The sequence below is a fragment of the Panthera leo genome, chromosome E2 (assembly GCF_018350215.1).
Source record: "Panthera leo isolate Ple1 chromosome E2, P.leo_Ple1_pat1.1, whole genome shotgun sequence".
Lineage (NCBI taxonomy): Eukaryota > Metazoa > Chordata > Mammalia > Carnivora > Felidae > Panthera > Panthera leo.
In genome coordinates, this window is record NC_056693.1 from 54,232,080 (window position 1) to 54,373,522 (window position 141,443).

A 141,443-nucleotide genomic window follows, 5' to 3' on the forward strand; every position below is an offset into this window, starting at 1 on the left:
CTTCTATGAAGGTGCAGAGTGACACCAGGAATTGTGACCCCCTCACACCCTCTCCTCACTGAGAAGGGCTTTCTTGTCTCCTTTGAGGGGCACTGCAATATATGGCAAGGACCACACCTCAGGCAGCTTCCTTGTCCAAGCCCAAGAGCAGCATTGGGAGGCCAAGAATAAGACAAAGGGGGCTAGACTGCGTCAGACCCTCCCAAGACCCGGCTAATGTCCCAGGAGAGTCTACAGGCCATTCAGGGGCTGCTCCTAATTTCTTTGGATGCCTCTTGGGATACCAACAGAAGTATGACACACTCTCTCTAGAAAACACCAATGAATACTTGTACGGCCCTTCATAGTTCAAAAGCAATGCCCTGGTCTCCTTTGATCCATACAACTGGGGAAGCAGAGACCTCCTTTCAATAGTGAGAAAACTGAGATTCAAAGAGATTAACGAGAGACGGCTTGCCAAAGATACACAAAGAAGCCAACATTCCAGCGAAAAATCCTGACTCTAAACTTGCCTTGCGTACCATCTCATCTTCCTTCTTCCCCTAAGACACGGAGATGAGTCCTAGGCCTTCTTGAGAGCACAGGCGGGGGCCCACTCACCTGTGTAGCTCACCCGTGATACCTAAGCAGGGTCTTCCTCAAGCAATCAAATAATGCCTATGCTTGGTTTTCACACCTCACTCCCTTCCCCAGGTAGAAGTTAAGAAGACAAGTCAAGTCCCAGGGGGAAATGAGTCAAGTACAGTAAAACCTTGGATTGTGAGTCACTTGTTCTGCGGGTGTTCCGCGAGACGAGCAAACACTTCTAATAAATTTTAACCTGATAAACGGGCGACGTCTTGCAACGTGAGTAGTACGTGACGCCGAACGTCACATGATCACAACTGAGCCAACGGTTCTTGAAATTTACTTTGGTATACAAGTGCTGTGGATCACAAGCATGTTTCTGGAACGAGTTATGCTTGCAAACCAAGGTTAGGAAGTACAGTAAGTACTTGGAAGTGCCCTTCTGAGTAGTCAACTCCAGAAATAGAGGATTGTTGCACACGTCAACCTCAGAGAAGTGAGTTCCTCATACTGACAGAAGCTATGGGCCACAAGTGAGACAGGGTTTTCAGGGCAGACAACAGGCATTTGTGCCCATGTGGCCATGTTCTGGAGGTTTTTGTAACACACACACACACACACACACACACACACACACACGGAATCCATGGACACTCACAGTGTTCCAAGAATATAATTTAAACCTCACCACACCTGAAATGTTGTCAATTAAACCACAACTCTATGAAGTAGGTGCTAGAATTAGTCTCATTTCACAGCTGAAGAAACCGAGGTTCAGGAAGGTTAAGTAAATTTGCTCTCCATCATTACAGCTGGACGGCGACAGAGCTGGAACCTGAATACACGTTTGTCCTATTCTAAGCTCCTTCCCACGGCAATACTCTGACTCTCAACAAAGCCTGAAAGAGACATTGTGGATTTATAGGAATTTTTCATGGAAAATAAGGCCTTAGGAGAAAAAAATTCTTCAAAATAGTTATGAATAGGCTTCTACATGGATAAATACATACTTATCTCATATTTTGAACATATTCCTAATTCCACTCTGTGTTTCCGCTGTCAACACCTGTTTTTTTGTTTGTTTGTTTTTTTAAGGCTTCCCTCTGTCTTTAGCAGGAAAACCCAGAACGCATCAGAGTCCACAAAAATAAAAATAAATGTTATCTAGGAAAAGAAGAGCCAATGGTACTGAGTCCTTTTCTCAGAAAAGTACATATTGATGACACGTTATATTTCTAGAGGAAATTACTTCTTGACTCTTAAGAGTCTAAGACTCTTTAAAAAAATTTTTTTATTATGGAAATTTCAAACATTCATTAAGGAAGAGAGAAAAATATAATAAACCCCTATGATCGACCTTTTCTTTTCAACAGTTATACACTCATGGCCAGTCTTGTTTCATCTAATCCCCCTACACTCACTTTGTTTGCTCGTATTTTAAGGTAAGGGCCAGGCATCTATCAGTTACCCTGTGAATACTTCAAAAACTTTGAATGCATCTTTAACTGATAAAGACCTTTTCAACATAATCACAATCCATTATCACACTTAACAAAATTACAGTAATCTCTTATCATCCGAAACCCAATCATACTTAAATGTCTCCAACTGCTCCCCAAAATGTCTTTTTTTTGCAGTTAGTTTGTTCCCATCAGAATCTGAGCAAGATTCATATATATCACATTTGGTTATGTTTCTTGAGCCTCTTAATTTTACACCACCCACAAAACTGGACTCAAAATGGATTAAAAATTTAAACATAAGACCTGAAAACTATAAAACTCCTAGAAAACTAAACTAGGAAAAAGCTCCTTGACAGTGAGTGATCTGGGCAACATTTTTTTGCCTAGGACACTAAAAGCACAAGCAACAAAAGCAAAAATAAACAAGTGGGACTACATCGAACTAATAAGATTCTGCACAACAAAAGAAACAACCAACAAAATGAAAAGGCAATCTATAGAATGGGAAAAAATATTTGCAAACCATATATATCCGATAAAGGGTTACTCTCCAAAATATATAAGGAATTTATACAACTCAAAAGCAAACAAAACAAAACAAAACAAAATAAATCAAAAAACAAACAAAAAGATTAAAAAACGAGCCAAGGACCTAGACATTTCTCCAAAGAAGACATATAAATGGTCAAAAGGTACATTAAAAGATGCTCAACATCACTAATCATCGGAGAAATGCAAATCAAAACCACAATGAGATATCACCCCACACTCTTGAGGATGACTCATCAAAAAGACAAGATAATAAGTGTTGGGAGGATGTAGACAAAAGGGAACCCTTGGCTCTTGGGGATACTGGGAATTACGAATGTTCTGGGTACAGAGCAAACACTCCAGTTTAGCCAGGTCTAAATCACTCCGTACAGAATGCTTCAACTACTCAGCTCCCCACCCGGCAGAGCACAGTAGAAAGCAAATGCCCTGAGAATTTCATAACGGCTTTGCTCTCGAGTTAAGTAAGATTTTGCTGTCATATTCAATATGACAACATGTCAAATTAACACTCCCTCAATATAATGTATCACCAATAGGAACTGTTCTCAAAAACTTCAGTACAAAAGCCATTTCAGAAAAGTGCTTAAAAATTAACTGGAGAAAAAGAACTAAGCTAGAGAAGTGGCCAAGGAGAGTGGAGGAAGGTCTTTAAGCTCAAAGATGTAGTCATTTAAAACAAAAGAAAAAAAGTAGTCATTTTATGGAAGGTAGTCACATCAGAGATAGTCTAAATCAAATTTTTAATATACTTATCTCCTGGGGAGTTTATTAAAATGCAGGTGCTCAGTCAGTAGGTGAGGGGTAGGTCCCGAGACTCTGTATCTCGAACAAGCTGCCAAGTGATGCTGACACTGCTGGTCCATGGACCACAGTTTGAACAGCCGGAGTCCAGATGTAGATGAAGGCCTAGTGAAACGAGAATGTTCCCTCTCTGCCCTTCCTGCCTCCCCACATCCTCCCAGCTCCTTTCATACCCACTCATCCTCTAGGAATGAACACTCAGTCCTCTAACTGTTCAGAGTACAACCATTCCTTGTGAGCAACATCTCTGTGGGCTAAAATCTTATGCACGGGACACCTGCTCCTGGTAATGCAGCTGATTCTATCATCTGAAAGCTTTCCCGATAAAAAGTACTTGAAAATACTAAAGAACACATTTCAAATGAAATGTGTGAGGCATAGCTGACCTTACAGGAAAGCACAGAAAAATCTATGGAGGCTGAAACAGAAAACTGTAAGCCAAACAGGTAAATGCATCAACAGATGCACAGTATCCTAGACCAGCCCCGTAAACCTAGAAACAGGTTTTCATACATAGGCTGGACAAAGATGGAGAACACTGGGTCTGTAGGAGGAGTGGTACAGAGATAAGAATCCCAGGTGGTGCCAGCCCCCAAAAGGCACCCCTCTAAGAAAACGTAACTACCATAGGGAGACCAAAGCCTGACACCATGAGCTCCAAGAAGAAAAAAATTTTTTCACCCAGAATTCATAACCATGAGTTTTCTTCCCTCACCTCATTACTCAAGTGGTCTAGGAATTCCTAAACAACAAACTTAGCACAAAAGGTGGCTCTGACTCCGTAATCCCTCTGGGGTACCTAAGCAGAGGCAAATACCAGAGCTCTCAAGGGTGTAGAGGTATTCTCTCTCTCCTCTCCCTGCGCCTCCCCAGCTCGTGCTTTTGTCGTCTCTCTCAAAAAAATAAATAAGTAAATTTAAAAAGCAGCAACAGTAGCAGCCTGGCAAAAAAAAAGGGGGGGGAGCGGGGGGGGGGGGGTGGGCAACTGCAGCAAAAATTGCTGGTCCTATAGCTACTCCCTGTCCGCCATGATCCACACCAGCAAATCGAATAGCTGACATCCTGCCTCTCCCCAGCTGAAGTCCATTTCAAATTCAAGTCTCACTGCTTAATGGATGCCAATTCAGTAAAGCCTAACTGTAAGAGAATCTGAGAAAATGTGCGACTTGGCTTTCCAGATGAAGCAGTATGGGGAAGCACATGTAACTGACGCTGAGCAAGTTCATCAACCACAGACAGGGACTTCCTTAACCACGCAATGGTGTCTTCAAGAAACGTACTGCAGGGGCACCTGGGTGCGTGAGTTCGAGCCCCGCGTCGGGCTCTGTGCTGACAGCTCAGAGCCTGGAGACTGCTTCGGATCCTGTGTCTTCCTCTCTCTCTCTCTCTGCCCCTCCCCTGCTCATGCTCAGTCTCTCTCTGTCTCAAAAATAAATAAAAACATTAAAAAAAAATTTTTTTTTTTAAAAAGAAACGTACTGCAAACACATCACTAACCAGTGAAATGTTCGGATTTAATGTCAGTAACAAAACCAGTCTGATGCTGCTTTTAAACACTGTACTAGATGCCTAAGTGCAATTTTTTTTTTTAAAAGTGTAAGCATTAGAAAGGAAGAAGCAATACTGTTAATACATTCACAAGTCGACATGACTGTCTACATAGAAATACCTAAATAATCTATAAACTATTAGAATTAAAATTCAGCAGGCTTTCTAGATATAAAATTGATATAAAGAAAGCAACTGCATTATACCCATAATAATAAAATAGAATATGCAATTTTTAAAGTACCACTTAAGAACAAATCTAGCAAAAGATGCATAAGGTTGTCATTTAAAAATCATTTAAAAAGCTGGCGGGTGGGGGGGGGCACGACTGGGTGGCTCAGTCGGTTAAGCTTCCGACTTCGGCTCAGATCATGATCTCACAGTTCATGGGCTCAAGCCCCACAATGGGCTCTGTGCTGACAGCTCAGAGCCTGGAGCCTGCTTTGGATTCTGTGTCTCTCTCTCTGCCCTTCCCCTGCTCATGCTCTATGTGTGTGCCTCTCTCTCAAAAATAAATGAACATTAAAAAAAATTAAAAATCATAAAAAACGTATTTAGAAACATAGAAGACCAGAAAAAAATGGAGAGACGTATACCATGTTCATAGATGTAAACAACTTAATATCAGTGAGATGTATTCATATATATCTGCAACTATTTACAGTATAATTTAGAAACTTCTAGCACAGTTGAAGATGTATCCTTACAGCTCAACAAAATCCAAGGTTTATACTCAAGAGACACTCTCGCAGACTGCACAAGACATGTAAGAATGCTAACTAAAGCATTTTAAAAGCAACAAAAATCCAGTGTCTAAAGTGACCATCAACAGGAAAATGCATAAACTGTGGTACAGTCATACAATGGAATATTACACAGCAGTTAAAATGAATAAAGAAGAGTTTCATTTAGCAACATAATTGTGAAAAAAGTGAGCTACAGAAGGCTATACACATCATGACAACTTCTCAACAAAATATTTAGACATGCAAAATCATACAGTTCATGTGTACTTACATATATATCACAAGTATAAAATCATACATGGGAATGAAATATATCAGAGCAGTCTGTAGTCACCTTTGATAAAGGAAGGAGAATGGGATTGGAGTGAGACACACAGAAGGCTTCACCTACATCTGTAACATGTTATTTATCAAAAAAAAAAAAAGACCTGAAACACAGTGAAACATTAAAATTAATAAAAGTTAAAAAAAATTTTAATTAGTAAAGCTGGATAGTGGGTACGCGGGTGTTCATGTAATATGTACAGTTTTCTGTGAACCTGAGAGGTTTCCTTTACAAAGAGAACGGCAAGGTTGGCTAACTTAACAAAGGTGACACACGTGTGTGTGTCCCTCATGCTGTCAGAAGTGGTTCACACTGAGCGGGTGTCTTCCACAAGTCTCTGCAAGCGAGAGCAGCTCAGCCAGCTCGATCCCCCGCCCCGCCTATCATCAGTCTCGTTTTCAACGTCCTGTCTTCCCAGATGACCAGCTGGCTGTGAGAGCCGAGATGCGCTCGGAGGAAGGAGACTGCCCCCCAGGCTTCCAGCCTAGGCCACCTGCTCCACCTGGAATACCACCGAGTCAGCAGGCTGGTAACAAGGCTTCCTCGGGCCTCCCCTTGCACTCTCCACTATGGACTTTCTCCTCCAGGAAACTCACCGTGCGGGGGGCAGCGTTTGGCAGATCTGAACTCCCGGATATAAGAGCACATAAAGGGCACCAATTTTCATCTGACTGGTGGCAAAGCCACCTCACCTGGGACTTGGGGACTTGTTCTTTTGCTAAGCACAGAAAGATCTCTGGTATGTCCACCTGGCAGGCCAATGACATCACCTTTATAGATTTACCCCAAACGCTCTCAGGAAATGAACTTGGTGCTTTAAGCCAAAAACTCCATGGAGATTAAAGTGGTTTTAAACCCCATTTATGCAGGGTCAGAAAAAGTTCAACTTTCTACCCTCACTCTTCAGTACAACTGTGCAGTATTTGTTGCAGTAAAACGTTAATAAATTTGTCAAAAACAGAGAATCAGGGCTCAGGGCAGTCTACACAATTAGATTTCTCAGGAACACCTTGGCCTGAGCTCTTCAACTTGGAGAGACGGTCCTTTAGGATCCAAAGCCGCTAGAAATCCACACTAAGTACATCTATCACTTCACTCCGTATCCTGCATAGCCCTACAGTGTCTTCCCACCGCCCTGGAAAGGAAACCCAGATTCCTCAGCAGGACTCAGGTGGTCCTTTGTGACGCGCGCCCTGCCCTCACTTGGACTGTGTCTACCTCGTTCAGCACTGTAGGACCAGCACACGATGAGATGAGGTGCCAGGTGCCTGATAAATGCAAGAGGACGTAGGACGTCTGCTCCTTCCCACCCCCTCTCCCTCCAGTCTCTCAGGCTCCTACTACAAGTGGCAGTAAAAAATTAAAAATTAAAGAAATAATAAAAAATTAAAAAATAAACCAGAAACCCCCAGGAGGAAAGTGCACTTGCTCCGCAAAGGAGAGAGAAAACTGAGATTTCAGTCGGATCCGCAGAGGGCTGGGAATAGCAGGCAACTGGTGACATGTCCCAAACCAGAAGAAGGTGGTGGTGTCGCAACAGAAAGAGAAGCAGACGGCCCGGTGCTGGGGCACAAATCCAGCCATCGAGGCACAGGCAGGTCCCATTTCCTCCCTGATCCACCTGGCACACGGTGACTGTAGACCCTGTGAACTCCAGCAGTCCTGGACTACAGGTGCTCCGTCACAGAGGGCACAAGCGTCTTGCGTTAGCGTACATTCTGGGGGACAGGTACTTTCAAGTGGGAGAGGTGACCATCAGTGGGCCATCAGTGAGGATTCTTTGCATTCTCTCTGCCCGGCAGCGGTGCGCCGCAGGGGGCCGGAGTCAGCTGGTCCCAGCTCGGGGAGCCTTCCTGTGAGCACCTCTTCCCAGCTCCACCGTCAGGGACAGGGACATCGGCTTGGGAGGCTGAAATCTGCCGTGGCAGGATGGACACCACAGAAAATAGCAAACGCTACCAGTTAGTGCCTTTTATTTTCCTTTTCCAGGGTTTTTAAATATTTACCAGACACGACTAGTTACGGAGAACCATGTTAGTGTGCCTGAGATGTGGGTCCCCGGAGAACAGAAACAGAGCCCGAGTGACAGCAGCACATCCCATACAAACAGGTTACTTATTGCTCTCTGAAAGGAATACTTTCCATTTCCTATGGTGCTTCATTTTCGGTGTCGAATTAGTTTTCTGGGGGGGAAAAAAACCCAAAACAAAACAGTATCCCTGTCGGCATGGGCCCTGAATCTCACTCACTTCTGCATCCTCAAAGATTTCACTCCACAGATGAACACCTCCCTCCTTTCTGGCATTCTTTTCAGGAGACAACCCTTTCCCAAGTGTCACTCACCATTTCCTTTCGATTTTGCGAGTCCCCCTCTCGACCTCACATTGTCCTTTCCATAGAGCCAAGCCCTTCCAATTACTTGTGTCCCTCCGGCTCAGCCATTTAATCCAGTGACACTCTGTCCTCTGGACCCTTACTGTCCATCTCTACGGTTGTGGAGTGGCACCATTCTCTACGGTTTGCCTTCTCTCCCTACACCTGCTCCTTCTCCACATATGGGGCTCCTTTTCTTGTCCTGAAATAGTCACGGAAATGCACAGAAGACATACCCAACTGTCAATTATTGGAGCCAAGGGACATCAGGGTGTGAAATCTATCAAACTTAGACTGTCTCAGTGTTGCACTGAAATGTAGTACTTACATAATTTTAAAAACTCAAGTGACCCCTAAGTTTCATCTATAAAGCACCTCAGGCAGTGTGCTAGCACCTCTGGCCCACGGGCTGCCAGCGGCCACCCGCAAGCTGTTGTCTCCCAATTCCGTCGTCATCCACACAACTACTACGCTCCGGACCTGCATCCTCAGAAGCCGAAAAGCCATCTCCGCCCAGGGCCTTCCACACACACCTCGAACCCAGCACTCTCCCCCACACCTCTGCTACCCCCCTTCCACTCCCACTCGGGGCAGGACCCCAGCAGCATGCAGACACAAACGCCCAAGACCCCCTCGCCAGCCATGCTGAATCCGTGTTCAAACTGCCCTCAAATCCAGCCATTCGTCTGAATTTCCAAGCCTCTTTGCTCTTTCAGGCCTTCACTTACCACCCAAACTAGGGCAAAATTCGAACGGGTCTCCCTGGGTATAACTTCTCTCTCCAATCTATCTCCTAAACCATAACCAGAAAGATCTTACTAAAATGCAAATCGAAACACATCGCCTTTCCAACTAAGGCCCCTCCATAAATCCCTAATCACCATATTAAAATCTGCAACTGGTCACAAGAGCATTGAAGAAAAATTTCCAGGGGCGCCTGGCTGGCTCAGTCAGCTGAGCGTCTGACTCTTGATTTCAGCTCAGGTCATGATCCCAGGGTTGTGGAACTGAGCCCCGCTTCGGGCTCTGTAAGGAGCATGTAGCCTGCTTGAGATTCTCTCCCTCCCTCTGCCCATCTCCCAGCTCACACTTGCTTCCTCTCTCAGATTAAAAAAAATAAATAAATAAATAATAATAAAAAATTCATTCATTTAAAAAAAAAGAAAAAATCTCCAACTGAATTCAAAGACATCTTTTATCTTCCTCCACCAACAGCTCTCGAGAACTCCAGTCATGTTAAACAATTTGAAGTTCCCTAGAATGCATTCCATTTTTACTCCATTTGTCAAAGATTACCTTGCTAAGTGGCTTTCTTGGAATGGCTCCTTTTCCCTGAAGGCTGGGTATGGATGCCCTTTCTATGTTTTCTATGACACCCACCTCATCATGGCACTACTATGCTACTGTAATAGTCAACTCATGTGTTTACTACAAGCATCTAAAGGCAAGATGTCTCATTTCTGCACCTGTTCTGACTGACAAGGAGGAAGGGGCTGAATAAATATTCGTAAATCTCAGTCTCAGAAAGCCCCTCAGAATTAATTCTACTTCTTTCTCCATCTCTCCAGCAAATGCCTGCTACTCTCTGTGACCACCTTGCTCAGTGAATGTCCAGCCCCTTGAACACCTCTTATGATGAGAAAAGCACTTATTGAACACTACTATCAACAAGGCCTCACTCTGGACATATACACAGACTTCACTAGAAGGTGCACACAGCTCACAATCTGTCGACATCTCAACTGACAAGAAGATCAAGACCCTGCTGCGGCTGTGGCTGGAAGCTGCTGACTTCTAGATTGTCACCAGTTTCAGAAACACCTGGCAGAAAGAGCCCTGGTGGGGGTGGGGGGGTAGGGGGGTAGTGGTGACCACTAGAAATGAATCTGGAAACAATAAAGTTGGGCCATTTTCATATAGTTAATACAGCTGAGACTCCCCCAAACTCTTTTTGCCTAGCTTGTGTCTTCAATGTTTAAGCTCCAAAATCAGTACATGGTCAAAAAGGAGAGTCTAATGGGACTATTTTGCCCTAATTGCAAGAAAGTCTAAGAGAACAGAGACCATATGATTCAAGTCAATTATTTTATTGAAGGAGATAAGTTACGCAAATGTTAACTGATTGTTGGCAAAGGGAGGGAACATGTTACAAGTCAGGTGTGTTGGCAGAAGGGAGAGAGTACCTAAAGCTCTCTGCTTAACAAAATACTCAGAATCGGGGTTTCCATATTTCTCCATGGCTTGATTTCTCATGGGTCACTTTCTGTCCAAAGGATTCTGGAGACCAAATGAGGTTAAGATTCTTTCAGTTATCCACCAAGAGGTTTTAGGTCTTCTCTCAGCTAAGGCACCTAGTGGAAGTATACAGGCAAACCTCAGAGATCCTAAAGATTTGGTTCCAGACCACAAGAAAGCAAATACCACAGTAAAATGAGTCAAATGAATTTGCTGGCTTCCCAGCACATATAAAAGTTATGTTTACACTACCCTGTAGTCTAGTGAGTATACAATAGCTTTACGTCTAAAAATCAATGTACACGCCTTCATTAAAAAATACTTTATTGTTTATAAGGTGCTAACCATATCACCTGAGCTTTTCGCAAGTCAGTCTTTTTGCTGGTGAAGGGCCTTGCCTCCACGTGGCTGGAGCTTCTGCAACAGCGCCTGCTGCTTCACCTTGGACTTTGAGGTTAGGACGACAGTCTCTTTCCTTTGTGCCTCACGAACCAATATCCGCCAATTTCAAGCTTTTCTTGTGCAGCTTCTTCGCCTCTCAGCCTCCACGGAACTGGAGAGAGTTAGCACTTTGCTCTGGATTAGGCTTTGGCTTAAGAATGTTTCCTCTTCTATCCAGACCACTGAAACCTTCTCATCAGCAGTAAGTCCTCCTGCTTTCTTCGCATTTGCGTGTCCGCTGGAGGAGCCCTTGTGATCTCCTTCGGGAACTTTCCCTTTGCACTCACAGCTTGGCTAAATGACGCAAGAGGCCTGGCTCCGGCCTATCTCCGCTTTCAACATGCCCTTCTCCCTGAGCGTAATCACTTCTAGCTTTTGACTTAAAGTGAGAGACGAGGGACTCTTCCTGTCACTTGCACCCTTAGAGGCCAGTGTAGGGTTCCTAACTGGTCTAATTTCAATACTGCTGAGTCTCAGGGAACAGGGAGGCCCGAGGACAAGGGGAGACGAGGGAAGGGCTGGTAGGTGAGCAGTCAGAACACACACAACGCTGATGAAGTTCACTGTCTTCTGTGGACACGCTTCATGATGCCCCGAAACAATGACAATAGTAACATCACAGACCAGCATAAGAATTATAATAGTGATTATAAAGTTTGAAATATTGTAAGAATTACCAAAATGCAATACAGAAACACGAGGTGAGAAATGCTGTTGGAAAAATGGCACCAATAGACTCACTCGACGCGAGGTTGCCACCAACCTTCAATTTGAAAAAAATGCACTAGCTGCGAAGCTCAATAAAATGAAGCACAATAACACGAGGTATGCCTGCAATTTATTTTTCAGATTCCTCTGCGGGATTAAAAAGTCTTTTTCTCATCGCATTGCCATGCTCCCTGCTCTTGGTCCTCTTTTCCATGTACTGGAAAATAAAAGGAAGGGGGAGAAAAGAGACAGCAGATTATATTACCATTTATATATCAGCTGAGTTAGATATTTTAAAATATTTGCAAAATAAGTTGTTTCTGCTGATAAAATTCTTATTTGTCTTTTATTTCACTGAATCTGAAATTGCAAACACAGTACAGCACCTACATCCTAATAGATGAAAAAATATTTACTGAATTAATTTCTTCCCCAAATATGAATTCAGGAAATATTTAAGATGAGTGAGTATTGTCCCTGTTCTTTAGGAACTCACGATCTATCACACGCATCTAAGCTCTGGTTGAACACTTATAGTTATGAGGAGCTCACTACCTTGAGAGGTAACCTCTTTCGTTGTTGGCCACTTCTACTTGTTCCGAAGTGTTTTTTGTGTTGAACCAGTGTTTCCACGTAAATTCTCCTACTGCCTATTTCTTCTTGCCTGCTATAATCTGGCAAATATCTGGTTACAGATGACCCACTTACTACCTCTTTTTTAGGCTGAACATTCCTGGCTTCCATAGAGGTTCACAGAACATGGCTTCTGCCTTCTAATAGCTACCAAGCACCTTTTATAAAGCGCTTTAATATCAATATTCCTGATAAAAAATATCACAGCCAGAATTAAATACAGTGCTCCACACAGTCTGATAGATGTGGGCTACAGTGGACCTACTAGTTCTTAGGACCTAGACATGTTATTTCTATAAATATTATCAAGAGTAAATGGCTCTTGGCAACCATATTATCCTATTAGTTCACGTGGAAACTGCTAGTCAGCTAAACTTCCCAGGATTCTTTTCATTATAAAGAGTCATCAAACGGATTCTCCCCAAATCCTACATTTCTGTAATTAGATGGATCTAAATGCAGTTTTCACCTGGAGGTTTTCAGCCTCGTATTCTGATCTGATCAGTAGGTTATTAAATAACAGGAAATACACAGCCTGGCACTTAGGCAATGCACTCATTTAAAGCAGAGAAACTTCAATATAAGTGTTTTTACATGGATATATGTACAGGTTTATATACACCAATACAGACATTACTTTAAAGGTGAATGAAGGGTCCCTATGAAAAAGGGGAAAAATATAAAAGTAAATTCAAGTTGGAAAAACTAAGTATTGTGAACAGCTAGACATCAAAATCTTTTAGGAGCCAGAGATATGGGAAGAGGCCACAGAAATGAAATCAGTGATAGAGAGCTAACTAGAGACCTGACTGGACCCCCCGCCTCTGACCCCTGAGACAATGGTGTGGAGGTTCATGATCAGTACATCTTCGGGTCCTGTAACCTCAAATACAGGGAGCTAGGCTAGATGATCTTTAAGAAGTTTTCTGGATCTAAAGTTTTGATTGAAGAGTTATAACATAGCTTCTGGAATGATAGTTTCCGAAATTTTTTTCTTCCCCATCAAAGGACCACTTCAAATTACAGATGAAACACCAGGTCCCTTTAACCAAAATCATTCCTTTTATCTGTCATACATTAATTTTCTTCTGAAGATTTTTCGGGGGAAAAGGGCATTTCATTGCTTTAACAAGTTTTGGTTTTGTTTTTTTTTTTAAAGGCACTATTCTAGAACATGGAGAGATACATACTCGGAGAAAAATATTTGATATCTGTCTTTAATCACATATGCTGGACTGCCCACCAGCAATCAGGTTGGGAGAAGGGTTTTAAGGGTAAATCTTCAGAATACTGTGTAGGTGGCCCCAAAAAACAGGTTAAAGAGCAAATTATACTCTATGTTAAAATATATGTTAAGATATCCCCAAAGGGAGTCCAGATGGCCTCTGAATAAAAGAAGGAAAAGAAAAATATATGCATGTGATGTTATTCACAAAACTTCGCTGAACAATGTAGATAGAATGGAAGCTCAATTAACCAAAAACTAAACCAAACCGAACAATTAAGAGGGACAAAAAGGACGCTGCAAAAGTAATATTAGTGATTCTTTCAATAAAATGGGGAAGGGGGGGGGGGCAGTAACACAGTGGCAAAGAGAGGCAAAGGGAAACTGGCCAGGTCCTTCTAGTTAAAAGCTTCAAGGAAAAAAGTACTCAAATGGCACATGAAGGAAATGGTAGAGGAGCACGTGAGAGCAGTAAATGGTAAACCAGAAAGCATTAAAGGCAGAGAGGAAATAAATGAGCACAGGTTCAGAGGACTGAAGCATGAAAGTACAGACAGAAAAACATCTATAAATCAGGTAATGAAGCAACATAAAAACCACATAGAGGACTTAGAAAATAAGTCAAGGAGAAAATCTAAAATTTATATGAAAACAAAGTAAGAAAAATATCTACAACATCCTACCAAACGGTCACTAACGTCTCAGGACCACCTGGGAAGAAAATTTCATATAAAGATCTAATCACCACACCAATGGCAAAAATTATTGAACCATAAGAAGAAAAAAAAATCTAAATTTAGGGGAAAAGGCGATCAGACACAACAGAAAGCATGTGAGAAATAAATCGCTGCAATGAACACCACAGCGTGGGCTTCGTTTTCCCATAATCCTTATGAAAACCAAACAAAGCCCTAGGTTCAGCTTTCATATAAACTAGCTTTACCAGTGAAGAAAAACTCTTGAAAAATCAATTTAAAACACTTATACATGTACATGTTTGTGCAAAGAAAATGATGACCCTGAAGTGAGAACTCCAGAAAGTTCTTCAAACAGTAAAGACACTAGAAAGGGACTCTAGGAAGAGAAAAAACAAACAAAACCAAAAACCCCCAAAGCCTCAGATTGGAAAATACAAAAAACAAAAATATAGATGCTGGACAGCTTCAAATATTATAACTAATACCTTTCACCATGAGGCAAATAGGAAAAGAAGTTCAAAAATATGGAAAATGCAAAAAAAACTGGAAGGCAGGTTTTTAATAGTTATAGATTTTTTAAGGTTTTGGACATAACACAACTCATGTGTGAAAACAAAGGGAATTAAATTTCTTTTCGAGGCACCTGGGTGGCTCAGTCGGTTAAGCGCCGGATTTTGGCTCAGGTCATGATCTCACGGTTCGTGAGTTTGAGCCCCATGTCGGGCTCTGTGCGGACAGCTCGGAGCCTGGAGCCTGCTTCGGATTCTGTGTCTCACTCTCTCTCTGCCCCTCCCCTGCTCATGCTCTGTTTCTGTCTCAAAAATAAATAAACATTTTTAAAAAATTAAAAAATACATGTCTTTTCAAAGATTTCAAAAGCACTCTACTATATGCCCAAGTCCATGTCATGGCCTAACACCGAGTTTAGGAAATGAGTGTTTCCAATCAAGTCAAACTAGATCCCTATGGCTGGTACATGCCATGGTTATAAAGAAATTCACAATTTTAAACCTGTGAGGAGACCATGTCTGGCTCCCGCCATGTTCTATGAGGGAACAGGCCCGAAGTGTATCTGTTACCCACTACAGGTAATAGGTGACTGTCCGAAGTCTTTCTGCTAAACAAATTCAACTTCCCAAACCTTGCAATTCATATAGGAGAGTTACAATGATTACAATAAGGAAGTTGTTTTCATTCACGTGCATGCAAAAAACAAAAAACAAAAAACAAAAAACAAAAATCTTAGCCATGTTCTGTCCCCAGAAAAGGCTTTTATTTCTCCTCTTGGTTTTAGGGGAGGATGTACGTCTAAAGTCAATTCTCTCTGTTATACTAAAATTCGGAATAAAAATTAATAACGGCAATATTGTAAAATATTGTTCAAAAATGTTCTATTCTACTGTTCAACCATTTTTATTCTTTAACACTTTTCTTACCTCATTCTTCAAGCACTTTCTCATCTCCCGATCAAGATCATTGCAATGACCAAAAAATTTCAGAATGCTGTGCTAAAAGGAAGAAAAGCGGTAAAATATTTCATCCCACAACATGCTAAGGTCTCTGGCACACAGAATTTAAATACTTATTCCTACAGAAATGGGTTTAACGTGTCACCACATTATTAATAAGCAAACAGGTAAATCACAGGTATGAGGTGTACAAATAAATGGACTTATCCTGGCCATCCTAAAGGAGAGATAAAAGCTCTGTAGGTAGAAATGAAAAACCAAAAGACTTTTCCTTACTAAAAGGGAAGCCTATTAAACTGCCAAAACCTCACAATGACAGAGTGTAAACAATTCTGTTTTCAAGTACCTCTGTCTTTAAGGGCATGTTAACATCACAGCACAATCCATCATCTACTACGGGGAGTGATGTCAAAGTGCACTGTGGCCATATTAACATGACCAGTAACTTCCTTCAATAGCAAACACTCTGTCCCACTGAAGAATTACCTAATAAACGCTGAGTGCCAACACTATTTTCTCATTGGCCTCCATTCAAAATGTCATCAAAATACATCAGAAACACGTAACACTATTAAACGGTCTATATGGACCACATAAATAAGCCACTAATCCACAATATCAGAAAATCTATGTCTGAAGTTCAAAGTCTGCTTTCTTTGAAAAGCAGAAATAAAAATCTCCTAGTGGTTTCAAGGCCTACGACAATGATCGTGGCAAAAAGTACAAATGCTCCAAAGCAGATCACGATGAAGGCTGAGGTCAAGAACACGAATTTTTAGTAGGGCCATAATTAGTGCGTTTGCCCATCACGATTTTTAAGGGTGCCCAGGACAGCATGGTGATGGCCTAAAACGACATGCCATAAATGCTGAACTTGTAGTTATAATAGGCACCTGTTCCTTTTCTTTCCAATTAAGGCTTTCATGGAAACAGACAACACATAATTTATAAGCTATGCCCCTCTCTACTCCTTTCCCCCTGCCTCATCGCAGCTTTAAATGTCCTCTTCTGGTCCAATCAATGAATGGGTTGGTTTTTCTGGCAAGCATTTAAGGTAAACTGACATCTCCTACTGGTTGCCTAATGACCTTTTCAGAATAAGTATTTCTTGTGTATTTTTCCTCAACTATTTCTCTGACCACAGATGAACGGGAACAATGCATTTTCACACACTTTCTGGTGAGGCAGAAACAAAAGAAAGGATTAATGTTTAGAATGTAAGGCAGTATTTCACAGTTTAGTTCACAGTGATTCCTATCACCCCATACACATACATCTTATGTTTAAATCAAGGACAACAGCTATTTTTTTTTGCTTTCACCCCAGTATTTAAGCCCAAAGAAATACACTCTTGTGACATTATGTGCAAAACAAACCCAAAGTGCCCCGCTGGACTTGGTAAAAGGAACGCCCATGGACTGCAGTTCTCTTGCACACACAGAGCAAAGGCCTCCAGTGTGTGATGTCTGTTTCCAGAAAACCAAACTGACTGGGCCAGTGATTGAATAAATGGGGAATCAATCGATATCTCGAAGACAAGGACTAGGGATACAGTAGTGAGGAAGGTGGACCTGGGCCCTACTCTCACAGAACACGGTCACAGAACAGAGTGAGTCAACGAACAGAGTGACTGTTATAAAACAGTTGTTCTCCAAGTGCAGTCCAGGGGCACCCACGAGTTCCCAGGAGCTCTCCAGGGGGTGTATAAGATAAAAACTATTCTCCTGATAATCAAAGATCTTATTTGTTTTGTTCATTGTCATTCTCTCACAAGGCTACAGTAGAACTTTCCAGAGGCTGCTCAGAGGACAACATCACCAAAGACTGGACATGAGGCAGATAGGAGACTCCAGCTATATTCTATTAAGCCAGATACCAAGGAGAATTGCAAAAATGCAAAAATAATGTCATTCTTCTTTTTTTTAATGTTTATTTATTTTTAAGAGAGAGAGAGAAAGTGCACACGCGCACGCAAGCAGGGGAGGAGCAGAGAGGAGGGCGGACAGTGGATCCAAAGCAGGCCCTGCAATGACAGCACAGAGCCTGACGCAGGGCTCAAACCCACGAACCGTGATCACGACCTGAGCTGAAGTCAGAAGCTTAACCAACTGAGCCACCCAGGCTCCCCAAAAGCAATGTCATTCTTTTGACTCTGTCTTTTGTTTCAGAAAATAAGATCTTTTTTTGTGAAAAATTACTGTTAACATGTACTGGATTTATTATTGTATTTTTATATACATTTACATTTTTTTAAATTTCTCAGTTTCAATTTCTACTTCAGTAAATATCGGTAGCTAGAATCCACATACACAAAAGTTATTTGGGGTCCTCAAGAATTTTTAAGAGTATATAGGAGTCCTGAGACCAAAACGTGTGAGAAGTACCTTGAAGTAGGAAATGGACTACGTATGGTGTTACTAGAGGACAGAGTGACAACGCCAGGAGAATCTAGGCCAGGAAAGGAGGAAATGAAGAGGCAAGGACAGATTACAGACAATGAAACCTGGAGGATGATGAAACCTGGTACAGCATGCGGGGAAGAGGAGATAGTGAGGAGGGCTCCAAGATAAGCCAAGGACAAAGCAAGCCCAAAGCCTCAGAAGAGAGAAATGTGTGCCCCACACAACTGCAGAAAAGGTCGCTGGGGAGCGAGGGGGAAAAAAGAGTGCCGGAGGGTGTGAAACCCAAGGCTAAGTCGGGGCCATGTTCATGAAGGTCCTGAAACAACACGAAGGAAGAAAGTGAGATCGCGTACCGCAGCAAAGGGAGCCGGTAGAGGGGAACGATGCCTGAACGTCGTTTGAACAGTCCCTCCTGACGCGGTGTGGAAAGTGATCGAGGGTAGAGGAGAGGACAAACCCGTCAGGGGACCCAGTTGGCCCCACGAGGAGAACACTGGAATTAACTGGTGTTCAGAACAGACACATAAATCGGCAGAACGGACCAGAGCCCAGAAAGAGACCCAGTCATGTGTGGTCAACAGATTTTTGACCAAGGCAGCAAGTTAATTTAGGAGAGAAAGGCTGGTGTCTGCACAAATAGTGCTGGAAAAACAATAGCCGTAGAGAAAGGAAAACACTGACTCCTACCTCATACCAGACACAAACAGTAACTTGAAATGGGTCACCAACCTAAATGGCACAGCTAAAAGCCTGAAACCTTTGGAAGAAAAAAAGGAGAAAATCTTTGTGAGCAGGAAACACACAAAGATCCTTAGAATGCAAACAAACAAACAAAAAACAAAACAAAACAAAAACAAAACCCCTCACAAACACTGAAAGAAAAACCTGGCAATTAGACTTCATCAAACTTAGAAACCGCTCTTTGAAGCACAACCTTCAGAAAGTGAAAAAGGATGCCACAGACTGAGAACATACTCACCACACGCTTGTCAATGTCTTCAATTGTCAAGACAGGGTCTTGAATGTCAAATGAAAACAAATTCTTAAAAGTCCATAAAGCAAACAACCCAATTTTAAAATATGGGCAAAGAAAATAATAATAATTAAATAAGTAAATTTTTAAAATTAAAAAAAAATAAACTATAGGCAAAAGACTATATGAATGGTCAACAGGCACATGAAAAGATGCTCAAAATCAGTCATCAGGGAAACACACTCTAAAACCAAATGGGACGCGACTGCACACCCACAAAATAACGTTAAATATCATTAAAATAACGTACAAATAAAATAACGTACAATGTATAAATAACGTTAAAATAACGTTAAATAAAGACTTATGATATCAATTCTGGATCTACATGTATGCTGAAAAAAGTCTGTCTCAAGTATATTGTCACCAACAACGTTCTTTGAACAAAAAATATCTAACTTCACAGATCAGAGGTAGTACTTACTACCTGTTAGCCTTTAAATGTTACTCATTTAAATGATACATACTGGTATTATAATTTTATATATCTACAGTTTATGAATCTCATGAGGAAAACGCATCATGCAAAGTTAAAGAAAACCACAAATGCTCCTTATAACTGTCTCATGCATCAATTATATGAAAAAAGCTTAATATCTGACATCCATAAAAATATTGGCTTAATTGAATATATTCCAAAAATGGGTTTCCTTTCCATTTTGGTTTTAACCATGGAATTTTACTTCCATTCCACTAACAAGTAAGTAAACCTGCCAAATTAGGCCAATCATAATTTAAACCTAGCTAATATCTAATTATTAAAAAAAATTTCAATCTCCTTTGAACACAGAATGATGGACATCAAGGAAAATCTTAGAAAATTCTTAACAATAATTGCATTATGATCAGAAGAGTCAGATTAACGTAATCGTTCTAACATCCTGTAATTAAAAACAGGAAAGTATTTTATTGAAAGAACATGGGTTCTGACTGTTACGTATCATTTCAAAAGTTCCCTAACAAACGACCGTGCTTAATTTTTAGTAATCACCAATGGAAATGGTATCTGAAACATCACAGCATCAATTACTAATCTTTAGTAAGCTAAGATCGGCCATATTATCATTCCCCTTCCATCAGTGGAGGCAACATTGCACATCACTGTGTTGTACCTAAGTTTCATTTTTGCTTCATGGTCATTTTTCTGAACTCTTACATTTTTGTGACATTCCTTAAGCAAGTTAATCAAGACGTTGCATTCTTCAGTGTGCAAGTGTGGAGATAAGTCAGGATGCATCTTTAGGAGAAGGGATGGAGCGCAGCAGAGCGACCTGTGGATACAAGAGTGTCTTGAATATGTGTGACTGTACTTGTTAATGCGACCTAAAGCTACTTCACTAAAAACCTGCAGTGAGCTTTATCAGAAAGGAATGCTCACCTTAGGCAAATGATTAACCTTGAGCCTCAGCTTCCTTATCCAGCGGTTTAACAGATTCAGCAAGTTATCAGGTGTTCAGAGAACCTGCAGTTTCTAAAGAGGCCCAACCCTGGAAAGAAGTGCTCTAGCAGAAACAGCCAGCCTCTCTTAATAAGCCTGATTTCAATTATTTTCCCCACATTCCTGAAATGGATTACAACTCATTTTGTTCAGATGAAACTCTACAAAACAAGAGAACTGGTTTATTAATCCTTTTAAAATGTATACTCCTCTCAGAGGGTTAAAGCCCCATCAGTCTCACATTAGTGTGAATTAACAGGGACTGTTTTCTTCCTAGCATCTGGCTGAGAAAATCTAACTAAACAATGAAGAGAAACAAAAAGCAGATGTGAAAAAAGTTTTTCAGTTTAGCAGATCTGTCCATAAAACGCAATTATTACAACGAAAGCAAGATGCTGAAATCCCAGAAATTAAATTTAATTGGTTCATTCACAAAGGAGAAAATCAGCAGCCAAGGTCAAAGGAAAAGCATTATTTTGAAGTGTTTGCTATAGTTATGTAGCACTATTTACCTACTCTTTTTTGTAACCTATTCTTTTTAACTTGGAAAAGATTACCAAAAGAAAGAACCAATGATTGCTTTAATCTTCTAAAAGGTTTCAAGAAAGACAACCTAAAATAATGACCTTAGGCAGGACCAAGAGTTCTTAGGTCAACAGCACAATTCATAAAAGAAAAAACTGGTAAAATCTTATCAAACTTAAAACTTTCTTGCTTCAAAAATATACCGTTAAGAAAATGAAAAGACACAGGCATGGAAAGTAGAGCACAGGGAATGCGGTCAATAATACTGTAATATGCTTCTCGTGGTGAGCATTTCATGATGTATATAATAAATTTTAAAAAAAGGATAAGCCACACTTTGGGTGATGATGATGTGCCAATGTAGGTTCAGTTGTAAAAACACTCAACTCTAGCGGGGGATGCTGATCACGGGGGAGGTTGTGCATGTGTGGGGCAGGGAGCACATGGGGCCTCTCTGTACGTTCTGCTCAATTTTACTGTGAACCTAAAACTGCTCTAAAAAATAAATATCCTACAAGCTGGAGACTAGGGGAAAATATTTGCAAATCATGTTTGAAAAAGGACTTGCTACCTAGAACATATAAAGAATGCTTACAAACCAACCCAACGTTTAAAATGGACCCCCAAAATGGGCAAAAGATTTGAATACTTCACAGAAGATGGTACGAAAATGGTTAATTAAGCACATAAAAAAATGCTGAACACCATTAGTCACAGGGAATTCAAACTAAAACCACAATGAGATACCACTCATTTCCACCCAAATAGCTATAATCAAAAAGTCAGACAATACCAAGCAATGGTTAGGATGCAGAGAAAACAGACCTCATGCATTGCTAATGAAAATGCAAAATAGGACACACTTAATTTGGCAGTGTCTTAAGGAGTTAAACACATACTTACCAAATGACCCCTGACCACGGAAACCGCACTCCTAAGAATATACCCAAAAGAAATGAAAACATAAAACCACACAAAGACATGTATGCTAATTTTGACAGCATTATTCATCATAGCCAATACTGGAAACAATGCAAATGTCCAATAACCTGCCAACTGGATAAATAAATGCGGCATGCCTAGACAATGGAATACTATTTAGCAATTAAAAGGAATGCACGGACACAGGCGCCAACGTGGATGAACCTCAAAGCACCAAGCTGAATGAAAGAAGGCAGATTCAAAAGACTATATATGATTCCATTTATATGCAATGTGTAGAAAAGGCAAAATGGTAGAGGAAAAAAAGCCGATGGTTTGCCTACACCTGAAAGTGAGAGGATTATTTGTCACTGGCCACAAAGGAATACATCCGCGCGACGAAAGCATTTTAAAACAGGATTGTGGCAGTGGTCGCACAATAGCAGTTTACCAAAATCACTGAACTCATGGTGGGTGAATTTTATGAAATGTAAATTATACCTTCACAGAGCTAATACAAAAACGTTTGAGAATTTCAAACTGCCTATCTACTTTCCACTCTCAACAAGTCCTTACAAATGTCTAAACAAAGAATTCCAGAGCATTACAGTATCCCTACTATTTCAGAACTCCATTTCCAAAAAGACCAGTGGATCACTGTCCCACTGAGTGACTGACTACACATGCACACACACACACCGCAAACCACAGCTGACAATCCCAAACCAGGCAGCTATGCCCAACTAAGTCCTTGAGTCTCTGAAACACATTTGGAAATGCAGCCAAGTTCAAGTTTTGTTTGCCTGCCGCTGACTACGAAGTCTTCTTAATGACATAATCTTTTCCCTCAGAAAAATGAGGCCTCTTACGGTCTAGAAATTTAAGTCATCTAATGTTGTACCATTAAGTCACTTAGAAAATGTCTTTTTGGGGCGCCTGGGTGGCGCAGTCGGTTAAGCGTCCGACTTCAGCCAGGTCACGATCTCGCGGTCCGTGAGTTCGAGCCCCGCATCAGGCTCTGGGCTGATGGCTCAGAGCCTGGAGCCTGTTTCCGATTCTGTGTCTCCCTCTCTCTCTGCCCCTCCCCCGTTCATGCTCTGTCTCTCTCTGTCCCAAAAATAAATAAACGTTGAAAAAAAAAAAATTAAAAAAAAAAAAAAAAGAAAATGTCTTTTTATTTTGTAAATGTGACAAAACATTTTCACCTCTATCAACCAAGTCCTCAGATTTGTGCTTTTACAATTTGGAAACAAGCTTATGATGTACTGAAATGACCTCTTTGATTGGCCCATTAAATACTTTAGAAGACACTTTGCGGCTGAGATAAATATGCCCACATTGTATATAAGTAGAAATGCATACATACCACGATGTATATTTTTCCTCCCTCCGTTACAAAAGTTTATGCGCTGTAGACCCAGCCAGGGTACCAATAAGATAACTTCCTCTCTACTTAGTATCCTATGTAACTATGTCAAAGAAGAGAATGGTTTCATAGAGTTTCCTTTTCCTATTCTTCTTCGTAAAAAACTAAACTACTACTTCTCAATCTACAGCTCTAAACACTGACCTACCTAATCCCTTACGTAACAAATTCCTTGCTTTACCAGTCATCCCCCCCCCTTTCCTCCACCCCACCTTTTCAGTGAGATACCCTCTTCTTCTTTCCCTCTGTCCACCCTGTACCCACACTCTCTTCCAGCACCCGGCTGGCTGCGCCTCCCGTTGGTGCTTACACGGGGGTACTGCCACACTCACAGCTATAAAACGATGCCACTGTTGTCACAACACTTGCTGTGAGTGCTGATATCTTCCAGCAGTCATCTTTAAAAGCCTATTCTGGGCCGCCTGGGTGGCAGGTGAGCATCAGACTGCGGCTCAGGTCATTATCTCGCGGTTGGCGAGTTCGAGTCCCGTGATAGGCTCTGGGCTGACCCGCTCGGAGCCTGGAGCCTGCTTCAGATTTTGTGTCTTCCTCTCTCTCTGCCCCTCCCCCATTTGTGTTCTCACTCTCGCTCTCTCTCTCAAAAACAAACATTTAGAAAAATAAAAAATAAAAGCCTATTCCAATGAACATTACTATAACTCAAAGTAATTTATGAGCTGAAGAAAACTAAATGTCTATTCCATATTCTTACTTTTAACATTCCTTCAAGGCCATGACTATATCTACATTATTAGTGTAGAAAATAATTTTTGAACACTTACCACACACTGGGCACAAGTCTTCTAATCCTTCCAATAACTGTAAATTCACTGGAACCATAAGAAATTGCCTTTTTGCACTTCAAGTATGCATTACTCAAATTTTCATATCAAAAATAAGTCCCAGGTCACATAGCAAGTGGCAGAGTTACGGCTACCCAGTGCAATCTCTAAACCAGGACAAATTATTTCCATGTTCAAAACAGAAAACTTCCCAGCAGTTTGTGGGTGAAATAAATTCAGATAGAAAAAACTATTTCCCAAAGAGCCTCTGGTTGGCTACAAGTCCAACAAGCACTAATTGTGGGTTCCAAAGAAGTCAATGTAACATTATCCTGCATTCCTAGAAACAGAGGGTCAGTCTACCTCAAGAAAAAGAACAATACTGTATTCGTCCTGAGCAGCCAAGTCCGGAATATTGACAATGTGAATATTCCTGGAGAGACTGCTCAGGATGACGACGGCTTTGCCTCTACTCTTAAACTCTTCTTCTCAGGATCCGTAAGAAGCTATTAATGAAACTGGCAATATTTACCAATTTAGGGAAGCCCCCATCAGAGGTGACAGATAAAAGGAACAACCTGGTTAAGTAGGAGAAACGATGGATCTGAAGGCAAAAGTTGTGGACTTATCTGTCCATAGGTTATAACACTTTGGTTACTTAATCTGACCTAAGTCTCTTCTTCCATAAAATGGTATTAGCTCTGGACCTATATCTCTGAGGGGTCATGAGGTTTAAAATAACATATGTGGGACTATCTGAAATGGTAAGCAGTGAACGTGACATTTGCAAAGTATTATTTGTATATGTGAAATGCTCATCACATGACGGGAAAGGCTGAACTGAATCTGCAATGGTGTTCCCAAGGTATTTCTGAGGACAGGTCTGGAAACCAAAGAGTGGAAGACGTCATCTTCCTGGAGCTGTCCAACAATGAAGCAAGCTGCAATGGGAAGTTCTCGGTTACCTGTCTTAATGTACCCCAAAGAGACTGGCTACATCAATTAAGGATGTCACAGAGTGTATTTCTGCACTGCAGTCTTCAGTTTCTTCTCAAATCGAAGTTCACAACTAAACGATTTTAACCTATTTTCAGAAATGAAATTCGCAATGGATAAACACTTATCACCACTAGGAAAATACAAAAAAAAATTCAAAAGGGTAATGCCAAAATAATTATGAACATCAGCAGCATTGATGAAACAAAGGTGAAGGGAACATTTGTGATTAAGACTTCACATGTGTGTGTGTGCACTAAGAAAGAAGAATAAATTCCATTCACACTGTTATGATTTAGACACAAAACTTCAGTCCCACTTTTACACTGGCATTTAGAAAACACCAGGTTAACTTGTCACAGTTAAAGGGCTTCCCTCCCCAACTCCACCCACTGCCTCTAGCATGCAAACATTTATACTAAAACAGATGCTGAAACTCTTTAAAAATGTTCAGTTGTGACAATAACTGGGTGATTGGCCCCTGCAAAGCAATTTTAACCTTTACTTGGGGGTAAGCTGGGAGGACAGAAGCATATGGTACTCTCACTAAAGACGTAAAGATTACAGTCTTATTCACCTGATTCTACCAAGACAGAGGTAAAATTTTCCTAAGGAGTATTCCATGATAGATTTCAACCACCAGGTGGCACAGTTTTAAAAAATAAGCCAAGAAGTAAGCAATACACGACCTCTAGTAAAGAAAAAGGAGTAAGCATTTTAATAACACCTCAGCAAATCTATAATCACGAGGAGGAAACCCCCTATTTTAATGTCACTTGTGTTTTCTTTCCAAAGATTTTGCTGTTTTGTGGCTGCACCAGAAAGAAATGTACTCTACAGCTGCAATTTCTAATGGCTTTTTAAAACAAAAAACAGGGGCGCCTGAGTGGCTCAGTCGGTTAAGCGTCCGACTTCAGCTCAGGGCATGATCTCACGGTTCGTGAGTTCAAGCCCTGCATCGGGCTCTGGTGCTGACAGCTCGGAGCCTGGAGCCTGCTTCAGATTTTGTGTCTCCCTCTCTCTCTCTCTGCCCCTCCCCTGCTCGCACTCTGTCTCTCAAAAATAAACATAAAAAAAAGTAAAACAAATCCAGAAAAGTCCCTTGTTTAGAGTTTGAAAAATCTGTTCTCCAGGAAAAACTGTAAACTTAATACACAATGCTTTTTACAACATGCATTTTTTAAGGCCTACTTTCAGAAAACCCTGGAATTAGTTAAATTAGTATTTCTGCAACTATTTCAAACTATGCACCATATTCAGCAGAAGTAGCAGACGCAGCAAGGTACCGCCTACCCTACAGTCTTCTACTTATCACAGTTGCAAAGGGACCAAATCTAAACACCTGCTATTGAGTGACTAGTGCTCCCAAACACAGACCATGCCCCACTGCTACCGAAAGGAACCCCTGGGCTGCCTGGGGGAAAGATCCGTAAGGCTCTCAAGTTCCACCACATAGTTTCCTAAGGAATGGAAGCTGCAACTCTCCCTGAACAAACAACAGTACTCAGCAGATGCTGGGCATTCTGCCAAATCACCTGAATTTCAGAGAAAAAAGAATCAGTCCATATACCTCAAAGAACGCACAGGCTAGTGAGGGAACGTTCTTGTAAATGCACATAGTAAATGCCCAATCAATGCTTGCCAAAAGTTGAATTCAGGATTATTGTAGAACTGAGAATTGGTTCACACCTCAACATAGTTAACAACAACAACAAAAGAATGGAAATGAGTGAGGCTCATTTTAAATAAACTAAACACGTGCAGAAGCCTGTATGTACAGGAAAGGAGATATATGGGTATCACAACAGAATTCCTTCGCCAGCGCCAACCTCTTTTATGCAGTTAAGGTTGTAAATGAAAGTTTCCAGAACGCGGATTTACTTAAGACTCTTCATTAAGCACCTTGCGTGAACCTACAAACACGGTAACTTTTAATTCCAATAAAAGGGACCCGAATGTCTACCTTCCTTGCAAAGTGTACTGATGGGGATCTCCATGGATTCTCGCTTCGCAAGACAGACTGGTGGCAACTTTCACTGCAGCTGACAGGTGCAGCTACATGCAATTTCTAACTCCGAGATGATGATAATAATCATGCGATTCATTGAGCGCTCACCGCTCCTAGTGTCAAACGCTGTGAATGGCTTCCCTTCTGACCATCAATGCGATGGGTTGTACCCATTTTACAAGCGTGGAAGCCGAGGCTCAAGGAGGGGAGGAGGCCACCCCATCCCCCGCCCAGGTCACTAGGCTCGCGAGTGGCGAGACAGACTGCTGCGAAGAGAGAAAGGTCTAGACCAAAGCATTCTCTAAACTACCTCGGCAACTGCCTGCGGGTGGAAGGGCCCGGACGCGCCTGCAGCTACAACCGCAAAGCCCCCCGCGCGGTGGTCTGCCTCGGAGCAGGGCGAGCCACGGCCGCCCTGAGGACCAGGGACCTGACCTTCAAGGTCCCAACCTCCGACAGGGGCAGGAAGGGACACGGCGGGGCGCGCGCGAGCAGGGCACGAGAGGAGGGACAGGTGGGTGTCCCGCGGCCTCCCAGGACACCGCGGCCAGGAAGAGAGCGCTCCTCGGAACGACCGAGACTCCTGAGACTCACCCGACTCGAAGCCACACAGGGAGGACTGAAGTGACAGTCACCAGCGAAGACTCCCAATCCAAAGGCCGGCGGCCTGGGCGCCGGAGTCGCAGCAGCTCCGGGTGGCAAAGTCCCCCGCGCCCTCCACAGCTGACCCGGCTCGGCGCGGCCAGCCCCCGCTGCTCCCGGCCTCTGAGGCGCATGCGCCACCCGGCCTGGACGGGCCCATTTGCGGGCGCTGGGGGGAGGGAGAGCGAGTGCACTGAGGCACGGCCGGGCCTAAAAACAGCAAACCAAGCCAACAGGCCAGATTTCGTGGCTGAGCTTAACTGCGTTTAACTAATGGTCTCTACCAACAAGAGTGATGCGGGGACTTGGCGAGTTTCACTTCTGCCGCTCCCCGACGCAGCTCCCTGTGCCTAGGGTACAGTCCAAAGATAGAGCTCCGGGGTGGGCGGGGCTGGAGGGCGATGGGAACTGCAATTGGTGGCTTTGAAGGAGCAGCGGGCGGGAACGGCTGCCGAGAAGAGACACTGCTGGAGATGACCGACTGTAAGAGGCCCGCGCGCGGCGTGGGATCGGGACCTTGAGTGTGGCGGGAGTCTCGAGAAAGCCACATCTCAGGCTTGTGGGGCGACTTTTTCACGTCTGCCACACGTCTCAAGGTGCGGGATTGGCGCTGGGCCTCGGGCAAGAAGTGGGGGACTACAGTTGAGGCCGGGATGAGAGGGCGGTGATACTATCCGTGACATCACCTCCGCCCGCAGTGGGGCGGGGCCTTACTGGGATGTACGTAAGTTCCGGAGCCTCCGCCAGTTGTCACGTGGCGGGTTACTCTGCTATCCGACCCTTGGGTTGCTGCTGTGCTGGGAGTCGGGTGTTTTGGGTTTTTTTTTAAGTCAGCCTTGGCATCCGTTTTTTTTTCCGTCCGTGCGCCTGTCGTATTTTTCCTAATGCTCCAGTGGCAGCCCTTCCATGTAGATCTACAGAAAAGTTACCTAAAAGGGCTCTTGTCATGTATTCATTCAACAGATGTCTTGAGGAGCTGCTATATATATGTATGTATATGTATATATGTGTGTGTGTATGTATATATATGTGTGTATATGTATATGTATGTGTGTGTATGTATATATATATATATATATATATATATGTATATATATACATATATATATATATATATGCCAGGCACTGTGCTACTAAGAACTAGAAGTAAAAAGAAATTAGTCACAGGGAATCAGGAGTTTGTTCAAGGGTTTACCAGCTTTATTGGTGAGACTGAATGCTCTCTACCAGAAGTCTGTAGAATGGCATTTTGCAAACTTAACCCAAAATGAAGAATCTTCTGAAGCATTCTAAAAGTGCAAGCTCTCAACGCGCAGCTGGGTGCCCGACTCCACCCCCACCCCTCTCCCCCCAGTTCAAATTGATGGAGCCCTGGGAATGCATTTTTACAAGCCTACCCCCTTTCCACACCCCCCCCCCCCCGCCGCCCCGCGCCAGTGTTTTCAGTGGGAGAATTTGGTTTGATATATCAGTGACTGTTGGACCCTATTTTTTCCCATGGTATCTCCTCACACACTGCTTACGGAGAATATCTAATATTTCATTCCACATGTATTTATCATTTAGGGATATAGCCATGAATAAGGCAAACATAGTTCCTACTCTAGTGGCTCAATATTTTAAGACAGTAATCAATAGGCAAGATCATTTTAGATAGCTTTGTAAAGACAGTAAGCAATGGAAGGTGGGGAGATACCTTTAGAATGGGTGGTCAGGGGCGCCTGGGTGGCTCAGTTGGTTAAATGTGCAACTCTTGCTTTCAGTTCAGGTCATGATCTCAGGGTTTGTGGGCTCCAGCCCTGAGTGGGCTCTGCGCTGACAGCTTGGAGCCTCTTTGGAATTCTGCCCCTGCCCTGCTCACTCTCTTCGTCTCCCTCTCAAAATAAACAAATTAAAAAAAAAAAAAAAAAAGGGTGGGCAGAATAAGGCTCTCTCAGTAGAAGCCATCCGAGCTGAGACCTAAATTCAAGAGTTACCCAGGTGAATAATGTGCATGATGAACCTGAATGTTCTAGGCAGGGGTAACTGCAGGTACAATGAGCCTTCTCTGGAAGTATCCTTCTCTACTAGAGGAACTAAACACCAATGTAGCTGGAGTTCAGAAAGCCAGAGAGAGAGAGAGAGAGAGAGTGATAGATGATGGGGAGGGAGGCAAGAAGCAAACCCAGGGCCTTATAGACCATGGTGAGGATTTTAGTGTTGACATTAAGGTAGGTTGGTCCTGTATCTGGATAAGAAAACTAATCAGAGTCCATTTTCATGATCTTGATTCTGTTCTCTCTATTATTTTTCTCTTTCTAAAGTCCTAATAGTTCCCCACTTTTTTTTTTTTCCTGGAAGTGTTGTTTTCAGTATCTTCTTAAAATCATGTCGACTGTCAGTATCTTTTTGGAAATGGGCAATGGTAATAGATTGTATGCAATGTTAAACACTCAGGTGGTAGCATTGAGTCACAGCCTGGATTCCCATAGGGGGATTCTTCTCTCTTTGTCCTTTTGCTAATCTCCTAGGCGTGGTGGAAGTAGATGAGATAGACAGACTGACTTCTGCCCCTTTTCTTAAATTTGGATACCAAGGTCTCGATGCTCTTTCTTGTCAGATAGGCAGAGAATTTAAATTTAAATTCTGCAGACACCTTGCTTCATCTTTGTTGAGAAACCATGCTTGCTTTTGATGTGCCATATATATATATATATATATATATATTTTTTTTTTTTTTTTTTTTTTTTTTTTAGTTTATTTCTTTTGAGAGAGAACGTGCCCGCACGCATGTTGGGGAAGGGCAGAGAGAGAGGGAGAGAGAGAAAGAGAGAGAATCCAAAGCAGGCTCCGAGCTGCCAGCACAGGGCTCGACGTGGGGCTCAAACTCACAAAAGGCAAGACCATGACCTGAGCCGAAATCAAGAGTTCATTGCTTAACTGATTGAGCCACCCAGGCACGCCTGTGTACCATATTTTAAAATGGGGGGCAGTGGGAAGGTACCCCTCAGTGCCCCCAGATGAGGTAACAGTTGAGATCAGCTGCCACCCTTGGCCCACAGCTTCTGCCCTGAGGAAGGTAATGAAAGGGCTCAGAACCCCCCTTCCCAGTGCCACAGCTGTAAGACAGCCCCTAAGAGATGCTCCTGAAGATCGTTGCCCTTGTCTGTTGCTGAGGGAGCCATGCCAGATTTGGGGCTCAAGACCTTTAGGATGGTTGAAGGCTCTCCCTGTCCGGCAGCAGGCAGGGAAAGTGAGGTAATAACACTATGTTAGCTGGTAATCCCTTAAATGAGAAAGAGACTGCAGCCCTCTTCACCTCTGTCTCTTACTGTGTCCTCTGGACTCCTGCATCCTACTGTTTAGCAGCATCTCCTCTTGGAGTCTAACAACCTTCAAACGTACATGTTCGAAATGGAATTCTTGAGCTTGCCTCTGCCCACACCTCTAGCCTTCCCCAACTCAGGGGATAGCAGTTCTGTCCTTTCAGCTGCCTGGTACAAACATTGGTGTCACCTCTGGTCCCTCTTTCTCTCATAACCCCACATCGAGTCCATCAGGAAATCCCGTGGGCTCTTTCTTAAAAGCAGATCCAGAATCTGACCTCTTCCCACCCCTCCCCCTCGGTCCACCATCATCTCCTATCTGCATTGCAGCAGCCTCCTACCTGGCTTCCTACTTCCGCCCTCCACCCCTCCAAGACAGTAGCCAGATTGATCCTGGTAGAAAACCTAAACAAGAGCATATCCCACCTCTTCTCAGGATCTTCCAGCAGCCAGTGTCTGTCAGAGTAGAAGCCATCATCGTGGCAGTGACCCCTGGGCCCTCCGTATTCTCTGACCTTACTACCTCCTCTGTGCCTCCTTACTGTCTACACTGTGGCCTCACTGGAGGCATCCTTCACATCCTTCCCTGTTCCTTGAAAGCCCCAGGGCTTTTGCACTTGCTGTACCCTTTGCCCAGCAAGTTCTTTCACCAGCCAGCCACATGGCTCACTCTTTCTTCCAAGTATGGACTCAACCGTCACCTGTATGAGGCCTACTCATTCCATCCCCACCACCCCGACTTGTTCCCAGCCTGCTCCACTTTAACTATGGTTCGTTTCCTAACACTGCTCTGTTCTCTCTGCAGCACTTACCACTTTTAACACAGTTTATGATTTTCTTGTTGCTTCTCTCTCCCCACTAGAATGGATGCTCACACTAGCAGGGTTTTTGTCTTTTTATTTTTCTAAGTTTTTATTTATTTATTAGAGAATGGGCAGGGTAGGAGCAGAGCGGGGGCAGGGGGGTGGATGATCTGAAACGGGCTCTATGCTAACAGCAGAGAGCCCAATACCGGGCTCAGACTCAAACTGTGAGATCATGACCTAAGCCAAAGTCCATTGTTTAACCAACTGAGTCACTCAGGCGCCCTGGGATTTTTGTCTTTTTGGTTAAAGGTGTATCTCTCCCCCATGCCTGCAAAAGTGCCTGGCACACATGGGTGCTCAGATTTTGTTACGTGAATGAGTAAATGAATGAATGATTTACCTGTCATTCCCATCAAAGATTAAAATACTCTAGCCTGTCAAGGAGAGGGAGCACTAATTTTTAAAACCTCCAAAGCCATTTAAATATGTGGCTTAAGGAGAGAAGAATCAAATCCTCCTTTTGAAACACTTTGCAGAATGCCTGAAAAAAAAAGGTAAACGTTTGGGTGTTTGACTAACAAATCAAAATCCTGGCTAAAAACATGCTGAAAAATTCCATTAAGTTAACCTTTGATATTTGATTAATACTTTGCTGTGCTGTTTTTGTTTTTATTGAAGTGCCAAAGAAATGGATGAAACTGTTGCCGAGTTTATCAAGAGGACCATCTTGAAAATCCCAATGACTGAAATGATGACAATCCTCAAAGCCTGGGATTTTTTGCCTGAAAATCAACTGCAGACAGTAAACTTCCGGCAGAGAAAGGAATCTCTCGTTCAGGACTTGGTTCTGCTCTGTGAGGTGATAACAGTGTTCAAGATGATGAACCTTAAGCATCATGCAACTCCTTTGGTTTTTTCTTTTAATAAGATTTTTTTAATAAGGTTTTTTTTTTTTTTTTAATGTTTATTTTTGAGAGAGAGAGAGAGAGAGAGAGCCAGCATGAGCAGGGGAGGTGCAGAGAGAGAGAGAGAGGGATATAGGGTCTGAAGCAGGTTCTGCACTGACAGCAGTGAGCCCAGTATGGGGCTCAAACTCAACAAACCATGAGATCATGACCTGAGTCAGATGCTCAACCGACTGAGCCACCCAGGTGCTCCAAAGGTTTTCTTTCTTTTTTCAGTGTTTATTTATTTTGAGAGAGTATGAGTGGAGGAGGGGAAGAGAGAGAATCCCAGGCAGGCTCCCTTCTGTCAGCACGGAACCCAGAGCAGGGCTCGATCTCAGGAACTGTGAGATCATGACCTGAGCCGAAGTCAAGAGTCAGACACTTAACTCACTGAGCCACCCAGGCGCCCCACTTCCTTTTTTGAGTCTAAAAGAAATTTAGTGCAGCTGCTAAGCTGTGAAGGGATGTGGGCTACCTACTACTACAGTGAGGAAGAAGCTAATTTTTGATTGGCTTTTTCAACTTCCAAAGAATGCCTACGTATCAGTAAGAAAGTGACCACCATGGGGGAAAATACAATCCATACTAGTTAAAATAATGAGAAGTATTCTTTTTTTACCTATTAGATTTTGCACCTAAAGATGAAAAGGTTAATACTCAGATGTGTTGGTAAAGTTGTATGGGAAGAGACCCCCTCTTTCACATATATTTATTAACTTTTCATTTTAAAACAATTTCAGATTTTCAGAAAAGTTGCAAGCATAAGAATAAAGAACGCCCCTATTCCTGTACATTCTTCCCTCACTCACTTTTAAATAGATACGCTTTATGACCCAGCAATTCCACTGTGGGAGATTTATATGGAAAAATTAATAAAAAAACAAGGAGGTGGGGCACCTGGGTGGCTCAGTCAGTTAAGCGACCGACTTTGGCTCAGGTCATAATCTCACGGTTTATGGGTTCAAACCTTGCGTCAGCTATGCTGACATCTCAGAGCCTGTAGCCTACTCTGGATTCTGTGTCTTGCTCTCTCTCTCTCTCTCTCTCTCCCAGAAATAAACATTAAAAAATTAAAAAAAAAAAAAAAGAGGTATAAGTATTATAATCGATACTCATATACTTAGGTACAAACATGTAAGTATTTATACATAAATAAGATGTTAAGTAGCCTTGTTTAAAAAATAAAAAATTGGAAATAGCTCTACATAGGAGGATAATGTTACGTCCACATAACAAAATATTCTTCAGCCATTAAATAAGATAAACTCGATCTTTATGTACAACATCAAAAAACGATATATAATATGCATGTATGTCAATGGGTGTGTGTAGGGCAGTGGTTCTCAACCAGGACAATTTTGTCTGCAGTGTCTGGAGACATTTTTGGTTGTCAAAGCTGTGGGAATACTACTGGCTCATGCTGGGCAGAGGCCAGAATGTTCCTTAACACCCTGGGACAGCCCTCCACACATAGAATTATCCGCCTCTGAATGTCAGTAATGCCCAGTTGGGAAACCCTGATGTAGAGGAAGTTTAGAGGGATACAGCTGATTAAAAAACAAAACAGGAAGTTGAAAGTGCTGAATGAAGAGTAGATTGTGGGGGGAGGAGAGGAGAGTGCCTTTACTGAGACATGAGTCGGGTGTATCTGCTACTTGGCAGGAGAGCAGAGATCGGTGACACTCGTTCTAAGCAACTCTAAAATGTGCTGTAAATGTAGCAGAACCCAACTATCCCCCACGTTCACTCAGTGTTTTATCTTCTCTTTCAGAATAAGCGTGCAAGTCTCCGTGACGCAGCCCTTTTAGACATCATTTGTGAGTGTCGGTGATTGTGTTTACACTTACCCCATCCCCTTTTGTCAGAGAGGCAGTTCTGGATGTCAGTCAGGTGGACCTGGTTTCAGTCCCTCCTCTGTCACTTACCAGTCTCCAGTCCTTCACCCGGTCACATGGCTTTGCTAGGCCTAGACTCCTCCCAAGAAAAATGGAGAAACAATAGTACCTACTTCACAGGGTCGTTTGGGAGGGTTAAATAAGATAATGCTTGAAAAGCTCTTTTAGCACGGTCACTGGCACACACTAAGCACGTTTGTCAGGCTCTGTATCTTTAACAGAAATTGAAAATAAATTTCCGAGAATTTGTTCCTATTACGGTGTAACTTGTTACCTCTCCTCCCCTTCCATTTCTTTTTTTTCCCCCCTTTGTATCCTAGGTTTCTTCTCTGTATTTTCTTCTTTAAGATGTTTACTTCCCTCATCAGGAGGCAACAGACTGTGGAGTCTAAGAACACAGGCTCCAGGGCCAGATTTCTCGGGTTCAGTTCATGGCTCTGTCATTGTCTCCCTGTGAGTCCTGGTGGGGGCCCTTGACATCTCTGCCTCGGTATTATCATTGGACAAACCTTTATAATAATGATGATGTCGCATAAGGTGACAGTGAGGATGAAATGAGTCCATGTCATGTTCTTAAAACAAAGTCTGGTATGGGGCGCCTGGGTGGCTCAGTCACTGGCTGAGTGTCTGACTTCGGCTCAGGCTGTGATCTCGCAGTTCATGAACTCGAGCCCCACATCAGGCTCTGTGCCGACAGCTCAGATTCTGTGTCTCCGTCTCTCTCTGCCCCTCCCGTGCTCACACTCTGTCTCTCAAAAATAAATAGTAAACAAGGGGGTGCCTGAGTGGCTCAGTCGGTTAAGCTTCTGACTTGGGCTCAGCTCATGATCTTACGGTTGGGGCGGTGGGTTCGAGCCCCACATCGGGCTCTGTGCTGACAGCTCAGAGTCGGGGGCTGCTGCAGATTCTGTGTCTCCCTCTCTGCTCCTGCCCCACTCGTACTCTGTCTCTCTCTCTCTCAAAAATAAACAAACATTAAAAAAATAATAATAAAATAAATAAAGAGTAAACATTAAAAAACAAAAAAATTCTTAAAAAAAAACCCCTGGTATTTACCAATTAATCATTATCAGTTGATATTCACTGCCTTCTGTGACCTGGGGCATAACCACATTCAGCTTTATGTTCCGCTCCAACTACGAAATAGCTGAATTCATTCAGCGCATCTGCCTCCGGTTGAGTGTGTCTCATTTTCAGTGACTGGATGATGTCTAGACCGTAAAGGGTAGATCCACATAGTTTCCCTTTCTCACGCATTCGTTCACATGTTCTTTGACTACTACCACGCAGTGGGCTATATGCTAGGCACTGCTGGGTCCAACAGGTTGATTCATACTGTCTTGAGAGGCCCCAGTCTCAGGGGGGAGACAGGTCACCGAGTGACACAAATGCATTCTCACAGACTGTCGCAAGTGCTGGGAAGGAGAAAAGGCAGGGGGTCTGTGAGACCAGAGTGGGGTCGGCCACACCAAGGGTTTAGGAAAGACTTCCTTGAAGACGTGAGCTGAGACCCACAAAGGATGAGTGGCATTAACTAGGCAAAGGGGAAAGGGGACATAAAGAGCAGGAGAGCATAGGGCACAGCACCAGAAGTTCTTGGAGCAGGAGGGTAAGTAGGGGAGCAGAGAGAAGGCGGGAGATGGGAGTCCAGTGCTGCAGGAGGGGGTCAAAACAAATGAGGCATAGGTAGGGGGATAATTCAGAGACTCAGAAGCCCCTCACAGGATTTCACTCTTTATTCTAAGAATAAAGCCAAGCCCTCCAAAGATTATGAGCAAGAAAAGAATCAGGTTCTTGTTTTTTCAAAACTCTCAGTGCAGAGACAGGGACGAGGGAGGACGGGAGAGACCCAACAGCAGCCTGTTGGAGCAGCCAAGCAAGAGAGGGATATAGCCTGAGTGAGATGGGGGCGTGGAGGGATGGAGAGAAGAGAGCGGGGGCAGGAAATGCAAGGGGTAAAGCGGACTGGACTTGGCTGGTAGCTCAGTCCTAGCAGAGTGAGCTCCCGGGTAGCTGTAAGTGCTACGGAGGAAAGCAGCGCAGGGCGCAGTGGGCAGGTGCTTTGGGCAGGGGATCTGGGCAGGCTGCTGTGCATAGGTGGCCTCCCAGTAGACACCAGAATGAGGGGCACCTTGAGCTCGGAGAAGAGGGCTCCCGACAAAGGGAACAGCCAGTGCGAACACCAGTCGTGAGGAGCACAGCATCCCTGTTCTGCTGGCTGAGTGAGGGGTTCCATGGAGGAGACCCGTGTGGGAATAGAAGAAATGGTCTAAGTAAGAGTAGATGCGAAACCTCTACTATATTGAGTAATTCTTTATGATTTGTTTTAGTTGTCCGGGGGAAATTTAATCCACGTAAAATTTATATTTGAATAAAAATGTGTATGACCTAGTTGATAAGTTACTGTTATTTTCTCTGGCATCATATTACATTAAATACATATTTAAAATAGGTATGTATAAGCACATTACTTGAGAGTTCTGTGATGTGATAGTAATAAGCTCTTCCCCCCTCTCTCAGATACTCAATTTCATCGGCACCAGAAAGTCTGGGATGTTTTTCAAATGAGTAAAGAACCAGGTAATGTTTTCCATTTTTTTCAAATTTAATTTTATTTTATTTTTAGTCATCTCTACACCCAACGCGGAACTCGAACTCACAACCCCCAAGATCAAGAGTCACATGCTTTTCCAACTAGGTCAGCCAGGCACCCCGGTGTTTTCCATTTTAAACTGAAATTTATATTTTATATTTTGGCATTTTTAAAAGGAATGCTAATATGTTCCTCTGAAATGTCTCTTCTTTTGGGGGCACCTGGGTGGCTCAGTTGGTTAAGTGTCTGACTCTTGGTTTCAGCTCAGGTCATGATCTCATGGTTCGTGGGATTGAGCCCCAAGTCAGGCTCTGTGCTGACAGTGCGGGGTCTGCTTAGGGCTCTCTCTCTCTCCCTCTCTCTGCTACTGCCCTGCGCGCTCTCTCTGTCTCTTTCTCTCTCTCTCTTTCTCTCGCTCTATCTCTCACATAAATAAATAAACTTAAAAAAAAATTTTTTTTTAAATGTCTCTTCTTTCAAAATGAGCAATTTCAAAATTACTCTTTTGTGGGAAACATGAGAAGTATATTCAGTGACACTGTATCCAGGGTACCGGCAGCATTGGTCTGATTAGATCAGTGTCCCTCTTTGACGTTCCACAGAATGCTTAGCTTCAGAGTCCTTGCACATGTATTTCTTGAACATTTGTCTTTATTGATTTGTCTTTACTTTCTTTTGACCTTGACAGGTGAAGACGTTGACCTTTTTGATATGGAACAATTCAAAAGTTCATTTGAGAAAATTCTTCGGAGAGCATTAAAAAATGTAAGAATAAAATTTATCTGAATCTCCACGAAATTCAATTTCAAGGCATCTGTGCAGTTAAAATTTGCTACTACCTTGGTTTGTGTTTGTTTTTGTATTTGTAAGAATTTTAATTAATTTTAATTAGTAATATCCCATACTATTCTAGGCCAGATCAGAGATAAATCCTACTTCATTACAGAAACTTTTCCTACCCCTTACTTGTCAATTTGAGGCCAAATGCTTCTTTCTCAAGAGGAGCACCACGCACCAGAACTATCTGGAGTGATGGAAGTGTTCTGTGTCCACGCCATCTGGTACACGGGCTAGTAACCACGTGTGGCTATGGAGCAGTTGCAATGTGGCCAGCATGACCGAGAAACTACTACATTAATCTCATGTAACTGTAGTGAATTTCAGGCCAGTGGCTACGGTATCGGTCGGTGTCACTCTGGAGCGCCCGTAGAATCTTCAGCTCCCCTCCACTGTCCACAGGTACCACCGAGTACCTTCTCGTAGGTTGAGGCGATCATGTTTTTAACAGCCTCCCTTACTTCCTTCTCTTCCCACCTCAATCTGCCTCAGTCCTGCTTGCTTGGAAAGACAGGACCCATCACTGTCCCCGTGCTCTGGCTGCCCGCTCCAGAAGAGTGGCGTTCCCTCTTCATATGCAGACTCCGCGACGTGGTCTTTATGTCTCTTCAGCTCACGCTTTGTGACGTCTGCCATACTCGTATCCACACCCTCGTCACTGAGCATCTTCCCTCATTTCTTTTCTTACGGAGACCCTTCTGTGTGACGTTTGAATCCCCGCCCTACCCCCGCATCCTCAGAGGGCCCACCTGCCTTGTTCTCTGTTCTCCATCCCATTTGTAATCGCTTCTCTACCGCTTCCCACTCTACTGCTTATAAGCATGCTCCGGTCTTGGTGGAACGACATCCATTCTCCATGCTCGTCCTCAAGCTCTGTTCTTTCTACCACAACACTCTTGGGAGGAAATATTTATTTCTTGCCCCCGATGTGTCCTTCACAGGGAGGGGGTCCCATAGGCCCAATGGCACCGGCGTCCCTCCACCATCCCCTTCACCTTTCTCTGGAAGGAGCGCCAACTTAACCTGAGTGAGAGCAGGTGCCCACAGGGACACCCGTTCTGATCTGTTCATCCCAGGCCAGCTCTGCCCCTACCAGTGGAGACTTCCCGGAGTGGTTCTGCCACCACTTATGTGGTTAGGTCTGCCTGACTGGATTTTGTTATCTGGAGGGCCACCTGCCTGTGGATATGAGCCAGTCCCCATTTCTTGGTAAATATGTGTTGGCCTCACCTGCCAACTCTTTGCCTTATTTCTCAGTTGATCCAGAAGGACAGGGAAGAGGGGTGGTATTTAGTGGCCCCCTTCAAAAACCTTCCCCAAAAGACCATTTGAAAGGGTAATGCAGGGGCACCTGGGTGGCTCAGTCAGTTAAGCATCCAACTTCAGCTCAGGTCATGATCTCACAGCTCGTGGGTTCGAGCCCTGCATCAGGCTCTGTGCTGATGGCTCAGAACTTGGAGCCTGCTTCGGATTCTGTGTCTCCCTCTCTGCCCCTAACCCACTTGCATTCTGTCTCTGTCTCTCTCAAAAATAAATAAACATTAAAAAAAATTAAAAAAAAAAAGAAAAGAAAGAAAGGGTAATGCATCCTCACCGGCTTCATGCTTAGGCCCTTTCCATTCTGGCCATCGCTCTTGCCGCCATATTGAAACCGAATTTTAAAGGCAGCAGTTCTCACAGTTTGATCATCAACATCACCTGGGAACATATTAGACATGCAAATACCTGGGCTCCCTCAGACGCTGTAAGGGTGGGCCAAAGCCCTCCAGGCGCTTGCTAATGCCTAGTCAAGTTTGAGAACCTCCCTGTTCAGGGGCACCAGTGATATCACAAAATCCCATGGCCTGTTCTCTTTCAGCAGTAACGCCGATTGCAAACACCTCTGTGTGTCGGGCCTTGCACTGAGCCCTTGCCACTCACTAACTCACTGCACCCTCCTGACGAAGCAAGGTGGGTCCCACAGGGGCAGAGCGGCAGAGCCATGATTTAAACGCGGGCAGATGGCTTCGAGGTCATGCTCTTCACATCTACACTGGCAGGGTCTCACACCTCCACCTTCCATGTTCCAGATACACAGCATCCATTTCTTGTGCTCGGGAAGGTCACATGTCAGAGAACAGCCAAACCCTCTTGATCCTGAATCTCTCGTCTTCTCCCGGTTGTCGTCAGCCCATCCTAAACTGCTCTTCGTGACCACCCTCTTTCCTTTCCTCCTGCTCTTCACTGGAGCATCACCACAAGGTTCTGCACTCAGCCCTGCCCTGGTTAGTTTCGGCTGCGGCGAGAGATGGGGGAGGTGGTGACAGAGTCCTTTCTCATTTCCCTGTCAGAAGCTAATCAGTTGTCCGAACACCATTTGTTGACTAATTTAGCCTTTTCCACTGGCTTATAATCGTTGGCTTCTTCAGATTCATTCACACTCTTTGGGTCCGTACTCCTGATGTGTTTCTCCTCGTGCCCTCCTGGATCCCCTGCCTGCCTGTCAGGTGTCACCACCTGTAGTCTACACTCCACCCAAACCGAACCAGTCTTCAAGCCCTTGAGCTCGCCATAGGCTGTTCCCTCTCCTTGGAACGACCTCCCCGACCTGGCCTTTGCACAGCTCGCTCTTCCCTATCCTTCCGGCCTTTGCACAGCTCACTCTTCCGTATCCTTCTGGCCCCCTCAGGGAGTGTCCCTGATCCCCCTGGCAGGCAGTCCTCTGTCCTGTGCTCCTGTCACCATTTGCCTCCTACTTCCTGCTTTAATTGTCAGCCTTCCTCCGGTCCCATAGTCTCCCTGAGAGGAAACCAACCGTCCTGCTCCCCTCTGACAGCATGAATGGACTGGGCACAGGCTTTGCCACCTCCTTATCCACCTCCTCATTCCTTTAATAGCTGTAGTTTTAAAAATATTTAGGGACACCTCAGTGGCTCAGTCGGGTGAACGTCTGACTCTTGATTTCAGCTCAGGTCATAACCTCACAGTTTCATGAGTTCGAGCCCCACATCGGACTTTGTGCTTACTCGCTCTCTCTCTCTCTCTCTCTCTCTCTCAAAATAAAGGGAGGGGCAGAGAGAGAGAATCCCAAGGTCCGCACTCTCAGCACAGAGCCTGACACGGGGCTTGAGCTCATGAACCATGAGATCATGACCTGAGCCAAAGTTGGATGCTTAACCAGCTGAGCCACCCAAACACCCCTCAATTATTAGATTTCTTCTCTTCCATCACTTCTGCATTCCAAAAGCTTTTCCCTCCTGAATGAATTTCAGACAGACTAGTGGAAAAGGCTGGGTGAACAAAGGAGCTTTTTTACTGGTCAGATCTTCCTGCCTGAAAGGCCGGCAAATGCCCAGCACCCTGGTGTCTTCTCTGTCTCCCCTGTTCCCCTGCCCTGAGCTGGACCACGTGTGCCAGCCCCATTTCTCAACTACCCGAGGACTCCCAGCCGACTTCGCTTTCTTCCTCCTGACTTAACTAGCAGCTGGATAACCCCACTTTCCAAAAGGCTGCTGATGGTGATGTCATGCCAAGTAGAGTCTCCTGGTGCCCAGGACTGAATAGTAACTTGCCTGCTGCTCTACAGGAGGTGGCTTAACCTTTCTGTGCCAAGGACCCCTTTTGCTGTTAGTGACGCTTATAGGCCACTTCTTGAAAGTCATTTTTTTTTTAATTTTTTTTTTTAATGTTTATTTATTTTTGAGACGGAGGGAGACAGAGCGTGAGTGGGGGAGGGGCAGAGAGAGAGGGAGACACAGAATCTGAATCAGGCTCCAGACTCTGAGCTGTCAGCACAGAGCCCGACGTGGAGCTCAAACCCATGAACTGTGAGACCGTGACCTGAGCCGAAGTTGGATGCTTAACTGACTGAGCTACCCAGGTGCCCCTTGAAAGTCGGTTTTAAATACTATAATATAGAGAATTACAAGGAAAACCAAATACATGAAAATACCATTATTAAGGTATTAAAATACGAAGTCGTGCTGTAGTACTCATGTGCTTCTTTATTAACACAGTAAATAATCTCACAGTAGGTCTAAAAACAACTAGTTTCAAAGTAGTGATGGCATAAGTGATATTTTTGAGGCATGTGCAAGGCTATAATGGGGTGAGAAAATATTTGGGATTTGTCCAGACAATAGAGTAATAGTTCCTAACATTCTACCCTTTCGTTGCCTACCTTCACGATTGAAGGAAATGCCAAAGTTCAGTTAGTTTGTAGACATGCTGATTTTGATCAGGGCCTTCAGGTTACGAACTCTTGCCCTTGAACCAATGGGGTAGAGAAGCTGGTACGACAGAGGGAGCTGGGAGCCTAACTTGGGGGGTAATGGATGGAGCCTGTGCTATGGGGGATCTGATCCAGAGCCTTTGAGAGTATGGTCTCTGTATGCCAGGGAGAGAGACACGGAGAGAGAGGCAGAGTCATTAATCGTATGTCTTACCAGGTAAAACTACTCAAAATACGTCGTTCTTAGGAAACTTATAAAGAGTGGCACCTAGGTGGCTCATTTGGTTAAGCATCCAACTTCAACTCAGGTCATGATCTCAACAATTCATGGGTTCAAGCCCCACGACAGTCTCTGTGCTGACAGCTCAGAGCCTAGAGCCTGCTTCAGATTCTGTCTCCCTCTCTCTCTGCTCTTCCCCCACTTGTGCTCTCTCTCTCTCTCTCAAAAATAATAAACATTTAAAAAATTAAAAAGAAAACTTATAAAAAAGAGACAAACTAAAAAATATGTTTCAATTGTAAAAGGGTAGCACATTTACTCTCCTTTTTTTACCTATACATCATGTAGTACAATAATGGTAATCTGTACTAAATATATTAACATAGTTAAGTACATAGCAATTCTGTGTGTTGTAAGCTTCATTTGTTTCCCATGCTAAACTTTTTTCTGCAATGTTCAGTAGCCAGTTATGAGCAGTTTACGGCCAGGGTACCCCTGGCCAGCAGTACCATCCCAGGTTAGCCAAACCACTTAGGACACTTGGCTGGACTCACCTCCTAGTTCAGCTTGGACAGTATTAATCTGAGCTATCCTCAGTGAAGCGTGCTTTATCCTTGCTGTTGAAGGATGATATCTATCAAGGTAGTTTCGTGGGAAAATAGCAAAGGTCTGCATCTGGGCCTTACCTCTTCAGGTATCTGAATATCATCTTTACGAGAACAATGTGAGATAGAACATCTTAGCCCGTTGATTTTTAACCTTTTTTTGGATCATAGACTCTTATGAAAATTTTGGTAAATGATACCACACCCCTCTCCAGGAAAGCGTACATGTGTGCCCAACCACACATCCAATTTAGGAAGGACACAGACCTCTTTTAAGCTTCTCCAAAAGCCCTTGCTTACATTATCCTCATTGTTGGCTAGAGAGGTTAACCTGAATATGTTGAGTGCAACCGATATTCTCCCTCTGGTAAAGGTGAGCCCTCCACGTAGTGCCTTCAATCTTGATTTTACAGGCTTCGCTTTTATAATGTGACACAAGCCAGCAGAGGCCCACTGGGCGCCAGTTGGGGCCAAGCGCTGTGGCTCCTCACTCGGGCAGGTCAGACAGCCCCGCACACTCCACACCCCAGTCTGGGGAGGGCTCCTTGTCTCATATACGGAGGGAATGTGGGAAAGCAGCCAGATGAAGAGTGGGCGGAGTCGGAGTAACTGCCTTCTTACCACCTGCTTTCTCTGGGGATCCAAGAGGGAGGAAGTAAGGAGACGTGGGCAAGCCAAATGCATTTGCATCGGCTGCCTCCTGTCCAGGGTCTGACTTCCAAGGGGAAGCTGAATTGGGGGGCAGTTAAGAGTCTAGGAGGAGGCCATTAAGTTCTAACCCAACTGGCAATTACATTTAAAGGTTTAGAAAGATCTGTATTTTATCCATGAAATGGAAACCAAGTAGAATTTTCTATATTCTTGCCACGTAACTTTAATCATTAGCATCTGAGCTAAATGCATAAGAACATTTGGATTAATATATTTGAGCCCATTACTCCAGAGAAATCTTACCATTAAACTTTATAGTGCACGCTAGGTCTGTGCTCGATGTCAAAAAGTCTTGTTTATAAATCAGGTATGCCATTTGTAAGCTTGCCTTATTTCATAAACTCTTACAGGTCAGTGAACAGTTTTTCAGGACAAGCCCAAGAAATTGTTGAAAAATTGTGATACCCTGATTGTAGGGTTTAAAATTTGTTTTCCTTCTGGGGTGCCTGGGTGGCCAGGTCAGTTAAGCGTCCAACTTTGGCTCAGGCCATGGTCTCATGGCCCGTGAGTTCAAGCCCCTCTGTCAGCGGGGTTGTCAAAGTGGGCTGTCAGCACAGAGCCCACTTTGGATCCTCTGTCTTCCTCTCTCTCAAACCCCTCCCCTGTTCACGCTCTCTCTCTCTCTCTCGAAAATAAATATTTTTTTTAATAAAATAAAATTTGTTTTCTTTCCAAAAGACTTTGCAAGGCATAAATGTGTAATTCCAAACAACCACAAAACCTTTTCCCAAAGATTCCCAGAACACTGTACTGAAAACTACAGACTCTGCCAAATCTCTGCCTGTATGCAAGGTTACACACACATCCTTCACCCCGAAGGAGCACCAGTTGTTGGTGCTATGGATTTTTTTTTTTAATGTGACTTTTTTTTTTTTTTTTTAAGTAATCTCTGTGCCCAATGTGAGGCTTGAACTCACAACCCCAAGATCAAGAGTCATATGCTCTACCGACCGAGCCAGCCAGGCCCCCTGGTGCCACAGATTTTAATTAGGAAACTTAAATCTTCTTTTTATTAAGGTGACGGTCAGCTTCAGAGACGCTGAGGAGAATGCAGTATGGATTCGAATCGCCTGGGGAACACAGTACAGAAAGCCAAACCAGTACAAACCGGTTTTTGTGGTGTATTATTCCCAGACTCCCTACGTCTTCACTTCCTTCTGCCACCTGAAGAGCAATACACCCCTTCTGAGTCAGGTATGGAACCAATTACTATAAGCTATAGTATTTTTATTACCCTTATCTCCGAGGTCTGTGTAGGTTTAAACTGCTCAGTAAGCGTTTTATATAAAATGCCACATGTAATCCTTGATTTCCTAAAATAAGGAGCAGAAAGTGTTCTACAAGTGGGAGCATAACACAAGTATTTGTTTGGAGCTCTCTTATTGTCTTTCAGTCTAGAAGAAATACGCGCTTCAGCGAAGGAAACAATCAACAGAACTAAAAGGCAGCCTACGGAAGGGGAGGAGACATTTGCAGATGACATATCCGATAAAAGTGTTAGTGTGTAAAACCTTTAAAGAACTTATGAAACTCACCACCCAGAAAACAAATAATCCAGTTAAAAATGGGCAGAAGACATGAATAGAGACTTTTCTAAACAAGACATCCAGATGGCTAACAGACATGTGAAAAGATGCTCACCATCACTCATCATCGGGGAAATACAAATCAAAACCACAATGAGATACCACCTCACACCTGTCAGAATGGCTAACGTTAACAACGCAAGAAACAACAGGTGTTGGCGAGGATGCGGAGAAAGGGGAACCCTCTTGCCCTGTTGGTGGGAATGCAAACTGGTACACCCACTCTGGAAAACAGTAGGGAGGTTCCTCAAAAACTAAAAATAGAACTACCCTTTGATTCAGCAATTGTGCTACTAGGTATTTATCCAAAGGATACAAAAATACAGATTTGAAGGAGCACATGCACCCTGATGTTTATAGCAGCATTGTGTACAATAACCAAAAAGTATGGAAAGAGCCCAAACGTCCATCAGCTGATAAATGGATACAGAAGAGGTGGTGTCTACATACAATGGAATATTATTCAGCCATCCAAAGAATGGAATCTTGTCATTTGCATCAGTGTGGATGGAGCTAGAGTATATTATGCTAAGTGAAATAAATCAGTCAGAGAAAGACAAATATCATGTGATTTCACTCATATGTGGAGTTTGAGAAACAAAACAGATGAACATATGAAAGGGGGAAAAAGAGAAAGGGAAACAAACCATGAGAGATTCTTAAATATAGAGAACAAACTCCAGGTTGATGGGGGGAAGTGGGTAGGGGATGGGCTAAATGGGTGATGGGTATTAAGGAGGGCACTTGTGATGAGCACTGGGTGTTATATGTAAGTGATGAACCCCTGAATTCTGCCCCTGAAACGAATACTACATGGTATGTTAACCAACTAGAATTTAAATAAAATGTTGAAAAGAAAAAACTAAAAACAAATGGGGGTAAAGCAACTGGACATCCACAAGGAAGAAAAAAAAGAAGATTGTGTAGGCTTTGTACCTTTACAAAAAATAAACTCAGAAATGGATCATAGCAGTAAATCTAAGACTATAGAAACTATAGAAATCTAAAACTACAGAAACTCCTAGAAGGTGGGGCACCTGGGTGGCTCAGTAGGTTGGGCGTCCAACTTTAGGTCATGATCTCCAAGCTTTGAGTTCGAGCCCTGTGTTTAGGCTCTGTGCTGACAGCTCAGAACCTGGAGTCTGTTTCAAATTCTGTATCTCCCTCTCTCTCTCTCTCTCAAAAATAAACAAACATTTAAAAAAAAACTAAAAAAAAAAACAAAAAACTCCTAGAAGGTAACACAGGAGAAAACCTCTATAGCCTTGGGTGTGGCAATGATGTAACACCAAAGGCACAATCCATTATAGAAAAATATGTAATAATTGATAAGCTGAACTTCATTAAAATTAAAACTTCAGCTGTGCAAAAGACAACATCAAAAGAATTAGAATGTAGGCCACAGAGTGATAGAAAATACTTGCAAAAGATAGGTCTAATAAGGGACAGCCTGTCCCATGATTTGTCTGCCTGTTACCCAGTATACAAGGCAGGAACCCTTCTGGGTCCCTTGGCATGCGGTGCTAGATTCCACTGTTTGCACGGGGCCATTTTGGTTTCTGAATGGATGCTGAATTTTAATTATTAATACAGGGAACAGAGGGATGCCTGGGTGGCTCGGTCAGTTAAGCATCCAACTCTTAATTTCAGCTCAGGTCATGATCCCAGGGTTGTGGCATCGAGATGCACGTCAGGCTCTGCACCAAGTGTGAAGCCTGCTTGGGGTTCTCTCTCTCTCTCTCTCTCTCTCTCTCTCTCTCTCTTCTCTGCCCCTTTCCCCTGCTCACGCATGCACGCTCTCTCTCTCTCTCTCTCTCTCTAAAGTTAAAAAGGGACATGTGATATGACATCACTGGAAAACGGCCACTGAAGGAGTGAATTCTGTGGTTATTTTGTATCACCAACAGTCATAAAATTATATTTTCATGTGATTACCTTATTGTAAAGTAAATCACAAAATATGTAGGATATAACCTCAGTTTGTCGAACTCAGAGTCTTGGATTCTGCCTTCTAAAGTATTATTATTGTCACCTTTCATCATCAGTCATTTCCTTGTTTGGGAAATAAACAAATGGTTACCTTACATATAAGAAAAGGAAGAAGTCACGTGTGCTTAGTGCAAAAATTCAATCAAATACCATAGATATTATAAATATCGGGATAAACACGGTAATCCTCATGGTCTTGGTAATTTTCACTTCCAGGCGCTGACAGTTGCTAGCAATCACCATAAGATTGTGAAAATGGACCTCAGAAGCCGGTATCTGGACTCTCTGAAGGCTATTGTTTTCAAACAGTATAATCAGGTGAGCCCATCAGTGACTCTGTGAAGTTGTGTGCGTCTCCATTTTCTCTTTCACACTTGAGTTAGAAGCATCTGGGCAGGTGGGAAAGTCCACCTCCAACAGAAGGAGATCACTTCCGATATTACTGAAGCGGAGAAAGCTCTCAGTCAACATGAAAGGAAACAACGGTCCCCCACTATCATCTTGTTATAATTGCATTGTGTTTTATACTGCTCATCAGTCATTAGAGCTTACGTGAGAGAGCCCAGCTTCCAAATGAGCTCTTCCAGTTAGAAGTTATTTTATCTTTACAGTAACTTGACACTGTCTTTTGAAGCTAAATTCTATTACTCCATTATGCAAGACAGAAGCAGAATTAATTTTTGTCCCATCAGTCAAGCAGGTAATAGAGGGGTTACAAGGAAAGGAGAAAGCGTCGGTTTATTAAGCCCCCCAATTTATTTATTTCTTAAGATTATTTGAATGCATTGTTTCCTCTAATGATAAAAGTAGATCTGGCCTTTTGCACAGACTCAGGGTTATTTTTCGCTCTGCATGGCAACTGCGGGCCCATATGTTTAGACCCCTGTAAGTGGATTGTTGATGCTCTCTGTATATCTCTGAGCCCTTAGATATGTTACACTTACGTATTTTCATCTGTTCTAAATAGAAAAAAGTGATGGCTCTCTGCAAGCCACTCTTTAAAGAAAAAAAAATCTAACATTAAGTTAATGATTTTCTCCCATAGCAAACTCCCCCGCCTTACCCACCACCCTTCCACCTGTTCTATGACAGTTGCATTCATTCCTAGGAAAATTCACATCGTCAAACACAAAAACAGTTGCTGCAGCGTGAGTAGGGAATGAGAGATTGGCTTCCAGGAGGAAAGTGGTTTTTCTAAAAGGAATGTCGGCAGGTGTTTTGTGGTGATGAAGGCGTAGCTATCAAGCAGAAACATCACATTGCAAATACATTTAGTACCTGTGTCCTAAAACCATTTATTATTTATATTTCAAGATGTTAAAATTAGGAAAAGATTCAGTTTTCTTTCTTTCTTTCTTTTTTTTTTAGAAGTTTGAAACTCACAACTCCACTATGCCTCTACAAGAAAACCTTGAGCTGGACATGCACAGTATGTGTGTTTTAAGATAAAACAAATTTGGAAGCGCATCATTCCTTTTTAGAGTTCTATCACTCGGTAAAACACCTAATCACTAGGAGCCTGATTCAAAACTATTTACTGCTTTGCGAAAAATTGCAAATTAACTTTCTGCTGAAAGGGGGAAACCGAGCTCCCGTAGGTTCTTTCTAGCATTTACTAGAATGGCAAGTAGTAACACTAAAAACAAAAATTAACTAATAGTCAAGCATTTCTTTAGTGCCAGGCACCACACAAAGATGTTTACAGGTATCATTTCCTTCATCTTCATAGCAGTGCCCGAACAATCTCTTCATCGGGCAGCTGGGTTTCAGATGGGTTTAGCCACTTGCCAGGCAAAGTTAACACAGCTAGGAATTGCCGAAGCCAGAGACGAAATCCAAGTCTGTCTGAGTCTGGAGCCCCAGCTCGGAATGCGCTGGATAAACTGCTTCTGGAATACTCAGTTGTGACTGTGTCGCTCCTCACAGGTGGCACGAGTCTGTCCGTGGAAAACCCAGCACAGCAGAGTAAACAACGACGGAAGAGTGGAGGGGTACAGCCTACATTTATGGAAATGAACGTTTTCCTGTCTCTCAGCAATGATTTGGCGATAAAATGAGATAGTACAGCAATTATGATTTAAATACGTTTAGGACTTTCTGATGGCATAGGAACCGCTGTTGATGTCATGTTAAGTAAAGAAAGCAGGATACAAAACTCTGTGTATTTTATAATCCCAGTTAAAAATACATATCTTTTTATTTGCTAAAAAGGGGGCTAAGGGTGCCTGGGTGGCTTAGTTGGTTAAGCATCTGACTTCGTGATCTCGATTCGTGTGTTCAAGCCCCACTTTGGGTGAGCCTCGCTTCTCTCTCTCTCTCTCTCTCTCTCTCTCTGCCCCTTGTGGGATTCTCCCTCTCCCTCTCTCCGCCCCTCACTTATTTGCTCCCTCTCTCGAGATAAATAAATAAATAAATAATTTTAAGAAGTGAGGGGTGAGCTAGACAAAATATATTAAAACATTAACAATGCTTTTCCTTCATTGGTAGAATTATTGGGGATTTTTATTTTATTTACCAGCGTGCGCTTTCAGATTTTCCTATAGTAAGGAATTATTGCAATCAAGAGAAGAAACAGTAAACTTTCTTTTAAGTTTATTTATTTTGAGAGAGAGAGCATGCACACATGAGCAGGGGAGGGGCAGAGAGAGAGGGAGACCCAGAAGCCGAAGCAGGCTCCAGGCTCCAAGCTGTCAGCACAGAGCCCAACGCGGGGTCCACCCACAGACTGTAAGATCATGACGTGAGCCGAGGTTGGACGCTTAACGGACTGAGCCACCCAGGCACCCCAGTATATGGTATCTTTAAATGACACGAGCCAGTTGAAAAGTTAGGAAGGAAAGGAGGATACTTTATGGATGAAAGATATTTCTAATGTCTGTTTTCTTTTGAAATCTTCCATGTATAGTGGATTCAAGGATCATTCATGAAAACAGAATCGAAAAAGAGAGAGTCCAGAGAGTAACTCAAGAAACTTTTGGAGACTATCCTCAACCAAGACTAGAATTTGCACAATATAAGGTGGGACATTGCTATAAACATGAACTATGAGTTACCCATATGTTTGTAAAAGAAAAAAAAATTAGGTGGAAAACGATAATAAGAAATTTCTTTTCCTTTATCACTGTTTTCTTTTTTTAACTTCTCTTTTTTCTTACTGAAGTGGTGTCGACCCACAAGGTTAGGCCAGTGTCAGGTGTACGGTCATGGTGCCTGATTCTGTGCATCACTCATTGCTCACCATGATAAGTAGCGTCACTATCACTTTGTATTCTGTGTGATAAATTGAAGAGTTAAAAGAGACGTCTTTATCGTATGTAATAAGTTCCCATGGTAGCGAAGGAGACTTCTAGAAATTCTGAATTTGCCTTTTGATTTCATCTTAGGTACTCATTTAGTTTTGTGTAACCAGCTGTGATCTGTATTTTTGAGGGGAAAAAAGTTGTGAGCTATCCCCTTTCTAGCCCGTCCACACTTGCCTGTAGTCGGTGCTCATAAATATTCATTGAATAAAAGAGTGAATAAAGAAGTCGTGACATACCTAGACCAGTTGGCATCACCGGAGAGAAACCAGTAAGTAGCCTAGTCAATACTATAAACCTAGCTCATTCCAGAACTGTGCCACTGCCCACCAGGAAGGCCAGGTTGGGGGCAAGCCCATTGCCACCATTAGAAAAATTCAAGGTTTATATCACGATTGCCCCAATCTAATACTGGCACTCCTACTCATAACACCCTCCTCCCCTCTAGTAAATTCTTTCTGCTCTGCACCCCCTACAGTTATAGGCAGAGCTTTAAATCCGCCATTGATCTGCTCACCCAGGCCCAACACCTGTTTTCTTTGATTTGTTTTTAGTGGGAAAAGCTATTATCTTTCAAGTTGGGCTCCCTACATGACAGTTTTAACCCAGTTCCTTTGAACAACTCATAGTCTAGGACACTGGTTCATAGTGTGGTCTCTGGAGCCACCGTATCAGCATCACTTGAGAACGGGTAAGAAATGCAGATTATTGGGCCCACTGCACCGTGGTCCTACTGGATCAGGGACTCTGGAGGTGGGACCCAGCCATCTGTTCTTACAAGCTCTCTGGCTGATTCTGCCTACTAAAGAGAACCACTGAGAATAAGTAAGAATCTGCAAAGCCCCCCGTGGATACAATTTAGAATCGCTCTGTTCTGTAAGTCAGAGTGCACGTTGATTCATGCCTGCTATTAATTTTCCCTACCTTTTCTATTTTGAAAAACGTCAAACCTTCAGAACACTTGCAAGGACATTGCAATGAACATCCATTTTCCCTTTGCTTCAGTTCACCAGTTGTTAACATTTTGCACATTTCCTTTCCTTCTTTTTCTTGATTTCTTCTGAACCATTTGAGTTAGTTGCAGACAATACTCACCCTCTAAACATTTCAAAATACTGCCTGTAAATTTTAAGAGGCACTTTAAGGAAAAGAATTTTGAAATTAGAATCTAAGACTCCAGTACCTATTGAAGCAGCCAGTGGATATTTGATATTAAAGGATTGTTAGATTGTTACTAATTTTTCTAGGTCTGATACTGTTACGGAGGTGAAGGTTTTAAAAGGAGTCCTTCTGGAGCACCTCCTCGGTGGCTCAGTTGGTTGAGCCTCCACCTCTTGATTTCGGCTTAGGTCATGATCCCAGGGTTGTGGGATCGAGCCCCATGTTGGGCTCTGTGCTGAGTGTGGAACCTGCTTAAAATTCTCTCTCCCTCTCCCTCTGCCCCTCTCCACTACTTATGCTTTCTCTCTAAAAAATAAAAAAATATTAAAAAAAAAAAACAAAAAAGACCAGTGCCTGGGTGGTTCAGTCAGTTAAGCATCCGATTTCATCTGAGGTCATGATCTCACTGTTTGTGGGTTTGAGCCCCATGTCAGGCTCTGTGATGACGGCTCAGAGCCTGGAGCCTGCTTTGGATTCTGTGTCTCCCTCTCTCTCTGCCCCTCCCCTGCTCATACTCTGTCTCTCTGTGTCAAAAATAAACAAACATTAAAAAAAAAAATTAAAAAAGAGTCCTTCTTAGGTCTTTTCTAGGTACTGAATGTTTACAGATGGAATACCATCGTGTCTGGGGTTTACTGCAGAATAGTCCCGTGGCAGTGGTCAGTATGGAACAGGAGGTGGGCTGGTAGAAGACTAGCCATGAACTGATAATGGTTTCAGCCGGGTGACGTGCACATGGGGACTCATTGCCTGTGCTCCTTACTTTTGTGTATTTTTGAAATCTTCCATAATCAGGTAAAAACAAACCATGGTAGTGACTCGAAAGACATGACATTTTTACATCGAAATGACAGATTTCAAAAGATAGTGCAAATTTGCCAGTAAGAATGCAAACTAAATACTCAGGTGAAGATCACCTGGGGGTAGAGTTGACCTCCAAGGTCTCCTGTGTGCGGGCACTGTGCATACATGGCATTTTGTGGATGATGCCTTTTGACACACGGGTTGCCCTCTACGTTTGCAGTTAGCAAATTAAATGGCTCCCGCCCCTGTCGATCCCTGTATTTCTTGAGGACAAGAATTAATGAAACACATCACCTGATTTAATTACAGTTTGCCATCACAGCTGATATATTTAGTAGTTATTTATAAATAAATTTGTTGACAGCTTGAAACGAAATTCAAAAGTGACTTCCATGGAGGCATCTTGGCTGAGAGAAAAGAGCCCCTCCGGTGCCTAATAAAGTTCTCTAGCCCGCATCTTCTGGAAGCATTGAAATCCTTAGCACCAGCTGGTAAGTAGTCAGCTTATCTTACAGGCGGGAAGAATTCACGACACACTATATCTGATCCTCTCTCTCTGCTGGCTAATTACCTCTGAGCTTCCTCCTGGCTCCCATCTGCTATCCCCGCGTGCCCTATTTTGCGTATATTCTCCTTCTGTACGTCACGGGGGTCCATGATCCACCCACCCTCTAATCTTGGCCATTTTTAAACTGACTTTTTTTGTTTTGTTTTTTTAATTTCAGGTATTGCAGACGCACCACTTTCTCCGTTGCTCACTTGCATACCCAATAAGGGAATGAATTATTTTAAAATTAGAGACAAATAGGATGTGTGTGGTTTTGTAAGCACACTTTTTCCTTGAATATATTGCATATGCATTTCAGTTAACAGCTAGCTGGACAGCTTCTGTGTATGAACTTGTGTTTTAGAAATTCATTCTTAATATTGACAGTCCAGAAATGTTCAATATGCTTGTTGGGACTGATTCTTTCCTCCTCCAGTGTGCACCCCGCTCCCCCATATCCTGCAAAGCATAGCAATTGTGGGCCTTTAAAAAGTGACTAGGTGTCCTGTTTCTCACTCCTGTCTCTCCTCGATCCTGGAGAGACTGAGTTCTAATTGCTGTTTCCAATGATTTTGTCTGAAGCCTTGGATCATGGAAAGAAATAGCAAGAAACTATCCTCAACTCAAAACTTTCTAGGAAAATCATAAAATTGGTCCCTTCAAAGGGTAGAGTTGGGTCTATTAAGTTATTGCAGGAAGTACAATATCAGATGATTCAGTAATATAATAGTTGCTGTGTAAGTATGATACTTTTCATAGTCTGTTTTATCCTACATATGGCATTCAAACTCACCATACTATAGTGATTTGTGAATAAAGCTTTAAAAACTGGTACATCACTTCTGATGGAAATTCTTCGGTGATCATCACAATATAGCATGTCCTTTCTTAATAACATTTCAAACTCTACTCCCTGTTGTGTTCCACAAAGGATTTGGGGTATAAAAACGTTTATTACAGTTACGATAAAATTAAAAGGTGAGGCAGTCTGGGCAAATGGGAAAGCAAACAAAAAGCAAGGACCGAATAAAGGTAGAGATAAAACTGCCATGTAACAAGATACGAGTGCCTCCATCTGTTACAAGATTGAAAAATTGGAGCGATGTTAGCCAGTGGTCCGAGCAGAGAAGAAAACACCATTTGTGAATGAAGATATTCAAAAACTGGTACATCAGGGGTGCCTGGGCGGCTCAGTGGGTTAGGCATCCGACTCTCGGTTTCAGCTCAGGTCATAATCTCACGGTTCGTGAGATCGAGCCCTGCATCAGGCTCTGCACTGACAGTAAAGAGCCCGTTTGGGATTCTTCCCCTCTCTCTCTGCCCCTCCCCCACTTGCTCTCTTTCTCTCTCTCTTAAAATAAACACTTAAAAAAATAAAAACTGGTACATCAGTTACTTTTGATGAAAATCAAAAACAGGCTCAGTATACAAAAATGTAAATACAATCAGAGAAGGGCTAAACAGTGCTTTATAATTTAATGGTATTGTCTATAGATTATAGGTACGTGAAAAAATATGTTTTTAGATTTAATTCACAAGTGGCATAGACACTTCAGTAATCTCAGAGTGAGGCACTGAGTCTGTTGGGGCTCAATAATACTAATTTCCTTGTAGACCACAGTCATGGTATAGAGCGTCTGTCCCTATGTGCACACATGTGGGAGGAGCTTCTGCTCGGTGCCTGAATGCCTCTGTTGGGTCTGCACAGAGGCCCTGCAGTCTCCCCAGGATGGTTTCTCACAGGCTCACAGCCCTCCCTGGTGCTTGGCAGTGATGTGCAAATGGAGGCTGAATGAGAAAGACACTAATCGTATTATCCACCCTACAGTGGAATCACTTGAGGCTCATCCTGTAGCCCTCCCAGACACAGGCTCCTGCTTAAGGAAATGAGAATACATGGAACTCTATCTGTTGTGTACGTGGTGTTTAGTCTGCCCTCTGTTCTTCTTCAGGAGGAATTATTCTTTAGGTATAATTTGGTGAATTCCATGGAGGAGGTGAGTTCAATTTCTTCTTTTGTCACTGTCTTGGACTGGAACTTCTGTCATGTACTTGACGATCCAGAGACACATACTGCATTCAAATGCAGTCTTAGGAACAGATGGAGCGGTAAATGCAGACCCAAGGACCGCTACAGCCAAAGGAATTTATTGTGCTTTAGGTAGAGTCTGCAAAATTCAATAGCTAACGTTTATGGAATATTTACTAGGTCCCCGCTAAGTATTTTATATGCATTATCTTATTTTCGTAACAATCCTATATGGCAGGCAGAATTACCAGTCTAATTCTACTGAAGTGAATACCAGCTCTTAGGCCAGTAAGTGGCTGTACCCACAATAACCCGAGGCAATTGGACTCTGAGACCCCATGCCAAAAGAAACAATAGCCTGTGGATGCTATCCCACGCACATAGATGCGGGGTTGTTTTTTTGTTTGTTTTTGTTTTTTTGTCCCACAGTACTTTTAAAATCAGAACTTCTATGATGGGCAAAATAATGCCCTCCCCTCAAAGATGTCCACATCCTAATTCCTGGAATCTGTAAATATATATCACCTTACAAGGCAAAGGGACTTTGCAAAGGGGAGATTAGTCTGGATTTCCTAAATGGACCTACTGTAATCACAAAGGTCCTCAAAAGTGGAAGAGGAACAGGAGAGAGCAGAGGGAGAAGTCCGTGATGTGATAAAGACTCAACTCACCATTACTGACTCTGAGAAGCTGGACAAGGCAAGTAAACACCTTCTTCTGTAGAGCCTCCAGAAGAAATGCAGCCCTGCCCACACCTCCAGCTTAGTCTCATACTCATGTCAGACTTCTGACATACAGAACTATAAAATAACAAATCTATGGCGTTTTAAGCCACTAAAATTGTGGCAATTTGTACCTGTAGCAATAGAAAGCTAGCACAGCTGCTGGCATATAAATTGTAAGTTTTCACATAAAAACATTGAAAAATACATCTAGTGGTACCACACACGAGTGGCAGCTGCCCCCTTTAAACAAAGGATGTTTTTTTCCATGTCTCTGCAGTCCTCATTTCTCTCTTCTATTTACACCTGGTCTCATGTGTGTTCATTTATGTGGTCCAGCTAGCCCTTCTAGGTACTTAGGTTTTGGAACCCTGCCCTGAACTATACTGTTTCCCAAATAGTAATCAAATTTCAGCGCTTAAGATACAGGCATATAAATCCACCCTCTCTTAAAATGATTAACTCAGTTATTAGCAATTAATTTGTGTAATGTGACCTATGGCTAGTTACTTCTCTGAAAATTGGGGGAAAGCTTATAGTACATACCCGCTACACCTATTGCGAGGACAAAATGAGATACAAAATGTCTAGCGCATGGTAAGTCCCCAACAGACAATAGATGTAATTAACATACTATTGGCTAATATTTGGGTTGTTTCTAATCTTTGGGAAATAAAGTTCCTGAACATACTATACTGATTTGTCTTCCATACAATTATTGCCCAAGGTTAAGTTTCTGGGAAGGTGAAGAACCAGTAAGTGGGACCAACCCCTTCGATGCGTTCGCAAGGGACTCCGGTGAAATTTTGTAACCCTCCGGCCTCAGCCGACCCGCGCTCCACGGCCCGCAGGGGGCGCCGCCGCCGTCCCGGCCCCGCCGGATGCTAATGAGGCTGGAGGCCCCGCCCCCTGCCGGAAGTGGCTGCGGCGGGAGGCGGGGCCTGCTGGCGAGGCCCTTCTGCCGTGCGGCAGCCATGGCGGCCTCTGAGGCGGCGGCGGCGGGGTCCGCGGCTCTGGCCTCGGGCGCCCCGACCGTCCCGACGGCCGCGAGGGGAGCCGCCGCCGCCGCCTCGGGCCCGTGGGGGCCTCCCGGGCGACTGAAGGGCAGCCGGCCGCGACCCGCGGCGGCGAGGCAGCAGCCCGCGGGTCCGGCGCCTCCGGCCCGGGAGCTGATCCAGCCGTCGGTGAGCGAGCTGTCCCGGGCCGTGCGGACCAACATCCTGTGCACCGTGCGCGGCTGCGGCAAGATCCTGCCCAACAGCCCGGCGCTCAACATGCACCTGGTCAAGAGCCACCGCCTGCAGGTGAGCCCGCCGCGGAACGACGCCTCCCAGGGCCTGGCGCTCGGGGGCTCGGGCGCGCAGGGCGGCGCGGCCGGCGGCGGGGATTGCGGTGTGTGTGTGTGTGCGCGCGCGCGCGTGTGTGCGCAGCCCGGCCGGCGGGGTGTGTGTGTGTATGTGTGTGTGTGTGTGTGTGTGTGTGCGCGCGCGCGCAGCCCGGCCGGCGGGCATCCAGCCCTAGAACGGGCCAAACCGGCCAGGGAGTCCCGGCGGGGCAGAGTGGGAGCTAGCACGCAGGAACGCGCAGTCGGAAAACACTGTGTCATGTGGCTCTGCTGCCGGGCTCGGACGTGCCGGGACTCCCGGCCTCGGGCTTGGCGGCCCGGCCCCTGGACCCCTGCACCTCGGTGGTCCTCCGCAACTTCGTGAGGCCCGGACCGTCATCCCCAGCCTCTTGATGAGAAACAGGTTGCGCAGCCGGACGAGAGCTGGGATTTAAACCCCGTCTCTGCTTCGAAAGCCCGAGTTCTTTCCACCACACCCACAATGCCTCCCTGGGGCCTTCGGGTTCTGCCCGGTGTTTAGGAGGGAGCTGCAGATTTGCCTCGAGGCACCGCCAGTTAGGAGTTTCACGGTATTGGTAGAATCGGGTTGGCTCTGCACCGAGACCTAAGGGAAATTTCTCCCCGCAGATCTTTAAGAGGGGACCCGTACGTCAACATGACAGTAGTCTGAACATCGCCTCCACCGTCTGTAAAATGGGGCAGTGCGTTTTAACCTTTAGTGCACGTCTGCGGAAAATTTATGGGAAATCCAGATGTCCGGCCGCACCCTAGGCCTTTCAAGTTATAATTTCTCAGTCACTACAGTAGGAAGTTTCTTCCCACCACCTCTCGCTCACTTCGTTCCGTGCCAACAGCGACATAGTTACACAGCATGACACTCAAAGCAAAGTTTGGTGAATATGTAGCTTTTGATGGTCTGGATTCACTCGGGAGTAAGTTTGAATTACCTGGCGTGTTGCACGTCCCTGTCTGTCTGTCCTTCAGGTGCATCGTCCTTGGAAACTTCCTTAGAGTCCGGCCTCTGATGAGAATTGAATGAGCAGCAGGTTTGAGGCTATAGTCCCTAGTCGGGCAGACGTGTGGCCCAGGAGAGGCAATCCCCGTCTAGCACCATCGTTTTCCTGGGAAGATGGGGGAGCCCAGTCGGGAAAAGTGGGTGGACCCTGGAGGCCCTCAGAATAGTTTGGGGTTTCTTCCAGGACCTGAGTGTAGTGACTCTTCACTGGTCTTCGGGAGTGGTCCTCAGTCCTGTGTTTTCTCTTTCGCACGAAATTTTACCGAAATCCTTCCTGGTCTTCGTATTTTCACTTCAGTGGGTGAACTGTGTATTGCTAGGAATTCTGCGTCAGCTTGGTTCCCTGAGCTCGTATAGGACAGCCGTCACCCGCCATTAGAGTCATGTCCTCAGCGATCGACAGCCGAGACGCATTACGTCTGGGGTACAAGAGAAGCCACCGGTCCGACCAGGACCCTCCCGTGTTGGCCTGAATATCACTCTAACAAGCACTTGTCAACAGTTTTATTGTTCTTTTCTCTGGAATTGCTGTCTGCAGCTCTCTACTTCTCTAGACTTGGTGAAGCATAAAGGGCATTTACTCTCCAGGACTAGTTTGATAGCATATAACAGGTTTATTTCTAATTATGTTTTTAAAACACGTGACGTTTAGGAATTCTGAAGATACCAGTACATACACAAAACATACCAACACATATGTGATGTATAACACAATGTACAAAATACAAAATATAACAGCCTTAAGGAGTATGTTTGAGGCACACACAGATTTTGATAGTCAAATCTCTACTTGGATTTGTCAAAGCAGCCGTATCTTCCCTTGCTGCTTCTGCTGCGTGAGGTCATTCTCCCACTTGCAAGGCTCTTTTCGGGTGTCTCTTGTCTGAAGACAGCACAGTGAACTCAAGATCCCTTTCCAAACTAGAAATGTTGAAGGGAAAAATGGTCTCTGCTGAGTGTCCTTCCTAGGTCACGAGGGACACCCGTTTCAGCAGGAATTAAAGAAATCTCACCCAGAACCGTCTCTCCCCGCCCCGCCCCCTCATCAAAGAGGCTCACTCTGCTGCCTTGTTCCGCCTTTCTAACCATAGCACCCAGCAACCCCCGAGCATCTGCTGTACCGGGGGAAAGGGGTTCGTTCTCTCACGAAGGCAACCTGTAGGACAGAACAGCCGCATCTGGACGAGGGTGCCCCAGCCCCAGTGTGGTGAATCTTACCCTTGCTCTGCATCCTGAGTAGAAGAAGGCTCTTGAGTTCAAACATCACTCTTGACGCTTGTCAGAGTACTAGAAGGAGGGAGGGAGGAGGGGAGGCCCGGGGACGGGAGCTGACTGGGGGATCCCTGTGGTTTTGAAAGCCATTTGGAGAGACCCCAGTATCCGTCAAGTGCGTGTGCCTACTTTCCGCCCTAAAGGTGGTCTGAGTGTATCTGCTTGGTGGGTTTGCATAATAGTCTGTGGAAAGTTTCCTTCACGTTCTCTTGGTTACAGCTACTTGCATAATTCTAGTTCTTTCTTAGTGTTTTTTTTTTTTTTCTAGATTTTGATAATCTTTTATTCCCTTCCCCATCTGTTGCTGTATGGTTCTTATTTTCTTTTAGAATTTCTTCACAAGATACCCTGCACTCAACCAAATAACTCCCTTCTTAATGTAAATAATTAACGAGCGCTTCTGAAGGGTGATGGGTAAGGATGGGGACTGATGCAAGGACGTGCTGCTTTTTGGTGTTATGTGGGTTCTTACGACCTATGTCTATATTCCATCTGCTGGAAGAAATTGGAAATACCCTGTCCAGCCTTGCCTACAGGGTTATCCTTGGGAAATGAAAGCTGGGGCTTTGAGGGAAAGGAAGAGTAGTAAATGGGCATTTCTCAATTGTTAGAGATTCTTTTATTCCTTGTGTTTGAAAGCAGTGAAGGGGACAGGAGGGCCCTTGAAGATTTTCTTGCCCAGCAGCATTTATATTTTTAAAGCATGGCTTCAAGGATTTTGTATTATGTTCAGTGCAGGACTTGCTTTGAATGATTTGCCAGGAAGGTTTTTTTTTTTTGGTTTTGTTTTTGTTTTTTTTTAAAGCAAAGGGAAGGAAAGGTTCCAAGTTGCTCTATAGACTATACTGTACAAAGACTTCCAATTTTAAGTTTACAATAGGAGGACAAGAGAGCAAACTAATTGTTTCCTTGGATGCTTTCTTTGAAGGCAGTGAGGTGCTAGAATACTTTTGCCTCTTTTTCCCAATTTTTGCCACTATTTTTAGTCATTTCCTTTTATCCTTTCTCCTTAAAGTGTTTCCTTCCTCCTCCTTTTCTCTTCTTCTGTTTGTTTACTTTTTTCCGCCTTATTTTTTGATTGTTTCATCTCAAAGTTTTTCTTTTTTCAAATTCTTTTTTTTTTTTTTTTTAATTTTTTTTTTCAACGTTTTTTATTTATTTTTGGGACAGAGAGAGACAGAGCATGAACAGGGGAGGGGCAGAGAGAGAGGGAGACACAGAATCGGAAACAGGCTCCAGGCTCCGAGCCATCAGCCCAGAGCCTGACGCGGGGCTCGAACTCACAGACCGCGAGATCGTGACCTGGCTGAAGTCGGACGCTTAACCGACTGCGCCACCCAGGCGCCCCTCAAATTCTTTACGTAAAGTGTTTCATAAACATTTTTCAAATTTTTTTTTTTTTTTTTTACTTTCAAATACTTTGTATGTAACATTTACCCAAAAAAGGAAGAACACAAAAAAGATAAATCACAAAGAGTCTGGTGAATTTTGTTCTTGAACATATATAGAGAATGCCAGAACAAAACGTCACTTTGTCACTGCAGTTCACGTGGTATTGTGCCATCACCATTTCTCATCTTCCCCATTCTCATCTCAGCCTTCCTACCCTTTGAGCTTTCTGTCTCCGGCTGGAATGGGAAGAAAGCCCAGGAGCTGGGTGGAGAGGTGGCGATGGGGAGGGTTGAGGGGTTGGCCCTCAGAAAGCAGGAAAGTGAACAGTATCACGTTGTTGCTGTGCCTGTAAAAAGGCATTGGGGGTTCCAGGTATCCTGGTGCGGCTCTCTGTAGTGTTTCGTCCTGGTGCATGATACAGATTTGGCTTAGATGGCCTCTTGAACAGAGTCAGTATAACGCTCCAGGTTTTTCTGGACCGTTTACTCCGTTCAAAGCATTCTCACATGCAACAGAACATACAAAAACATTCCTCCCCTTGAAAAGTTTGGAAGATTTTAAGTAGCCGCTGTGGACAAGACGGGTAAAAAGCAGAAAGAGGTAAATGACAGAAGAGAGAGGTAATGCAAAGCTATATAGTAAGGGACTTTGAATGTCTCAAGTGAGAGAAATTCAGACTCGGGAAGATTTGGGTGTCACTAGAAATGTCGGAGTGAGGTAATGACATAATCAGAGCTGTAGTGTAGAAAAATGAATCTGGCAAACTGAATGAAAAAGAGATTGAGGTTCTAGAAGTTGGTTGGGAGGTCAATGATAAAAGTGCAAACCGCGAGTCAGGACGACATCAACTAATGGTGATGGCAGCGAGAAAGGAAAGGGAGGGAGATGGTAGAAAACCTGTCAAGAAAAGTAATTGCCAACACTTGGAAGCAACCCAGATGCTTCCTAGTCGGTGAGTGGAAAATGAACTGTGGAACCTCCAGAGAATGGCGTATTCTTCAGCACTAAAAAGAAGTGAGCGATCCAGCTGTGAAAAGACATGGAGGAAATTTAGATACACGTGTAGACTAAACAAAAGAAGCCAATCCGAGAAGGCTGCATTACCGTATCATTCCCACCATACAACATTCTTGAAGAGGGCAAATAAGATTAGTGGTCGTCAGGATGGGTTTAAGGGGAAGAGGGTTGGGGCCTCTGGACAGGTCAGGGGGTTGAGCGTCTGATTCTTTTTTTTTTTTTTTTTTTTTAATTTTTTTTTTCAACGTTTTTTAATTTATTTTTGGGACAGAGAGAGACAGAGCATGAACGGGGGAGGGGCAGAGAGAGAAGGAGACACAGAGTCGGAAAGAGGCTCCAGGCTCCGAGCTGTCAGCCCAGAGCCTGACGCGGGGCTCGAACTCACGGACCGCGAGATCGTGACCTGGCTGAAGTCGGACGCTTAACCGACTGCGCCACCCAGGCGCCCCCGAGCGTCTGATTCTTGATTTCAGCCCAAGTCACCATCCCAGGGTTGGGGGACCAAGCCTCGCATTAGGCTCTGCACTGAGCATGGAGCCTGCTTAAGATTCTCTCTCTCTCTCTCTCTCTCTCTGTCTCTCTGTCTCTGTGTCTCTGTCTCTCTCTTTCTTTCTCGCTCTCTTTCTGTCTCTTTCCCTCTGCCCCTCTCCCCCACTCACTACCTCTCTAAAAAAATGAATAAATTTTAAAAGTGGGGAGAGAGTTATCAATAAGTGTAGCACAGAGGATTTTTAGGGCAGTGAAAATACTCTGTGAGAACGTAACAGTGGATACATGTCATTACACATTTGTCAAAAGCCGTAGAATATACAACAGCAAGAATGAATTCTAATATAAACTCTGGATTTTAGGTAATAATAATAATAGGTCATTGTAGGTTCACTGATTGTGATAAATGTACCACTCTGATGGGGGAATAATAGTTAATAGTGGAACAGACTGTACGTGTTTGGGGAGGTAGGGGTAGCTGAAAATTCGTGCTTTCTACTCCGTTTTGCTGTGAACCTGAAACTTGTCTAAAAAATAAGTTCATTAATTTTTTAAAAAGTGAACAGGAATATGAGAACATGATTGGGAGTTTGAAAAGGGATAATAAAAGGATTGCTAAGCAGAATTGAGTATGGATTAGAAGTGAGCATGAATTTTGTAGTGACCCTGCAGGCAGTTTTGTGGAACGTTGGACAGCCTGAGCATTGGAAGGGACCATCTTCCTGGCATATCACTAAGAGGAATTCGATGATGGTCAGGTGAATGGAGGATTTTTGAGTCTTCCTAATATTCTCCCCACATTTCGTTTTCTTTTGCGGATAACACTAGGTGGAAAAAATATAAGTTAATTGAAAGTATGCCGTTAAAAACACAAAACAAAACACTAGATGAATTGGTGAATAGGATGAGTTTGGTGATGAGAGATGACATCAGTTGTCATTAAAGCTGCCAGATGCCAGTGTTCTAACAAAAGAGACTTTCAGTCATACTTTCACAGGTACAATATTTAATGTAAAGTACTGGTTTAGATTAGGTCATTGGCATTAAGTTGGCAAAAACCGAAAGAAGAAACAAAACTCTCCACAGCAAATAACTCAGCAATAATAACTAATTGATCATGTGATAAGCACTGTTATAAACCCTATTATGCCTACTTTACAGATAAGGAAACCTTCATTTTCACAAGGTCACAGGAAAGTGACAAGGTAGAGAATTCAAACCATGGCAGTCAATATTCCAGAACCTGTGGGCTTAACCACGACACCCAAGGTTCTTAAGCTAGGTTGCACTTTGGGATCATATGGGAAGATTTAAAAACCAAATATGGATCCCTGGGTGCCTGGGTGGCTCAGTCGGTTGAGCATTTGACTCTTGATTTCGGCTCAGGTCATGATCCCAGGGTTGTAGGATCGAGCCCCACATCAGGCTCCATGCTCCTCACAGAGCCTGCTTAGGTTCTCTCTTTTCCTCCCTCCCCCTCCCCCGCCCCCGCTTGCGTGCACACAGTCTCTCTCTCATGAATGAATGAATGAATGAATGAATGAATGAATGAATGAAGTAAAACATTAGATAGGTAGGTAGATAGATCCCTAATCTGCCCCCCAAACTAATTATATAAGAATACCTGGAGTTGGAACCAGGCAGAAATACTTTTTTGAATCTCGTGATTTTTCAGAGGCCCCCCCAGGGTTGAAAACCTGTCCTACCCTGGACTGCCTTTCTAAAAATGCTCTGCATTTAGCATGCACTTGCTCTCTTCTTTAACCATTAAGGCAATAGGAGGTGGTGTACAAACTAGTTTCTGCCCTTAAGAAATTTAGTTGGGGAGGGGCGCCTGGGTCACGCGGTCTGTTAAGCGGCTGACTCTTAATCCCTGCTCAGGTCACAATCTCACAGTTGTTGAGTTCGAGCCCCAAGTCAGGCTCTGCGTTTACATTGTGGAGCCTGCTTGGGATTCTCTCTCTCCCTCTCCCTGTCTGCCCCTCCCCTGCTGTCTCTCAAAAAATAAACTATAAAAAAAGAGAGAAATTTAGTTAGGGAGACAGGAACTCTAGGAGAAAAGGATGGTATTTAAGATAGCTTAAGTTAGTTACTATCTTGGAATTCAAACAAGAAATAGGTCCCTAGATCTGGGTGGTAAGCAGAACAAGGGAATGTTATTTACTGAGAATGTGATCTGGCCTAGGCTTTATGCTAATCTAGTACAAGATAATCCTGAGAGTTAACTATAGTATCTGTCTTAAAAATGAGTAAACCGGTTCAGAGAGGTTAAATCCCCTGTCCAAGGCCACGCCCCTAATTGCTGGTAAAAATGGTATACAGGGCTTTCAATGCCAAATGGCTTTTTCTACCATTGCATCCTGCCTGAAGGGAGCCAGGGGGATATGGGACAAACTGGGCCTTCATAGAAAGTGCAGTTGGAAGTGAGAATAATACGAGTCTGTACGAGTCTGAGTAGGGTGGTGGATGAAAAGGGAGCAGAAAAAGACACGTCTGTAATTGGAGATTGGAGGTATAACACACCTATAGGTGAGAGATACAGACAAGTTTTTGGAATATCAAGTCTGCTACCAAATTAGAAAACAAAGGAAAACTATTTAAGGGACCATTTAACCCAAATGCATATGAATGTCTAGACAGTACAGTAGGATTATAAAAGGATGGACCAGTGTGGAAGACCTGGAGAACGAATTGAATTTAATATGGAAAGATAAATTATGTTATTGATAAATAAAAAAAAAATAGCTTCTTTTCTCCTCTCAGTGAGTGGACACAGACTCAACAAGATCAACATGCTCCTCTTGGGATCCACCGGGAAGGCAAAGAGGAGTCCTGGCCACCTGGTTATTCATTCCTCCCTTCTCCCGAAATGTGGATGGGAGAGAAGGAAGTGGACATGTTCCACAAGTATGAGTCCTTTCTCATCAGAACTCTAGATAAGCAGAGTATCTGTGTGCTGCAGCAGCACGTGAGGCCCAAGTGAATGAGGACTTCGACCACGTCCACTTTGACCTCAGTCTGTAGTTTTTAAGTGATTAAGTTCTTCTTTCCAGCTTATCTCTTCACCCGGGCACAAGACCCAGCAGGCATAGCATCCCAAGATGGAGACCCTAGCAACAGGGACCGCCTTCACACCAGTAAGACCCCCACGTGACTGACCCCAGGACAGTGATCAACCTGACCTTCACTGCCCACCCGCACGTACCTTTGTCTCACATTTTCCTTACATAAACCTGGAAGTATTTTCAGCACTTTGGAGACAGTCTTTGAGACACTAGTCCACTGTCTTCCCAGTTCTGGCCTCACTGAAATAAATCCCTTTCTGGTTTCTCCACCACTTGGCTCTCTGCCTGTGGATTTTGTTAGCGGCAAGTGGCCCGACCTGATCTCTTTGGGACCCCCAGAGCCAGGTGCTCTTGTACCCGTGAGTCCTGTTGTTTCCAGTGACCTATAGAGAGGTCCTTCCCCACCCCTCACCCCCCTACCCCCGCCACTGCCACCACCATCCCCTTCCTTTAGGGCCAGACGGGAATTACACTGGAGGTCATGGGTACCTTACCCCTGTGGTATGTGGGCTCATCAAGGGCACCGAGACAGAACGCTTCAATTTAAATGAAGTCACCCGTTATTTTAAACTCCCATCCAAAAAGTTAATCACGTACTTAATAACAAAGGATTATTAGGACGACATGATGTATATAAAGTGCTTAGAACGGTGCCTGACACAGTAACAAAAGCTCTAATAGTACAGATGATTAAAATGGTTATTAAATTTCACACATAGTACAGTGCCTGTGTTCACGCTGTTGTATAAAAAGTTGTGTCAACTAGCTTCAGCTACTTCAGGGGGCAGCGTGATGACCCGAGAAAGTCAGGATGCTGTCGGGAAGGCCTAGACCACAATCAAAGGAGGTTTTTTTCAGGGGCTCCCACTAATTGAGGGTGGGATGAAAGGGAAGGGAAGAATTAGGGATGATACCAAAATCTTGAGCCTCAGAAACTGTGAATATACACTTACGAACAGAGAGCCTGGCTTTAAGGAGAGAGATTTTGAGTTTAGAAGGAAGAGTTCTAAAGGAACGGATAGAAGGTTTTTAAACAACGTAGGTTTTTTGTTTTGAAAATTTTTAACAGGGGCAGCTGGGTGGTTCAGTAGGTTAAGCATCCAAATCTTGATTTCAGCTCAGGTCATGATCTCACGGTTCTGTTCATGGGATCGAGCTATACATTAGGCTTAGTACTGACAGCTCGGAGCCTGCTTGGGATTCTCTCTCGTTCTCTCCCAAAATAAATAAACTTAAGGAAAAAATTTAACAGATTTATTGAGCTACAGTTTCTTCACCGTGTACTTATTTTAAGTGAATAATCTAGTTACTTAGTAGATTCACATGGTTGTGCCACAAGCACCACGATCCAATTTAGAGCGTTATTAACCTTTAAAAGATCCCCAAGAAAAAGTCATTTTTTGTTTCTGCTCCCAGCCAGTTCTATTGGGTTTTTTTGAAAATAAGCGCTCAAAGTAACTTTTTCTTTTGCAGGATGGCATAGTAAATCCAACAATAAGAAAAGATTTGAAAACCGTACCGAAATTCTACTGTTGTCCAATTGAAGGATGCCCCAGAGGCCCTGACAGACCATTTTCTCAATTTTCTCTCGTAAAACAGGTATTTTACTTGTCTTAATGTACTTCTCTGAGGATGAGGCACAGGTGACGTAAACCTAGCGTGCAATCCAATCTCTTTCCAAATGTGACTGGAGAACTCTGGGAGAGAGCTGCTTGTGGGAATAGCCGGCTGCCCAAGAGTCTCCCTGGCGGGGAAAGCGTGAGTGGGGGTACCGCGAGTGGAGGAGACGTAGCTTGTTGTGGAGGTGAAGATGTCCGGGAGTGGGTTTGGAGGAGAGACCAGAAGACTGCTTCCTCAGCAAATGAGAAATGTGTGTCCAGCTGTCTCGTGTGACCCCGGGTGCCTCTGAGGCCAGAGGCGCAAAGGCACGTAGGAAACGGTCTCCTGAGGGAGCACGTAGCCGCGGAGGTCAGACAGAGAGTTCCAGCAGCAGCCACCTTAGGGAGGGGGCCCGGCGAGTGGGGACAGAGGTGCCTTAGGACTGGCAGAGCCTGGCGGCTGCGAGCCTTCCCCCAGCGTCTGCTGGAGGGTCCCGAGGAACGCGTGGCGGACCGCCCCCCCTCCCCCCCCCCCACCTGCGACACTCGTCTGGAACCCCTAAACGGTGGTCCCAGGAAGTTTTTGCCAAACCGTCTCCCGCTTTTCCCAGAGCAGGAGTGACTAGGAGAACGGGCGCGTGACAGACCGCAGCCTTCCCGCTTCTCCGTTCTCCTGGCGCAGACCGGCTGCGGTCTGTCCTGTGAGGTCAGCGCTAATTCGGGCGTGCGGGTCGCGTCTGGAATGCTTTGGGCGCTTGCGGTTGCCCACTCTCCCCCCCGTGTTCTCCCCAGCACTTTATGAAAATGCACGCCGAAAAGAAGCATAAGTGTAGTAAGTGCAGCAACTCCTACGGCACCGAGTGGGACTTGAAAAGGCACGCCGAGGATTGTGGCAAGACCTTCCAGTGCACGTGCGGCTGTCCCTACGCCAGCAGGACCGCCTTACAGTCCCACATCTACCGAACTGGCCACGAGATCCCTGCAGAGCACAGGTAAAGGGGAAGGAGTGCCGGTCCGCAAGTCAGTGGCTGTGGGAAGAGTTTCAGGTGAAACTTCTGGAGAGCCGCTGTCGCGGGCAGAGAGGAGGAAGGACAGAGACAAGACGTGATGTGGAAGAAGGGAACTTTCGGGAGAGCAGAGCTTTTCGGCAGGACTAGGAAAGGATCCGCACCCGCCTAACCCGGTTCTTCCTTCTTCCTTCCCGGTTAAAAATATCCACTTCCAGCATTTCTGTCAGAGGGATGTTAGAGTGTTGAGTTCAGTTTTACCATAAAACTGTACCTCATTTTAAAGGTCAGCTTTATATTTGGAGTAATAGTTTCCTACTTTAGGAACAGTAAAGGTTGCATTATATAATCTGTTCGCTTCCTTATGCTTCCAGAGCTAAGCTAAGCTGAGTTCTGGTACTTGGACGTATACCCAAAAAAGGAGGCGCTTTCTCCTTCCCTACTCACGTGTTTCTCTGCCCGCCATCACAGCAGGCCGAGTTCTCAGAGAGTCGCGGAGGGAGGTCTCCTCTTCACCCGGTGAAGTCTGACCTCTGCCGTGGGTGTGGGGGGCAGTGTTTGGAAGCAGCTGAGGAGACGGCCCCCGGGTTGAAGACAGCTGCAGCTTACGCTCATTTTTCTCTTTTCACTCTGTCATTGCTTTCAGGGACCCACCTAGTAAGAAAAGGAAAATGGAAAACTGCCTGCACAGCCAGAAGCTGTCCGGTAAGACCACCGCCGAGTCACTGAGCAGTCAGCCAGCTCCAAGACCAGACACTCAAGAACTAGAAACTTCAGAAATAAAACTAGTCACTACTTTTGAAGACTCTTGCAACTCTAATGCCGGAAAGCAGACTCTTACGACACCTCCAAGATGCCCTCAGAAGTTGCTTTTACCCAAGCCCAGAGTGGCTCTGGTGAAACTTCCTGTTCTGCAGTTTTCTCCCACGCCTGTCTTTGTGCCTACAGCCGACTCCTCGGCCCAGCCCGTGGTGTTGGGCGTGGATCATCAGGGTTCCGCCCCGGGCGCTGTGCACATACTGCCCTTGTCGGTCGGAACCCTGATCCTCGGCCTAGATTCAGAGGCTGGCTGTCTCAAGGAGAGCCTCCCTCTTTCAAAAATCGTGAATCCTGTTGCTCTGGAGCCAGTTAGTACAGGTGTTCAGGTGAACTTGGGTAAGAGCCTGTCTAATCCTTTACAAGAACTAGGAAACACATGTCAGAAGAATGGCATTTCTTCAATCAACGTGCAGACGGACCTGTCTTACGCCACACAGCACTTCATACCTTCCTCCCAGTGGGCCGGCCCTGATTCCTCCGTATCTTCCTGTTCTCAAACGGATTTGACGTTTGGTTCCCAAGTCTCCCTTCCCATTAGTGTTCACACTCAGACATTCTTACCCGGTTCTAAGGTAACCTCTTCCATAGCCGCTCAGACTGACACGTTCGCAGATGCCTGTTACCAGCCAGGTGGGATCTCCAGAGAAACCCAGACCAGCGGGATGCAGAGTCTGACAGATGGCCGAGTCCAGATGGACCAAGCTGTAATGGGTGGAGACATTTTTGAGAGCGTCCATTCATCCTACGGTGTTTCCACAGACAATATCATAAGCAGCAGCCTAGTAGCAGGGACTGTCACTCATGGTTTGTTACCTCAGAACCACCCTAAGACTTTAAATCAAGATATTGAGAAATCTGCACCGATTATAAACTTCGGCGCACAGCACAGTATGCTTCCTTCACAGAACATGACGGATAATCAGACCCAGACGATGGATTTATTAAGTGATTTAGAAAACATCTTGTCAAGTAACCTGCCTGGTCAGACACTGGACAATCGTAGTCTTTTGTCTGACCCGAATACTGGACCTGACACCCAGCTCCCATCTGGCCCAGCCCAGAATCCCGCAATCGATTTTGATATCGAGGAGTTCTTTTCCGCCTCAAATATCCAAACTCAAACTGAAGAGAGTGAGCTTAACACCATGACCACTGAGCCGGTCTTGGAATCTCTGGACATAGAGACCCAAACTGACTTCTTCCTTGTGGACACCTCTGCCCAGTCCTATAGCTGTAGGGGAAATTCGAACTTCTTAGGCCTCGAAATGTTTGACACGCAGACACAGACAGACCTAAACTTCTTCTTAGACAGTAGCCCCCATCTGCCTCTGGGAAGTATTCTGAAACACTCCAGCTTTTCCATGAGTACGGATTCGTCTGACACAGAGACCCAGACCGAAGGAATGTCCGCTGCTAAAAGCATACCTGCCGTAGAGAGTAAAGTTCAGCTGAACAGCACAGAAACACAGACCATGAATTCTGGCTTTGAGACCCTGGGCAGTTTGTTCTTCACCAGCAACGAAACGCAGACCGCAATGGACGACTTTCTTCTGGCCGATTTGGCCTGGAACACAATGGAATCTCAGTTCAGCTCTGTAGAAACCCAGACGTGTGCGGAACCACACACGGTCTCCAACTTCTAAACGTGAAGTCTGTGCGCGGGTCGGCCTTTACAGTTTCCTTCCGGGTTCAGCGAATGGAGGGTAGGACGACAGTGTTAACGCCGTTGAATGTAGTTCCTGATGCGTTTACTTGGGTCCTTGGAGGTTCTTTGCCTTTTGTACTTGTAAACATGAAATTTGTGTATAAATGTGAGTGTATTATAAAGCGTAAGATGTTGATCTAAAAATGATTGTTTCTGTGTTGCCTCCATTTGCCCTCTCACAGTTAGTTGTCCCATCTTAAAAGAACAAGAGTGTCTCACACCTGTAAAACCCATCTAGCACTTAGCTGAAGCCAAGCTTACCAGGTCCTAGGGTACAGACTTTTCAAATCTGCAAAACATTTCAGTTGAAATGTGACTCGCTTGACTTAAATTGCACCTAAAATATCTGACGGTGTTGGAGAGAAGTTCCTGTTTCCTGAGAGTAAATCTAAAGAACTCGGACGCCACGCAGCAGATTTGGGCACGAGTGCTTAGGTGGCGTGGGGCTCCTGCCGCCTGCAGCTTCGTCGGCTTTGACCTCTCCCTTTTTTTCTGACTTGGAGACCAAGGAAAACTACAGCCAGCTTTAGCTTTTGAGACCGTCTTCAGGTAACCAATGCTTATTCTTCCTCCACACGAACCAGGAGTGATCCCAACGTAAGTGTACCGTACTTGCCTCACAAGACGCGTTTCTGAACAATTACTGCTTCAAGAAGTAGCGGCCAGCCCTCAGTGTAAATAGAGATCCTTCTGGTCTAAGTGACCGTCCGTCATCCCAGCCGCGGAAACGCCGCGTTGTGGAATCGTGCCCAGTTAGCTCATCCTGGAGTGTGCCCTGTGAACACCCCTGCTGCTCTCCCCAGTAGGCGAGGGGGGGCGCTCCAGAGCTGCTTCTCAAAGTGGACCCATAGGCTGGATCTGAGTTGTGTCTAAATGTTAAGAAAAACAATAATGGAGAGCGAAGAGGCCATTCCCCCCTAAATCTCCGTACTTTGTGTAAGCTTGAATAGGGCAAGAGTGCAATCAATTATTCTCAAGTGAATCTTCATCCACCTCTCATCTTTTCCTGGAGTAAGGAAAGACATTGGCCCAGCAAGGGTAGTATTTGTGCCTTGAGGATAAGAAGTACATAACAGATCCACCCGCACTATGGGATTCCACATTTTGTTGCTTTATTTAGACAGCAATACCAGTCTTCAAAGAAGATGAAGACCAACTACTTCAGTAATCAAGAACATCCACGTTTTTAGTTGGGAGCATGGCCAGATACGCTCTGGAGGTTTTCTCTCTTCAGGAAATCAGGAATTCTTGGTTGTTGGCCAACTTTCAGTCAAGGAAAAATCGGTGCAGCCCCTAAGTTTTCTAAGTTTATTTAAAAAAAAAAAAAAAAAAAGTTCCTTCTGTGGCACATGCTTATGCTGCTGAAGACTAAACCCTCAAAATAAAACCTAAGGAGTAGACTAATAACTCATTAAATGGATGATATTAGTATTAATTCCTGTCCCATAGAATAGTTGGTAGTGAATCAATAACTTATCCAGGACGGATGAACCTAACCTGATAGATAAAAGTTTGCTGTGGTCACAGTGGCCTATGAATATGGGTTTCAAAACAGACATAAAGCCTTAACTTAGAATTTCATTATGTTTTAGAACTGTCACTGCCTTAATGTTCAAACATTTATTTAAGTTCTCCTAGTCAGGGAGAAATGCATGTTCGTTTATGGCTTTTTGTAAATACAAATGCAGTGATGTTTGGCTTTAAACAAAAATGTGTTTTGTTTTGTTTTGTTTTGTTTTGTCTGTGTGGAAATGTTTGTTAATTCAGCCAGTAGAGTTACTTACAGAAAATTGGAGCATGTCGTAGATCTTCATGTAAAGTAAGAACTGTTTCCCTCCCAAACCTTAGTTACCTGAATTGTCCTATGATTATTCGTAAAAAATGAAATCCTGTGATTAAAGAGAAGTGAGAATTCTACCTTTTTTTTTTTTTGTGAATTCTTTGACATACGCATAATGTGACCTATTTTGTTGCCTTGACATTTCACAGACCCCTTAGCTTCCGATAGTCACAGGATCAAATGGTTGTGCCTAGTTATGTTCATTACTGTTTTACCTTTGTTAGCGACAATATACTAATTTTCCTCGTAGAAAATGAAAAGACACTCCATTACCAAACTTTCTATTATGATGTAGAGTTTTTATTTGAGAAAAGCTATATACCTTAGGATTTCATTTGTTGGAGAATTTTGAAGGGAATTACCCCCAATTCATGCATTTGCCAATTCATGACCGTTTTATTTACTTTTTTTAAATGTTTATTTTTGAAAGCATGCAAATGAGGGAGGGGCGGGGACAGAGGATCCAAAGCGGGCTCTTTGCTGACAGCAGAAAGCCCGACGTGGGGCTTGAATTCACAAACCACGAGACCGTGACCTGAGCTGAAGTGGGACGCTCGAGCAACTGAGCCAGCCGGGTGCCCCCAAGTCACGGCCATTTTATAATGGGGTCCCTTTTATCTTTGTAAATAATGTAATGCTAGCTTAAGAGCAAAAACGAGAGGGTTACAACATGAGTAGTTCTTTGCTTAGTCACTGATTTGTGAAAAGCCAGATCAGTATGTTTCTGATTCCTTGATATAAAGGGGAAATGAAAATAGAAAAATTTGTGGACTTACTTGAAAGATGCTGAGTAAGGTTTGAGGCTACTTTTGATCAGAGGAAAATGTAAGCATGTCAGTCTAGTGAAGTTGAATTGTTTTATTAATAGTGGCAAGTGACAGGGTGATACTTTCGTGTAATCCTTTATGGCCTCAGTTTTAGATGGTTTATCTTAACTCCAGTCCAAACCTCACCAAAACCTGCCATCTACTATTGACTCCAAGGAGCATTTACTATCTGGTATATTTAAAGCAGTGCTTCTCACACTGGTCTTCCAAAGGCTTTTAAAGAAAGAGGAGGAGGAACTTGTACCTTTGGGGATTTAGGGATGAAGAAGTCTCAGGTGTTTATGCAGTTTCAGTTTCCTTACATTTCACAGTATACGTGTGTGTGTTCCCATTGGAAGTGCGTTATAGTGTCACCAGATCTGTCGCTAGGAAAGCAGATCGGTCTTTTGGTTTCATACTCCCAACATCTAAAAGACTGTCAGATGACAGGAATTTCCCTCTAGTTTCTTCAGCAAGATGTTGGCTAGTGTAATGTTCTTATGGCCAAGAAGGTAGTCAACTAAATACCCTTGTTTTGCAGCGTTTAAATCCAAAGAGGTCTTTCCGTTGTATGAACACTGTTAACAGACACCCTGATGTATTAGCTTACGTATTAGGAGAGGCAGGCTAAAGATGAAGGGGATTCCCAGTTTATGAGTGTTCTCGAACTAACACTACTATTTTGAGAGAGCACGAGCAGGGAAGGGGCAGAGGGAATTCCAAGCAGGCTCCACACTGTCAGCACAGAGGCCAACGTGGGGCTCACGCTCATGAACCATGAGATCGTGACCTGAGCCGTAATCAAGCCAGTCCCTTAACCGACTGAGACACCCAAGTGCCTGCAGTACACTTAAAAACGTGCACGTTTGAAAGGAGCAAATGTCCAAACCATGTGAGTAAATAAAAGCATTGTCTATAGTACTTGAACTGGAAGAGTACCGATAGTCATTCATTTGTTTCAACAAGCTTGAGGAAAAAACCTCTATGTTTTATATTGCCTTACTAATAACAAAATACACACATTTGTAACTTTGTTCTAAGTCCACAAAGTAGTGATGGTTGCATAGGAGAAACTTTGCCAAGGCCCCTCCCACTAACTTTTGATACTTGATTGTAAAGCAGGTTAATATTATAGGTCAGGATGCTACAAAAAAGAAACAACAAAACAGAATAAGTGATATGTTTTTTAGTTTATTGCGAAATGGTCAAATATTTGAAAAAACAAAAACCTTTGAAAGGAAAATGTATCTCCTTCGTGACTTTATCATTCTCAAAACTATACATGTCATTTCAATGTGAACAAGGTTTTTTTGTTTTGGTTTTTTATTTTATTTATTATTATTATTATTTTTTTTTTTTTTGCATAAAGGCCTGAGCTTATTAGCATGGTATAATGTCAATAAGACCTTGTTCCAAGCTTGGAATCTTCTTCCTGCTTTTGCTTACAGCTTTTTATCCTTCCCTTCCTGGTGATCTCTAAATAACTACCATAATAAGTAGCTCTCTGACATTCCATTTTCCTGAAGTTACATTACAGAAATCAGTCATGAGGGTTGGGTGAATAGGCACAGAAACTAAGCCTACAGAGTCATAAACAGTATCAGAACTAGTGGTGTTTATCCCAAATTAAATGTCTGATTTCTAGTTTTCTTCAGAACACATGCACGTTAAAACAAATAAAATTGGTAATAGTCCTGTAGTGCTGAAAATATGACTGGCTTACAGTATGTTTTCAAGTTAACAGTAGAAGTTTTCATAAGCAGACAAATAGTTTGATTTTAAAAGATACACAGGGAAGAAATGTCTGTAGGTTGAGCTAAATCAGGAACAAGAACTATTTTCACATATACGTGCCACGTTTTGCCGGGGGCTAGTAAGGAGTTGGTATCCACGGTATTGGCAGCCTCTTAATATTCACACTGATTTAGCATGAGCAGTGGATGTTAGGAGTATTGCTTATACAGTAAGGAATTCTGAACAATGGCATTAATTTTTTTTTTAAGTTTATTTATTTTGAGAGAGAGAGAGAGAGGATAGAATCTCAAGCAGGCTCTGTGCTGTCAGCACAGAGCCCAATGCAGGGCAGGGCTCGAACCCACAAACTGTGAGATCATGACCTGAGCCAAACTCGAGAGTCGAACACTTAACCACCTGAGCCACCCACGCACCCCTCTACAATTTTAAGAGGACAGTCATTCATTAAAGGGAAATGATCCGCTTATTTATATTTGATTTGATCAATACATTCAGAAAAAGCACGTATCTCTGTTGGCGTTTTACGTACATTACCTCTTCATCTTCACCACGTCCTGTGTCTGAAATTGTTTCCAGCTTAGAGGAAGGAATGGCATTCTCCAGCCTTCTTCCTGCCTTATGTGGTCTCCAGCTATTCCATACCTGGGAATTGACCTGACTGAACACACTCTGTTGATTGGTTTCTCCTTGGGTTGTGGGAGAAGATGATCCTTGACACCCGTGCATTTGCTCAGGATAAAGAGACGGATACCCAGAAGGGGCTTAGAACTCTTAGAACAGTGCCTTGTAAATTCAAGGGGATTCTTGCATCGTGTGGCTACTAGAACTCCGGGCCGAGTAGTCTGGACGGCAAGAGCGTGGCACTGAGGGTCTCCTGGCACCAGGGTCCCATGAGCCTGGCAGACAGTGGGAGAGTGTTCCCTATGGTACCAGGGATAGCCCTGATATGCCCTTGGTCACAGCCATAGGAGCCCCTCAGTTTATTCCCCACCTTGCTTCTCAATACCCCCCAAATGCAGCACCAAGATGGCACAAGCACTGGACCCCAAAGAGCCCCAGATGTGAAGCCTCGAGTTATGCAACTTGGCCTTCTTGGCCAGCTGGGGGTACCCACCGAGAGATAGGCTGGGCTTCTGTGGTCTCTCTAGGTCCTGAAGCTCTTGAACTTGGAGGGAGGGAGAGTGAAAACCAATGTGATTCTGGGTTCAAATAGTTTCATAACATGGTGCTTGAAGTACGGGTAAATTTCACAATAATACAAAGGATAAATAGAATAAAGCTAAAAATGAGGGTAAGTCTCCCTGAGGAGCCAAAGTCCCGCATACTCGTCCAAATGTAGCCAGACCTTCTGATTTAAAGTCTTCCCTTCGCCCTTCAAAAGTGCCACTCCCTCATCTCTCTGTCAGGACATCTGTCTGCCCAGGTCTCCCACCCCTCCAGCCCCTCCCTTGCTTCACCCAGACCCTCAGCAGCACCCCCAGGCCTCAGCCTGGCCTCATCCAGAAGGTGACCTCGGGCCCTGCAGGAGCCCTGGGTCAGGTGCTGCCACAGTTCCATCCGGTGATTTATAAGGTTTCGAGAAAAATAGGAGTTTGGAAAGTCTTGTTAATGACACATCCCAAACTAATACAAGAAATGAAACACAGCCCCGCTCTGTGCTTGGTTTAGAGAAGACTAGAGGATCCAAAACCCAACTGAGCCCATGTTAACATGCTTAACTCCCTTAAATGGTGGGATTTCCCCCTGAAAGTTTTGTTGGTGACCTAGGACCCTAATCGGGACTGCATTCTATTAAACATTTAGCCTTTATCTAGACTTGGACATGGGGGCACCCGGGTGGCTCAGTCAGTTGAGCATCCGACTTGGGCTCAGGTCATGATCTTGCAGTTTGTTGGTTCGAGCCCCGCATTGGGCTCTGTGCTGACAGCTGGGAGGCTGGAGCCTGCTTTGATTCTGTATCTCCCTCTCTCTGACCCTCCCCCGCTCATGCTCTGTCTCTCTCAAAAATAAACAAACATTAGACTTGGACATCAAAGACCAGTCTGGATGTCCTGATTTAATCTGAATGGAAACAGGCGAAACCTGGAGTGATTTTTTCTCCACAGAAAACAAGCTAAGCCCAGGCTAATGCAAATAAGGTCCCAGAGGAGTTTAATCAGGTTAATTGAAAAATTACCTAAAGAGATGCCAAATGCAAAATGTGCCTATCTATTCACAGAGGAGTCTCCTAGTCAGTATTTTGTTGGCCAAACTAATTATTTGCTTAAAAGGAAGGATACTACAAATCTTTGAATTTGGGCCCTTCCTTTGTTGAGACCTGCCCTCCTCTTAATTTTAAATTATTATGTTTACCCCCAAATCTATAGAATTTATAACCCTTATCTCAGCAAAAGAATTTTTCTTAGGAAAAAAATATTCTGTTTTAACTTAGATCAGTGTTTTCAGACTGCCTCGAGATCTCAAAATGTAAACACCTCTGGGCTGACTGGGCGAGGCTCTGTCCCTCACCTGCGCTGGTAGAGGCTTCCCTCCCGAGACACTCTCGCCTGTTTTACGTGTACTGAGCTTAGTCCTCATCCTGCTCTTTAAAAGAGGGGGTTTGCAGACCCACTGACTTAGGTGGGCAGGGGCCAGAGCCGGAGGGCCCTCACACAACATCGGGTCCAACACCACCACGGTCCAGACACAGTGGGAAACCAGAGTGGCTTCCTGGGGGCAGAATCCAAATGGTTTCTTCACTCAGGGAAGGGGTGGGCAGGACCTAAAAACTGCCTCTAAAGTATAAAGAAGCGTCCAATCTCTGTAGGCAAAATACACCTTTTAATGACCGCTGTACTACAACCATTTCTGCATGTCCAGTGTTCTGCAAAAACCACGAAACAGAAAAAGAAACAAACACCTAAACTAGAGACATTACAAAGACCAAAGCAGATGTTTACAAACACAGTCATATGTTCTGTCTACCTATCATGTGGGGGGACAGGAAGTCCAGAGTTCCAAGTACAACCTATCTTAAGCAAATGCAAACTACGTAATTACAGAGCAGCTAAGTGGTTACTCATATTACAAAATGGTTTTTCAGAGCATTTCTCTACATAGCATGGTCACTTGGCACTTAAAATATAACTCATTTACAAATGTTTAATTTATATACAACTTTGGGAAATATGCATTGGGGTAAAATGAGGGAAGAAGGAGGACAGGGGAAGGGAGAAAGTAACATCCCTATTCCGTGTCTGTCTGGAGTTGTACAGTTCCCAAATATTAGACGAAGGTAAGGCTGGAGGAAGCTTGAAGGGTGGCAATAATAATCACAGCAACATTTAAAAAAAAAATTATTCTTAACCTGCTTCCCGAGATGGACTTTATAGACCTGTGGCTAAAACTTTTCCAGACGTGGAGACTAGCACGAGGCTATAAGTATATGAAACCCTGGCACACGCAGCATGTCGTGGATATGGTATATCCATGGATGTAAGGTTAGGACACCTTGGACACAAGGATATTCATTTGGACATAGGCTGGAGTTATCTATTAAAGCAATGTTCCAGATCTTTGTTGCAAGAGAAAATGAAGCAACAAATCGATATCTGCCTGGTTCAAAAGATCAGGAAATAATGTGGTCTAAACAAGCCCTTACACTAAGCTTAAGGCATTGGGGTGGGGAGGAGAGAGCCCCTGCCAGTTGGCTCAGGGCTGACATGGGCATCACTGAGGGACGGCCCTTCAGAGTCCCCGCCATCCACATGGCTTCCAGCGGGGAGTAGAGAGACGAGGCAGGCAGAGGCAACAATGGCATTACCCGTTTGCGTTTTGTAAGTGGCCAGGCAGCAGAAGCAGGTGACACATACATATGGGAGCTTTGAGAATAACTCAGAACCCATAGAGTGAGGTTCAATTTCCCCTGGTTCTACTACCAAAAAAAGGACAGGGGAAGGGAGGGTGGGAGGAAAGAGTACGGCAGAAAAGAAGGATGGGACGGGGCGGGAGAGAGACAGGGAGAGGATGAATGAACTTCAAACAGTGGTCATTCCCAGGGAATTCTATTGTGGCAACTCAGAGGAGTCTGTGAGTGGAGACAGGAATAACAACTCTGCTCACTGTGAGGGAGGGCAAGAGAGTTTTCGGGAACACTTTGGTCTCCAACGTTTTGGACCTGTTTTCCTGCTTGGCCTCTGTGAGAACGAGCTTTTGGGTGTTCACGGCAGGTCTTGGCTCCCTGGCTTTGAATTTGGCTTTGTAGTTTTGCGCCCCCTGTTTCTGCAAAAGCTGCACGGTGGCCAGACAGCACACGTTGCCGGGATTGGGAGGGCACACCAGGTGTTTCTCAGGCAGGAGGGACCAGTGCAGGCAGCCCCTCTCGTGATCCGCCAGCAGGGGTGCGGGGGCCGCCCGGGGAGGGAAAGGCAATGTGTCATTGACCTTAGGGTGCTTGGCCAGCTCAACAGGTCTCTTTTCACCTTTCCCGTCAACCCTTTTCAGTCCACATGCACAAGCCACACACTCATCCTTTTCCACACTCAGCACCTTCTCTTCTGGCTGCAAGAAAAAGTTCTTACTCTTCTTACCCAGAACATCCAAGCCGTATGGGGGTGAAGCCTTCAGGGGAGGTAGGACTAAAAGGGCCCTGGAAGTCAAGGAGTCTGAGATGGAGGGACCTTGGCCCGGGCCCTTGCCCCTAATAGCCTCAGGGGTGGCCCAGTCTTCCTTGCACCAAATAAACTCCTTTATTTGCAGACTTTTTTTCTCTCCCTGACTGGAAGTGGGAAAGCAGACCTTGCTAATCTCCCTGGAGGCAGTGGTGGGGCCTTGGCGGGTCCCCTGAGTCTGGGAGGGGCTGCCTCGAGCCTTCTCCGGACCCACGGACCCCAGCTTCCCCACCTCCGACTGAGGCCCGGCCTCAGAACTCCCTTGGGAGAGACTGACACAGAGTAAGCAGCTGCTGGCACTTTCTCTCACCCTCGCCTTTTTAAGCTTCTTCCTGGACCAGATGCAGGCGGTTGGAGATGTCCTTCCCCAGCCTTGTACCTGCAAATACAGCAGCATGTTACTCCCGGCCGAGCTGCTCAAATCTAGCTGCCCCAGCTCTGGACACATCCCTATTTGGGCCGTCCTATTTGACCTGATACTTTTCTTAAAACTGACTCACCACCTTTTAAAAATTGTCACTCTATTTTAGCCTCATACTAAGTGATAGTATTGGTAATAGCATTTATAGGAGTATTTGTTAATCTGAAACCCTAGCAATGGGGTTTAATACTCAAATACTAGGCAAAAATACCATACGTGGGCATCTCGATGTGCTGGCTATATACTTTTTCAGATGCACATTAAAATAAAGCCAGAGCTCTTCAAATCAGAACTGTTTGTATTTATGGGGCACCTGGGTGGCTCAGTCAGTTAAGCATCCCATTCTTGGTTTTGGCTCAGGTCACCATCCCAGAGTAATCTGGAACTTTAATCTTTCTACGGATGTTTACGGATGTTCTGTCTCATCTACTAAACAGGTGTGCCTGATGAGTGAGCAAATGTCCTCCACCTCCTTGACCCTAAGTCACCAGAGCTGCTGCGTAAACTCCAGATCCCTGAGCTTCACCCCAACACACTAAGCCCATACTCAAAAGATGGACTTGGGCAGGGGGTTTTAAAAAAGCACCCCACGTGAGCCTTGGGCTGAGGCTGGTACAAAGCATTTGTATCTCCAGGGTGTTCAGGTGGCCTGACAGGGGATCCAAGTCCAGAGATGGGGGTCAATGACACCTGGCTCTTTTGATCCTCACAGGTAGGCTGTCACAAGTAGGCTAAGTGTTGGCACAAAGGTCCAGATTTCTGCCAGGATCAAGAGCCAAGCTGCAATTGCAAGGTGACTGTGCCTCCCTCCGGAGTCCCCACAGAGCTCCCAAGTGGTGTGGGTGCCCCCAGGGCTCCAATAGGGAGAGACCAACATAGTGACAGGAAAGGCCCCTTGTGTTGGGCCGGTTTGGGCCAGAAGTGAACAGTCCCGAGGCCCCCCATGCTGTGAGATCCCTTGGTTCTACACACAGGAACCGCTCATAAATCGCTGCCAGCAGAGTGCTCTCCGTCCTCATTCATGTGCTGGCAGCCAGGCCCCCGGCACCAGCACAGGAAGTACCAAAGGGCCACAAGCCAGTGCAGGACAGGTCTGTGTCACACCTGCTGAGATAAGGCCGCCCAAGGAGCCGGGCAGGGCTGGGTGGCCGGAGAGAGTGAAGGGCAGCAGGTGGTTAAGCGGAAGGAGACGGTGTGGCACGATCATCCTCGACAGACCGTGAGCGGCAAACATACTCTGAGCACGGGGCACGTGCGGCATTTCTTTCAAGAAAATTCTTGAATTCTGAACAGCCTTTGGATATGTACACATTGCAAAGTTGTTACTTTCCAGGGGTGAACAGAACCTTCTAAACTTGGAAAGTCAGATCCTCAGGTAGAACTGTCTGTGACACTGACTGATCTGGCGGGAGCAAGGCAGGGGTGGGTGGTGCCGCAGAGAGAGCACAAGACAAGGGTCCTGCAGACACGGCTCCATCAACCGCCAAGTGGGCTGGGGGAGTTGCTCTGCTGTGTCTTGGCCTCCATTTCCATAGTCATAATTAGATCAGGGTCTCTCAACCTCAGCACTTCTGACATTTAGGGCGTGTTATGGATTGCATGATTGTGTTTCCCCAAATTCCTATGTTGAAGCCCGAGTCCCCAAAGGGATGGAATTTGGAGGTGGGGCCTTTGGGAAGTAACTAGGGCTGACGAAGTCAAGACGGTGGGGCCCTCATAATCGGATTAGTGCCCTTATGAGACGAAGAGGCGATAAGCGGTCCCTCTCTGCTTGCACCACCAAGGAGGGCCATGTGAGCACAAAACCGGGAAGAGGCTCCCTGCCCAGAACCCAGCCATGCTGGCACCCGGATCCTGGATGCCCACCGTCCATAACTGTGACAAAGAAATGTCTGTTGCGTGAGCTCCCCTGTGTGTGGTATTCTGTGATGGCACTCCTGAGCGAACACAGAGCCGGGCCATTCCCTGTGGCAGGGGCTGTCCTGGGCACTACAGGATATGCAGCAGCACACCTGGCCTCAGCCCAGTAGATGCCAGTAGCGCCCCCTTCCCCTCATCCGTATTTGTGGGACATTGCCAAGCATCACCTAGGAATCACTGAACTTGATGCTAATAAAGTTCCGTTTACCTATGGAAGGTCAGATATCTTTGGACATCCTAATCTTTTCCAATGTGACATCCTTACAGTTCTAAATTTAGGATTCTAGTATTGATTCTAAGAATAGTTTAAGAATAAACCCACGGAGTTCTGAGTGGAACCACTAGGACAGAAATCTCACGTCTCTTGGGGAGCTTAGCCCAGCAGTTAAGGGCTTGGGGTCTGGAGCCCAGAAGAGCTGGATTCAAGCCCTGCCTTGGCCACCGGCACACTCTTTCACATTTTGGGTGCCTCACTGTCCTTGTCCCAATACCTGCCTCATAGGGCAGGTTGAATGAACTGATGTGTGTAAAGCACTGAGTCCTGTGCTGGCCAGTACTAACTGGCCACAAACACCGAATAAAAGGTACCGCTCTTATCATTATTTATATTGTACCTCTATTCCTAAACTTCCTGTCTTGATCATTTATCGATTTTTTGGGTAATAACTATTTTTGAAAAAAGCGAAAGGCCTGCACCAAACACAGGCGTGTGAGACACCTCAGTGAAGAAGATACTCACGGCTTCTTCCCATCCAGTTCCGATGACAAAGTCACGGGCTTTTTCATCTTGTTCAAGCGTAATGTCGCTGATGTTGAGAAGACAACAAACGTGATTCTTCTCGCTTCTTTCATCTGGGCAAGTATAGGTTAATTCCGTCTCATCGTTTTCACTATTTTCTAACTCAGCCTCATTTTCCTGACAGAGATCCATCACCGTGATAGTTGCTGAAGGTTTTTAACATCTTCTTCCTGCAGCATGAAATGAGGGCTGAACTTAGTTTTTAATAGTGGTTTCTGAAAAATCAACTCGACAACTCGGGCGAAATAACGTCAAGACACATTCATGAAGAGACCGAGAAGAAATATTACAAAAGCATCCATTGCCAGCTATCGATATTATAAAACATATGGCCAATTCGAAAGACTAATGGGTTTAATGAAAGACCAAAGTTGGGATCGAGGAAAAGCAGACAGGGAGATGTTAGCTCAGTCTCTATCCTGGATCATGGCATAGAGCACAGCAAGGAATATAGGGTCAAGCACCCCTACCCTCCACTTCCAAACAGTCCAGATGCTACTGTGCTAACACCATGGGAAATGTGTTGAGCACGCGTGCAGCCCAGCCTCTTCTTTCCCTACGGCAACTCTGGACACCAGGCAGAGGCTAGGCAGCATGTGGTCTAGACTAAGTCAGTCTGCTCACTCATCTACCCTAATCTACCCTGGATGATTGGTGTTCTTACGAAAAGGGTGATCTGGACACAGACACGCAGAGAGGGAGGCCGTGTGAGGAGGCCCAGGTTGAAGACTGCAAGCCACGGAGGGGGTCCCGGAGCAGATCCTTCCCTCACGGCCCTCGGAAGGAACCAACTCCGTCGATACCTTGATTTTGGACTTCCGGCTTCCGGGACTGTGAGGCAGTGCATTTCTGTCATTCAAGCCGCTCGGTCTGTGGTGATGCCATGTCATGGCAGCCCCCGTGCACACTAGTACCCCGCGTGGTGGTGACGGCGGTGGCAGCAGTGATGCTGAGGGTGATGCTGTCTATCCTTAACTGATGTTTTCTCAGGTTGAAAAACGGAACTTGGCATTGGTAACCCAGTCAAAGAGTTAGGAAAGTCATCGTCCTGATCAGGAGCACAGATCTGGTTGCCAAACAGCCAGGGTTCCAATCTTATTGCTAGCTGCACGACCTTGGGCCAATTACCTTTCTGGGTCTGTTTGCTCATCTAGAAGACGGGTGTGCTTATACTACCTTCCTACAGACAGATGCTCCTCCTGGGGACCCCGCAAGCGGCAGAGATGAAACTCAGAGCCTCCAATGGTCCAGCTGAATGCTGAGGGACAGCCAGCGCCTTCTTGAGCTTTCCTTGCTTATAATGACACAGAGGCCACTGGGATGACACACGTTGCTTTCTCTCACCCTGATGCAATCCCCGCCAGAAGCCCACTTGTAACATTTTCTGTTGAGGTAACTTCGTATAACAATATCTGTTTAATTACCATTTTGGCTTTTTCATATAGTCTTAAAGTGGCATTTTGATGCTAATAAAGTTCCATTTACCTACGGAAGGTCAGATATCTTTGGACATCCTGATCTTTTCCAGTGAGACATCAGAGGAAATGAATGAAATCTGAAGGGGGAGGAAAAAAAAGGGAAAAAGAAGTGACTGAAAACCAGGAGTGCTATTCTCATTAGAAACAGAAGCATGATTAAGGGCCAGACTGTGCAAACCAGCCCGGTCCTTTCATCTTGTAAAATTCCACTTCAGGCACGGCTCAGGCCAAAGAAGCTCCGGACTTGGTCCTGTTCTCTTCTGAATTACAAATACATTTATGCCTCACAACCCAAAGGACTTAACAAGTATGCAGTTCGGAAGGAAAAAAGCAGATTCCAAAGCAAAGCCACATATTTAAACGATAACTGTACGCGTGAGGTTAATAGAGAAAAGAGATATTGTTCAGGAGACATTAAGTATCGTTAGAATGTTCAAATCAATAAGAAAAAAAAGTTCTGTTCTTGAAGTATCTCTGCTGGCGAGGTGCTCACTACTTAGAAAGTCTGTTCAATGGCAAAGAGCTCTAATTTACTGGTTCTCAAAGTTGGCAGCACCTTGGAATCATCAGGCCCACATCCTGCCCACAGAGATCCTGATTCTAATTGGACTGGGCCAAGTCTGGCCATCACTATCGTAAAAACCACCCTGGGCGACGTACAACGCAGCAGGGCTCTGAGGAAGATCTTCCTTATATGGAACCAGCACTGGTTTCCCTGCCCCCTCAATATCCTCTACTTGGCGTCCTCATTTTGTGCTCCAGAGCAGGGCTCTGTGAGGGAAAGCCTTCCCAGCCATGGGTGGGCTTCACGAGGTCTAGGACACCTCTGAAGATGCTCAAGCACTCTTCCAGGAAGGGGCCCGCATCAGTGTCACAAAGCCGTCTGTGGCTACAAAAGGCTGAAGAGTCATCGATCCGAAGGCTGCCTGATGCCTCAGCTTTCCAACAGCCCTGTGAAAAGGCTGCACGTGCTCTTCTCTCTCTCAGGTTAACCATCTCCAGCTCTTCCGACTATTTGTTGGAGGTCATGAGGAACTGTGAAATCTGAGAGGAGGACAAGATTATCTCCACGTATGTCTATATCGAGACAAAGGAACAGCGGGGGCCAAAGAGGCGGTATCGGGGAAGGCCCTGTTCTGGAGTCAGTGGAAGTCGGACCCAGTGAGGGTACCAGAAGTGCCAGTCACATCATATTCGAAAGCGCCAAAAGAAACCCAGGTGACGGTAATATTAAATAATAAAAATAAGCTGTTACATAGCTCTTTTTACGCGCCAGGCGTTGTTGTAAGCACTTTACATGTTTGTTATAAATACCGCATTTTGTGAGTACGTGACCCCTTTCATGGAGGATCACGGGAACAATATTGGCTCCTTGTGACCAAAAGTGAAGAATCATCTTGAAGTCAGTAACCACAGTATCCTTAGTCAAATGGTCAGATTACTGCATACCAGATTGCGATGCTCCTCTGAGATACGGATGTTCAAGCTGGGTCAGGATGCCCCACTACTAAAACAGAATGTTGGTGGTCTTTTCTAATTAGAAAAAAAAAAAAAAAGTCAGTGAAGAGAACAGTCTTAGTGTTAAATTTTTCTCCAATAATCGTGCCTTCAAGTTGTATTGCCCATTCCTGTCTTCCAGCTCATGTAAGAGATAACAAATAGAAATGTACAAGAAGCTGGGTGCCTGGGTGGCTCAGTTGGTTAAGCGTCCAACTTCGGCTCACGTCATGATCTCATGGTTTGTGAGTTCGAGCCCTGCATTGGGCTCTGTGATGACAGCTCAGAGCCTGGAGCTTGCTTCGGATTCTGTGTCTCCCTCTCTCTCTGCCCCTCCTCCTCTCACACTCTGTCTCTCTCTCTCTCTCTCTCAAAAATAAATACACATTAAAAATTTTTTTTAAAAGAAAAGAAACGTACAAGAAGCAATTAAAGATCAGCTAAAAGAGTGGCTATGTGATTTCTTACAAATTGTATGCACTCTTACTTTGATGTTGAAATGTAAAGATTTGCATGGCTGTAATAGTCATTTTCTGAGAGTAAAATTATGGCTAGTTTACAGATGTGAGGTAAATCAATAGGTCATGCTATTCCACTTTCCTCACTTCCATGGAGCTTTACATTCCTATAACGGAGAGCTCATTACTTTAAAAGCATCTTTTTTCATTCCACTGGTAGCTCTAAAGATTAGAATGTTCTCAAAACAAGACATCTGCAAGCCTGAAAATTATGCCTCTCAGTTCCTGGTGTTGCTCCCAAAAGCAACATCTGATAATCCTGAAAATAACTGAAGACAGCTATTATTTCTTCAGATGGGAATCTCAAATTCCCTCATCTTAAGAACGCTCCATTGCCTGTCAATGTCTTTAAAATATAGTACCGGGAAATGAGGAAATATAGTACCTTTCAAATGAGTATTTGAAAAATATTTCAAATGTGGTCTGGTGAGAAATGTCTAGTTTGAAATCTGACTCTCTCTGCTCTAAAATCCACACCTACTAATTGAACAAAGATTGCTGCATTTTTTTTAAGCTATATCACAATCTTGATTAACACTGAGCTTGGGGTCAACTATAACTTCTACATTTTTTCCCCCACATGAATTGTCAATAATCCCTGTCTTCTTCACTCCACATACATGCCGTTAATTTTCTTTTTGAATTGTTTTCTTTTTTTTTTCTTCTTCTTCTTCTTTTTTTTTTTTTTTTTTTTTTTTTTGTGCTAGATATAGACCTCTAAATGGATCTGATCCTTCTAAAATTTTCTCCATGTTGGACCACCAATCCAACCTGCTTAGATAACAGTGAATCTGACTGTGACACCCCACAGTTTGGCCATTCCTTTCCACTTTAACACTCTATTAATTTGAGGGGCATACGTCCTCTTTATTTAAGTCACTGATAAAATGCTGGTGAGGAGAAGGTAAAGGACAATGCCATGTGGATATGCCTTGTACTTGGACGTTTATTAAGTACCAACCAGCTGTAAATTCACCTCGCTATTATCTGGCCTACATGTATAAATCTCATCTACAGCATTCTTGATCTATCAATTTAGGCAATCTTTTTTCTTTTAGGTTATTTATTTATTTTTGAGAGAGAGGGAGAGCCCGTGCATGAGCGTGACGAGGGGTGGCAGATGAGAGGCAGAGGGAGTGAGGGGGAGAGAATCCCAAACAGGCTCCATGCTGAGCCTGGAGCCCAATGCAGGGTTCGATTTCATGTCTGTGAGATCATGACCTGAGCCAAAAACAAGACTTGGACACTTCACCAACTGAGCCACCCAGGTGCACCCATTTCTTAAAAAAAGGAATTTTAGGGGCGCCTGGGTGGCGCAGTCGGTTAAGCGTCCGACTTCAGCCGGGTCACGATCTCGCGGTCCGTGAGTTCGAGCCCCGCGTCAGGCTCTGGGCTGATGGCTCGGAGCCTGGAGCCTGTTTCCGATTCTGTGTCTCCCTCTCTCTCTGCCCCTCCCCCGTTCATGCTCTGTCTCTCTCTGTCCCAAAAATAAATAAAAAACGTTGAAAAAAAAATTAAAAAAAAAAAAAAAGGAATTTTACCAGGCGTTAGAGGAATTTACATTTACATTGATGTCTATTTATTTTTAAAATATTTAGGGGTGTCTGGGTGGCTCGGTTGGTTAAGTGCCTGACTTCGGCTCAGGTCATGATCTGGCAGTCCATGAGTGTGAGTCCCAAGTCAGGCTCTGTGCCAACAGCTCAGAGCCTGGAACCTGCTTTGGATTCTGTGTCTCCCTCTCTCTCTTCCTCTCCCCTGCTCACCCTCTGTCTCTCTCAAAAACAAACATTAATTTTTAAAAAATTTATTGTCTATGTTAGGGATGATTGTCAGTTCCAAACAGTTCCAATACAACTGGAAGGTTGTGTTGAGAAGGATGATAAGACTTGGACACTGGAGGAAAGGGGTGTGTGGTTGATTAACGATGTCAGCCAGGGAATAAAGAGAGGTAGCATGTGCGCCACCTATTTGCCATGGCTTATATAAAAAGATTCCAAATCCTTACTCTAGATTCCTACACCTGGCTGACACATTCCCAGGCAATTAATGGTGAGGGGAATGTTGATGGGCCAGGAGAGGAGGTGAAAAGCCCTGGCCGGGGGTTTAAGTCAAAAGCAAGCTATAATCCCTCAAAACTTGCCACCACCTTGGCTCTACACCATGCCCTACGCCCACCTCCATCTTCCTGGAAGTTTCAGGTTTAAAGGAATTTTCAATCTATGTCAGAATTTCAGCCAGGAGAGAAAGATGGTTGCCTGGCAGCCTCAGCTGGAATTCTGAATGGATGTTCTGTGGATCCTTAACAATGTATCGAAAGAAGAAATCAATGAATAGAAACACTGTGGGGCATGGTAGAAGTGAAGTTTCTTAATACAGAGCTAAGCTTCAGGCATATGAAGTGGTTCAATACGTCTTGAAGATTGGCTTGGGCATGCTGATCACTGGTAATAAAGTTTCTAAAGGAAAATGATTTGAAGACTTCAATCTAATTTACAGTTTTAGAACACAACTTGGCGGGGAGTTGAATCTTTGCCTCAAAGCGAAGCACATGCACCGCTCGCACAATTTGTTCACGTTTTCAAGAGTATAAATCTTATCTCTCCATGTTAATTATCTGTGCCTTATACTTATTATGTGTCCACAGAGCACAGCAGCTTTGATGATGCATAGAATGATTCCTAGGGGAATCATCCCTCCAGATCAGACCTTTTTTACTGCAGTCCCAGTCTCCCAGCTTTCCGCTCTTTCCACCCATTCACTCATTCAGTGCCTATTAGATGCCTAACTCCGGGGATAAAAGAGTAAAGCAACGCCTGTCTTCTGGGTATCACCCAGTTTACAAGTCTACACGAAAGCACAAGTCATCAAATACACCCAATCCACCTGTTGCTCCTAAAGCCTAGGCGTTTCACAGCAGACTCTTCTCTTTACTAGACTAGCCCCTCCCCTTCCCCCAGTCTCCTTCCCTTCTTCCAAGATCCTTCTTTGTTCCTTAGGTAGCTCCTTCTCTTCCTCCAGCATCCAGCAGCTGCTACCGTGTCACAAAAGATGCCTACTCTTCTTTCAAGAGTTGTCCTCTCCAGCAAAACGTCCCCCCTTGCCCACGAGCCCCTCCCCTTCCTCCCTTTGCCTCTCCCCCACAGGGCTCCGCCCTCTCTGCGGCTCCTCCCACCGCCCCACCCACATACTCACCGCCCCCCTAGGCCCCTCCCACTCTTATTCCAGCCCCTCCCCCGGCCCACACTACCTCCCCCTTTTGCCTCCCGGCCTCAGTGCGCAGCTTCCTTTCGAACTGGGCAGGGCCTCTCGCTCCGCCGCCCGTGCAGTGGTCCGGGGCCTTGGCCGGGAGGCGGGGAAGCGGCCGCGGCCGCTCACACCCTTCTGTGGGGCCCACAGGATGGAAGGCTCCGGGACAACCAAGTACCCCCGCAGCGGGCGAGGGCGACAGTTGCCCCGGGTTACGGACGCGCTGGGGGCGGAGCGGGGCGGTGGGCGGGGCCCGCGGGGTCTGTGGCGGAAGTGACGCCAAGCCCGCTGGCGTAACAAAGCTGAGCGCGGGAGGCGCTGCTGGCTGACGGCCCTGGGCACGTGCTCCCGGCAGGCTCGGCGCGGCTGCGCACCTTCCACGGGAGAGAGGATCCCTGGCCCGAGGTGGGCGCCCGAGGCGGCGTTTGAGGTAAGGTGTGAGCCCGAGCGCGAGTCAGGGAAGTAGACGCAGCGGCTTCATGCCCGCCGGACGCTGGAGTTAGTAACGAGGACCGGCCTCCACTCACAGGCGCGCACTGCTGGCCTGGGCGGGATGGTGCTGGGGGGAGGCGGGGGCTGCCCTGCGCGTTGTCGGATGCTCAGCGGCATCCGTGGCCGCCACTCTTTAGGTTCCCGGCTTTGCTAGGTGTCCCCAGACCGCCCCTTCTCCAGGAGAACGACTGCGGGAGGGTGATGCGGGCCAAGTTTCTAGTGGAATCTCCTCATCCTTAACTTTCTGGCCCCCAGTTGCTCAACGGGTAGGTGCTAGTTTGAATCCACCGGCGGCACGAGGGTAGCACCCGTTGGACTTGTCGCGGTACAGCGCTGTGAGGCGGGCATGGGCATCTTGTAAACGAACGAAGGGAAATGGCCGTGCTCACATCCCGAAGTCAGATGAGGAACTGGAACAGTGGAAGGCTAGCCACCCCCTCCTCCTCTCCCTTTGGTCCTGTTACTTTTGGGCACCTCAAGGCGCAGCCAAGGCTGGGAACCTGTGCCTGGACTCAGCTCAAGTCTGATTCCAAAGCCTGTCTGCTTTCTAGTTTTTTCAAGTGTGAATGTTTGTCTTGTATAAATGCATTAGAATGTCTTTCACAGCACTGTGATTAAGAGGCATTTGGAGAGATGGCTTTGTATTACTGCTTTTGCACCGAACATACCGTATTAGAAAGTCTAGGGAGCCTATGGAAAGACTTGTGTAACATTGCTCTAGGATGTTACAACAAATACTTTTCTAGATACGACTTTTTTGGGTATCATTTCTTTACCTACAATATGCATATTTGGATCTTGTTGTATATCACAACCTGGAAGTAAATGGTATGCCTAAAACAATTGTACAAAACTGCGTAACTTCAGAGGCACCTGGGTGGCTCAGGTAATGGTATCACAGTTGGTGAGTTTGAGCCCCGCATCAGGCTCTGCACTTGACGGTGTGGGGTGTGGCGTTTGCTTGGATCCTGTCACTTTCTCTCTCCCCCTCCGCCGCTCATGCTCGCTGTCAAAAATAAACATTAAAAAGTTACACCACTTTTTGAAAAGTATTGAAAGAAATGTAAATTTAATGAGTTTGATACCCACCAATACTTAAAAATATAAACGAATTAAAAGATGTAAATTCTTCCTTTTTCTATTTATTCATATTTGTATTTTTATTCTTACTACACAGAACTTTATTCTGACATTTATGGTCAAAGATTTATTGAGTAAGTAGTCTTGTCATTTTCCTGTTCAATAAAAGAATAATTTGAAAATCAAACTTAAATTTTTTCATAAGACCATAAGGCTGAAACAGTTCCTTGTTTTTCCGGATTGAGAATTCTCTCCATTCCTACTCATCTGACAGACAGTAGGAATGTATTACGTGTTGATAAATACTAAACATTACTGGAAGTGTATCAGAGTGAAATGGGTGGGGCTGTTCCTCCCCTAGCCCCAATTCATGTATCTGTGCATAAATATCACATACTGCTAGAATGAGATTCATCCCCAATTTTATTTAATTTTTTAATGTTTATTTTTGAGAGAGAGAGGCAGAACTGCACGGGAGGAGAGGCAGAGAGAGACGGAGACACAGAATCCAAAGGAAGCTCCAGGCTCTGAGCTGTCAGCACTGAGTCCGACCTGGGGCTCAAACCCATAAACCATGAGACCATGACCTGAGCTGAAGTTGGGCGCTCAACCGACTGAGCCACCCAAGTGCCCACCCCCCCCTTTTAAATATATGTAACCTGAGATACCTTGTTCATTTGAAGATGCATATGAAAGAGGTTTTGTTACACCAGTTTCCCCCAAAGTTTTTTTTAACTTCTTTACACACAGAAATCACATAATTATTCACCAACAAAAAACATGTAATGATCAGCTGACAGTTTGGTTAGGTCTTCACTTCTTTTGAACAAAATTTGAAATCACCTGACTAGCAGAAGGATTTGTTACCCCATCATTAAAGCTACTTTCTGTTTCTGGGAAGTATACCAAACATTTAAACTAAGTATTTTACTAAATGACTTTTTAAAATTTTTAATGTTTTATTTATTCTTGAGAGAGAGAGAGAGGAAGAAAACAGCATGAGCGAGGGAGGGGCAGAGCTAGAGAGGGACACAGCATCTGAAGCAGGCTCCAGGCTCTGAGCTGTCAGCACAGAACCTGATGCAGGGCTCAAACTCATGAACCATGAGATCACGACCTGAGTCGGAGTCAGATGCCCAATGACTGAGCCGCCCAGGTGCCCCACTCTTAATTAAACTTGACTGTAAGCACATTCTCATAAACACGTGGAAGTTGGAAGATCTGGTAACTGATTTCCTTCAGAACAGTGCCTGCATCCCCATTTGAAATAGGCTAGCAGTAATCACTGTTGAAGTTTAGCAGGTAAAAATCTGATAGGGTGACTCAGTAGAGACATTAAGGAAAAAGTGTGTTTAGCTAGTCATGTTTACAAAAAGCCAATATAGACTGAATCAAGATATCACAAACTCTAGTAGAGTAAGATCCCAGGGTCAGCAAAGGAAGGTTTCAAAAACAGAAAGATGGAGGCAGGACATCTTTGAAAACTGTATTTTCTATTTAATTTTGCTGCGAGCCTAAATCTACTCTGAAAAATAGTCCATTTAAAAGGGAAAACAACAGAGAAAGGGAAAACACTGATGGAGGTAGGTGGTGAGTAGTAAAGCCATTTGCAGGGAAGAAAATTTAATCTGGGTGTAAAGTGAGGAAGGCAGATGTGTGACTGGGTCTGAAACAATACAGTGATTGCTAAGCAGTAGTGAAGCCAGTTACAATTAGCATAATTTTTAAAACTGAAGGTGAACAGTGCTGGTATTTTAGCCCCAGAAAAATTGGAGAAATCCAGAAAAATTCAGGAATTCTGATTTGCTGAGAGCTTATCTGAAATACCTAATTTTCATACTGGCACACCTATACAGAGAGCCCTCTAGCAGTTTCTTTCTTAAAACTTAACACTTCAACTTCTTTAAACTCTGAGAGGCGATAATAAAATTTTTGAGGTGATAAAAACAAAATTTTTAATACTTCTTGGGTAACCTGTTCCATTTCTTGAGTTTTAATTATCAGCAAGCATTATTCAAAACTTTTTATTAAACTGCCCTATTAAGACCAAAACCATTCAAAAGGAATAGGAGATCAGAAAAGTTAAATTCTGTTGATTTACTCTATGGAGGGCCATTCGATGCCTGTTATTTCTGGCAGCATTGTAATAGAAACGAGGGTTGAAATGGTTCTGTATTCTAAATAGCAAGAGTAAGTTGCCATAATGTTCTGCTCTTTAAGAAAACTCAGAGTGAGCCTAATAAGGCAAGTGTGTGTCTTTGGGAAAGGACAGGAGAGAGAATAAACTGCCCATCTCTTTGAGATTACAATCACTGATGTACTTTCACTCTAGGACTGCCATTTTTCCTTGCTTCCCCCCTCCTTTAGCTCATCGATCTTCCCTCCTCACCACCCCGATTCCAATTTAAGTATCTTTGTAGTAACATGAACTAAAGAACTGAAGAATGAACCCGAAAATGTGAAAATCTTAAATGACCTCCCAGCTCTTTATGTGTCTTATCCTCTCCGCCACCTTTTTTTGTGAAATGGTGGTAGTTACGGGTCTGTCCTTCTTAGCTCTGGCTGTTATTTTGATCATCACAGGTAATGTATGAGAATATCTTCAAAACAAAAGAGTAAATCTATGTAATTATTACTCATTTACTCATTCCTTTTTATTTCCTAAGCAGAGAGTCAAATTAATTTTTAATAATTAAAAACTAACAATTATACATACAGGGAGACAGTCATCCAAGATACTTTGGGTACTTTCTTGATAAAGGTGCAGAGATACAGCTCAGCAGTGCCATGGCCATTAAAGGATGGTTTCTTTCTACTGAGGAGCAGGGAAGATTTACCTGTTTCCTTTAGGTTTTCACCTTTGCTGTTTATTCGCCGTCAGAAGGTGGTAGTATTTGAATACCTCCCTTTTCCTGCACCAACTGGGAAAAATGATAGAGGTGTTTGCTCTCGCTGCGTGTACTTATATTAGCAACCTAAAATTATCACTGGGCACTGTAAACTTGCTTAAGCTGCAAAGAATATTCAGTAAGTCAGTGTCGGAGCTCATAAAGTTTCACTATGTCTACTGCTGTTCCCATTACTTGAAATGGAAACCTGAATGTGGTTTACTTACTTAAGGATGCTGTGTGCTATGTTGATCAAACTTTTACCTTTCCTTGTTTTCCTTTTCTCTCTTCTAACTTAGCAGGATAAAAACAAAATAAGTCAGTGCTCTCCTTTTGATTATGTTAAAGATAACCAAAAAATGGTACTTAATACTATCAGGCAATTAGGTCTGTTTTATTTGTGACTAAAAGAAAACATTTTCCTGGAACTCTTCATTGTTATGGCTGAAATTGCCTTTTATTTTTTATTTGTTTAGTGTTTAAGTGTATTTACTTATTTTGAGAGAAAAAGAGAGGGCACAAGAAGGACAGAGAGAGAGAATCCCAAGCCGGGATTCTCAGCACAAAGCCTAATGTGAGACTCCAACTCACAAACAGTGGGATCACGCTCTGAGCTGAAATTGGACCCCCAACAGAATGAGCCACCCAGGTGCCCCTATATTTCCTTTACAAGGGGCACCTGGGTAGCTCAGTTAAGCATCTTGATCTCTCAGTTTGTGGGTTCCAGCCCCATGTTGGGCTCTGTGCTGACAGGACAGAGCCTGCCAGCATTCTCTGTCCTCCTCTCTCTGACCCTCCCCTGCTTACATGCACACTCACACACTCTCTCAAAATACATAAATAAGCTTAAAAAAAAAAAAAGATACATATAAAAAATAAATAATAAATTCCTTAAATAACTTTCCATAAGTTAAAATTAGCATTTTCACAAATATTAGCAGAGTCACTAAATGAAATAGTAACAACAAAACAAAATACATGATTAATGAAGTTGAATGTTTTATTAAACTATCTTCCTTCAAGGCTGTTGCTTCACCATATAAAAATAGCACCAGCAAGCACAGTATATTACAAAATTAAGATAATATTGTTCTTTATCTGACACTATACAACTAACAGACCTTTCTCCACTGCCATTTATTTCCAATGGACAGATCATTTAAGTATTTTGACCCCAATCCAGGTATAGATGTAAGCAAGTGAAAATTCCCAAAGGTTTAAGATGACATTGTTATCCTGGAATTACATAGTTTTTATAACTAATTTCTAACCACAGCTAATTTCAGGATTCTGAATAGTATAACCGGAGCCTAGCCTAAAAATCATAGGGTGTTGCAAAAAATATACATATTGTGTTTATAGGCAATCGTTAGAAAGTTAAGGGGTGTTTTCTTTCATTAACATTGTTGCAAGTAGTTTCTTTTTGCACTGGTATTGCTAAGAGTTGTCATTTTAAATCCTCTGTGCACCATTAATTTAAGACAACTATGCTAGATTAAGTTGTTTCATACTAGTTTATTTAGGGGTTCCATTTTTACTCCTCAATAGATTTTATGTATTTCTCATATGCTTCTTCACTCATCAATTCATCCAGTTCTGAAGGATTACTGAGTGTTATCTTGATCAGCCAACCTGCAACCAAAAAACAGTTATCATATTCCAAACTATCTTTTTAAAGTGTCAAAGTCAAATGTGTTCAAAATGTAAAAATTTCTGAGTGCCTCAAAATTTAGTATTCTTGACATAAATCACTCATTATTTGTTCAAGGAGAGTTAAATTTTAGCCTTAACAATTCAGTTAATATCTTTGCATATCACAACTGAAAAGAATTAAAGCTGGAATAGTTTCCACCATAATGGATTAAGGACTCAACTTCACACCTGTCAGAACGGCTAAAATCAAAAACACAAAATCAAAAACACAAGGAACAGCAAGTGTTGGCAAGGATATGGAGAAAAAGAAACCCTCATGCACTGCTGGTGGGAATGCGAACTCATGCAGCCACTGTGGAATACACTATGGAGGTTCCTCAAAAAATTAAAAACAGAACCACCCTATGATTCAGTAATCACACTACTGGGTATTTATCCAAATACGAAAACACGAATTTGAAAGCATACACGCACTCCCCTAGGTTTCCTGCAGCATTATTTACAATAGCCAATTATGGAGGCAGCCCAAGTGTCCACTGATAGATGAACAGACAAACTTGTGGTATATATACAATGGATTATTACTCAGCTGTTAAAAAAAAAAAAAAAAAAATATTGCCATTTGCAACAACATGGATGGAGATAGAGAGTATAATGCTAACTGAAATAAGTCAGAGAAAGACAAATACCGTATGACTTCATTAGCATGGAATTTAAGAAAAAAACCAACCAAACAAAGGAAAAACACAGAGGCAAACCAAGAAACAGCCTCTTAACTATAGAGAACTGATGGTTAGCAGAGGGGAGGTAGGTGGGGGAATGGGTGAACTAGGAGCCGGGCATTAAGGAGTACATTTATCATGATGAGCACTGAGTAATGTATAGAATTGCTGAATCGCTATATTGTACACATGAAAGTAATATATAACACGATATATTAACAGTACCGGAATTAACATTTTTTAAATGAAAAGCGAAAAACAAAAACTTTAAGTTGTCATAACCATCAACAACTAACATTGAGGGATCCAGATACGCAGACCAGGGACAGCTTTCTCTCACAGAAGAAACACTGTAACTGCTGAGGTGAATGGCAGCAGAAAGCAGTAGCTGAGTTGGAGGGGCAGGTGACAGGCAACAGAGAACTGCAAGCTAATCCTGGTTTTGCCATTTATTAGCTGTGCGACCTTAATAGATAAAAGCTTTGGAGCCTCAATTCAGGTACAAAATGGAGAAAATTGCTGCCCCCCATACTTCCCCAGGTTATTGGGAAGATGAGCGTATGAGAAAACTGGCACCTGGCACAGTGGGTGTTCCTCTGCCGCCACCCACACCACACAGGGTGACTGGGTACTTCGTGTCTGAAGAGGAAAATAAAGAGTCCCAACGGTGACACCAAGAACTCCAAAATAAGGCAGTGTTTTCAATGACAGAGATCTTAAACATAAGCTTCAATACTGAGCTAATCTGTCTTTCCCTTTTTTAAAGCAAAACATCCCTATTTACTATCCAAAAGTGCAAAAAGATGAAGTTAAAATCAGCTGAAGCTTGCTTTATAAATCTAGGTTAAATGTTAACTGTAGCAATAATCCTTTGAAAAAGTTCTAGCAACAACTTACCATCTTCATAACAAGATTTGTTGACAAGTCCTGGATTTTCTGCAAGAGCTTCATTAATTTCAGTTACTTCTCCTGATAGAGGAGAATAGAGTTCACTAGCAGCTTTCACACTTTCCAAAGCACCAAACTCCTCTAAATTGAGAAAATTAAAGAAAATATCAAATATCACAAGTCAGTAACCTGAACATATAAAATATGGAGTAGTCACCTTTAATACAGGCATGATAAAACATTCTAAATATCTTTAATTAAAAATAAAACCATAGGGGTGCCTAGGCGGCTCAGCTGGTTGAGGGTCTATTGATTCTGGCCCACGTCATGATCCCAGGGTAGGATTGAGCCCCGCATTGGGCTCCACGCTGAGTGTGGAGCCTGCTTAAGATTCTCTCTCTCCCTCTACCCCTCTCCCCAGCTCTCTCTCTAGAACAAAATAAAACCACAGATTTTTGTCATAGTCCTGTCACCTGTGAGAAGGGTATAAATATCCTCAGTAAAGTGGATCTATCTGTTTTAGACAGAGTGACAACAAATGGTGATGTATCTGAATACCAATGTATTTAATAACTTCAGTAAAAATTTTCTTTCAATTTACTGTAGCTCTGAAAATGAAAATTTTAGGAGATTCCAATAATGGTGAAGTATCTTATCAGACCAGCCTTCCTGCACATAACAATTATAAACTCTGGACAAAACATAAAAAAACAATGATATGAAGGCTCTGTAGAACGACTAAAAGAGAAGTCAGTCCTTAAAGGGGGCCCAAACTGGGTGTGATCTTGATTTGCATAATTTGTGCCGACAGCGTTGCCTCAAAGTGCACAGTGTAACTAGAACACAAACAGAAAACCAGTCTTAATTGCTTGAGGGATCAGAGGACAGAATGTGGGCCTGCCAAGGTGGCTGGAAATTGAGGGTTGAGATCCTTAAAAGAAGAGAGCCATGATGAAGAGAAAATGTCAACAGATCCCAAAATGACCCATAGACCCACACACTGGAATAAGCAGAGAGCCTAAAAGTAGCTATTATAAATATGTTATGTTATAAACATGTTCAGATCTTTTAAAAGTTCATCTTATGTTCATCATGAGGGAATACCTATAAAGAAATGGAATTTAAATGAACATTCTAGAACTGGAAAGTATAATATCTAAAATAAAATTCACTGGATGGCAATAACAGAAGGGTCAGGGAATGTGAAGAAAGAGCATCTGAAATTAACCAATTAGATTGGTTATTTCAGTCTTTTGATAAATTTTTAAAGCACTGAAAAAACAGCCTCAGTCGTGTGGGACAACATCAAGTGATCTAAAGTGAATGATAAGGATACAACATGCCCATATTTGTGGGTTATAGCTAAAATAGCGCTGGAAATTAATTAATATCTTTGGGTTTCATTTACAAAGAACATCTTAAAACAAATGACCTGGGTTCTAAAGATACTAGAAAAACACGAACAAAAGCAGTTAATTTATGGAAAGTAGACAACACTTGAAAGAAGGAATAGTGATTTTTTTCCAATGGCTTTTAGCCTGAAGAGAGGCACCAATCTGTGCTATGTGGGGCAGCCAAAATTCTGAAAGAAAATCTCAGTCTTAATTGGCGTTAAGGAACCAGAAGACAAGTGTTTGAGGCCACCACAGCTACTGGAAAGCGAGGTGGGAAATCCAAAAGAGAGAAACTAAAAGGGAGCACCAAAAATCCTGTGTATAAACTCTGCCCAGGTCTCTGAACTATCCCTCAGCCATGCATGCACCAGGCAGACTCCCAAGTGTCCCAGCTGAGGCCAGAAGAATTAAACTTCTATTTTAGCTGCTATCCACCACAAGGGAGACAGCATTTTACCATATGGGCAGAAAATACTTAGTAAGAAGTCAGAAAAATTAGAGCAAATTAAATCTAAGTTGAAGGAAGAAAACACAAGATAGGAGCATGAAGCGGACTGTAGAGAAAATTAACCATGAAAATTTGCTTCTTTCAAGATTAATACAATTGATAAATAGCTACCAAGAATGATCAAGGGAAAAAAAACAACACAAATCACTACAAATATGAAGGAACAAAACAGGGGTTCTTAACTGTAGATCCTGCAGAAATAAAAGGATAACAAATGAAAAATGAGCATTTTTACACTGAATTTCACAACAAGAAATGGAAAAACTCCCCCCAAAACATAATAAAACCAAAGTAAGACGATGTAGAAAATATGAATAGCCTTATATCTATTTTTTTTTAATGTTTATTGTTTTGAGAGAGAGAGACAGAGAACACAAGTGGGGGAGGGACAGAGAGAGAGGGAGTCACAGAATCTGAAGCAGGCTTCATCCAGGCTCTGAGCTGTCAGCACAGAGCCCGATGTGGGGCTCGAACCACTAGCCACCCACTCACACCATGAGATGATGACCTGAGCTGAAGTGGAAGCTTAACTGACTGAGCTACTCAGACGCCCCTGAACAGCTTTATACCTGTTAAAGAAATTACATTACATGTCAAAAACCTTCCAACAATGAAATCATCTGACTCACAGTTCACTGGTTAATTCTATCATTTAAAGAATAATACCAATCTTGCAAATTCTTTCAGAAAAAGATAGGTAGTGAGAACATTTCCAAACTTAGTCCAAACAATATAACTAATTCCAAAATTTGACAAAGCCATTATAAAAGACCAGTATCTCTCATGAATATTAATATGAAAATTATTAATTAGCAAATCAAATCCAGTAGTGTATTTTTAAAAGACAATTTTTGCATCATGTCTACCAGGAATGCAAGGCTAATTAAACACTTAAAAATAAATCAATCTTGGGGTGCCAAAGTGGCTTAGTCAGTTGAACATCTGATTCTGACTCAGGGTCTTGGGATCAAGCCCTGCATCTGGGTCCAGGTTGAACATGGAGCCCACTTAAGATTCTCTCTCCCTCCCTCTGACCCTCTCCCCTGCTTTCGTGCTCCCTCTTTCTAAAATAACAAATCTTATTAATCACATTAACAGAATAAAGGAGAAACCCCTATGATCACGTGAATAGATGGATAAAACAAATTTGACAAAATTCAACATCCATAAATGATAAAAACTCTCAGCAAACTAGATAGAAAGGAACCTCCTCATCTAATAATGGGCATCCATCAGAAACCCCACAGCAAACTATCATGCCTAATGATGCAGTCTTCAATGCATTCTCCCAAGATTAGGAACAAGGCCAAGGCAATGATGTCTACCTTACCACTTCTATTCAACATTACACTGAGGGCTTGGTCTAGTGCAATAAGGCAAGGGAAAGAAATAAAATGCATGAAGATTGAAAATAAGAAATAAAGCTATTTACAGATTACATTGTTTACATAGAAGATCCAAAGGAATCTACAAAACTATAAGAACAGTGAACTTAATAAGGCCTGAAAATGAAAGCAAAAACGATTGTGAAGTTTCAAGAAAAAAAACACACGGAGAGTACCTTTGCAAACTTGATACATGCCAGAGTTGCTCAAACTTTCTTGGTTCCCAGTGCCCTAAGTATCTGAGTAACTTACTTTTCATTTTTAACTACAACTATTTAGTGATATGTGGCTGCTGCATGCTATACAAGTTCGCCACCACAGAATCAGCCTGAACACAACCACTGCCTTATTTGATGATCCTTGCTTATTTTCATGCAGTATTTGCTTCAAAGACACATTACCCAAGGTAACACAGTGAGATCTAATATTGGAACTGTTAATTCCATTGAGCTATCAGTTGTGTGGTGTCCAAGAGAGGTCAAAAATTTTAAATGTCCCACAGCACCCCCATGGCACTAGGGTGTATAAGATGGGAACTATGGAAACAGACAAAGATTTCTTAGAGAAGATACAATGTTCTATATATAAATATTATAACTTGCACTTGTTAAAAATTAAAAGCTTTAAAAAAAAAAAAAAACACAAGAAAATTAAAAGGCAAAATCACAAAATATGACAAAATACTCACAAAAAATAGCCCCGAAAAAGGATTTGAATCTAGAATATATAGAACCCAAATAAATTTGATAAAGGCTTGACTAGAGACTAAACAACAACAACAAAAAAAAAACGTGAGTGGCAAAAAGCATGTGGAAGGGTGTTCAACAGTAATTTGTCATTAGGGAAAGATAAGTTAAAACCACAGTGAGATGTGCAGTGCCTACAAACTCTCATACTGCTAGTGAGAATGTCAAATGGTACAACCACTTTATAAGAAACTGCCAGTTTCCCAAAGTTAAACATATACTTACTACGTGTAAGCCAGAAATTCCACTTCTACATATACTTACCCAAGAGAAATGAAGACATCTACAAAAAAGACTTATACAAAAAGTTTATAGTAGCTTTATTTCTAACAGCCAAAAACTGGAAATAATACAAACATCCATCAACAAGGGAAAGATTAAAGTGTTACACAATGGTACACTATTCAACAAAATATGAACAGTAGGTCACAATATAAATAAATCTCAAAATCATGATACTGGACAAAAGAAGCCAGACATAAACTGTGGTTCCTTTTGAATAAAGTTAAATAGACAACACTAATCTATGGTGATAAATCAGAGAAGAGGTTGTCTTGAGAAGGGGTTTAATGGGCAAGGTTTATAAAGTGTTTGTCAAAACTCATGGAATTGTACATACATCGTGCGTTTTCACTGTATGTAAATTGTGCATTAATTTTATAAGGACCTTTAGCAGAAAGTTTAAAGAGAGCATTCATTAGTTTAGGGATACTTATGTTAATTGAAGTTTTTTCAGCACAGAAAGCAAGGTCATGCTGCTCACTTGCTGGGAAGAGATATTTGGAAACAGGATCTCCTGCTTGAGAGCAGCAGAGTGGATCACAGTAAATAAAACACCATAAAAGAAAATAACAACTGCTGTCTGTATAGAATGAAGAAAAATGGACAAAGATTATCAATCACAAGGGTCTTATTATGATATCGGAAAAGGTTCCTACGAAGACCTTCAAAAAGAGGGATAGGACTACTGAGAGCCAGGAAGCAGAAAAAGTTCAAGCAAGATAAATAATGGGGAAAGTTTCAGCAGAAAAACTTATGGCCAATACTGTCAAAGATATTTAGAAAAACAGATACTTAAATTCTGTAGGGCTGTCTTCTGTATGTCACAGAGCCCATGAATAATGTACCTGGTTCTACTAACATTATCAAGCACTCATCTTATGTTAAACATTATGCTTAATTTCACCTTAATCTTTAAACAACTGTGAGGTAGCTATTATTATTATTATCATCCCAACTTAAAGATGAGACTCAAATTAATTTCACCAAAATTACACAGCTGATACATTGTGGGGTCAGGATTTAGAATGAGGTTCTGACTCCTGAGCCCACTCTTTCCTGATATTCTTTACTGCCTCTAAAGAAAAACAGATTTTATCTTCTCATCCTACTTTTGGATCTGGCCATTTGAGAAAGTGATGCTTGAAGATTTTGCTGCCATTTTGTGACCTCTGACACAAAGAGGCAGAAACAGTAGGAAAAGAAGTCATGTCCTTGATGAACCTTCACTGTGCCAATAAGCCAATCCTGTATCCACCTATCTCCAGACCTCTTGAAGGAGATATAATAAACCTCAACTGTTAAATCTACTTTTAGATGAGTTTTCTGTTACTTAAGTAAAAAGCACTCTAACTGACCCTAGGCGCAAACAAGTTACTATTCAAGGTAAAGAAAACTTAAGGCATGAATCATATACCAAGATGAGAAAAATACCTTGCTTGTTCAATTTTGTCCCAACTTCAGGCAGACTACAGTAAACAACATCTCCCAAAGCTTCCTAAAACAAACAAAACAATAACCTTTAAGAAATCAAATTAAACCTCCTAGTGAATAGAAACAAGCCAAACACCAATACTCTATCATTCAGATAGGGCATATTTTACACTTGAGGGGCTGCATTCTTTGGTTTTTCTCACAACTTTAAAAATGCAGAACTGTTTTTAGCTCAGGACCTGCAAAAAAACAGGCCACCAGTTAGACTGGCCCACAGGCAGCAGTGACTCCGGTCACAACCTCCACCACCCCCCCAGCCCATATACTAGAGCTCCTCCGAGAAGAAACACACCTTGTGCTTTTTCACCTTTGCAGTTTTGCTTAGGCCATCTCCCCTCCTGTATTTGCTGAAATACTACCTACTGATCTGCAAATCATAGTCCTCAAGCCTTGTACTCCATGAAGACCTTGACTCTGTTTGTTAAGAAGTGAGCTCCCCATCAGGTCAGTGAGTTACAACCGTGCACTATTCATGCCATCCATCTTGCGATGCTTTGTACGTTGTCTTCCATGTAGGAGATTCCCCTCATAAACTCCAGGAGGGGAAGACGACACTTGTACAGTATTGTACACAGCACGCTGCTGTACCGGGCCTCAGTAGGTACACAGAAATGCCAGTGAAGATACAGCTGCCATTGATTCTCAGTGCCCCCTTTCCCCTTTCAGCCCCACCCTACACACAGACCCAGTGGAAAAATCATGGACTCATACTGTTATTTGCCTTCTCATTTTCTTCTGCATAATTTCTCAACAAGGGATCAGTGGGAGATTAAGAGAAAAAGATTGGCTAAATAAAGGGTTCCGCCTTGGTCCCATCTGTGCCAATTTAGGTTTTCCTTCTGGAGCGTGTATTCACATGGATCATGGATCATGGGTGCTCCACAGGATCTACAAAACACTGTCAACACTCTAGCCTTTTACTTGCTCTTACTCTCTCCTTAACGACCCCAAATGGAACAAACATCTCTTTCCTGAATAAGGTGTGTTTACTTTTAAGTGTTAACCTTTCAATAATCTCTTAAAACACTATATACTGCCCTAACTAAATTACATTTTTACTCGCTTCACCTATGATTGATGCTCTTGAAAGAACTCAAAATACTAAGGGGCAGAATAAACAATTTTTAAAGGTAGAGACAATCCAAATTAGGCAAGCGCAGACTGTTTTCAATATTTCAAGACAATCCAGTACCTGTGCAAAATTGCTGATTCCCACTGTTCCAATTCCATTTTCTGTTGTTATCCATTCATGTTTGTCTGTGAATTTACGCACTAAAACAGAAGACCAGTATTTCAGAAAAGCAGTGGCACCACTTGTTAAAAAGCACTTTTCATATCAATGCTGTCTAAAGGCAAGACTTTCCCAGTATTTGTGTTTGACTTACTGACCCTGCCTTTCAGTACACTGCCCAGGAAAAACCAGATCTTGTGAAGACAGAACATCTTCTCAACAATAGGATCATTTAGACGACCGTGGCTCGATGTGAACACCTGGTGCATCTTTTGGAGATTTGATTATTCCAACATTAGTCTAAATCACACATATAAACTATTTTGGGGCACATTTCAAAGTATACTTATCTATTAGTGATCTGTGTTACAGAATGTAGTCTGTTCCTCTATAGACAGATGTGGGTGAGGGAACATAAATGCTTATAATACTTATAAATGCTCATAAATGACTTAACCTAAAAAAAAAAAAAAAAAATGCCTCTTTGGGTAGAGTTGACCTAAGAGGACTTCACTGCAACTTGGTTATAAAGGGGAATCTTACAGGAATGAAAACGACTTGGATCAAATTATATAACTTGACTAAGTTCTTAAGATTTCATTTTAATTGAAATAACCTTGTCCTTGAAGAAAGTGGCTACTGTCATTTAAAGAAACAAAAATTTTTTAAAGCATATGCTATCTTCTTAAATATATATATCATATTCTGAGGCCAAGCATTTTTCCAAAAATAATGCATCAGAAGCTAATGGGAAAATGGTTCACTACCTCAAATACTGTTCTAGAGTAAGCCTTGCTGGTTCACTCTTCCCCCTTACCCAAAAGATAGTTGTGCTTAAATTGCTTTAATGTCACAGCTCTGAAATGCAGCAGAATGTAACTACTACTTTCTTTTTCCCCTAATCATGAAAAAACTTCAATTTCATATTCTTCACTGGAAGAAGTCGGAATCTGTCACAAAGGAACTTGCTTTGCTTCATTCCACTTCAAGTAGTTAACTGCTTCAGGTCAATCTGATCTCTCCATGTAAAGTTCATACTTGGTGCTCTGCCTGCCACTCTCTCCCGGCACTGCTTTTTCCGGACTACTTCAAGTTTAGAACCTCCTTCCTGCCAGGAGCCTTTCTAGCCCTCCAAGCTTGGATTCGGGGGCCATCCAACTTACTCCCACAACGCTGCACCAGTCTCCCTGAGTCCTGACCATACAAGCACAGAGCACCTGAGGAGCTACGCATGCAGCCCCTTTGTCAGTTCTCCCCAGGAAGGAGACTAAGTACAAAGCAAGCAAAAGCATGGTGTATCCCACTTTCACTTGTATTCCCAGTTCTAAACACCGTGCTTGGCAAACAGCACTCAGAACTTGAGGGAGTAAAATAACTTTTTAGTTTAGTTTATTAAGTAAAGGAGATTTTGAACAAAATATCTACGTAGGTGTTTGGCTACAACACTCACTTCTCCCGGTTACAGCTGTAGAACTGGCTGATTACAATACCAATTATGAGCAGTTCAAACCCAAATACACCTTTTTAAAGTAAGGGCTGGACAACAAATGTGACTTCTCTGAGACAACTGTCTTGATTTGGGCCTTGCCATCTTGCCTAATTGTAAAGATAATCTTAGGAGTAAGGCTGCCCTCACTCAGTTTAGCAATTGAGCGACCCCAGGTTTAGAGGAGAGGCAGCATTAGTAAGGTAAATGCATGAGCGTCCACTTAACTTAAAAGTCCCTAAGACATTTTAGTAGACCAAGCTGTTGAGGCTAAAGACCAGAGTTAGTTTAATTCTCCTTTAACCCTTGGCCCAAAAGGGAAAATGTGGACAAATTAGGTAATTACTTTCTTACTGAGCATTTAAAAACATCGTTTTGGGCCTCAAAATGACGTGTTTTCAGTAATTTATGTGTTTGCATGTTCTTCCTTTCAAAGTCACTATGTGGGGTGCCTTGCTGACTCAGTCAGTAGAGCATGACTCTTGATCTCAGGGTCACGAGTTCAAGCCACACATTGAGCATGGAGACTCCCCCCCCCCCCCAAAAAAAGTCCCTTCTAATTCCCTAGCCAGATAACCTATATTAATATTGGCCAATTATTTTTTATTATTTGATCCTATAATATTTCATAACAAGTAACATTTACCAAGGACTTACTATTTGTCAGGCTACTTGTACAGAGAGGTTACATTTCATTTCATTTCAGCCTCCCAACAACTTTGTGTGGTAGGCATTATCATTTCCACTTTTCTAATAAGAGACTCAGAAGTTAAGTGACTGCCCCAGATCACATAGCTAATAAGAGGTAGAATCAAAATTGGAACTTGGGTCTCGGTTTTAAAAACCTTGGTGTTCAACCAGATCATGGGTGTTGATATTTTGGACAATATTTAACTAGATGTAACAGTGAATAACCAAAAAAGCAGACTTTAAATTCAATTCTTATCTGAGATATGCTTTCCTCTTGTATGCAAATCGGTAATTATTGATATGTGTCACCAACAGAACTAAAGGAATATATTAGCAACGAGAGAGTAGCAGCTTTATGTTTCAGACTGGAATAAATAAATGTTATCAATTCTTCCAGTTCCAAACAGGTTTCTGAAACAGTCAATGAGACAAGAGCCATCACAGACCTGTTCACCCTAAAGTAAGAAGCCTCAGTTCTTGGAGGTGCAGTTAGTGTCTCAAGCATTTGCGCAGGCAGTAAGAAAACGTTTTCTGCAGCGATAATTGCGCTAAAATATAAAGTATCAGAGATGACCAAGATATTTGTGGGCAGGGCTCCTGGTTATTTCAATTTCAAGTCCGTGTGAGGCCTCATTTCTGTCCCAACACATCCACGATTCAATAGACTTGAGCAGAATGTATGAGTCCAAAAGACTATCTCACTGTTTTTGGGAAATGGCCAAATCTTCAAAGATATGCTCGCTTTTGCTGGTAAAAATCTAGCTCCCGTGCTTTAATTTCACTAAGTGCTCTTGCTTTAATTTGACTTCAGAGTTCTCAGTGATAGCCCACATAGCAAACTAAAGACTACTATGTCTCCACTTTTAGGGCCCACGATACACACATATGCAAGATAACCTAAGATCGCGAAGGAGCCAAGCGACGCTTGCCCGGTTCTCCAGCAGCGAGCGGTCGCGCGTGTGTGCCAGGCTTCCTCCTCCTGGCTCCCCAGCCCGCAGGACAAAGGCTGCGGTGTCGGCCACGCCACTTAGGGAGGCAGCATTGGCCACGCAACCGGAGATCCCAGCAGTAGAAAGCGTGGGCAGTGGTCACCTCGCTAGACCCGGGTGGTCAGCACAGGAGAGTCGAGGTAAGCATTGACGAGGGGACGGAGGCGCCCAGCCTATTCCCCCAAAGCGGCCGGGCTCACCCCACGTGCCCGCCCGCTCTTACCAGACAGCAGAGCGGAGCCCGTGCGCAACGTCCGGACGGCGCCCGCCCTCAGCCCCCAGGGCCGCGGCAGGCAGGGCGCGGCGGGCGCGGAGGCGGCGCGCAGGCTGCAGGCCGCAGACCGCATGCTCCGCACCGCTCGTAGCGCCATGTTCGCAGAGGTGCGGGGTCGCGGTGCAACGTCTCGGGAACCCCGGTCGAAGGGGGCGGGGCGGGGCGGGGGGCGTCCCGGACTGGAGCGAGCCGGAGCGAGCCGGCTGGTCTGAGGGGCGGGGGCGGGGCCCGGGTGTGGAGGGGCGGGGCCTGGTAGGGCAGCGCGCGGGGGCGGGGACTCCAGGCGGGGAGCGACCTCGGATAGGGCGACGCTAGAGAGGGGCGGAGGGCCTGCGGTAGGGGCTGAGGGTCAGGGGCGGGGCCTACTGCAGCAGGCCGAGCCCTACCGGGCGGCGCCGCGGGTCGCTGGCGGGGTTGGGGGGGAACGGGCGGGGCCTAGTTCCCGGGAGTCAATTTCCCGCAGTGAAAGTGCAAGGTCAGCAGCTCCAGCTTTGCTAACCTGGGGGACCCGCCCAGGCAGTGAGAAGGGTTCCGGCAGAGGTGGCTTCGCAGGGCGGGCATTCTCGTGCCATTGGGTCTCTGAGGTCCTGGGAAAGATAGAGTGTCCCCATTCCCGTTAAGTATGCTCCCGTGCTTCTACAGAGGATCAAGGTCACCCAGATCGGGACTCATAGCCAGGTCTAAACAGAATCATTGTCAAAGGAGACTGTCGTTGGGTATTGGCCCAGGTAGCTCTGACACATAGTTTCTGTTTGACTTTGAGAAATACTGGAAACAATCCAGGAGCCCACTTTATTACTTTACCGATCCCAAGAGGCCTGGGTACCCCCATGCAAGGGACAGACAGAAGCTCCTAGAGAAGCAAAGACTTGTCCAAGGGTCGGGAGTGTCTCCTTGGTGGAGACTGGATGGGAGCCAGTTAGCTAATGGAGGAGCAATCAAAGGGCAAAGTGGAAACCCAGCATGGTCAGTTCCTTGCTTAAGTAGCCAGCCCTGGGACCAAAGCCTTTCCAGAAAAACAGAAGTCCTGTCCCCATCCAAGGAGACAGAAAATAATTAAGTTCTGGGAAAGACTTCACCGTCAACACAAATTTTATGGCGTGGGCAGGAATCAGTGAAGAAACAGTGGAGTGAAAAACACCTCAAGCTCCACATCATTATTACAGATTGTCATCATCACATATTCCTTATTATACACACCTTAAAGCGTGTGTGTATGTGAGTGCGTGAAGGGATGTTTGGGAGACTTCCATGTTGTTGCACTGAGCTTCCACCCCACTTACAAAATGGGCATTGTTAGCACATCTGTGCAGTGCTTGCAAGGGCTGTCATGCGCCAGTTTCCTTTTCCTTGCTATATGCCTGGGACTGTGCAAACATTACCTTTTTAATCCTCTCCAAACCCCTTTCTGATACGTATTACTTTCGTTGCATAGATGAGGAACGGGAGGCTCGGAAAAGTTAATTGACTTGCCCGGGAGTGGAATGGGGAAGGCATGTCTAGCTTTAGCAGCTGCTAGGTGGCAGTAGCAGGACTTGACCTCTAGTTGGGCTCACGGTCAACTGCTTGTAAGGTCTGCCACTTGCCTCCCTTTGGGATGCTGACTGGCTCACAGTGGTCTACTCCAGACTGCAGATCTTGGCTAGCTTCTCATATCAATACTCTGTTTTTATTGTTGTTTTGTTATAAGCCAATATAGCGCAATGCAAACCATGCCCTAAAATATTTATTCCCAGCTCTACTGATGTATTTGGTGCGAAGAACAAGGTCACATGTCAGTCTGTGACCTGTATCACATGCCCTTCCACCAAAACAATAGGCAGTGTGTCATTTTTTAAAATCTAATAAGTATTGAGGCTAATCACAAATTATTTTTTTTTCTAATTGATAATCATTGTAACATCCATGGCTTGAGATTTAAAACGTCATCCCACTGCACGTTTGGTACAACCACCTGAGAATTGCCTGTGATCTTTTCTCTCAAGTGTGTCAGAAGGGGTCCACTCATCTCTTTAAGCATTTTTTCCTCTCATAGCAATACAGTTGAAGGAGTTGCCAGTTTGATATTTACAGTCAGAAAAGGAGTGGAGACTAGATGAATAACTTACAACTTCTCCAGATCTTAGAGCTTTTCATATTTAAAACAAATAGACTGGAGTGCCTGGATGGCTAAGTCGGTTAAGCATCTGACTCTTCATTTTAGCTCAGGTTATGGTCTCCCATTTCAGGAAATTGAGCCCCATGTCGAGCTCTGTGCTGACAAAAGCCTGTTTGGGATTCTCTCTCCCTCTCTCTCTCTAAAAAAATAAACATTTTAAAAATAGATAGATAAGTAAATAAATAAAACAGACTGTGTATCTGGGTAGGTTTCTGTACCAGTGTATTGGGGCCTGTGTGTATACCGTGCTATGGGTTGTCTGATGAGCATCCCTGCACATTTAGCTCACGTTCATGCGTGACACAATAAACAATGGATGATGGGCTTTCGGTTGGATAGAAGATGATGAAATCCCCAAGGTTTTGTGTATGTTGCATGTTATGTGGCTCCTTGTGAACGATCCTTTTTTTATATTCAGGGTAAGATCCTGATTCAACTGTCCTAAAAAGACATTTAAGCTCTCATCCAGATACACTTGATCTTAGCCAAAAGGCGGAGAAGCGATAAGCTCTCATCCAGATAGAAGCCAGTAGTTCAGCTCCAGGGTTGATGAAGTCAGTCATCAAGCACTCATGTTCCTCTCATCTTTCTGCTCTGCTGTCTTTGGATTGTTCCCCATGGTGTCAGAGTAGCTGCACAAGTTCCTGGAGTGTTGCTCAGGCCAGACCATGTCTAGCAGCATAAGATGCCATCTCTTTGTGTCTTTTTATTGGCAAGTAGGCCTTTCCTGGAAGTGTCCTAGAGACTTCAGTTTTCATTGGCTGGAACTGGGTCGTGTGACTACCCCAAATCCCTCATTGTCAAGGGCAATGGATTAGTATCCAAATCAGGATTTACACTGATGTGGCTACAGGGGCACTTTCCCATGAGTCTCCTGGGAAAGGAGTATATGGCTACTTGATCAAAGTTGGGTTCTGATAGCAAAGAGGAAAGCATGGAATGGATTTGGGGCAGGCAACCTAGAGGAGGTATGTGTGTGTGTGTTGGGGGCAGGAGATGAGTGAGCTAGAGAGGATATGTGAGGTGCACTCCCCTGCACGGGGGAGGGGAAACGTGCCCTTATCCACACAGACACCTAAACACCTTTTATTGTCTAGATCTGTGGTTCTCAGAATTTAGGGCAAGATTAGCAAGTCTGACTGCACATTGGAATCACCTGGAGAGGCTTTAAAATTATTGATGCCTGGGGGCACCTGCGTGGCTCAGTCAGTTAAGCATCTGACTCTTTTTTTTTTAATGTTTATTTATTTATTTATTTTATTTTTTTAACGTTTATTTATTTTTGAGACAGAGAGAGACAGAGCATGAACGGGGGAGGGGCAGAGAGAGGGAGACACAGAATCTGAAACAGGCTCCAGGCTCCGAGCCATCAGCCCAGAGCCCGACGCGGGGCTCGAACTCACGGACCGCGAGATCGTGACCTGAGCTGAAGTCGGACGCTTAACTGACTGAGCCACCCAGGCGCCCCAATGTTTATTTATTTTTGAGAGAGAGAGAGAGAGAGAGAGAGACAGAGTGAGAGTATAGGGGAAAGGAAGAGAGAGAGGGAGACCCAGAATCTGAAGCAGGCTCCTAGCTGTCAGCACAGAGCCCAACGCGGGGCTTGAACTCAGAAACTAAGAGACTAGCCAACTGAGCCACCCAGGTTCCCCAAACATCTGACTCTTAATCTCAACTCAGATCTTAATCTTGGGGTCTTGAGTTAAAGCCCTGTGTTGGACTCCACACTAGGCATGGAGCCTACTTTAAAAACAAAACACAACAACAACAACAACTTTGATGCCTAGGTCCTAGGTCAAAGATTCTGAGATTCTGATGTTTGGGATGAAGTCTGGGGCATGCAGCCAGGCTTGAGAACTACTGATGTAGATTACCAGTTCCCAAAGTATCACCTAAGGAACACTAGCCCTGACTGGGGTGCTTCAAAACTGGATGCCTTGGTCAAAAAGTTTTGGGAATCATTGCACACTTGAGCTTGCGTGCTCGCCTCATTCCATGAGACTCACAATGCATATTTAGCATGTTAAAAACTCTCACAGTTCCCATGCTAAAGAACTTGTGTAACATTTATAATCTAGTGTTTGTCATATTTATTTGATTCAGAAACATTTCTGGGGGAATGACACCTATTATGTTGAATTTTGTCCCCTAAAGAAATAATGTTGAAGGCCTAACCCCTACTAATCAAAATGTGATCAAATTTGGAAATAGGGGTGTTGCAGATGTGATTAGTTAAGATGGGGTAATAATGGATTAGGATGGGCCCTTAATTCATTAGGACCAGAGGGGTGCTTGAGTGGCTCAGCAGGTTAAGTGTCTGACTTTGGCTCGGGTCATGATTTCTCCGTACAAGAGTTCGAGCCCTGCATCGGGCTCTGTGCTGATAGCTAGGAGCCTGGAGCCTGCTTCAGATTCTGTGTCTCCTTCTCTCTCTGTCCCTCCTCCACTCACACTCTCTTTCTCTCTCAAAAATAAATGAACATTAACAAAAACTAAGTAGGACTAGAGATCTTATAAGAAGAAGAAAAGAAACACAGGGACAGACACACAGGGAGAAGGCCATGTGATAACATAGGCAGAAATTAAAATGATCCATCTACAAGCCAAGGAATACCAAAGGACACTAGAAGTTAGAAGAAAAGACTGTTCTCCAGAGTCTTTAGAGGGAGCCTGGCCCCATTGACACTTTGATTTGGGGCTTCTATCCTCTGGGATGGAGACCATAAATTTCAATTGGTTTAAGCTACCCAGTTTATGCTACTGTGTTCCTCTCGAGAGGAAGAGAGAGAGAGAGGGAGAGCGATGGCCATTAACACCTCTTGGACACAATTTGAGAAACCCTGAAATAGAATCATTCAGAAGCAATCCCCGACCAACCAAGAAGATGAAATAGTCCGTAGAGGTCATTTTTTTCCCCAAACTCCAGACAGTGTTTGTTTTATTTCTAGGAGGAAATACATTTGAACAGTCTATGACAATAGTGGCAATTGAATGTACTTAAGTGTATATTTTTCTTATTTTTTTTTACTTGCCAGGCTTGGTGACTTTTCTGTGGACACAGAAAAACATTGGCCTGGAGAGACTGTAGAATCACTGGGAAGCATAGGCCCAAGGCTCTGGCCTTCCCCCTCTATAGATGTTCGTGTGTGGATGAAGAGCTTAAAGCTTGGGTGCAGCTGACACAGGTACAGGGAGGCCGGACCTCTGACAGCAACTCGGGCTGTTCCCTGCCACTGCCAGGGTCCTCTCTTTTACATTTAATGCCCAGGAAACCGAGTATTTTCGCCAGCAACAAATCGGCAATCTCTCCTTCCTCCGACAGCTGTAGAGGGAAAAAGAACCATACGACATACATAGAACCATTCTCTTTGGGGGGTTTCTTCCTTCCTAAGGGGAAACCATGGTTTTATTGTTCAACTTGGTCTCTGCCAAAGTCACTGCACTGTGTAGAGTCAGTTTTCTGTTGGGATTCCCCTTCTTCTGGGAATCCCAGGGGTGTGTGCTCCCACCTTTACCCTGATGTTTCTTCTTCCCCTGTGATGAGAATGACAGTATTCCCTCTACCACCCCCAATAGGGGCTGTTAGGAATGTATGTACAAAGACCCTCATGCGTTGCTGCTGGGAACGTGAATTGGTGCATCTGCTTTGGGAAATAGCCTGCCGTCTTCTCAAAATTTAAACTTGTTACCATATGACTTGTTGAAACAAATGTCTGGGCCCAAGATGGAGCTGCTCCAGCCTGGGGTGCCATGTCAGCAGACTGAAGCTTAGAGAACTTTTGTGTCCCTGTAAATGCTTCCCTTTATCAGAATGCAGTATATCAGGTTAGCCAACCTCCAAACACCAAGCCACCTCTGAGCCCTATACTTCTTTTCTTTTCCATCTCGCCACAAACAAGATTGACTGTGTGGCCCCAGTCAGTCAGATATATTTTCATTTTTCTCTTCCTTGTTCTTTATTCTTTTATCCTATAAAAGCTTCCTGCCTTCCACCCCATTTGTACTTCTCTGAATAGAGACTGTCCACTTCATGGAGTGTTAAGGTTTGTATCACCTAACTTGTCTGCCTTAATAACTTTTTAAAAGGTTTCAGCCTTGGCTGTATACTAAAATCACCTGAGAAGATTTCAGAAATACACGTGCTTGGCTCATTCACCCAAGGATTCTGTGTGTATTGGTCTCAATGCAGCAGCAGGCATCCCAAAAGCCCCCACGTGATTCTAATGTACACTCAGGGCTCAGCATCACTGGGGTCATGAACCAAGTGCCACCTTGGGAATCAGGAGACCCGATTCTAGTCTGCCCTTCATTTGTTTGTATTCTTGAGGAAGGTATTTCCTCCTTCTGGACCTATTTCCCCTCCCATGAAATGAGGGCTTTGAGCTACAGAGGTCTCTCACGTCCCCCGCATGTCTAGTGCTGCTCAGTCACTTCCTAATTCAGGGTCAATGACTGTTGAAGAATAAGCCAAAGGGACTCACCTGATCATATTTTTGCTCCTCATTGAAGGCCACCAGGATGACAGAGATGAATAGATTCAGCACCACAAATGTCATGAAAATGATGCAGGACCCAATCAGGAAGGAGCCAAGCACTGGGCTGTAGTCCAGGACCTGTCAGGAAGAAAGCCAAGAGTCACCCCCAGAAGTCCTGTGTCCTAGTAGCCACTTCCCCATAGCCATCCTCAGAGGGAAAACTGGTTCTCAGACTAGGCAGAGCCTGGAACCAGGAAGGATCCCTTTTGTCTGGCAGCTGAGAGCACGGGCATTGCTCTCAAGAGCTGCCAAGAGACGAGGTGCCCGGATGGCTCAGTTGGTTAAGCAGCTGACTTTGGCTCATGATCATGATCTCACAGTTCGTGAGTTTGAGCCCTGAACCTGGCTCTGCACTGACAGTGCAGATTCTCGATTCTCTCCCTCTCCCTCTCCCTTTCTCTGCCCCTCCCCTGCTCTCTCTCTTTCTCTCTCTCTCTGTCTCTCTCTCTCTCTAAGTAAACAGAACAAAACAAAACAAGCTGCCAGGAAAAGAAAAAGATAGCACCCCCTACTCCCTACTGCCGCCATTTACAAATATAAGGCACCATTTCTGGCCAGGGCTGGGAGCATTCCCTTCTAGAGACCTCCCAGCCCAGTCCTCTCCTAAGTACTCAGTGCATGATGTTCTCCTGTAAGCAGGGGTTCCCAGGGCAAACTATGGGCCCTAGTATGGGGCTGTCTGCCTAGAGGAAGGGGACTGTTTATTTGTCCAAAGTTGCCTTGTGCTTGCCAGGCCATGGACCTAAGGGGTGCATCCATTCAGGGAGAGACATTTGAGGAGGGTGCTTTTTCTCATTTTCATAAAGGCTTGGTGTAGATGGCCGTGTCCATGTTCTCCCGACCCCACCCCATTACCTCTTCATAGTTAAAGATTCCTAGCTGAAGGCTGATCATTGTTTCTGCTGCATCAAAGAGGGTTTTGTAGGAACGGAGTTTCCAACCAAATATTAAGTTTGACTGTAATGGAAAGAGTCCTCATGAACAGGAAAAGAAACCAAGTGACCTCCCCACCCCCCACCCCCAAAGCCTGTTGTTTGACAGAGTCTCTGTTCTGGGTCAGCCTTATCCTTGGCCCCGCAAAACCGTACCTATGGGGGCTTGCAAGTGAGTGTGTGTGTACCTACCCAGTTCTGTAAGGAATGCGTATCCCCTTCTGGGGCTCAGCACCACCCACTAGGCCCCTACTGTGTTCACTCAGATGGCTGCAGTTCACTCAGGTGACTCAGTGATGAAACTGGGCTCTCTGAGGCCCCAGCCTCTTTGCTTTGGGGGAGTTGGGTTGGATGACAACAGGCTTCTGCCTGGGCAGGGCGTCCCCTATACTTCCTCCTCACCACAGCACGCTTCCCTCCAAAGATTGCCGCTTTTATGTCAGGGAGGCCCAGCACTCCCTTTGCTCTGAATTGGTGACTTCTCATCTCCGGACACGGCCAGTGTCCCTGTAGCTCCTATACTGCAGATGGAGGACTGAATAAATCCATGTGAATTAAGGGGTCCAGTGAAGTACTTGTGATAAAACCAAACTCCAGCTTTTTAGCATACACCCCCCATCACTCCATCAGTGCTCCTTACCCCATTTCTAAGGGTGGGAGAGGGAGAGGCAGTAGTTAGGTAGTGGGGAGTCAGGGTGGAGGTGATAGGGACAGGAAAAGGATGGCTAAGGAATGGGGAGAGGGCTAGAGAGAGAGTGGTAACTAGGATAAGAGAGACCACTGTGTGGTGTGCAGCTCAGGGATGGTGGAAGGTAAGACTGGATGGGGCCAAGGCAAGAACTGGGAGAGGGGCTGGGGTGGACAGTGGGTCAGGATTGGGTGAAGGGGCACGGAGGAGTGAGAGCTGTGGTATTATGGGGAACGTGGACTTGGAGGCGATGGGGGTTATATTTAGATGGAGAGCAAGATGTGGCAGAGGGTCTTTGTTTCCCACATAATTGGTAATAAAAGAGTTGGCAGTATTTTTTTTTTCATTCGCAAAAGAGACGTGACTGCCAAAATGCTCTCAGTGTCAAGGGGCTGAATGAAATGATTTTTGGCCCTGTTAAGTTCATGCCTCGTGTAGGGCACCAAGCAGTGACATAGCCTACCCATATGTAGGCTAATCTCTGCCCAATTCATCTTCAGCTCCCCCCTCCACCCCCGAGCACAGAGCGAATGCTCTAAGCGTGTCTGAGCATGTGGAGTGTCGGGAGAAGTGGCATTTCCAGGCAGGGTCCAGGTACAGAAAGGAATCCTTTATTGGAGGTAGTTGGCCCTCTTGGTCTTAGAGACTATACCTCCTTGCTCTTATCCAGCCGATGTCTCCACCCTTGCCATTTGGGGTGGCCAGTTTATGAGCCCCCAGCTGCAAAGCCCTGGACTCAGAATATCCACCGTCTCCCCCAGGTTCCAAAGTCTTAACGCTAACCCTCAGTGCATGTGCCCCTCCACCCCCCCTCCCCCCAACGACCACCACCACTGAGAAGCCTTTGCTTCCAAGGAGACCAGCCCCGAAGGTTTTACCAAAGGAACCACTCACTGCAATGGAGTAAGCCAGAAGCATGATAAGGATGACGATGATAAATCCTGAAATGTCCCCCCAAGCACGGCGCAGGGCAGATGTGATCATGTTCATTTTGGGGTTCAACCTGAGCAGATGCCAAAGCTTCACTGTGGACAGCAGTACCAGGAAGGCAATGATGTAGCCAAGGGCAGCATCGGCTGCTGCTGTCTCACTGAAACTGATCCCCCTGTAGGACCAAAAGGGAGGGTGAGTCTCAGAGACTGTGAGAAGCTCAGCCAGAGCTCATCTGGGCTGTCAGGATGCTGGATCCTCAGCCCAGGATGCAGGATTAGATTTGTCATGATCTCAGAGCCCATCACTTCCCACAACAGATCTGGGAGATATAAGGCTAGTCCAGTTCCCCAACTATGTAATGATGAGGTGGGGATGACAGTGATGGAGATGAGAGTAGAGATGGTGATGGTGGTGGGGATGATGGTTACGATAGGGATGACGACAATGATGGTGATGGAGGCGATGTGGTAGGGACGATGATGGTGGTGGCGAGGGTGATGGTGATGGTGGTGGGGATGATGGTTATGATAGGGATGACGACGACGATGACGATGGAGGTGATGTGGTAGCATGTTGGTGGTGGTGGTGAGGGTAATGGTGATGATGGTAGTGATGTGGTAGTGATGGGGGTCATGGGACCATTACCTACCAGTTTTGGTTAATGGCTGCAGAGCTATGGAAGAATGGCAAAGGAAGAATCCTCCCAGGGTCAAGAAGATGGAACTGAGGGAGTTCTGTGAGCCTCCCCTCCTGGTCTGGGGTTACTAGGTGCCACTTCCTCCCTCACATTTGTCTGAGTGTGTGTCCACATTACCCTTACATTTGAAGGAAGGATGAAGGATCATTCGGTTTTTGTGCTGAGGGCCTGATGAACCTCAGCTATGTTTGGCCTTCGAGACCACTGGCTGAGGCAAGTGTTTCTGTCTTTGTTTCATGGATGAGGACGAGGAAGAGTTGGCACCAGGTCACCCAGCTAGTGACATAGCGATACAACTCATGGTGGAAGAAAAAGAGTTGGATCCAGGCCTGACTCCAAATCCTGGTTCTTCCCGCCATCCCACCCTGCCCTTAATTCCCCTCTGTGTCTTTGTGCTTTAAATTCAGTCTTAATATTGGTGTGTCGTTCAAATGGTGTAGACCGTTATCCAGTGACATGGATGGAGCACAGGTTAAAGAACAAAATTATATGATCTCAGGTTTTAAATGCATTTAATGTACATATATAACGCCTGAGTGAAAGCTGTCCTTTTCCCTAATCTCCTGCCCTCCAGAATCTTCCTTCCCTTTGAGCATATGGGGCTGCTGGTATGGATGGCAGCTTCCTCCTTTGGTTCCCGCAGCATCTTTTTCCTGTCTCTCTTAAAACACCTAACCCTCTCTTGCGCCATTTAATTGCTCATATGCGTGGAAAAGTAACTACGTAAGCCCTCTTTTGTGATGACGGCTCTAATGAAAGCATGGTTCTCAGCCTTGGCTGCAGGTTAGAATAACCAGGGAGACAATGAAAATACTAGAGCGGGCTTGTCCCCAGCACTGACCTAGTAGGTCTGGGATGTGGCCTGGGCATCAGGGTTTGATCATCTCCCTGGGCAATTTTGCTGAGGAGCCAGGCCTGGGAAGCACTGGGTTGAAAGGAGACTATGAAGCAAATCACTTGGTCTTAAAAAATACTTGGAAAATTCAGGATCTGGTTATAGAATGACTTATCTATTCCAACAAGCAAACGAAGTTTGCAAGTTTCTGAAATTAACACAACGCTTTGGTTAATTGATTAACCAAATGCAACTGAGGGTTTCATGTAATTCCACATTTTACTCTGGTTTCTGTCAAAAGTGGCAGATTTATGTTTTCTGACAGTGTGAAGAGAACTCTCTTACTATAAGATTGTTTTATAACCCATCTGAGTAAAAACCCTATCTATGTGGATATTGAGAACCAAATATGTTTTAGGTCACGGTGAGGAATTATAAAGCGTGGTTAATGTAGGGGGACAGTGATGATTTACAAATCACACTGGCTGTTAATGGTCTTAATCATGTATAACCTAAACTCACCACTGTTTCTTCCTAGAACTCAGGCTTTGTTCTCTAAGCAGGAGTTTTTCTGCAGAGGGTCAGATGGTATGTATTTGAGGCTCTGTGGGCCAGATAGTTTCTGTCCCAGTAACTCCGTTGACAGTTGTTATCAGGAAAGCAGCCGTGGACAGTATGTAAGGAACAGGTGATGATGCAGTGTTCCATTAAAACTTAATTTACAAAAACGGGTGGCGGGCTGGATTTGGACCCCAGGTCATCTTTTGCAGATCCCTTCAAGAGTTCAAACACCTTTAAGTTTTAGAAATGCTGTTCTGCATAAGATTTACAACCAGCTTGAGTAAAAAATAAAAGCACTTCTGATAATTTCTGAACTCAAAGAACTCAACTGATACGGAGACCTTTCTGTGGAAGGGTGCCTGGAGAGAGGGTGGAACTTTTGTCCTGACTTGGCTGGCGCCATGGGCGTGGTACAGAGAAGAGCTCAGTGAGGGTTTGGGAGTTGAATGAGACCATCTAGGGTGGAGGTTAGGAATGCAGAGTTCTTATAGGCCCTGCATTTCCGTTTGCAAATTCTGTGACCTTGCACAGACATCCTTTCTGAGCCTCAGTTTCCTTATCTGTAAAAAAGGGATGTTGATAGTATTATCTTTTAGAAGTTTTAGGAAGATTAAAGTAGATGAGATAATGCTTTTAAAGTGCTGCTTTTATAACAGTATATGGCATCCAACAATAAATAAATGTTAGCTATATCAATAAAATCACTGAGTCAAGAAATACAGTGGTTTGATGTAAGGATTGGGATCCTGGAGACTTACAAGCTAGGTTTCTTGTTGTTGTTGTTTCCTTTTTAATATATTTCCTTAAGACTTTACTTTTAAGTAATCTCTACATCCAACGTGTGGGGCTCAAACTCATTACCCTGAGATTAAGAGTTGCAAGCTCTACCAAATGAGCCAGCCAGGCACCCCTTCAAGATTTTAAAACAGTTATTTATTTAAAACTTTTTTAGAGAGAGCTAGCAGGGGAGGACCAGACAGAGAATCTTAAGCAGGCTCAGCACTGGGCATGCATGGAGCCCAAAGATTTTATTTTTATGTAATCTCTGTACCCAAAATGAAGCTTGAATTTACAACCCCAAAGTCAAGAGTTGCATGCTCTAGTGACTGAACCTCTCACACAAGGTAGGTTTAAATTACTTCTCTGCCACCTTTAAATGTAGGGCTTGAACTCACGACCCTGACTGAGATCAAGACCTGAACTGAGATCAGAGTCAGATGCTTAACTGATTGAGCCACCCAGGTGGCCCCAGGCATAGCTTTCCTGACCTCAGAAGTCATTTCAGGCCCTCTGCCATCTTGTGAATGAATGTACGGACAAAACAGCCATTATCAGGCCAGGAGGTAATTTGATCCTATGAAGGACAATCAACAATGATAAAGTGAAGACTGACCTGGCGCACATTTCTTGAGTTATCTTTGCAGGATCTAAACCCCCTTGAGTACTCAGATACCAGACCAACTAAAGCCAGAGAATTGACAATGCTGACCTTTGCCAGTCCTAGTGACTTTGACTTGGACTCAGTTACACTAAGATGACTTCTGCCCCAATTCCACGCTGTATTCTCCATTGCGTAGCCCCTTCAAGAATATGTATTCACCCTTCCCTTAAAACTTCCCCATTTTTGTTATTTGGAGAGACCACTTTGGGAAAGATCCTTGATGTTCTCCTTTATTGCAAGTAAAATGCTTCCTTTTCCTATTCTTTGGTTTGGTCATGTCTTTTGGCTGGATGGTTCCCAAGAGGCGAACCTACTTTTGGGTAATAATAACATCTACCACCTTGGGTTCTTATGAGGATCTGGTGGGTTAGTACATCCTGCCTAACAGAGTGGACCCTTTGTAAATGATGTAGGTTGTAAATGATGTAAGACACTTTGTAGCAGATGTAGGTTGACTGGCGTTCTGCTACAGCTTTTGGGCAGGGACCTTACCATGGTGTCACAAGGTCTTTTGTTTTGGTAGGATTTGCAAAAGTAAGCTTTGTTCCATTTTGTCTTAAAAGAGCCCTCTCCAACTGTGTATGCTTCAGGCCCTAAACCTGAATTTAAGTGGTAGCTATAGTTACTTTTTAAAGAGTGACCTGTGATCCTCTGAGGATCAACAGGACTTCAAAAGCCTTCCTCTGGGTGCGGCTGGGTGGCTCAGTCTGTTGAGCATCCAACTTTGGCTCAGGTCAGTTCAACCCGTGTGGGGCTCTGTCCTGACCGCTGGGAGCCCGGATCCCACTTTGGATTCTGTGTCTCCCTCTCTCTCTGCCCCTCCCCCACTCATGGTCTGTCTCTCTCTGTCTCTCAAAAATAAATAAATGTTAAAAAAATTTTTGTTCAAAAGCCTCCCTCTGACCCTGGGGCCACAGAGCTGGAGGAAGCAGATCTAGTGTGGGAGTTGGGAGCTGAGGCAGAGCCACTTACTCCTTCCCATGGTTCCGGTAGCGCTGGATGTCACGTTCTGCCAGGACAGCCCTCTTCACAAACATCGCCAGGGCGCTCCAGCTGGCCAGGATGATGGTCAGCTCCAGAAGATTCCACTTGCTCTGGAAATAGCGCCACCTCTGTTTCCTCATGAGCTTGCCCTGAGAAAGGAGCTGGAGGTTGTACCAAATGCTGTGGCCAGAATTGTGGCTCCCCACCCCTTCCACCAAAGCTCTCCCAGCCATCCAAGATGACCCTCCAGCAGGGGTCTACTGTATCCTGGAGAGGCTCCTTAAAGCCCTGGCCCCACGTGCCTAGAGTGCCTGGGGCCTCTCCCCAGCACTGTGCACAGACCCCATCTGCCCCATCACCAACTCAGGCTGCAGGATTTGGAAGGCACAGAAGAGTAAATACAGCAAAAATAAGAAAAACATTTAATTCTCTCTGATGCAAAAAATTGGGGAAGGAGAAAGACCCTGCCACCCTTTCACAGGGTATTTACTTCAGAAAACTTGTAATTGTGAATTCTTTCTCTGCCCCTTTGAGGTGCATGTCTATCTTTTTAAAAGTTCAGCTAGCCTCAAGAATGTTTTTCTAAAGGACCTGGGAGCTTTCTGTCTGACATGTGATCATGAAGGAAGGTAGCGCCTTCACTCCCAGTTTCCCTGGGAGGGTAGGAGCCAAATGGCAGGCACCTGGCTTCAAATTACAAAATTACCTCCTGTTGTGAATATATATGTTTATTTTTACTTTTTTTTTTAATGTTTATTCCTTTTTGAGAGAGTGTCAGCAGGGGAGGGCAGAGAGAAGGGGACAGAGGCTCTGAAGCCGGCTCTGTGCTGACAGCAGAGAGCTCGATATGGGGCTCCAACTCATGAACTGTGAGATCATGACCTGAGCCGAAGTCAGACACTCAGCGAACTGAGCCACCCGGGTGCCCCTATTTTTCTTTTGATAAAGATAGTTAGCAAACACAAGTGGCCACCCTAATTACCAGGTGAATTTAGAGTGGACTAGTGGGATAGATATGCCATAAATCCTCTTGAGGATTAATTAGTGTTTATCTTAAGAAGGAGTATGTAATGGGTCCTATCTGCCCAGCAATATGCAAGGGTGAGCTTACTTTCTGTTTTTTGAATCTCTTAGTGGATTGTCTGGGATGTTCCTAACTTCTAGTTTAATGCTTATTCAATAAGAAAAGTTGTTTTCTTCGGGGGAAGTGGAGAGTTATTGTTTAATAGGTACAGTTTCAGTTTTGCAGGAGGAAAAAAGTTATGGAAGGATGGATGGATGGATGGTAGTGATGGTTTTTGCACAACAGCGTGAATGTCCTTAATGCCACTGAGTTGTACATTTAAAAGTGGTTAAAGCGGTAAACTTTGTTATATATTATATATACATGTCTTTATGTATATATAATAAGTAAAATATAAAATATACACAATTAAAATAACATATAACATAGAACATACACAATGGTATACATAATCTACCACAATTAGAGATAAATGAATAGATTAGAAATAACAAATAATATAATAAAAATAAATAAATTAGAAATAAATAATTTTGTTAGTTTTGTTTTTTTTTCTTGACCTTTGTGCCTTTGTGGAGAGGTTTTCTAGATTGGCCAGAGACTTTGTTTTTAATTCTGTTTCTTCATCAGGTGTTGCAAGTCAAAAGGAATTGTGCTGTGCAAGTTCTAGGCCTCCCCCACTGTCCCCCACCCCCCTCCCCCGACCAACCCCCACTAAAGAGAATCTCCTATTGTCTTTTCTATTTCCCTCCTCCTACTCACTCTTATGGAGGAAGGACTCCTGTTTGGCTAAGTGCACCTCCATCCTAAAGGGACGGAGAGAGATTTTAAAAATTGCTTAAGCAGTATTTTGAGAAAGATTTAAGGGTTTTGGAAAGAAGCGTTCTGAAGCAGCTGCAGGCAGAGGGTGAGGGCAGCCTGGAGGTGGGTAGGCAGATGGGCCTCCTTTGATGTTCTAGAAAAATGCAAAGACTTAGGTTGTTCTTTGGTAACTGTTCCCTGTTTGGTTTGAGCTGGCGATGTTCAGAGACCCTGTGGGATCCAGGTTTATGAGCCTCATGGTGAGGCAGAGTGTCAAGTTCAGGGGTTAGACTCTATGGGTTCCATTTTGGCCTTGGATAAATTACTTAATGTTTCTGGACTTCAGCTTCCTACTCTGTGAAATGGAGCCAATAGAACCTTTCTATTGGTATTAAAGGAGAAAATCCATGCAGCATTCTTAGCGCAATGCGAATCACGTGGTAGGCACTCAAGGTATCATCCTTATTTTCAAGTGTTTGTCGTGGCTGTTGAGCAGGGGTTGGGGATGTCCTTTTAAGAGACCTGATTTGCATTTTTGGTGGGGCAAGGGGCAGGCCATATCCCAAGCTTCAAATGAGCTCCCTGCCTCCTCAAATCCCCATCATTATCAATGTCTGTACCTTCATTTTGCAACATGGTTGTAAAAGTGGCAAAGGGGATTTTTTTCCTAATTCCCAGAGACCACAGGTGAACCAGACCACATGGAGCACAGTCACCTGTCTCTGTCTCCCACCTATGACATTTTTGGAAGGTCTCAGTTCCTCTCCCTTCCCCATCCGGGAAGGACCAGCCTCTGGATCTTAGTTCCTGAGAGGTGCTGAAAGTTGGTCCTTGAGCTGGGTGGGTCCTCATGACTACAGGAGGACCGGAAAGTTGCCATGGCAAACAGGCAGACAGAACCTCTCCCTCTCCCTTCCACTGGCCTCATTCCAGGGAAGGTGTGTGAGACGGGACAGGTGCACTGCCACCTCCAGCCCAGGGAGCCCTAGTCTACCCCTCACCTGCACAATCATGTAGTAGAGAAGGAACAGGAGGTAGATGACCTCTGCTGCTACCACGAAGGGGTGCCAGCCGTCAGTGAAGGGGTACAGGCGCAGGCTTTGCAGGTTCGCATGTGCAAAGAAGGTTCCTGGGAAGCAAAACACGTTCTGCTCATTCCTGGTCACCTGCCTGCTCAGAGCCACTGCTTCTGACCGGAAGTCATCTGTGCCATGATGCAATCTCAGGCCCTTCTTAGGACTGGCCAGGGCAGAAGAGAAGATAAAGGTCCTTCAGACCCAAAAACCCAAGGGACTGGACAGGGACACACGGGGGATGCCAACGACAATGCACTTGTCAGAAAGGATGCCGGGAGCTGCACGGGGAGAGCCGTCCCCTACCCTCTGCATCTGGTAGCCTCCATTTGTGCCCTCAGTCACCTCCAGCCAGAGCACAACTGCCCACTTAACATTAATCTGCTCCAGGCTGGCTCCCCCTTTTTTTTTTTTTTTTTAACTTTTTAAGTTTGTTTATTTTGAGAGAGACAGTGCGAGTGAGGGAGGGGCAGAGAGAGAGGGAGACCAAGAATCCCAAGCAAGCTCTGTGCTGTCAGCACAGAGCCTGACACGGTGCTCGAACCCACAAAACTGTGAGATGATGGCCTGAGCCGAAACCAAGAGCCAGATACTTAACCGACTGAGCCACCCAGGTGCCCCAAGGCTGGCTCACTTAAAGCCAGTTCACCTAAAAAGAGTTCGCTAAAGACCGATTCATCTATTGACCAATATGCCTAAAATTCAACCTTCTTTTGAATCAACTTTCATCCATTTGTGTATCTTTTCTTTTTGGCAGATATTGTAATGATATTTTAGTTATCTTTTAAGAAAAAAACCAATCTGACTAATAAGGCTACTGCCTCTGAAGACAAAGCCAACCCCAAGAATGGCAGAATGGAGAGACACAAACAACCCGAGTCCATGCCGACATCAGTGGACTGCTTGAACCAACCAGACCTGACAACCACCCCTCACTTTTCATCTTTTAGAAACATATAATTTAATCAGGTGTGTTTGGGAACAGACTGTTTAATTGGTCCTAAGAGTTGCAAAGGTGGCAAAAAGAAATAGAATATAAGTATACAAATAACCATCCCCCCCATAAGGATTTGATAGAAGTGCTTGACGATGTTGACAGTGGCCAGTGATCATAGAAGTTGAAGGCCTTTTGCTTTTCACTTTACACAGTTGTGAAATTTAAAGAACTATAGACATGTATTAGTTTTATTAAAAATGTAATTTGATACTAAAAATCATTTAATTTTTAAAGGAGAGGTGGTTGAATTTTAGGAAAATTGATTTATTAGCTGAAGAGGCTTTAGGGCCGCATTTTCAGTAGATTTTGAAAGCGTTAAAAGAGGGAGGAGGGCAGGTAATGGGGAAAAAGATCAGAGCACAGTACATCTAGTTCAGGGAAATGTTTTTGAAGCTCTTGTGTCTTACGTGTATTTGTGTGTGTGTGTGTTGGAATATGATGTAAAATGTACTTTATGCTGTAGGTTGAGGTACAGAGTAGTAAAGTATTATTTTAGATGAAGTTATCTGTTCCCAGGTTGCACCCTCCCCAGCTCTTCCCTGCCAGCCCCTCAACCTGCCTCCCCCAGATTGGGAAGCTCAAGAGTATGAGATGCTTTCAAACCCCAACTGCGTTCCCTTAGAGTGTCTTGGGAGACAGGCCAGAGAGAAGTGAGGGCAGCTAGGAATAAGGCTGGTGCAGCCCTGGAGCCTGGCCTTTGGGTGCCCGGGGAGAACTAAGACCCGCCCCGAATCTCCCAAACAACCATTTGCCCTGGAGCTCTGGCCCTGGGGCACCGAGGCCCAGCCTGGTCAGGAGCCCTGGCCCAGAGGGAGGGGCGTCTGTCTTCCAGAACGCAAGTGGGGTCACAGGCGAGGCTGCCCACCCAGGGCGCCGGTCTCCAGGGTCAGAGTGATGATGCAGAACAGATTGACGTTGGCGTTGTAGACCGTGAACTCCACAAAAACGGCTCTGGTCAGGCTGTCCAGCCAGGTGTTGTCAAACAGGTACTGGAGAATTCTGTAGGAAGAGGAGCATTTAGAGACCTCTCCATCTGCAGTGGCTCCCCACCCGCTCTGCCCCGGGAGAAAGCCAGGGCTTCCTGTGGAAAATTTTCCCTCTGACTCAGCTCCGTGCCCTGGGCCACAGGGCCTTGGGACTGCTCCTGGGAGTGATCACAGTTTCCCACCCATGGTGCAGTGTCTTGGCACCCATGGTCTCCTGGCTGTCAGAGCAGAGGTGCTCCAAGTGTGGTCCCCGTAGTGCATCCGCCTCATGTGGAAACTTGTTAGAAATGCAGATTGCCGGGCCCCACCCCAGATCTCCCAAAACAGAAACTCCGGGGGCAGAGCCTGGGGATTTGTGCTTTGATGAGCCCTTCCTGGGATTGTGATGCTTTTTTTTTTTTTTTTTTTTTAATTTTTAATTTTTATTGTGATTCTTTTTAAAGTTCGAGGATCACCGAGTAAGAGGAAGTGCATAGAAAATCAGGGGCTTAGGTAGTCAGCCGCCGCTGTTGAAATCTCTCTTGGGCTGGCAGTTCACATAAGACCAGTTTCTGGAGGTCTGCCCACTGCTGCTGCGGAAAGAGCGTGTATTACATGGACCTGGGTTCAAACCCTGACTGCCTTGCAGGGAAACTAGTAACCTCTCCATGACTCAGTTTCCTCCTCTACAATGGTGTTGACACCAGCTTGTCAGGAACATTGTGAAGAGAAAGTGTGTGTGTGTGTGTGTGTGTGTGTGTGTGTGTGTGACAGCAATAATGATGGACTATTTTTAAATATTTTAAAACATGCCCTGTCTCCAGTGGGTCTGTATCCTGCTTGGTGTGCAGAAGAAAGAGTATCAGTTGTTCCAAGTGGCAGGAAAACACCTTTTGTGCCAAAAGAAACTATCCCTGACCTGTCCTTAATCCCAGGGGTCCCCTGCCAGTTGTTCCCCTTGGGGATTTGTTACCAGTGTTCCTCGGTTTTGTAAGAATACAGGGAGGAGACCGAGGTTCACGTGGATTCACTAACTTGCCTGGGTCTGCAAAGTTAACAGGGAACTGTGCCAGGGTTTAACACCTCTGACGCTCGAACTCTCGAGTGTGCCGGGAGAGGTGGTCTGCATGTGCCCTGCGTGTCCTTGCACCACCATGTTGGGTGTTCCAGGAATGCAGGGTCCTCTCTGGGCTTTACCCAAGCCATTTCTCGAGGCTGTGTTTATAGTGAGCAACCTCAGGAGACGAAGGTGAGATGGCATCCTTCGGACAAAGAGCAGGCTTGCTTCTGCTACCGTAAAAACAGTGAATGCTCCAAACTCTGTGTTATTCTCTGGTCCTGTAATTCACTGTGCATAGCAGAATTCTGGGTAAGGTGAAGAGCCTTAATCGCTTCCCATCTGCCTGGTGGTGGACAGCTTTGTGTGGTTGGTGGAATTCCCCATCCCTACACTGGCTCCAGCCGAGGCCACGGGACTCAGCCCACGAGCCTGAGGGTGCTGGAGAGGGACCTCCCCTCCACCTGGGAGACTCCAGTGTCCAGGGGCCTGGAAATCCCATCTGCATACTTCAGAGACCCCCAGTCTCTCCCCATAGCAGCGTGAATGGACTTGGCTACACCCCCCAATCAGACCTGGACTCTAGCACCTGGTTTTCCTTGGCCACATGTGAATCAAGTGAGTCTTACCTCGATGTGCTTCTGCGATCGGTCCCCAGGGGGGCCACGTAACCGCCTCCCCGGTACATGGTTAGTTTGCCCCAGAAGGGATACCCTCGGCGCTGGCTCTGGCTCTCGTACTGCCAAGCCCGGGAGAGGCCGCTGCTGTTGTTGAGGACGGAGGCATTCCAGCCTTCCCCATAGTCTGACAGGTCTTCAACATCCAGGGAGTAGGGTGCGCGGCACCCATGACGAGAAGCCTGCAGCTGTGGGGCACGAGAGCAAGAGCTTTCCCGGACCCTCACTTGGCGAATCTGGGCACTGCCAACCAGCCTGGAGTTGCCATCAGTGACAAAGCCTGGAGATGAAAATCCAGTAGGTCAGTGTGGTCATCAAAATCATTTTCGCGCATTCCAAGTTCCCCGGCCTGGACGCTAACGTGAACTTCAGTGTAGCCGTCGTGAAATAGTCAAGAGTAGTTCATGGCCAACCATAGGATACATTCACCACCATCTCCCTACTTGGGTGTCATCCATTTCCCACATAACTTCTCTTGAGGAATGGCCCCCATCCAGTCATCACCTTGGAGACCCTTTGTGCCCTTTCCCTCAATGCGCACATCCCAATAGTCAACAAGGCCCGTCAACTCTCCCTCTTCAGTGTTGTCTGCAGCCATGCCCCTCTCTCCGTCACCCTAGCCCCTCACTCCTGCATCAGCCCCATCATTTCTCCCTAGCATTCTAACGACTCTCCGCTTCAACTTCCACATGATTCCAGAATGATCCTTCTTAAACACAGAGTTGGTTGTTATTCTCTCATGGAGAAACTGTCAGTGGCTTCCTGTTTGCTTAGGCATAAACTGTGGACTTCTGAGGCCCTTCATGATCTTGCCCCTGTTTCTGTCTCCTGCTTTGCTTCTCACTGGTCCTCAACTCCTAGCCTACACCCAGTGCTTTATAATTCCAGGAATGTGCTGTGGCGTTTCAGGCTTGCCTTTTCTCATGTTACCCCTTCTGCCTGGGTTCTGCCTCCATGTAGCCAATTCGTGCTTGGTTGTCTCTCGTTCGAGAAGTCCTCCACTCTGTACCCAGGGAGCTTTAGGGCTCCTGTCTTGTGCACACACAGCCCTCTGAGGGTCACTCCTTCAAAGCATATCGTCCCGTGGTTATCGGTTGTCTGTAATGCTGATGGTGACAGTGACCCATGCCTGTTCTCAGGAATATGCACAAGGGGCTGACACACGTCCTGGGAGAGGGGAGAGTACCTGGGTAGTGACTGTACAGGTTGCTCACGAGGGTGGTGTTGGCCCATGTGAAGAACTCCCGGAAGCCCAGCACGGCCGAAAAGCCTTGGGTGAAGCTGTGCTCGAGGTGTCTGTTGAAGTGGTAGGTGCTAGGGTCCCTCTGCCCATAGGCGACCAGCAGCAGCATCCACAGGAAACCCAGATATGCTGGGAAGGGAGGCATAGCCCTGGTCACACAGGGGCCCCAGCCCCAAGCCCAAGGCAGGAAATAGAATGGTGCATAGCAAGGCCTTGTAGACCAGCTACTTGCCAGCGCCCCCCCCCCCCCCGCCCCCCCCCAGTGACAGTGGAACCAATCCTTAGCAGAAAGGAGTAAAGTCCACAGATCAGAAGCCTCCTGCCTGGGTTCCAATCCTGGCTGTGCCACTTCCTATCCATGTGACTTTCACAAGTGACTTACCCCTCTGCCTTACTCTCCTTGTCTGTGAAATGGGGACAATTCTATTCACAGGGTTGTGATGAGGGAGTCAATAAATCAATATTTATAAACCACTTAAAAATAGTGCCTGCGCAGAATTCATGCTCCATAAATGTTTCTTAAAAAAAGTCTTTTAAAAATGGGCCTCTGCCATGTTGCAATGCTGAGGACAGAGCAATGAAAATGACCGTTGTGTTCCCTGCCCTCAGGGAGGTTACCTGTAGACAGGTGAGTGTGATGTAAGGGCCCTTTAGGTACAAAGATTTCGTTTAGGATGCCACACATCAAAATCTTAGGGGGATGCAGAGCCTTACTGATCCAGAATCTCTGGGTCCGGAGCCTAGGAATATACATTCCAGCAGCCCCTGCCTGGGATGAATTGGAACTCCGCCTGTACCCCTGTGCTCTCTTTATTCCGTACATGCTGCTACTTCTATGCAAGCTTCCCTGCTCTCCATTTGTCTGGCTGTAATGTGCTCAGCCAGTGGGAAGGCAGGCTGGGAGTGCTGCAGGGTCAGTGTCCTCCCTGGAAGCAGCCCTCACCAGTGACCTGCGAGTGACAACTGGGGGCGTGTACTACATACTCCCACAGAGGTCCCAAGCAGGACTGGGCTCCAATTCCCACATGGAACCCACTCATCACCACATCTTCTGTTGCCCGCCTTCTCTCTTCTGTACTTTCCTTTTCTCTGCCAGTGGTTCCCAGGATCACCTCCCCAACCAACTGCTTGTACCCAGATCTGCTTATGGGAGAACCCAGACTAAGATATACAGAAGCTCCTGGTCAACAGGAGCTTGGGGAGCTTTTCTGAAGACACCCAATCTTTGGGCTGAGAATAAAAGAATAAGGAATTAGCCAGAAGGAAAGGTAGGGAGGAGGGGAGGCACATTCCAGGCAGGTTAGATTAGCCTGTGCCAAGGCCTGGGGTCCGCAGAGGGCAAGGAGTCCCAGGAGCTGTAGAACACGGTGTGACAGAGCTCAGGGCACACGGGCCAAGAGAGGTGACCCAGGGTGGGCAGAGCCACAGTAGGGAGCTCAGATTTTACCCTAAGGTTCATGTGAGGCCACCAAAGGATTTTCAGCATGGGGGAGAAGCTGGGGCGAGTTGATATTTAGGAAAACAGGCCCAGAGGCAGTGTGGGTCTGTCAAAGATTGCACCGTTGGCTGTTCAAGTCTTTGCTGACAACCAGCGAGTGGGGAGACTGCTTGTGGGTGACCTTGCTGCCTACCCAAGATTTCTCTGATGAAGGCATATGCCTTCTGTTCCTTGAGGTGTGTAGTTTTCATCTTCTCGATGTCAGTGGCCAAAGGTGGCTGGTAGATGTCCTTTCTGCTGCACCTTCGTGCTCGGAACAAGGCAGAGGGGTCTGTGAAAGCAAGGACACAAGGACTGTCCCCCAGGGGGCGGTGGAGCTGCCCTCTGCTTTTGCAGCCAGGAGCCATTTCCCAACACTACCCTCCACACCTCCGCCCCTCCATCCCCACACCCAGAATTCTGTCCCTTCTCCTTCCACAGAGAATCCTCCTTGTACTGAAAGCACAACGCTCCCCTCCCCCCCCCCCCCCCCCCTGCCGTGCTCTTGGACTCTGAGATAGATCCCAGTGCTCTGAAATTTTGATGGATGGAAGAAGGAGGGTAACTAATATTTCCAAGTCCTGTCATGTCTAATTCTAAGTATCTTCTTTTTCCAAGCCACTTTACTAAGCTATAATTTTCGTAAATATTCCCATTGGAAGTCTACAATTCAGTGATTTTAGTAGATTTATAGAGTTGTGCAACCATCACCACAACCTCATTGTACAACATTTTCATCAACCCAGAAGGTTCCCTCATATCCCCATGAAGTCAGTCCCCACTCCCACCCTCAGCCCCATTAATTTGCTTTCTGTCTCTATAGATTTTGTTCCTGGATATTTCATATAAATGGAATCATGCAGTGCATTGTTTCTGGTGTCTGGTTTCTTTCACTTAGCATAATGGATTGGAGTCCATCCATGTTGTTGTGTAATTAGTATTTCGTTCCTTTTTTTGGTATGGATATACTCCTGTATGTTTTTATCCACTCATGTCTGGATTGTTCCTAGTTTTGCCTATTATGAATAATGCTGCTATGAACGTTCGGGTACAGGTGTTGGTATGGACATAGATTTTCATTTTTCTTGGGTAGATTCCTAGGAGTGGCCATTTGGCTATTTCAAATGAACCTGCTGTGGACATGTAGCTACAAGTTCCTGCATGAAAATAAGTCTTCATGTCTCTGGGATAAATGCCCAAGAATGTAATCGCTGGGGCATATGGTAAGACCGTTTTTAGATTTGAAAGGAACTGCCAAACTCTTTTCCAGAGTGACTGTACCATTTTACATTCCCAGAAGCACTGTGTGAATGGTCCAGTTTCTCTGCATCCTTGTCAGCATTTGCTATTATCACCATTTTTCATTTTTCATCCTGATAGGGGTGTATTGTCCCCACTGTCTTTTGAATCTGTGCCTTTCTTTCCACCCCCACTACCAGTACCTATAATCTCTTGTCTGGACCTTTCCAGTAGTCTTTTGTTCATTTGACCCAACACTTCTGGTCTCCTAAAAGCAGTTATAGTAATGTTTCTCAAACCATAAGATAGATCATGCCTCTCGTATTTAGCCCTCCAAAATCCCAGCATTGACCCAGGTGCTACAAGGCCCTGCTCCCCACCCACCTCTCTGCCCTCATTTTGTTTTTTCCTCCCTCCCTTCTTCCTTCCTTTCTTAGAGAGAGTGCACACAAGAGAGTGTGCGGGGCAGAGGAAGAAAGAGAATCTCAAGCAGACTCCATGCTTGGCACAGAGCCAATTAGAGGCTCGATCTCAAAACTGTGAGATCATAACCTGAGCCAAGGTCGTGGGCTTAACCGACTGAACCACCCAGGTGTCCCTGCCCTCATTTTGAACCATTCTCCCCCTAATTCCCTATGCTTTGGCTACACTGTCAGTAGTCCTACAAAATGACAAGCCCTGTCCCACCTCAGGGCCTTTGCACGTGCCCAGTGTGCAGTCCCTCCCTGCACCAGGCTCCAGGAACCAATGGAGGCACCACCTCAGCAGAGAGGCCTGCACTCTCCAGTTCTCTCCGTAAGTTCTCACATTGCACACTTGGATGTCTGCTTGTGTTGTTTACTTGTCTAATGCGTCTCCCCCAGTGGGCTGTGCTTTCCAAGGGCAAGCTGCTCCATCCAGTGCTGTGTTGCTTGGGGTGGGAGCAGGGATTGGCTTCAAATTGTCAAGAGGAAACCTTTTCAGGGTCATGAAGCTGCTCCAAATCTGAATTGAGATGATGGTTGCACAGCTCTATACATTTACTAAAATCAGTGAATTACACACTTACAGTGAGTGGATTTTATGTAAATCATGTTCCTGAGCCATCGAACTGCGTGGCACACGGCAAGTACTCCCTGAGTAGCTGCCAAAGGAATGACTAAATGAATATTTAATTGTTCTGGAAGCTGGTGTCTCCTTGTGCAAAAATTACTCTTTTATCTTGGGGAGAAGATTTTAATGGACCTTTTGGATCTGCAGAGCCAAAACCAAGAGAAAAACAAATGCAAACCCTACCCCAGAGTGGAAGGATACTCTAGGAGGTAACCCCGCTGTATAATGTCTGTACAAGAATGTAGGTATGTCTTTGGTTGATTTGTTTCTGTTTTCTTTTCCCTGAAAGTCAGAGTGTCTGCGTGGGACTATTTATTAGAGTGTTGATTCTGTTCTGTTTGCTTGTTTTGTGTGATGGTCTTGTTGTAGGCATTCTCTGGAGTGTGGGTTGAGAAGTGAGATGTCAGGTTGCAGGGAAAGGTGCTGCTCCGTGGCCCTCCTCCAACAAGGGTCAGCATGGCTCTGTTCCAATAAAACTTTGTTTACCAAAACAAGTAGTGGGTTCCATTTGTGCCCTGGGCTGTAGCTTGCAGACCCTTGTCCTGGAACTCTTTGCAGCCCAGCTGCAAGCATGTTCTGTTTTCTAAAGGCCAGGGGCCTGGGCCTTGGGGGAGAAAGCTGCTTTCTTGGGATTACACAGAGAATGATGGCCATGCAGAGCACGGCCCCCAAGGGGCCTCTTTTGGCCAAGGGGTCCTGCTTGGGGGCAAGAGAGAGGGCTGGGGTAGAGAAGAAACAAGGTTGCCCTGGAGACAGGGAAGGAGTCATTTGTTTTTGGATGGGTCAGGGGTACTTCCCCAATCAGGGGTGAAGGAATGTTGGAGCAAGAAGGTCAGCGGCTGGGCCCTGTAGGGCTCAGCCTCATCAGTTTCCAGGTCCCTGCCTCTACCTGTGCACGATTACCTGGGCCAGACGGATGTCCTGGGAGGGAGGCCACGGGCTCGTCCTCATCCTCCACTTTCTTTAAAACCAACGCGAAGAAGGCAGCAAAGCCCAGCACCTGGGAAACACCCGTTGTGAATCCCAGGCCCGAGCTGGCACCTATCAACTCCTGATCTGGGAGGAGTGAGGATCGGGGTCAAATCTGTAGAAACCTTGCTCTGGGGAAGTCAAGTGGGAACCAGCCCATCCTGTGCCAGGAGGGGGCGCGGCTGTGAGGCGAGAGGATCGGGGCGGGGCGGAGGGGGGTGGCAGCACCTGGCCACCAAGCAGGCACAGATAGTGGATCTTGGGCTTTCCGTACTTTTCAGACCAAAGCCTTTCCGCCTGCGCCCTCCTGCTGCCAGAGCTCTCTCTTATCTCTCCTACTACCTCAAGTACTGAGTTACATCTTCCTCCTCCCTCCGTCCCTCCTTCCTTCCTCCTGCACTGATTCACGGGCACATGCAGGGAAGGGGCAGAGAGAGGGAGAGAGAAAGAGAATGTCAGCACAGAGCCCCACTCGGGGCACGAACCCATGAACCGTGAGATACTGACCTGAGCCAAAATCAGGAGTCAGACACTTAATGGACTAGGCCACCCCAGGGGACCCTATATCTTCTGATAAAGGCTATTTGGGGCAGAACTGGGGACTAACTGGCAAAATGGGGATGAGGGATTTGGCACATCTTGTAAGTATAAAGAATCACTGTAAACGTCCCCTCCTTTTGCAGGTGCCCCACCTCCCCTGACACACACAGCATTCCTCCTCCCTGACTCTGTCCAGCGGGCCGGGGCTCAGTATTTCTCCAACTCTGGTAGTAACTTTACATTTCAGAAATAGGAGTGCATCTTCCAATTGATGCACACATTTAATGACTTGGTATTTTTCTTTTCTGAAGGTAAAGTTCTTGTAAATTGCTAGCCTGTCTCACAGTTAAAAGGATCTTAGAACTGAGGAAATACGGTTTTACTCATATTTTACACGTGTGCCCTAGGGCAGGATTTTGTGACCTTACCTTCCTAACCTTGGGTTCTCATACAACGGAGGCAAGGACCCTCCTGAGGGCGACTGTGACGGGGACGTACCACACCTTGGTAAGCCTCTAGGCCTGGCCTAGAGTCTCGGTCCCAGAGCCTCTGTCCCCAAACTCGGATTGTCTCGGCAGTTAATGTCATCATTGCCAACCAGGTGCTGTGTAAGCTTGTAATGAATAGATAAAGGGATGGTAGAAGCCTAAGGACAGGTCAGCTGGCAGGAGGGAAAGTGTGGGCACAGGGGACCAGGACAGCCTGACCTTCAGAGGCTGGGTGACAAACACACTCTCCACGAAGGAGACGGCCACGGAGAGGAGCCATTTGAGGGAGCTGGCCCGCCCGTAGTGCAGGCCGTAGAGCATGGTGAAGAAGGCCGCCACGCCGCTGGTGGCCGCCACCAGGAGCCAGCCCCCCAGGACACACCACCAGGGCAGGCCGCGAGGAGGCTTGCTCGCCATCCGGGAGCTGAAAAGGAGCGGGGTATGATCAGGGTGGCGCACCTACCGGGCTCAGGTTCACATGCCACTTCACCCACCAGCTGCATGACTGTGGCTGAGCTCCTTGACCTCTCAGACCTCAGTTTTCTCCTCTGTATCTCGTACCCGCCTCAAAGGGCTTCATTCTACATTCCATCCGGTTTACATACTTTTATTCTACTGAGGTCACGTTTATTCGGTGCTTTACACAGATTTGCTCCCATTACTCATGGGAAGCCTAGATGGCTGGTACTATATAATTTTTTAAACTTTTCTTTAATGTTTATTTATCTTAGAGAGACAGGGGGACAGAGGATCCAAAGCAGGCTCCCTGCCTTCATTGCAGAGCCTGAGCCGTGAGATCGTGACCTAAGCTGAAGTCTGACGCTTAACCAACTGAGCCACCCAGGTGCCCCGCACGTTTTTTTATTATGAAAATTTCTCATCCTACAAAAATCAGTTAGCACTACAAACCCTGAACAATTAGTTTCAACAGCCAAGGGATGGCTGTTAGACTCATTTCATCTACCTTCTCTTTCTCTCTCTCTCTCTCTCTCCCTCCTCTCCTCTCTGTCTCTGTCTCTGTCTCTCTCTCTCTCTCTCTCTCTGGGATATTTCAAAATAAATTCCAGACCTAATATAAAAGCATCCCTAATTACTTCAGAATATTTCTCAAAAATGGTCATTTTCTTACTGAATGACAGTAATAAATTTTCACACCTATCAAAATTACCAATTCCTTAATGTTGTCTAATAACCTGTCTATATTCACATTTCACTGATTATCTTTAAAAATGTATTTTAAAAATGTTTTATCTTTGAGAGAGAGTGTGTGCACACGTGAGCAGGACAGGGGCAGAGAGAAAGGGACAGAGAAAATCCCAAGCAGGATCTGCACTTCCAGCAAAGAGCACAATGGGAGGCTTGATCCCAGGAACATGAGAGTTGGACGCTTAACTGACTGAGCCATCCAAGCACCCCTAAAAATGTATTTTAAGTTTGACTTAGGAGATAGGAATTATCATTCCCATTTTACAGATGAGAAAACCGAAGCGCAGAGAAGTTGAGGGACTTATCCAAGGGTGCACAGTTAGGAAACAGCCCACGTGAATATGGCTATACACTGTGAGGTGCTCTACAAAGGGCTAAAAACTGCCTTTTGGCAAACTGCCCTGTTCAAAGCCTTCCTCCCTGAATTTGTGCAGGAATCCTGAATCCCTTCTGCCTGCAAAGATCTGGGTGAACGTCCTTCCAAGGTTTCCTGGGCTGCCTTCTCTCTGCAGGCCCCTCCTCTGGTGCCCACTCAGCACCTGGGGGAATGGATTACCTGGTGCGTGCCTGGGGCGGGGTGCCCAGCCGGCCCCCGAGGCGGCCCTTCAGGGTCTGCAGCTGGCTGAGGGCCCGGGCGTGGCTCTGGCACTGGGAGAGGCCGCGGGGCCCCACCAGCTGAAGCTCTTGCTCCATATGCTCCAGCTGAAGGTAGAGACACCGCCTGTAGGCATTGTCCTTCCAAGGGTCACTTGGGCGTGGCACCTGTCCTGGAGGACAAGGGAGAGAAAGCGCCTCAGCTGGTGCCGAAGGACAGAGCGGGCAGCCTGCCAAAATGACAGCAGTGTTAGTGACGGCTTTCTTGTATCGAGCGCTTGCTGTGTGCCATGCCGTGAGAGACCTGGGCTCAGATGGGGAGAGGTACCAGGCTCCCATGGCCAGTTAGCACGCGTAGGCTGCTCTTAACCTTTTAGCAAGGGCACTCTCAAAGCTTCCTTCCACATGGGCAGAAGAGAACAGAATAAATGCCCATCACTTGCCCCAAGAGCCAACCTTGGGCTAATCTTGTTTTGTCTCTGCCCCGCCCTCCAACATCCCCCACTTTTTTCTTCTGGAATACTTTAGAGCAAATCCTAGACATGGTGGTATCTCATCAGCAAATGTTTTGATATATACAAGATTTGCCTCCTGCCAAGATTTGCCTGGTGTCGGTCTTAGCCTTTTGTTTTCAACTTTGTTTTTTTTCTTAATCATGAAAAGTGTCCAGCCTACAAAAGCAGAGAGTGTGAGGACATGAGCCTGTACACACCCACGGCTCAGGATTACCAACTCGTGGCCACTCATGCTTCACCTGCACCCAGCCCGCCCTCTCTCCACGGGGATGATTTTGAAGCAAATTCCAAGGCCCAGGTCATGTCCCTAAATATCTCAGTATGCTTCTCCATGTGCTTCTAGGATGTGCTGTAATGCTACAGTGTGCTTCTAAAAATAAAAGCACGGTGTCATTGTCAGCCTTTGAAACGAGTGATGATAATCCCTTAATAGCACAAAATAGCCAGTCACTGGCCAAATTCCCTTGATCATCTCATGAATGTTTTCCTACAGTTGGCTTGTTCACATTTCGGCTTCCTAAAAAGTTAAACAAACAAACAAAAAACCCATAAAGGTGTTTTTTGTTTTAAATGACTCATTGCAAGAAAGAAACAACGTTGACTTTTCCACTGTTGTCCATGTATTTAAGGGACGCATGGCCTCTTCCAGCGGAACCAGGTCTGGGTCTCTGACCCTGAGCTGGGAGGCGGGCACCCAGGGGCACCTTCTCCTGGGACAGTAAAGAGCGCAGGTCCAGCGTTTGTCTTTGCAAAGGGTACGTGAAGCCAGATATGGGAGGTGACAGGAGAGAGCACCCTTGCCCCGCAGCTCCCCGGCAGTCACCAGTGAGAAGTGAGCGGGAAGGTAACCCGCCGTGTGAAGAAAGGTGCAGCAGGGCTCGGGCTAGATGCAGGGGAAGGTCTGGGGCAATGTCGACTCTGTCTCCCTGACTCAGGCCTCCTCCCTCACCCTCCTTCCTGGGTCTGCCTAGCCGAGGCCACAGCTACGGGTTCTGACATCAACAGCCTTCAGGTTGCAAGCCCTCAGGCAGTGTTTCTGGAAGATACCATCACTCCCTATCAATCATAACACCACTGAAGACTTGCTTTGTATCAGGCTGAGCACGTGTCTTGTGACCTCATTCAGTCCTTGAAATGAGCCAAGAGGCTGGATGGATCAATCCTCCCGTTTCATAGGGGAGGAAGCCAAGTTGCAGGTTGAGCAACTTGCCCAAAGTTGCACAATTGCTGGTGCGGCTGTGAGAGCCCCAGGACCTGGCTGGCTCCAGAGTCCACGTTCTGAGGCCTCTGCTAGGAAGACCAAGCCCCAGACTCAAGGCCAGACGTCCAGTGCAGGCATCAGTGGAGCTCCTGCAGAGTCGGCCTTCACAGGCAGCCCAAGCCCAGCTCTCTGGAGCATGGGGGTCAAGGTGGGGCTGACCGTGGGGTCAGCGTGGGCCCGGCCATGAGGGCCGTAAGTGTTAACAGTGAGGAGCTGGGATCTTGTCTTGAGGGCACTGACTCTCCACACTCGAAGTGTGCTCAAAAGTTGCCTAAGTGACTGGTTAAAATGCAGATTCTGGCCTCAGCCAGAAGCTAATTCACTATATCAGTGGTGGGACCAAGAGTTTATGAATTCAAATTCCCCATTCTGTAGACTCCGTGTCTGTATTCTAAACAAGATTTACATAGTGATCGGCCTTGTGTGTTAAAAATGGCAGCATTCTTAGCCCACACTATCCAGTATGATAGCCACTGGCCCCATCAATTAAATTAAAATTAATTAAAATTACCATTAAAAAATTCAGTTCCTTAGTCACACTAGCCACATTTCAAGTGCTCAGGAGCTAAATGGGGCCAGTGGCTGTCATACCGGATGGCACTGATATAGAACATTGCCAGCACTGTGAGAAGTTCTATTGGACAGCCTGTTCCGAACCCTGGCAACATCGATGTGGGTGGAAGATGAACAGAAAAGGGGCAAGTGGGGAGTCAGAGAGAGTAGTCCAAACCAGAATAATGTGCCATATATAGAACTCAATAAAAATGAAATGATGTTACTAAATTTTAGCTGAATACTGTTTCAAAAAGCTCTGAGTTTGAGACCTGCTGTTTTTCTGCCAGAGAATTAACCCAGTATTAAAAGGGTGTTAAAGACACACAAGTACCAAACGGAGATTTTCTCCCAGAAGGGTTGGAAGAGAATGGAGGAGTGACTTCTCACCCTGCCACTCCGTGTTCTTTACTGTCTTTCTACTGCCCTGTCCACCACCTTGTGCCCTGCCCCTTAAATTTTGAAATGGGTCTGGTTTGACTTTGCACCCCCCAGCACTTCACAGAAAGGAAACTGAGGCGTGGAGAATTGAAGTAACCTGCCCCACATCCCACAGCCCGTTAATCGCAGAGCCAATACCCAGAGTTGTCAGGGTGGCCAATGCTCCCCTTAACACATAGGCCAATGCTCCCCTTTCTGCTTTGTGCATTCCATCATGACCTGCTGTGCTGACGTCATCCCACTCACATTCGTTGTGTGCTTTCTATGTGTTGCATGGGGCCAGGCATGAGACAGATGGAGTCAGGACAGGGACAGGCTCCCACCTCACAGAGCTCAGGCTCCAGCAAGGTTGCTGTAGATTTTAAACAGCTCTTCACACAAGTCACGATGTGGCAGCAGGCACTGTCAGAGCGACGCAAGAGAAGCTTAGGGGCTAAAGGGTATGTGTCTGGAGGCCCCGTTGTGGCACTGGGGGTGGGGCTGCTCCCCTGAGGAAGGAGTGCTTAAACCAAGACTAACGCCTGATTGGGAATTAGCTAAGAAAGGAGAAAACACATTCTAGATGAAAGACCAAGCACACATGAAGGCCTTTAGCGGGAAGGCAGCTTGGCATTGTGAAGAAAGGGGTTGCCTGTGTACAGAGAGGGAGGTGACGGCAGGTGGTTGCAGGGGAGGTCGGTGAGAGACACTGCATAGGAGTTCTCGACTCCCTAGTGATCCAGATGCAGCCCAAAGACCTGTCTCCACGCGGTCCCCTTTCCCAGATCAGAAACATCAGGACTTACCTTCCGCTTGTACAGACCCAAGAGTGAGTGTTAAAGAGTCCTCTCTCTGCTTGGCTTCCTCCCAGGACTCCTGCCCTACCATGTTCTGCACACAGATGACATCTTCCACCAAGGCCAACAGTTGGTTGATGTCCATCAAGGTCACTGACTCCCAGCCAGAGGCAGGTGCTGGCACCTTCAGAGCTTTAAACAGGGAGCTGACGAGTCTCCACATATCCTGCAAGTGAGCCCAGGTTGGGTAAGGGGAACGTGAGCTATAGGTGATGGGGCAGGATAGTGGTCAAGAGAATTCACCCCAGGGCTTGGCGGTCTGGCTTTGAATCCCAGCTTTGCCCACTGAGATGTGACCTTGGACCACCCTGAGCTTCCATTTTGTCACCTATAGAGTCCCTCTTCTAGGATTTGAACTGATACATTCCAGGCTGTATTTCTCAAAGTGTGGCGTGTAGTAGGCGCTCAGTAAATGTTTATTGGTGCATGAATGCAGAAGAGTCCCTTCCATGGGTTTCTATGATAAAGGTGTAATATTTCGTACACGCAGGGTTCCCAGAAATTGTAGGTGCATACATGTAGGTGTTTTTGTGTATGTATGTGTGCACGTGTGTGTA

The 141,443-nt window shown here is 44.8% G+C and overlaps 7 protein-coding genes across 25 annotated transcripts in view; 3 read left to right on the plus strand and 4 right to left on the minus strand.

The window, feature by feature from the left end:
* Nucleotides 1–11,872: 11,872 nt before the first annotated feature.
* On the minus strand, nt 11,873–28,385 carry CMC2 (C-X9-C motif containing 2). 4 transcript variants are annotated; one of them, XM_042919400.1, is made up of 4 exons: nt 27,910–28,385; nt 20,376–20,490; nt 15,752–15,823; nt 11,873–11,976 (listed from the first exon to the last, which is right to left on the minus strand). In XM_042919400.1, exons 1-4 carry the CDS (start codon nt 28,089–28,091, stop codon nt 11,890–11,892), a joined length of 456 nt encoding a protein of 151 aa, XP_042775334.1. In that variant the 5' UTR covers nt 28,092–28,385; the 3' UTR covers nt 11,873–11,889. The 4 variants fall into 4 exon arrangements, with proteins under 4 accessions (XP_042775334.1, XP_042775336.1, XP_042775337.1 ...); XM_042919402.1 differs by lacking the exon at nt 27,910–28,385 and adding an exon at nt 27,626–27,779; XM_042919403.1 differs by lacking the exon at nt 27,910–28,385 and adding an exon at nt 20,598–20,780.
* Nucleotides 28,386–28,485: 100 nt separating this feature from the next.
* On the plus strand, nt 28,486–54,323 carry CENPN (centromere protein N). 9 transcript variants are annotated; one of them, XR_006197215.1, is made up of 11 exons: nt 28,486–28,553; nt 32,747–32,927; nt 34,787–34,832; nt 37,431–37,490; nt 38,192–38,268; nt 45,104–45,280; nt 47,878–47,979; nt 49,030–49,090; nt 49,588–49,652; nt 50,567–50,679; nt 53,290–53,374. XR_006197215.1 is itself a non-coding variant. In XM_042919391.1 (11 exons), exons 2-11 carry the CDS (start codon nt 32,757–32,759, stop codon nt 53,731–53,733), a joined length of 1,017 nt encoding a protein of 338 aa, XP_042775325.1. In that variant the 5' UTR covers nt 28,486–28,553; nt 32,747–32,756; the 3' UTR covers nt 53,734–54,322. The 9 variants fall into 9 exon arrangements, 7 of the variants coding, with proteins under 7 accessions (XP_042775325.1, XP_042775331.1, XP_042775328.1 ...); XR_006197214.1 differs by lacking the exon at nt 53,290–53,374 and adding an exon at nt 51,045–51,092; XM_042919391.1 differs by lacking the exon at nt 49,588–49,652 and adding an exon at nt 53,651–54,322 and having other exon boundaries at nt 53,290–53,416.
* Nucleotides 54,324–57,197: 2,874 nt separating this feature from the next.
* ATMIN (ATM interactor) lies at nt 57,198–73,137 on the plus strand. 2 transcript variants are annotated; one of them, XM_042919370.1, is made up of 4 exons: nt 57,198–57,527; nt 67,292–67,417; nt 68,209–68,408; nt 69,070–73,137. In XM_042919370.1, exons 1-4 carry the CDS (start codon nt 57,198–57,200, stop codon nt 70,883–70,885), a joined length of 2,472 nt encoding a protein of 823 aa, XP_042775304.1. In that variant the 3' UTR covers nt 70,886–73,137. The 2 variants fall into 2 exon arrangements, with proteins under 2 accessions (XP_042775304.1, XP_042775305.1); XM_042919371.1 differs by lacking the exon at nt 57,198–57,527 and adding an exon at nt 57,677–58,500 and having other exon boundaries at nt 69,070–73,125.
* A 6,238-nt stretch (nt 73,138–79,375) lies between these two features.
* On the minus strand, nt 79,376–90,067 carry CE2H16orf46 (chromosome E2 C16orf46 homolog). 7 transcript variants are annotated; one of them, XM_042919385.1, is made up of 5 exons: nt 89,878–90,067; nt 86,065–86,148; nt 84,623–84,692; nt 83,078–83,307; nt 79,376–80,376 (listed from the first exon to the last, which is right to left on the minus strand). In XM_042919385.1, the coding sequence occupies exons 4-5, from the start codon at nt 83,267–83,269 to the stop codon at nt 79,405–79,407; spliced, it is 1,164 nt and encodes a 387-aa protein (XP_042775319.1). In that variant the 5' UTR covers nt 83,270–83,307; nt 84,623–84,692; nt 86,065–86,148; nt 89,878–90,067; the 3' UTR covers nt 79,376–79,404. The 7 variants fall into 7 exon arrangements, with proteins under 7 accessions (XP_042775319.1, XP_042775318.1, XP_042775320.1 ...); XM_042919384.1 differs by lacking the exon at nt 86,065–86,148; XM_042919386.1 differs by lacking the exon at nt 84,623–84,692.
* An 88-nt stretch (nt 90,068–90,155) lies between these two features.
* Nucleotides 90,156–141,443, plus strand: part of BCO1 (beta-carotene oxygenase 1) — a 174,448-nt gene continuing 123,160 nt past the window's right edge. Inside the window, exons 1-4 of the mRNA XM_042919373.1 lie at nt 90,156–90,306; nt 103,721–103,849; nt 105,577–105,642; nt 107,680–107,941. The gene's annotated coding sequence lies outside the window, so the exon portion shown is untranslated. The remainder of the gene's footprint in view (nt 90,307–103,720; nt 103,850–105,576; nt 105,643–107,679; nt 107,942–141,443) is intronic.
* Nucleotides 95,832–108,286, minus strand: GCSH (glycine cleavage system protein H). Its single transcript, XM_042919399.1, has 5 exons — nt 108,025–108,286; nt 104,598–104,677; nt 103,346–103,409; nt 97,609–97,740; nt 95,832–95,968 (listed from the first exon to the last, which is right to left on the minus strand). Exons 1-5 carry the CDS (start codon nt 108,170–108,172, stop codon nt 95,871–95,873), a joined length of 522 nt encoding a protein of 173 aa, XP_042775333.1. The 5' UTR covers nt 108,173–108,286; the 3' UTR covers nt 95,832–95,870.
* On the minus strand, nt 135,562–136,217 carry LOC122208387 (polycystic kidney disease protein 1-like 2). Its single transcript, XM_042919404.1, has one exon. It carries the CDS (start codon nt 135,896–135,898, stop codon nt 135,581–135,583), a length of 318 nt encoding a protein of 105 aa, XP_042775338.1. The 5' UTR covers nt 135,899–136,217; the 3' UTR covers nt 135,562–135,580.

Excerpts from the sequence above, each read along its gene's own strand:
- ATMIN (XM_042919370.1), top strand. The coding sequence starts at position 57,198 with ATGGCGGCCTCTGAGGCGGCGGCGGCGGGGTCCGCGGCTCTGGCCTCG. Across the intron at positions 57,528-67,291 it reads TCAAGAGCCACCGCCTGCAG|GATGGCATAGTAAATCCAAC; the intron begins GTGAGCCCGCCG and ends TTTCTTTTGCAG. Across the intron at positions 67,418-68,208 it reads AATTTTCTCTCGTAAAACAG|CACTTTATGAAAATGCACGC; the intron begins GTATTTTACTTG and ends TGTTCTCCCCAG.
- CE2H16orf46 (XM_042919382.1), bottom strand. The coding sequence starts at position 83,269 with ATGGATCTCTGTCAGGAAAATGAGGCTGAGTTAGAAAATAGTGAAAAC. Across the intron at positions 80,377-83,077 it reads GAACTGGATGGGAAGAAGCC|GTACAAGGCTGGGGAAGGAC; the intron begins GTGAGTATCTTC and ends CTGTATTTGCAG.
- CENPN (XM_042919391.1), top strand. The coding sequence starts at position 32,757 with ATGGATGAAACTGTTGCCGAGTTTATCAAGAGGACCATCTTGAAAATC. Across the intron at positions 37,491-38,191 it reads TCAAATGAGTAAAGAACCAG|GTGAAGACGTTGACCTTTTT; the intron begins GTAATGTTTTCC and ends TGACCTTGACAG. Across the intron at positions 49,091-50,566 it reads CCTTGAGCTGGACATGCACA|TGGATTCAAGGATCATTCAT; the intron begins GTATGTGTGTTT and ends TTCCATGTATAG.
- LOC122208387 (XM_042919404.1), bottom strand. The coding sequence starts at position 135,898 with ATGGCGAGCAAGCCTCCTCGCGGCCTGCCCTGGTGGTGTGTCCTGGGG.
- CMC2 (XM_042919400.1), bottom strand. The coding sequence starts at position 28,091 with ATGCGCCTCAGAGGCCGGGAGCAGCGGGGGCTGGCCGCGCCGAGCCGG. Across the intron at positions 20,491-27,909 it reads CCTGTGTGGCTTCGAGTCGG|GTCGCTCTGCTGCGCTCCAT; the intron begins GTGAGTCTCAGG and ends TTGTATCCACAG. Across the intron at positions 15,824-20,375 it reads TTAAGGAATGTCACAAAAAT|CACAGCATTCTGAAATTTTT; the intron begins GTAAGAGTTCAG and ends TCTTCCTTTTAG.
- GCSH (XM_042919399.1), bottom strand. The coding sequence starts at position 108,172 with ATGGCGCTACGAGCGGTGCGGAGCATGCGGTCTGCGGCCTGCAGCCTG. Across the intron at positions 104,678-108,024 it reads GGGCTCCGCTCTGCTGTCTG|TGCGTAAATTCACAGACAAA; the intron begins GTAAGAGCGGGC and ends CTTCTGTTTTAG. Across the intron at positions 95,969-97,608 it reads CAAATCTTGTTATGAAGATG|GTTGGCTGATCAAGATAACA; the intron begins GTAAGTTGTTGC and ends TTTTGGTTGCAG.